Raw genomic sequence first — 137,557 nt, 5'->3', positions numbered from 1 at the left:
TGGTTGTGTTACTGGTGCACTGTTATCTCACCTGTTGTTTTGGTAATATGATGCATCAGAAGTCCCTGTTGCAATGTATTAATAGACTTTTTCTCTGCACGTGTCCCTGACTATTGAAACATTACACAGTTTCCAAAGGCAATGCATGTTACAACGTCTGCTGTTTTTCTGGCATTTTTGTGATATCTGGTTAGAATAGAATAGAGCTGGAAGGGACCTTGGAGGTCTTCTAGTCCAGCCCCTCACTTAAGCAGAAGAACCTATACCATCTCAGACAAGTGACTGTCTAGCCTCTTCTTAAAAATCTCCAGTGATGGAACGCCCACGATTTCTAGAGGCAAGCTGTTCCACTGGTTAATTGTCCTCACTGTCAGGAAGTTTCTCCTTAATTCTACATTGCTTCTCTCTTTATTCAGTTTCCAATCATTGTTTCTTGTCTTGCCCTCTAGTGCTTTGGAGAATAACGTGACCCCACTTCTTTGTGGCAGCCCTCAAATACTGGAATACTGCTATCATGTTGCCCTTGTTTCTTCTTTTCTTTAGACTAGCCAAACCCAAGTCCTGCAGCCGTTCTTTGTATGTTTTAGTCTACAGGTCTTTGATCATCTTAGTTGCTCTTCTCTGGATTTTTTCCAAGGTCTCAACATCTTTTTTGTGATATGGTGACCAAAATTGGCTGCAGTATTCCAGGTGTGGTCTTACTAGGGTTTTATAAAGCAGTACTAATACTTCGCGGGATCTTGATTCTATGCCTCTGTTTATACAACCCAGGATTGTATTAGCTTTTTTGGCTGCTGCTGCACACTGTTGACTCATAGTCAAGTGATCATCCACTAGGACTTCAAGGTCCCTCTCACAGTTAATGTTTGTAAGCCAGGTCTTGTCCAATCTGTACTTGTACCTTTGATGTTTCCTGCCTAAATGTAAAACTTTGCTTTTCCCCACATTGAAACTCATTTTGTTGGACAAGTTTGTCAAGATCTTTTTGGATCCTGAGTTTGTCTTCTGAGGTGTTGGCTACTCCAAGAGGAGCACTTAATAGATATAGTAGCAGTTGTAGAGTATATAGTTGCTGGTAAAAATATCCAATTAAACTTCAGGATATGCTCTAAAAGATAAAAGTATAAATAAAATTATATAGGAATACAGTTCCTTAGCAACATGCCCAGCTTTATGATTCACAAGGTTAACCATCAAATTTAGCTTGTTTAATTTCTTCTCTTTGAACCAATTTTGCAAAGATTTTTAATACACTTGCTAAGATGTATTTAATTTTTAATTTAATTTAATTTAATAATATTTCTATACCGCCCTTCTCCCTGAGGACTCAGGGCGGTTCACAGGGCAAGAATAAAATACAGAATTACAAATATTAAAAAGAAATTAAATAATTGCCCGATTTTAAAACAATTGATATATTACAATTATAAAAACCCAAAGATAATATTAAGAATACAAAAATAAAAAACCCCACCAATCCCCCATCAGGCTAGGCCGGCTTGTACAAACAAAAACGTCTTGAGATCGCGACGAAAGGAGCGAAGATCGGGCGCCATCCGGAGCTCTACCGGTAACTGATTCCATAGCTCCGGAGCGCCCACAGAGAAGGATCTCCCCCTGGGGGCCACCAATCGACATTCTCTGATCGGTGGCACCCTGAGGAGGCCCTCTCTGTGGGAACGCACAGGGCGCAGGGAGCTTGATGCCGGCAGCAGGTGTTCCCTGAGGTACTCCGGCCCCCTGCCATGGAGGGCTTTGAACACCATTACTAGTACCTTGAATCTCACCCGGAAGGCAACTGGTAACCAATGCAGCTCACGGAGCAAAGGTGTAACGTAGGAGTATCGGGAGACTCCCAACACAACTCTCGCGGCTGCATTCTGTACCAGTTGGAGCTTCCGGGTGGTCCTCAAGGGCAGCCCCATGTAGAGAGCGTTGCAGTAGTCCAGACGAGAGGCCACGAGCGCATGAGTGACCGTGCATAAATCATCCCGGCTTAGATAGGGCCGCAACTGGCGCACCAGGCGGACCTGGGCGAAAGCCCCCCTAGTCACAGCTCCTATATGGTCTTCCAAGGTGAGCCGTGAATCTAGGAGGACTCCCAAGTTGCGAGCCCTATCTACGGGGGGTAATAGTTCACCCCCCATAGCAAGAGGTGGAATATCCAAATAAACCCGGGATGAAGGTATGCAAAGCCACTCAGTCCTCACCACCGCCTCTTTCAAGACGGCGGGGAAGCTACCCTCGTTCAAAGAAGCTGATATAACTGCCTGGAACCAGCTGCGTGTCCTCTCCCGGGCTGCATAAACCAGCCAGGAAGGGCACGGGTCCAATAAACATGTGGTGGTGCTCAGCCTCCCCATGATCCTGTCCACTTCCTCCGGAGTCACAGAGTCAAACTCCTCCCAGGTGATATCGACAAGACCGCCCGTGTCCTGATCGTCAGACTCTGCCCAGTCAGAGTCCAGACCGGTCCGAATCCGAGCGATTTTGTCCGACAGATGTTGGTTAAACTCCTCGGCACGACCCTGCAAGGGATCCTCCCTCACCTCCTGATTTAGGAGGGAGCGAGTCACCCTAAACAGGGCGGCCGGGCGATTATCTGCGGACGCGATAAGGGTGGCGAAGTGGTTAGACCTCGCCTCCCTGATCGCAGCGAGATAAGACCTAATGTGGGTTCTTAGTCGCAATCGGTCGGATTCGGATCGGCTGGATCTCCAACCGCTCTCTAGGCCCCGTCTCCGATGCTTCATCTCCCGGAGCTCCGCAGAGAACCATGGAGCTCGATGGGATCTGCACCGGGTCAGGGGCCGCAGGGGTACAACTCGGTCAAGAGCCTCAGTGGCCGTCCTTTCCCAGGCTTCCACTAAGGCATCTGCCGAGCTGTGAGCAAGGGAGGCAGGTGGGGACCCCAGCGCCGCCTGGAACCTCTGGGGATCCATTAAGCGTCTGGGGCGGTACCATTTAATTGGTTCCATACACCCACGGCGGGGGGTGGCAAGACGGAAGACCAGCCGCAGGAGATGATGATCGGTCCATGACAGGGGCATAATAATTGGAGAGCCCCCACCAAGATCATCTAACCACCGTCCAGATAAGAAAACTAAGTCAAGGGTGTGGCCTCCCTCATGAGTCGGTCCCAAAATTACTTGCGTCAGGTCCATGGCCGTCATGGAAGCCATGAACTCCCGAGCCAACTCAGATGATCCTCCCAGCGATGGTAGATTGAAGTCCCCCAAAACTATAAGTTTCGGGAACTCAATCACCAGCCCAGAGAGGACATCGAGCAGCTCAGGCAGGGCTGCTGCTGCGTGACTAGGCGAAAGGTACACCAGCAGCAAGCCCAACTGCGCACCAGGGCCGCATCTCAGAAAGAGAGACTCACACCCGACTATCTGGGGAACGGTGGCCTCCCGCGGACACAAGGTCTCCCTCATAACAACAGCCACACCCCCACCCCTACCCTGAGCCCGAGGCCGGTGTAGCACCCGGAAACCTGGTGGGCAAAGGTCAACCAGAGGAATCCCGCCCTCTGGGCCCAACCAAGTCTCCGTGATGCAAGCCAGGTCCGCCTGCTCACCCTCGACCAAGTCGCGGACGAGAGGAGCCTTATTAGCAACAGACCTGGCATTCAGGTACACCAGCCGGAGCTCGGGAGGCTGCACATCCTCACTCCCGGGACCTTGGGGCGGAGCCAGAGGGTCGGAGTGCCCCACCGCTTGTAAGCAGCGGAGAGGCCTTCCCTGAGATCGATACGGCCCTCTGCTCCTACATCTGCTGCCATTCCCTGATGTCGTGGGAATAGGTAACCCCACGACCAGCCCTGAAGCCCCGGAGGCAACCGACCCCCGCTCCTCCCCCCTGCGATCTACATCGGCACTAGCCTGAACAGAGGTTGTTGGACCGCCCCCCTTGTCCAAACAACCAAAAGAACCCTCCCGCCTCCCTAACCCCCTAAAAAAATTAGACAAAAAAATAATCAGGGGCCTCTTGTTAGGTCTACGTCGAAGGCCCCTACCCGTGCCCAGCCAACTCTCAGGGTCCCAATAAATGGGCCCTTCCTCGAGGTTATAATCGGCTAGAAAGGCGGGTCGCACCCAGGAAGGGGGAGCACCCCTGAGGGCGAACAAGTCCGTGGAAGAATATTTAAGGGAAGGCATAAGAAGCAGTCCGGATAGAAGGCAGTCCATAGATGATAGTCCGTGAGGAGGATCTGTTCAGAGGGTAGATAGGTGTCCCAGACCTCCGTCCAGCCGCTGCCACTCAGCTGGGTAAACCCCCCGGGCAGGCCCACCACCGTCCTCTCACGACGGCCGCAAAGCCAATTCTCAGGGGGATGGTAGTCTGGAACAACCACTCTGGGTATAGCATGCCCCATAGAGCTCTCACCTCTAGGGGCAGCAGATGTAAGTTCAAGCCACCCTCTCACGATGGCTAATACCCAGAGTTCTCTGAATCCTTTGGGGATATTGTGTAAAGGGCAATGCACAGTCGATTGTAAAGGCAGAAATAAAGCAAGGTAACAAACCATCATAGTCAAGTCTGCTAACGGCCAAGTCCCCCGCTGCTCCGCCATTCCTGGAGGTTGTAACTGACCACAACTCCATGGGCCCACAGTTCTATAATTATTAGGGCCTTCCAGACTGTGGTCGACAAGGATTGACTCCCCCAAGTCCACTAAGTTCCCCGGAGCCCCCTCGAAATCCAAAGACACCAACCAGATCACAACAAGTGTGTTGGGGAGTGCCGGTCTTCCAGGGTCCATCGGAATAACCCGGGTCCACAAGGCTCCACTGGGCTCCACCGGGGTCAACCGGCTAACCCAGGAACCTTCGGGGCCACCAGGAACAATGGGGGTGCCAACCCATCTGGAACATGCAGAACAAGTCGGGGAACAGGCAGACCGGCCATAACACCACCGCTGAGTCATCGGAGCCGCTGCCGCTGCGCCACTACAAACGCCACTGCCGCCATCACCGTTACCACCGGAACGCTGCCGAAGCCGCAAACAATCCGGGGAAAGCCACCGCCACTGCCGATGGAAAACGGGCCGAAAAGGCCCAGGCGGTCGCGGGACAAACGGTCCGGAAGAAGCAGGCCAGCCCGCAGCGGTCGATGATAAAGTGGCCCGAAAATGGCCCGGGAACAACGCCGCCGCCGCCATCGTCGCCGTCGCCATTAAGATGGACCAAAAGCGTCGTCATCGATACAGGCAAAAGCAGAGGCAGACCGACCAAAAAGAACGGGTCAGAGCAGCTCGCAAACAGCCCCGTCGCTGCCGAAACACCGCCGCCGGCGGCCGCCGGGAACACCAGACGCCGCCGAAGAAGCCCAGAGGACCGCCCGACATAGCAGGAAACTCCGCAAACAACCAGCTCGGCAGCAGCAAACCGACAGCCCAGCGGAACGCCGACCAAGTTAGCAGAAGCTTTAACCAACTGCTGAAATCATCGCCGCTACACTTCCCCCAACCCAGGGCATAAAGAAAAACCCTGAGGGGCTCCTAGGACGCCTGTTTTCCCCCCTTCTTTTTGTATATTTAAAGTGAAATGGCAGCCACCAGCTTTCTAAATGAAGATCAGTCATCTCTGGCTTTTAGGTGTAATTGAGCAAGACATCCGTGTAGAATTCTTACAATCCATTAAATGGATCCAGATATCAAGCTTCCATATTGCACTCTTTCTATTTCCTCAAATGGGATTTAGAATTTGCTGATGAAGTCCTGCCAGCTCCATAAATAGGAAGCAAAGGAAGATCACAAGACAGACTAAATTGTGACAAACTCAATTTTATTCATTTAGCTGACTGTACAACCACCCCCAAAGCTTGCTATATTAAAAGATCAATCAAAGCCACCAAAAAATTGTAGTGGACACTTCCACTTACTTTTGTCACACTTGCACTAATAAAGCCGATTATTTTAATTTCTCCAGGGAAGAAGAGGAGAAAGAGAGAGAGAGAAAAAAACGTGACCATTGCATCAGTTAGTGCCATAATTCCAAAGATATTTATTACCCTTAAGCTAAGGGTACAAAATTGGGCAGAATGAGCCTAAGTGGAATCTTTTTTTTTTTAAAAAAAATCACATGTGCTATGCTTTATCCAAAATTTCAGATTTACTATCAGAATAGCTACTATCTAGCAATATTTTAAAATGGACAACAGATTGAAGGTATAGCATTTAGATTAAAGATATCCAAGATGGTGGCCATTTTTAGATCACACTATATTGTGAGTCTGAAATATGAGTAACATGAGAAGAATGACAGTATGAAGTCTTGTTGCCTAATATATTTCCTTCAGAGTGATATAGAAATAGCTTTAGTGGTTTGCTTGTTTTTGTTGAGGTGGCTGCATGTCAGAGGATTATTATTATTATTATTATTATTATTATTATTATTATTATTATTATTATTAATAATAATAATAATAATAATAATAATAATAATAATAATAATAATAATAATAATAATAATAAAAACAACCTTGGAGGTCATCTAGTCCAACCCCCTGCTCAGGCAGGAAACCCTATATCATTTCAGACAAATGGCTGTCCAGTCTCTTCTTAAAAACGTCCAGTGTTGGAGCATTCACCGCTTCTGGAGGCAGGTTGTTCCACTGATTAATTGTTCTAACTGCCAGAAAATTTCTCCTTAGTTCTAGGTTTCTTCTTTCTTTGATTAGTTTCCATCCATTGCTTCTTGTCTTGCCTTCAGGTGCTTTGGAGAATAACTTGACTCCCTCTTCTTTGTGGCAACCCCTGAGATATTGGAACACTGCTATCATCACCCCTCATTCTTCTCTTTATTAGACTATACATTCCCAATTCCAGCAACCGTTCCTTATATGTTTTAGCCCCCAGTCCCCTGATCATCTTTGTTGCTCTTCTCTGTACTCTTTCTAGAGTCTCAACATCTTTTTTACATTGCGGTGACCAAAACTGGATGCAGTATTCCAAGTGTGACCTTACCAAGACATTGTAAAGTGGTATTAACACTTCACGTGATCTTGATTCTATCCCTCTGTTACTGCAGCCTAGCACTGTGTTGGCTTTTTTGGCAGCTGCAGCACACTGCTGGCTCATATTGAAGTGATTGTCCAGTAGGATTCCAAGATCCCTCTCACCATTGAGCAAGGTACCACCTATGCTATACCTATGCATTTGGTTTTTCTTCCCTAAATGTAGAACCTTACTTTTTTCACCATTGAATTTCATTTTGTTAGATAGCACCCAATGTTCAAGTCTGTCAAGTCCTCCATTGGAGAATGTTCTTCATCTGATGAGTCCTCTACGAAGGCCAAGTTCAAGATACAGAACCATACAGATGGAAAGAAAAGATCTTGGCAGCAGGAGCCATGGTGGCACAAAATGCAGAATTTCAGGCTAATTCAGCTCACTGCCAGCAGTTTATCCTGACCAGCTCAAGGTTGACTCAGCCTTCCATCCTCCCGAGGTTGATAAAATAAGGAGCCAGATTGTTGGGGTGGGGTGGGGTGGGGATGACAATATGTTGAGTCTGTAAACTGCTTAGAGAGGGCTGTAAAGCACTGTGAAGCAGTATATAAGTCTAAGTTCTATTGCTATTTCACATTGACAGGACTACCTGCCTGAATAGGTATCTAGGCTGTTCTCTTGCTGTGTTCTCCCTATAACGAGATATACTGTACTTCCATTTGTAATAATTATTTCTTAAGTTTGCAAAGTCACATCAGTCTTTTCTGATGATGTGTAAGGCACCATTCCAGTTCTCATATATAGTACATCACATAAAAGTACCCAACTGGCGAGAAAACATGAAATTGCATGTCACAATAATCTTTTCTTAGAACACACACACACACACACATATATACATGTGCAGAAGAAAAAACAAAATCAGAAAGTCCTAGGGCAACTTCTCTATGTGTCATAACTCCCCATATCAGAGGCTTTATGGTAGATAAGTCACAATATGTCACTCTATAGGGCAGTAGAATAGCTTAATAATAATGGGAAAACAACTGCAGTCTTCCTTTGGGGGAGACTATTACCTTATAGCATAATGACTGATAAAATTGTTGTTTTGGATATCTATCTTGTTTTTCCCCTAAGAAAACAATGACTGAAAGTGGCTAATAAAATATAAAAACAGACAACCACAAGGATCTAAAATTAAAACAAAATCCCCAGGCTAAAAACAGCATTTGGAACAAAAATGTAAATGAGACAATAGTGAAAATAAAACTAAGCAACACAAAGCAATCACAAGCCCACTTTAAAAAAGAAACGGTTTTAGTTTCCAGATGAGCACATACACACAGAGAGTTAACATACCCTCTTGAGGTGGGAAATTCTATATATAAGCTATGTTCAAGTAGGCCTGATTCTGGAAACAGTGGTACCTCTAAGAAATAGGCAATGGTGGTTCAGATTTACAGGAAGTCCTTGAAAACTCAATTTTAAAATCAGATGGATGATGGAATACTCTTCAAATTGCAAAGAAAAATTAGAACATTCAAATAGTTTAAGCAACAGGGACTGTAAACTCAGCTTATTCTACTCTCTCCTGCACCCTTGTTTCAATATTCAGAATTCCTATGGAATTGTGCAGAATGGAGGAATATGGAACTACAATAGGAATGATATAATTCAGGAGGGAGGGTGGTTTGCAGAAACTAAGATGATTTTTATGTGCAAGTATTTATGCATCTAGGGACATGGTGGCTCAGTGGGTTAGCACGCTGAGCTTGTCGATCAGAAGGTCGGCAGTTTGGCGGGTCGAATCCCAAGTGCAGCGTAGCAGAGTGAGCACCTGTTACTCGTCCCAGCTTCTGCCAACCTAGCAGTTCAAAAGCACGTAAAAATGCAAGTAGAAAAATAGGGACCACTATGGTGGGAAGGTAACAGCATTTCGTGCGCCTTTGGCGTCTAGTCATGCCGGCCACATGACCACGGAGACATCCTCGGACAAGCGCTGGCTCTTCGGCTTTGAAACGGAGATGAGCACCGGCCCCTAGAGTCAGAAACTACTAGCATGCATGTGCGGGGGAACCTTTACCTTTATTTATGCATCTAGGTTGTAATAGTTGTGTATCTTTAAAGGTTTTTGAGACAGGGCAGTTTAAAGTTTCAGAGAACAACAAGACAAGGTAAAGTGAATGATTGATTCAAGATAGAGATGTTAGGGCTGATATTCCAAGTAGGAATGAAGCCAAGAAACATTTGAGGTCAAAAACTGTACACAAAGAAAGAAAAGTAGAAGTTGCACTTTAAAGGATCACAAGGAAATTATCCAGAGGTAGGTAACCATTTGTATATAGGAGAATTCTAGGCTGACAATCTATTATAAGATTATAAGATTGTAAGATTGTAAAAAAAAAGCAAATTCTAAATTCTAGGTGAGGTAAGTAGCCAACTGCAAATAATAGCGGTCAGCAGGAAGGATGGCATTTATAGACCTATATCATGTCAATAAGATAAGATTTAAAAATGTATTTTTTATTGATTTGGAAAATATTTCCCTTCTATTTTTAAGGCTAAGTTATAAAAATGACATAACTTTGGTGGCTTTAAAATGTGATCCACCCATCTACAAATTGTCCGTTAGATTCCTACCAATGCTCAAGAAGCCACGGCAATGAATTGGGATATAGAACGTAGGTTGTTATCTGTACAAAAAGCAAACTGAGACTCACTAGGAAGGAAAAACTAAGAATAAAAATTGGAACACTGCTCGCAGTTCAGCTAACCAAGTCTTTTGCATGAGCATAATTCAGATTATACTAATTAGAAGGAACTAATTGTTCATGTCCCTCATAATATCTCTGGATAGAGTCAGCTTTAACTTCAGCTACTATATTTTCAATGTTGAAACCACGGAGAATGTGCCTATTGAAGCATGCACAATAACAAGATCGCTTCTTATGCTAGCACAGGGGTCTTCAAACTTGGCCCTTTTTTGACCTCTGAACTTTAACTCCCAGAAATCCTCAGCCAGCGTGCCTGGTTGAGGAATTCTGGGAGTTGAAGTCCAAAAGTCATAAAAAAGCCAAGTTTGAAGACCCCTGTGCTAGCACATCCTCTTCCCCCTCCCAAAAAAACCCTCCAAAGGCAAAAACCAAAAACTGACAACATCTTGAATTTGTGGGTGAAAGATAGAAAATATTTTCTTATGCAGTGCAGATTCATCTGAGCTTTAATTTTTTTCCATTACATCAATCAACAGAATGTCCTTTAGATTTTTCATTGTTTTTGACTTCTGGTTTGCCGACGCAGCCGCCATGGACGTTTCGAAGGCGAGCTCCATCTTCCTTGACCAGTTTTGCTTCACTGAGGGACCCTAGAAAGTGTTGAAAGTTGCCCTTTAGGGGTGACCAACAAGGAGGGGATCCCCGTTGGATTGCAGGAAGGCGTTAGCCCTTCCGCTTGATCCAGGACAGCCCTCCAAACTGGTGAAAGACTGGCCATAGCAATATAGCTCGATACTAGGCTGCAGACAGCTGAAGTCACACTTACCACCAGGCAATTTTAAAGCAGCACAGATGAGACTGGGTGAGCATTACCTCTGTTAAATCCTAACTTTTTTTTTCTCCTTCATGGATTACTGCCTTGTTGTGGCGAAGGGGCTTGCGTAATTCAATGAAGCTATGAGCTATGCCATGCAGGGCCACCCAAGATGGACAGGACATAGCAGAGAGTTCTGACAAAATGTGATCCACTGGAGAAGGAAATGGCAACCCACTCCAGTATCTTTGCCATGAAAACCCTATGGACAGTACCAAAAGAAAAAAAGAAATGACACTGGAAGATGAGCCCCTCAGGTCAGGTGTCCAATATGCTACTGGGGAAGAGCAGAGGGCTAGTACTAGTAGCGCCAGAAAGAATGAAGCGACTGGGCCAAAGCCGAAAGGACGCTCAGCTGTGGATGTGTCTGGTGGTGAAAGGAAAGTCCGATGCTGTAAAGATTTTTTTTCCATAGGAACCTGTAATGTAAGATCCATGAATCAAGGCAAGCTGGACGTGGTCAAACAAGAGATCACAAGACTGAACATCAACATCTTAAGTATCAGCGAACTAAAATGGACAGGAATGGGTGAATTTAATTCAGATGACCATCAGGTATACTACTGCGGTCAAGAATCCCTCAGAAGAAATGGAGTAGCCTTCATAGTCAATAAAAGAGTAGGGAAAGCAATACTGGGATACAATCCTCAAAATGACAGAATGACTCAGTTTGAATCCATTCAATATCACAGTAGTCCAAGTCTATGCCCCAACCACCAGTGCTGAAGAGGATGAAATTCACCAGTTCTATGAAGCCCTACAGCACATTATAGAACTAACACCAAAAAATGATGTCCTTATCATCATGGGGTATTGGAATGCTAAAGTAGGAAGCCAAAAGATAACCGGAATAACAGGCAAGTTTGGCCTTGGAGTACAAAATGAAGCAGGGCACAGGCTGATAGAATTTTGTCAAGAGAATATGATGGTCATAGCAAACACTCTTTTCCAACAACCCAAGAGACGGCTCTACACATGGACATCACCAGACGGTCAACACAGAAATCAGATTAACTATATGCTCTGCAGCCAAAGATGGAGAAGCTCTATACAGTCAGTAAAAACAAGACCAGGAGCTGACTGTGGCTCAGACCATGAGCTTCTCGTTGCAAAGTTTAGGCTTAAATTGAAGAAAGTAGGGAAAAGCACTAGGCCACTCAGGTATGAATTAAATCATATCCCTGATGAATATACAGTAGAGGTGACAAATAGATTTAAGGAATTAGATCTGATAGACAGAGTGCCTGAAGAACTATGGACAGAGGTTCACAACATTGTACAAGAGGTAGCAACTAAAACCATCCCAAAGAAAAAGAAATGCAAGAAAGCAAAATGGCTGTCTGAGGAAGCTTTGCAAATAGCTGAGAAAAGGAGGGAAGCGAAAGGCAAGGGAGAAAAAGAAAGATACGCCCAATTGAATGCAGAATTCCAGAGAATAGCTAGAAGAGATAAGAATGCCTTCTTAAATGAACAGTGCAAAGAAATAGAAGAAAACAATAGAATAGGGAGGATGAGAGATCTTTTCAAGAAAATTGGAGAGATGAAGGGAACGTTTCATGCAAAAATGGGCATGATAAAGAACCAAAATGGCAGGGACCTAACAGAGGCAGAAGAGATTAAGAAGAGGTGGCAAAATTACACAGAAGAACTATACAAGAATGAGCTTAACATCCCTGATAATCACAATGAGGTGGTCACTGACCTCGAGCCAGACATCCTAGAATGTGAAGTGAAGTGGGCCTTAGAAAAGCTGAGCAACAACAAAGCTAGTGGAGGTGACAGTATTCCAGCTGAGCTATTCAAAATCTTAAAAGACAATGCAATAAAAGTGCTACACTCAATTTGCCAGCAAATTTGGAAAACTCAACAGTGGCCACAGGATTGGAAAAGATCAGATAACATTCCAATTCCAAAGAAAGGCAGTGCCAAAGAATGTTCAAACTATCGTACCATTGTACTCATTTCTCATGCTAGTAAAGTTATGCTTAAAATCCTATCAGCTAGACTCTAGCAGCATGTGGATCGAGAACTACCAGAAGTACAGGCAGGATTTCGAAGAGGCAGAGGAACTAGTGATCAAATTGCCAACATATGCTAGATCATGGAGAAAGCTAGGGAGTTCCAGAAAAACATCTACTTTTGCTTCATTGACTGTGCTAAAGCATTTGATTGTGTGGACCACAACAAACTGTGGCAAGTTCTTAAAGAGATGGGCATATCAGACCATTTTATTTGTCTCTTGAGAAACCTATATGTGGGCCAAGAAGCAACAGTGAGAACTGGACACGGAAGCACTGATTGGTTCAAACTTGGGAAAGGAGTCTGGCAAGGCTGTATACTGTCACCCTGCCTATTTAACTTATATGCAGAGCACATCATGAGAAAGGCAGGGCTAGATGAATCAAAAGTTGGAATTAAGATTGCCGGAAGAAATATCAACAACCTAAGATATGCAGATGATACCAGTCTAATGGCAGAAAGTGAAGAAGAACTAAAGAACCTCTTGTTGTGGGTGAATAAGGAGAGTGCAAAACTTGGGTTGAAACTTAACATTAAGAAAGCCAAGATCATGGCATCCGGCCCTCTCAATTCCTGGCAAATAGATGGGGAAGAAATGGAGGTAGTGACAGATTTTATTTTCCTGGGCTCCAAGATCACTGCAGATGGGGACTGTAGCCAAGAAATTAAAAGATGCTTGCTCCTCGGGAGGAAAGCCATGATAAATCTAGACAGCACACTAAAAAGCAGAGACATCACCCTGTCAACAAAAGTGCGTATAGTCAAGGCTATGGTCTTCCCAGTTGCAATGTATGGCAGTGAAAGTTGGACCATAAGAAAGGCTGAGTGCCAAAGAATTGAGGCCTTTGAGCTATGGTGCCGGAGAAGACTCCTGCGAGTCCCTTGGAATGCAAGGCGATCAAACCGGTCAGTCCTAGAGGAGATCAATCCTGACTGCTCTTTAGAAGGCCAGATCCTGAAGCTAAAACTCAAATACTTTGGCCACCTAATGAGAAGCAAGGACTCACTGGAGAAGAGCCTAATGCTGGGAAAGATTGAGGGCAAGAGAAGAAAGGGACGACAGAGAATGAGGTGGCTGGATGGAGTCACTGAAGCAGTAGTTGTGAGCTTAAATGTACTTCAGAAGATGGTAGAAGACAGGAAGGCCTGGAGGAACGTTATCCATAGGGTCGCGATGGGTCAGACACAACTTCGCAGCTAACAACAACAACATTTTATTTTTACCTGCATAAGCTGCTTAAAGTACTTTTCCTCCCTGTGGAGAGGGAAGGGAGATTTTATCCCTCCCTCTAGAAACAGCAGCAACTGACTATCCAGGGGAGTTTAAAATGTCAAAAAAATAATGATACTAATGGGAATTCTATTTTTTAAAGTTTGTGGACTAAAAAATTTTCTATGCTTACTGAAGATTGGGGGTTTTACTTATAAAAAAGAAGCAAAACTGAAAAGATTATAAAAACTTCAGATTTAAAAGAAAACTTTAAATGGTAGGGGTGATATCTTGTGGCTTAAACCTGATACTACAATTTGTTGTTGCTTAAAAGAGACTTGCCCAGCAGCCCAGACAATAGATAAGACTTATGTAATTTTGAGACATCAGCTGTAGAAGCCCAGCTGTGTTCCTTATTCAGTGACAAAATCTTTTTTTTTTTGCATTCTTTGATTGTAAAGCTTTTAATCTAATACACTACTAAGAGAATATGGATGAAGATCAGGAACAGATTCTCTTTATGTTGAAAGCAATTCATCAAACTATTCTTACAGCTACTGATGAAATAAGAGGTTACAGAAAAGAATAAGATGTCAGCCCAAATATACAAACTCAAACTTTGATTACAACTAAAAAATCAACTACAAAGAATATCACAGAAAAGGTGGAACAATTAAAGATTATGACAGAAGATTCAACTGATCAACAAATACAGTCAATGGAAAACCCAGAAAAGGGACTGACAACATGGAAAAAGGAAAAGACTTTCTACATAAATCAGAAGGAACCTGAGGATCAAGAAGAACAGATTGAAGAGAAGAGGGACTATTTGTTAGTCCTCTCAAAAAAATGGCGACCGGATGGTCTTTTCTACGTCAAACAATCTACATAACAACACAGGGAGATTTGTTTGATGACTCAAAAGCACAGACATGGAAGATGATTTGGCAAAGAAGGCCAGAATAAGACTGAAGAAAATTAGGGTTTTGACTTACTCGTGAGAATTAAAATAGAATATACTGAAATAGATAAGATGTGTACTTTGAATACTAGATATTGTTATGAGATGAGATAAAGAAAACTTTGGTCATTTATAACGTAGAAGTATAAATATTAATAATTAAATTTGAACATTGATTTACTTATAACGTTTAAATGTAAAAGTGATTAAGATATATATAAGCTAAAAATTTATCAATGGATGTAATAAATATGTTTTTATTTAGTGGTAATAATAAAATTATTGGCTTAAATAAGATATAGTAGATATTAAGAGAAAAAGACAGGAAGTATTAAATGTTGAGATAGGAGGAATTTTGGTTACTAAATTTAAGATATCTCAAATTTTCCAGAAAATAAGAATATTATATTGTATTAGTAATTTGTTGATGTAAGAAAGTGAGAATTCAAATAGATACGATGTGTATCCTGAACATTAGATCTTGTGATGAATTGTGATAAAGGGAATTGGGGTTATTTAAAACTTGGAAATTATAAATATCAAACGTTAAATATAAATACTAATGAGAAACTAAAAATTGGGGAAAATTAACCAAGACATTGATTGTCTAAAAAGATTGAATGTTAAAACAACTAGGATATGTATAAACTAAAAATTATTGATAAATGCAAGAAAGTTATTGTTTATTTAATCAATATAAGAATTGTATTAATTTAAATATCAGACAGTAAATACTAAGGGGAAAAGAGAGGAAACATTTAATGTAACAGTTTAAGATCTGTACTAAAGATATTTGTATGTTATTGAATTATTGACTAACTCAGCCGCCACATTGCTTTTCAAATATTTAAATGTAAAACTAGAAAACCAATAAAATTTTCTTTTAAAAAAGATTTTTCATTGTTTTACCAATGCCAATGGTGATCTGAACTTGGGGAGTAGAAGCCAGTATTTTAGGTATTCTGTTACTACAAGAGTAAAACTGGGTTGCAAGGTTGTTGGGAATTGCACAAACATTTCCTAATATTGTCTTCAGCGTCAACAATAGAGCAAGCTTTCTCAGGGTAGCAGTGAATGTGGAGTCTGAGGTTTCTGCTAATTCTATAGTATCAAAATTCTAGGCTTAGTCATGGACACTGATGATAATCTATCATATTTTAGTCATATCCACAATATTTTATTCATAAATTCCAATCTGATTGCACTTTTGAACATGGAAGAAGTAGTAATTTCGTTTAAAGAATATATTTCATTTAAAATATATCCTTCTACTCCAAAGATATACTGAACAATTTTGCACTCACTTTGCATGAGCAAGATATATTATATACAGATGAGATAGATTTGGTATTTGTGGGAGGTGGATCAAAGTTCTGATCATTCAATCACATTCAGTGTAGCCCTGGCATTCAGCAAAAATTACATAAGCCAGAAAAATGCCTTCCTTCACAACATTCTGCTCTGAATGCTGAGACAAATTTAACACATCTGCTCCAGTAGTGCATAGCTTTAAAAGAAAGTTTTTGCAACATTGCAATAAAAACAGTTGTTTGGAAAAGCTCCTGGGGAAAAAAGTATGACAAACTAGGATTTCTGTAGGAAAACAGAGACAATGTTGCACCAAGTGACAAGCTGAGGACCGTGGAGACTCTCCAGACAAGAAGAGGCTAAGAGAGTACCCACCTGCACCCTGTTTGGCCAATCCTCATGAGGAGACCACAGGATTTGAAGGTCCTTGCAGTCACCTTATGAATTGAACAGCTGGAAGATGAGAAAAAGGCATCTAGCTTGCAGCTGTACTACAACCTTTAAAAACCCTGGGTTGAACAGAAATCTTACCAAAATCTGCATATAATAATTTTAAAATTAAAGAGAGATCTTCAGACTAGCAGGAGAAAACCCACTCAATAAGTCACCCTTCTTTCCAGTTTAGAGAAAAAGCAAAATAATTTATTTTTATTTATTTATATCTCGCCTTTCAGTTATTTAAATTCAAGGTGGCAAACACAGATAGTCCTCAACTTACAACAGTTCATTTAGTAATTGTTCGAAGTTACAGTGATCCTGAAAAAGTGAATTTTAGACTTTTTCACACTTAACGACCATTGCAGCATCGCCATGATCACGTGGTCGAAATTTAGACACTTGGCAACTGACTCACATTTATGACCACTGTAATTCGTGACCTTCTGATAAGCATAGTCAATGGGGAAGCCAGATTCACTTAACAATCATGTTATTAATTTAATAACTGAACAGTTGTGGCAAGAAAGGTAGCAAAACGGAGCAAAATTAACTTAAGAAATGTCTCACTAAGCAACAAAACTTTTGGGCTCAGTTGTGGTAGTTTGTCGAGGACCCCCTGTTTACGGAGCACTCTTTCCTCCTCCTTCACTCCCCAGAGAACGACTGGCCCAAAGTCACCCAGCTGGTTTTCATGCTTAAGGCGGAACTAAAACTCAAAAGTTTCCTGGTTTGTAGCCTAGTGCCTTAGCTACTTAAAAATAGCAATAAAAAAAAACTTAACAAGACTTGGATCTTAAATAAACAAATTGGAGAGTTAAATCTGAAACATTGCCCTTTTGGTGAAGGGTTTTGGAATTAATGAAACATATGAAACATACCTATGTTGGAAATGGTGATTGCTTAGAATTGTAGTGAAGAGACAATTGGTGGATTTTACAAAACAAAGAGATAAAGGAAATTTAAGGCAGACTATATAACCAGAACTGTGGAATTCTAGAAAGGGCTGCAGCATTAATACAGAAAAGGCAAAACGGAGAAAAGGGAGGAAGGGAGGGAACCAAAAAGCGAAATGGAATTCTTTTCTATATAAATCCACCATAATTGGGAGTATTAGTGAAGATGGAACTTTTCAATCCACAATGAGATATCCAGCCAGAAAGGTCTACACCAGAGGTAGGCAACCTTGGCTCTTTTATGACTCGTGGACTTCAACTCCCAGAATTCCTGAGCCAGCATGGCTCAGGTTGGAAACCTCTCCCTTTTCCCTCAGTATGGCTGGCTCTGGAATTCTGGGAGTTGAAGTCCACGAGTCATAAAAGAGCCAAGGTTGCCTACCTCTGCTACACAAAATGACTCTTTGGTTATTAGGTTCATATCTCACTTGTCATCCATGAGATTAGATATATACATAATACTCCATGAAGTAACCTGATCTGGCAATGATTGGCTCAAAGTCACTCTGAGTCACTATACTGTAGCTGAGGGTGGACTGGAACTTGGGTTTCTCACTATCGGTCCAACACCTTGACTTCATTTCCTCTCTCTGAAATGGTTACAGAAGTGTTAAGGATAAAAAAAAATCTTTTTGTATTTTTTAATCTAATTCAGAGCAAAAGCAAACCTCCAGTGATGAGATGTGAATCTGCATTCTTAATTGTGATGTGGGCTGCAATCAGGAAACAGATTTTTTTTCCTTTTCAGTTTTACACAAAACCTTTAAACCTGGATATTTGCTTACACTGAAAGATTCTATGATTGCATCGCATATATTTATATAGGAGCAGAAAAGTAATGATTAGGCTGATAACAAATGCTGCACTTAGAAATTGTATTTCAGTTTCTCCAAATAGCTTTGCGCAGTCCTAGTAAATGCATTATCCATTTTCATATGAGCATTTTAGGTTTAAACTTTAAAATATATTTATGCATTGCTTAAAACCTTCCCTACCTCCATATTTATTCTGAATTCCAAAAGCACTGATTATACAGGTATGAAACTGTTCTTAAAGCTGAGAAAATAATACTCAGCAACCTTTAATGTCTTAATGAGGCAGAGTTTGTGATGCAGAACTATTGAGTAGAGAATAGCCATAGAGAGGAAGAGAGTAACAGTATTAACATGGTACAATGAACAGCATAAAAATAAATTCCAATAGAAGAGAATATGTGTGCAGCTCAGGGTTGAATTGTCCTTGGTGCTCTCTGAGCTTGGTTGTTTGCTTGCAGATGTTTCATTACCCAGTTAGGTAACATCATCCGTGTTCAGTCCAAAACACCAGAGAATTCCTGGCTTCCTTGGCTTTCAAACAAATCAGCAATCAATAGAGACACAGAGATAAACCATATTTACACACAATTCAGGAAACAATAAAAAAGCTAAGAAGGAAACAAAAAGATCATAACACATTCTTTTCAGCAACCAACACCCAAACAAACAGGGATTAACACCAGATAAAGAATCAGAAAATAATACCCTAATCAAGGGACTATCAAGGAGAAAACCATACGCCTGTCAGCAACCTTGTTGTATAGATTACAGGTAGTCCTTGACTTACAACAATTCATTTAGTGACCATTCGGAATTACAACAGCACTGGAAAAACTGACGTATGACTATTTATCACACAACCATTGCAGCATCCCCAAGATCACGATGTTTGGCAACTGACTCATATTTATGACGGTTGCAGTGCCTCAGGGTCATGTGATCAACTTTTGTGACCTTCTGACAAGCAAAGTCAGTGAGGAAGCCAGATTCCCTTAACATCATGTTACTAATTTAATAACCACAGTGATTCACTTAAGGACTGGATCAAGAAACATCATAAACTGGGACCAACCTAACTTTAACAAATGTGTCACTTGGCAACAGAAATTTTGGGCTCAATTGTGGTCATGTATCAACGACTACCTGTATAAATTGGATAAATAAAATAATAAAATAAGCACTAGCTGAGCTACCGTATATAAACACAAAACAAACTCCACATTCACTAACACTGATGATGCTCCCTAGTTGGGTAATGAAACATCTGCGAACAACCAAGCTTATTGAGCACCCAGGATTCCACAGAAAAATAAATGTCCACATCATGCAGACAGAACCTCTAGGAATTGATCAAGAATCCTTTTCTTTTAAGTAAAGTTTAATTCAATTGAGGCTTATACAAGTATCTTCTTTTTGTTGCAGACCGGCAATCAGAGACACATTTCTGATAAAGTTGAGCTCTAGTTCATTACTATTTTTGGTATACAGAATGCACTCCATATACAGAACACAAATGAAAATTGAATAGACATTCTATGCAAGCTTAAGCATAAGGCTTGCTTTACGTGAATTAGCTAATCACAGCTTACTCAGATATTTATCTTGTGAATGGTAAACTTCAGATTATTTTTAGTTGCTGAATTTATGTGTTTTTATTTACTTACAGCATAAATACTATGGAAATAACCAATGCCCTACCCAGGCATACTGGCCTGAATCAAGCTTTGCACACTGTAGAATTTCACTTGTTATGGGGAGGGCTGGATAATTTCAATTGATAAAAACTCCAAGAGAATAGACAGCACTCTGTAAAAATAGCTCACCTTTCTTCCTTCAGTTTGGAACATAAACATAGCCCAACTAGATTAAACCAAGGGGCATTTAAATCCAGCTTATTTTTCCAGTGGCTAATCAGATGCCACTAGGGTAGTCATGAACAAGAGATGATATATCCCTCTCCGTGGTTGTTACTCTGTGCCTAGAATTTGGAAATATATTGGCCTGAGCCCAGAGGTAATATTCAAGATTAGTAGATCTTCACATATACACCTGTCCTTCATAAATTTATTCAGTCCCCTATTAAAGCCACTCAAATTAGTAATTTATCTGGTTTTTGTGAGAATGATTTCTGCAGATAAATTCTGCAACGTGTGAAAAATGCTTTTATTTGAATTCTCCTTCTGACCTCTGGTCCTAGGCTTTTTTGAGAGAGAAAAACTCTCCATGTGCACTTTTGCCATATCGTGCTTGATTTTAAATACTTGTATCACTGACAAATCATTTCAAGAGTTTCTAATGTTCCATCTATTTAGTCTCGAATTCCATGTTTGCAGAACAGCAAGTCCGGAGTGTAACCATTACTATTACAGTTGTGTTAGGAGCGCTGATGCACTCCTCGGTTGAAAGAATTGAAAGGGACATCACTGTCGCTTGGGGGATGCCCATCCCCGTTAAGTTGCCCAGTTGAAGTGGTATCCATTTATGTACACACGGTTGCCCGCTTTTGAACTGCTGAGTTGGCAAAAGCTGAAGGGGGTGATGGAAGCTCACCTCGTCCCGTAGCAGAAACGAGATATTGAACGTGAGCCTGCTGATTGTCAGCCCAGCATCGTGAGCCACCATACTCCTTAGCTCAACCATTTTACTCTTCCCATCCATTCCTATTTTAGCTATTCAAGATGTCCCAGTAAAGAAATTAAACAGAAAGTAAAAGACATTCTGGCTCTACCCACCAGTTAAAGAAGCATTAATTGCATAGGCATAGATTTTTTCTCTTGTACCAGTTGCAGAATTCATTGGAATATTATAGGTTATCTCTCACCCTGGCTAAAGACTATAAACATGCATATGTGCAAAATAGGTTTTCTCATTAGTGTTAAGGAAATAAAATTGTATTTCAGTTTCCTTAATATATGCTGCAACCCAGCATTTTTATATACTACCATACCAATCCATTTGGTGGTGTGTTTTTTTAATATTCAAAGAACTGGGTTATCTTCTCTATCCTTGAACACTGAAAGGAAATGTGTGCGGACCAGGAATACTCCTGAAACACAGCCGAGTCACCTATCTAAACTCAAATTCAGAGGAATGAAATAACGTGAAAGCAAATGGAAGCCAGCCAGAATAGCCTAATGAGAATTAGATTTTGTGATAATGAAGTGGTAACGATATGCAGTAATGCTATGTATCAGAGGAAACAAAACATCCCAATATAATTGGCTTTTCCTTAAGTTGTTGGAGATACTTCTAAATTAAAACCAATATACAAATCCAATCCAATCCAATTTAAAATGTCAAGTAAAATTGCAATTCCATTTTGCTTAGTGTTATATCTTCCAAGGTTTAAATAAACTGAATTAAATACAGATAATCTGTGATATGGACTCTACTCACAGAACTCTACTCACTGAAGGATTGATTGATTCCCACTCTGACCCCTGTAAATCTTCCTGAAAATTTGGAAGATCCTGTGGAATGTGAGAGGCAACATATTTATTTTGTGTATGGCATTTGTACATCGAAAGCCAGGGAATCTAGTTATTAGAGTGGATTGGCTGCCTAAGATTGCTAGTTCGATTAGTTCATGCTTGCATGCTACCCAGGGTGTTTGGTTCAGACAGACGAATGACTCAGTGAGGTTTAACAGCAAAAGGTTTATTCAATACACATATGTCAACTGACAACTGTCAAATAACTCTGGCTTTTATACTAGAGCTGTTTAAACTGTATCCAATCACAAGTCCGGGTTTTCCCGCCTTTACAACATTAACCAATAATTGCACCAGAATCTCCCGCTTCAAAGGAACCTTCTTTGCAACAAGCTACTTGCAAATTTGCAACAAGCTACTGACATAACACCCCTTCCCCCCAGTTGATGTTATTTGTTGACGTAATCTCTCAAGTATTTGGGTGGCCTATGGACCCTAGATGGGTATCTATTGGTTTGATTACTTAAGTCATTGTTAACTGACTGTCTGATTGGCTGGCTTATATTTATGGGTCTGGAATTTTGAATTACAGGCTCTGCAGATTCCCTACTAACAGATTGTGATTGCAGTTGTGTTTGTTGTTGTTGCTCAGGTACTGCTGGCCTGTTCATAGGGGACAGCTCCAAGTCAATTTGACAATGTTGTGGGTTAGCTGTAGTCACACTGGTTTGAATTTCCGCTTCACCGCTAACTGGCAAGTTGTTTTGATTAAGCCAAGAAGCAGTATCACCCCCGTGTACGTTTTGACATACTTCCGGCAACTCTCTTCCTTAATTGATCAATATGTCTTTTACTTATTCTATTCCCTTCCCCCTCAATGGAGTAAGACAACGGCCCCATTATGTCAGTGACTACCCCAGGAACCCATTTGTCCCCCTGTCCATAGTTTCTGGCCCAGACTAAGTCTCCAATTTTGAAGGACCTGTTTGGGATGTCAGGTTCAGCACTTGAGGGTAGTTTGTCAGGATGTAACCTGTCCAGTTTGGTGGTTAGCCGTTTGCCCCACCTCATTTCCGCAGGGCTTTTCCCGGTAGCCGTGCAAGGGGTTGTGTGTTGGGTCAGCAAAAAGTCTGCAAGTCTTTGGTGCCAGTCGCCACGGATGATTCGCTTCAAGGCGTCTTTGGTGGTTCTCACGTTGCGTTCAGCCAAGCCATTGGTGGACGGGTGGAAGGGTGCTGATGTTGCATGTCTAATCGAGTTGGCCCTGAGGAAATCCTGAAATTCAACAGAGGTGAATTGGGGCCCATTATCCGATACAATCACATCAGGTAACCCGTGAGTGGCAAAGAGGCCCCTTAGAACCTGTATTGTTCTACTAGATGTCATTGAATTAACAGGCACTACCTCCAGCCACCGAGAGAAGCTGTCCACCACAACTAGGAAGGTTAAGCCTTGAAATGGCCCTGCAAAATCAATGTGAATCCTAGACCAAGGATTCCTAGCCAATTCCCACTTATGTGTGTGTGTGTGTGGCAGCTCTGGTCTAGATCGCTGACACAAATAACATCCTGAAACGCATTCTTCAATATCTTTATCAAGTCCTGGCCACCACAAATGACTTCTAGCTAATGCCTTCATTCGCACAATTCCAGGGTGACCCTCATGTAATTCCGTTAAGACTGTAGATCTGTGAAGTTCAGGAATAACAACACGGTTGCCCCACAATATACATCCCAAATGTATTTGATAGTTCATTCTTCCTCCTAAAATATGGGATGTACTTGGCATCAGGGTTAGTACTAGGCCAACCACCAAGAACCCAGGTCATAATCCTTTTGAGAATATGGTCTTTTTTAGTAGCCTCAGCTATTTCTTTAGCAGTTAAGGGGCATTCAGGAATTTCCTGTAATGACATAATTTGTCCTACTGGGGCAGGGTCCTCCTCTGTGATGGTTAAAGGCAGCCTACTAAGGGCATCTGCATGGCCCATTTCCTTACCAGGTCTATGTTGCAGTGAGAATGAATATGCTGAGAGGAAAATTGACCACCTCAGCATTCTGGGAGACATTATTTGGGGTGTCTGTTTATCTGTGGTAAACAGTCCCAATAATGGTTTGTGATCAGTGAATATGGTAAAGTTCCTACCATAAAGGTAGTCATGGAACTTTTTTACTCCTGCCACGATTGCTAATGCTTCCCTATCAATCTGTGCATAATTCCGTTCAGCTTTGGTAAGCGTCCTGGAATAGTATGCAATTGGCTTTTGAATGCCCTGACTATCCATGTGACTGATAACAGCCCCCACACCATAAGGTGAAGCATCACAAGCTAAATAAATTGGTTTATTCTCAATAAAATGAGTAACTGTGGATTGGCTTGAAAGAATATCTTTTAATGTTTGAAAACTGACTCTATGTTTATCTTGCCACTGCCATGGGGTTTTTCTATCTAATAGTCTATGTAGTGGTTCCACGATGGCAGCTTTATGTGGCAAGAATGTATGATAAAAATTGACTAATCCTAAAAAGGCTTGTAATTCCGCCTTGTTTTTTGGTTCTGGTGCCAATTTGATTGCCTTAATTTTATCAGGTGTAGGGTGAATTCCATTTTTATCTATCCTAAATCCTAAAAATTCTGTGGATTTAACTCCAATACAGCACTTTTCCTTTTTTAATTTAAGTCCAGCCCCCCTAAATCTTCCCAGTACCTGTTCCAGACGCTCAGCTAATATTTCTTCATTTCTTCCAGCTATTAGAACATCATCAAAGTAAGGGCATACACCAGGTATGCCCTTTAAGGTTCTCTCCATCACCTCCTGAAAGATGCCTGGAGCTGCTGCAATACCAAATTGCAGTCTGTGGACTCGGAACGCCCCCTTGTGGGTAACAATAGTTTGAGCTTCAGCAGCCTCCCTGGAAACAGTAAGTTGCAAATACGCCTGCGCCAAGTCTAACTTGGCAAATATGGCGCCATCCTGTATCGTGGCGAGGACCTGCTTCACCGTCGGGACCGGGTAAGCATGTTTTTTCATTCCGAGGTTCAGGGTGGCCTTGTAGTCAGCGCAGATCCTCACATCCCCATTAGGTTTAAGGGGTGTGACGATCGGCGTCTCCCACAAACCACCCTCGACCGGTTCTAGAACGCCTTGGCCTACAAGCTTATCGAGCTCGGCCTCGATTTTTTGCTTAAGGGCGAAAGGCACCCGTCGGGCCTTAAGCCTGATGGGTTTAACCGATGGGTCTAAATTAAAATTAATTGGGGGTCCTTTATATTTACCCAAAGACCCATCAAACACGTCTGCGAATTCATCGCAGACAGATTTGAGGGTCTTATTATTAATAACGGTGTTTATTCCTCCGACCCAAATTCCCAGGGCAGGGAACCAGTTAAGGCCTATTAAACTAGTTCTATGGCCTTCTGTAACAATTAAGTCTAGTATTCCATTAAACCCCTTATATTTAACTCTAAGGGTAACTTTTCCCTTAATTTTTATTGGGGTTTTTTGGAAGTCTGCCAATTGAATTTTGGTTGAATTAAGTGGAATTTTGCGACCACTTTTAAGTTCAATCTTTTTAAGGGTCTCACTTGAAATTATGGACACTGAGGCCCCAGAATCAATTTCCATTTTGCAAGGAATTCCTTGCAACTGGACTACGATTTTTAATTTTGATCCCAAAATGTGGTTTATTTTTCTCTTCCTTATGTGATTAACTCGCGCCACCTCCCCGCGGTTGGGGTATTGTGCCCAAGGTCTAGGGGTCTCCTTGCCACTGTCGTGAGGGGTTACCTTACCTTCAGGCCAAACGTCGATTTCGTGTATACGATTGTCGCGTGCACGACCCCTGCAAATGGCTTGAATGTGGCCGGTCTTTCCGCACAATCTGCATCTGGCAGAGCGGAATCTGCATGTTGCTCGGGCATGATTTCCCCCGCAGCTTCCACATCGGTTGTCGCTGTCGCGCTGTCTAGCTGGAACTTCTCTCGGTTGTCGTTGCGGTGTTGTTGGTTGTCGTTGTGGTGTTGTTGTTTGGGATCGGCGACTCGGTTCTGGTCCTTCACTGCGGAATGGGTTTGCCGCCATTTTTCCAAACCGCCTGGTGACTTCGGCTATGTCGGCTTCCCATTGTGGGTCCACCTCCCCGCAGTCCACAGGGCTTTCTTGGTTTATTTCGGCAGAAGCAGCCATGCTATTGCGGGGGGGGGGTCGCGATACCCAGTGGATTCATAAGTCAAAAGTTCATCAAGGACTTCTTGCAAGTCGCCGGTGGGCTTAGCGATAATTCTATTTTGTAACTGCTCGTCTCGTAGCCCGAGCACCACTCTGTCCCGGATTCTTATTTCTAAGTTATCATATTTACAACGTACCGCTGCTTCTCTGACTGCCGCAACGAATTTTGTTATTGACTCGCCCGGTCTCTGATTTCGTTTTTCAAAGATGCGCCGCCAAAAGAGTTCTGATCTTCTTGGTGTAAAATGTACCTTTAATTTGGCCAGTAAGTCGGCGTACGAAACGCTTGATACTGGCAATGGTTGACAAAGTCCCACGGCAACCCGGTACACAGGTGTGCCACAGATAGTCAGTAAGGCAGCCGCCTTTTTCCGGTCGTCGGTTATGCCGTTCACTAGCAAAAATCCTTCGACCTGTCCCACATATTCTTCCCAGTCCTCTGGGAAGTTTGGATCGAATTCTTTTAAAGAACCAATTTGTGCCATTCGGAGGTTTGAGGATTCCGCCGCGGCCGCTTGCGGTTGACTGTGAATTTTTAAATTTGCCGCTTTACGCGCAGCTGCTTGTCGCCGATCCTTCACTAGTCCGCCGTCTATCCCACCTTCGTCGCCAGTTGTTTGGTTCAGACAGACGAATGACTCAGTGAGGTTTAACAGCAAAAGGTTTATTCAATACACATATGTCAACTGACAACTGTCAAATAACTCTGGCTTTTATACTAGAGCTGTTTAAACTGTATCCAATCACAAGTCCGGGTTTTCCCGCCTTTACAACATTAACCAATAATTGCACCAGAATCTCCCGCTTCAAAGGAACCTTCTTTGCAACAAGCTACTTGCAAATTTGCAACAAGCTACTGACATAACACAGGGTGCAACGCAGGGGGGCTGCACACAGAGGCAATGGTGAGAGGGCACAGAGAACCAACTAAACAATATCATCATAAATAATGTTCTGTAATATCTGTTGACCTTAGTCAAAACTAGACCCTCTATATTAATGGATAAGCAATTCTGAATCCAGTTCACAATACTTTTTACATTCTGTCATGCTAAATGTAATAAAAAACCCTCTTATCACTTGTAATAACAATAATTTGACATATATCACTCCAAAAACAGAATTTTTCATTCTAGCTTGCTTCTTTTGTATATAATAAAATGTTTTAATGTACTTCCTTTGCTTATTAGTTTTGAAAGTGGTTGGAACTGTATTGTGTAGTGGGAAAGCAGCTGCTTCTGGGGAAGTCAGTAATCAGATAACAAGAACTTCAACTGCAGGGATTTATAGAATACAACTTTTTTTTCCTAGTGAACTACTGGTATTTAAGTGTTAATACAGCAACCATTGAGAACCCAGGCTTAGTTCATAGCACTGAATAATAATAATAATAATAATAATAATAATAATAATAATAATAATAATAATAATAATAATAATAATAATAATAATAATAATAATAATAATAATAATAATAATAATAATAATAATAATAATAATAACAACAACAACAACAACAACAATAATAATAAGTTGGAAGGGACCTTGGAGGTCATCTAGTCCAACCCCCTGCTCAGGCAGGAAACCTTATACCATTTCAGGCAAATGGCTGTCCAGTCTCTTCTTAAAAACTTCCAGTGTTGGAGCATTCACCACTTCTGGAGGCAGGTTGTTCCACTGGTTAATTGTTCTAACTGTCAGGAAGTTTCTCCTTAGTTCTAGGTTGCTTCTCTCCTTGACTAGTTTCCATCCATTGCTTCTTGTCCTGCCTTCAGGTGCTTTGGAGAATAGCTTGACTCCCTCTTCTTTCTGTCAGCCCCTGAGATATTGGAACACTGTTATCATGTCACCCCTCACCCTTCTCTTCTTTAACTACACATACCCAATTCCAGCAACCGTTCCCTATATGTTTTGGCCTCCAGCCCCCTAATCATCTTTGTTGTTCTTCTCCGTACCCTTTCTAGAGTCTCGACATCTTTTTTACATCATGGTGACCAAAACTGGATGCAGTCTTCCAGGTGTGGCCTTACCAAAGCATTGTAAAGTGGTATTAGTACTTCACTTGATCTTGATTCTATCCCTCTGTTAATGCAGCCTAGCACTGTGTTGGCTTTTTTGGCAGCTGCAGCACACTGCTGGCTCATATTTAAGTGATTGTCTACTAGGACTCCGAAATCCCTCTCACAGTTACTACTATTGAGCAAGGTACCACCTATACTATACCTGTGCATTTGATTTTTCCTGCCTAAATGTAGAACCTTACTTTTTTCACCATTGAATTTCATTTTGTTAGATAGTGCCCAGTGTTCGAGTCTGTCCAGATCCTTCTGTATCTTAAGCCTATCTTCTGGAGTATTGGTTATTCCTGCCAGCTTGGTGTCGTCTGCAAATTTGATGAGTTCCCCATCTATCCCCTCATCCAAGTCGTTAACGAAGATATTGAAGAGCACTGGGCCCAGAACAGAGCCCTGGGGCACCCCACTACACACTTCCTTCCATGTAGATGCGGTTCCATTGAGGACCACACGCTGAGTACGGCCTGTCAGCCAGCTACGAATCCATCTGCTGGTGATGCTATCTAACCCACATTTTTCTATCTTATCAAGTAGTAGGTTGTGATCTACATGCCTTACTGAAGTCCAAGTAAATTATATCTACAGCATTCCTCTGGTCCACTAGTTTTGTCACTTGGTCAAAGAATGTAATAAGATTTGTCTGGCATGATCTGTTTTTGACAAACCCATGTTGACTTTTAGTGATGACTTTGTTTGCATCAAGGTGTTCGCTGATTTGTTGTTTGATTATCTTTTCCAGAATCTTCCCAGGTATTGAGGTCAGGCTGATAGGTCTGTAGTTTCCTGGATCTATTTTTTCCCCTTTTTTGAAGATGGGAACTACATCAGCTCTCTTCCAGTCCTCTGGTAGTTCCCCAGTGCTCCAGGATCTATGAAAAATATAGTTCAGTGGTTCTGAGATCACGTCTGCCAGTTCCTTGAGAACTTTGGGATGTAATCCATCTGGCCCTGGTGATTTGAACTCGTCTAGGCTGGACAGGTGTTCACTTACTATTTTTTTGCCTATCTTAACTTGTGTTTCCATTCTGTTTTTTATGGCACTGGTTTGGGTAGGTTGGACTGTTTTTTCCCTTTGTGTAAAGACAGATGCAAAAAACGAATTAAATCATTCTTTCTCCCTATTGCTTGTCACCTTCTTGCCACTTTCCCCCACTAATGGACCAATCATTTCCTTAACTTTTCCAAAGAGCCTGTTCATTTATATTTTAATTTTGCCATGAAATGGTACGTGGCAACTCCAAAGCTGAATTTGTATGTTGTGCTCAAGAGTACATGTGTAGTTCTTCTGATTTTTTTGCTTACCTCAATGCATAAACCTTTGGTTTCGTTTAAAATGGGCAACGAGTAAAGGGCAAGGCAGAGACTGCAGGAACCAATTTACTGAAAAGAGCAAAACCAAAATATTCTGGCTTTTCTTCATATTTTAAGACTGAAATTCGTTCCTCTTCCATTTTTGCCTCTATTCCCTGAAATAATCCAGTTAATTGTTTTTGGGAAATTTAACCTACGGCAGAGATCTGGACTGCAAACCTTCAGACAGCTACTACATGGTAGCAAAGAGTTAGAATGTTCTACATCTTTTAAAATCTTCTGTAATTTTAATGTTTTTATACTTACAATTGTTTTTCTATCTGTATGTTTTATTACACTGTAAGCCACTCAGTCACCATGAACCACAAGATGAGCAGCGTATAAATTTAATAAACAATAATAATCTGGTAGCTTAGTGCAATGTGAAACGGAAGCATTACGATTCCCACAAATATGCTATTTCCATTTTTAAATCCTACCAAACTGCCAAGCTTATGTACAATCAACCCCAAAAATATGAATTCTGGATTGGTTTAGAGAGGAGGGGCAATACCAGAGATGAAATCCAGAAGCTTCATCCATGTTAATCCTAATTTTTAGAACTAAGGGGGGGGGGGGAATCACAAATAACAAAATGTGACAATTTTATCACCAAAATTTGGCAATGCAGAATGCTGCGAAGTGACAGGATTGCCCAATTCCTGGTTTATACTTTAATATGTTGTGTAAATCTATTCAACAAATTGTAGTTACACGCAATCTGGCTTAATGTGTGAATTAAGAATCCAATATGAACTGGAATACATATATACTTTTTTAAAATGAATGCTCTACAAGTTATATACCCAGCTTATAAAACCATCACTCAACATGTTTAACTAAAGAGCATTTATTTTATTTTTCACTATGATTTTTCACTGCCTCCAAGTAATACTATTGATCTCCCCCTCTCTGAGGAGTACATATAGCAACGATGGCGAAGGAGATGTGAATAATCTTGAGGACCCTGAACAAAATAAAACTAAGTAAAGTGAAAAATTAAAAATTAAATTCCTGTAAAAGACATATTCTTCTGGAACTGAACAAGTCTCTTACAGTTCTAACTGACTCAGTCCTAGTCATAGGCTTATAAGAATGAACAGTGGACTACAATACAAGACTTTCACTACAGTATGCTGTACACGCCCTCCCTCAGTGCCCCATTATTTGCTTGCTTGCTGAGCTTGTCTGCGGAGAAGAACATAGATCTTCTCCTTTATCCAATCTTTATTGTACGGCTGGTATGTCTGAGTATCAGCACGATAGCTGGTAAGGAAAAAAAATAGGTTAATATTTTTTAATATTGCTTTTCATCATACATTTCTGCAAAACATTTTCTTAAAACCAGTAATTCCCAACATTATGAAATACCCTATTTCCAAAAACAATTATTTTGCGTTACTGAAGTAATAATTATTTTCTTGAATGTAATTTTATAACAAAATTTAGGCAGAAATTATATTTCATTCTATTTCAATATGTATTGAAATATGTAATAAAACCAACCATCAGTATAGTATAGCATGTCATAAAAGATGCAATATTAGATGTATCGTTTAGACTGTTATGACTACAAAGGATTATATATTTGTTTATTTAAAAGACATACAAGTCTTTATATATTTACTTGCCCTATCAGCAAAATACATCTCTGGGCAGTTGGCAATATAATATGACATGCATGCCCTCTGGTGGCTTCCTAAAATCTAAACACTCAATGGCAAAGAGAGAAAAAATCAGAATAATATTAGCTATCTTTTTAAGGAACTTAAATTTAAAGCACTGTTGAACAGTTGTTCTATCTTTACAAGGGAATGCATTTGGAAAAGTCCACTATCACAACAATGGATTTAGCAATTAGTATACTCCAATAGATTCATAAAAGTCTATCTGTCAATTAGTACAATATAAAATACCTATGGGTGTATTCCTAAATAATTCCACCGTTCAAATATTTTTGCAATTTCTGTTTATACTGAGATTATTCAATAAAAACTGTTGACATTCCATTAGCTTGTACTTATAAAATATACTTAAGGTGAGAGAGGACTCTTCACAAGTAGTTTTTATCTCCCAGCAGAAAGCTATGTATCCTACATTTACTTCTTATCTTTGGTTCACATAGGTTTTTGTTAACTCTTCATTGACTACTTCTCTCATGTTCTACTGTATTCCATGAACTCTTGTTGCATTCTTGGAATTAAGGTTATTAATTAAGGAATTAATCGAGTCAACAAATTGGAAATGTCTTCCATGTAAACATTCTTTGGAGAGCCAGTTTAGTGTTATGCTTAAGGCATGAGGCTAGAAACTGAGAGACTATGAGTTCTAAATCTTGTTCTAGGCACTGTCAGCTGAGTGACTTTGGGCCAGCCATTCTCTCTCAGCCCTGGGAATGAAGCGATGACCCCATCACCACTGGGGAAAAAAAACACCTGCTCAAGAAAACTGCAGGGATTAGTCCAGGTGGTCACCAGGGATCGAAAGTGCAAAAAAATAAATTGTCCATTAACCATCGGCCGCAATTGCTATTTCCCACAAATGACAGGAATAAATTGTGGAATTCTAGCATTTTTTTTTAATCCCATTTATATCCCACCCTTCTCCAAAGACTCAGGGCGGCTTACAATCTGAAGCACAAATCAATGTGCTTAGCAATAGCCTTCATTCTATGTATATGCCTGCTTATTAGGGCTTTCGCCGCCGCCGCCGCCCCCAAGTGGCATTAATACAAAGTCAGCTTATTGCCCCCAACAATCTGGGTCCTCATTTTACCTACCTCGGAAGGATGGAAGGCTGAGTCAACCTTGAGCCTGGTGGGACTCGAACCTGCACTAATTGCAGGCAGCTGGTGTTACTTAAGGAGGCATTAGCCCACTGCTCCAACCAGTTAATACTGAATACAATCCAAATCAGGATTTTGTACTTCACTGTCAGCTAATTTTAGGTTATAGTAAATTACAAAACTACCCAAGCATTGGTTCTACAATGGTAAATGAAAATTAGAGTGGATTTTGTGAGATGGGTGACAATATTAATTTGATACTAAATATCTTCTAGATAACCAAAGCAGTGTCAGATAAATTATAGTTGCTTCAAAAACATTTACATTCAGAGTAATACTCATTAAATATCTCACACATATTAATTCAAGAGGCAGAAGCAAGGACCAGTAACATTAAAAATCTAATTATATATGTGCAAACCAGCATATATATTTACAGTAGAAGTAAAATTGTAGAAGTTAAATGATATGATACATACACAAGGCAGCTAAGGTCAGCCAAATCATCGATGAAATCAAATAACTGGCTAATATCATATGTAATGGAAGGACTGTTAGGATTCATTCTCTTCAGGTGTTCTTCATACATTTTACAAACTCCTAAAAAATAAAAGGATGATGTTTAGCAGTTACATTAAACATTTGTGATGCCTACTTGTCAGAGTACCTGAATGTTAAAAAATACAAACAATAACAGAAAAATGCTAAAGCTAGGAATTAATGTTAAAAAGCAACAGATTCACCTATTAGGTGATATATAAACACAGCATAAAATAGCTTTACAATTTTGTATAAGAATTGCAAGAAAAGTAAGATACTAGATTCGTCATTTTCAACCTTCTGCATTAAACTGTTCACAGAATCAAAACTTTTCAATATTCAGTTCTATTTCTATTCTCCAAAGCACCTGAAAGCGGGACAAGAAGCAACAGATGGAAACTAATCAAAGAGAGAAGCAACTTAGAGCTAAGGAGAAATTTCCTGTCAGTTAGAAAATTAATCAGTGGAACAACCTGCTTCCAGAACTTGTAAATGCTCCAACCAGGAAGTTTTTAAGAAGGGACTGATTTGTCTGAGATGGTATAGGTCAGACATGTCAAACACAAGGCCCGGGGGCCGGATCCGGCCCGCAAAGTGGTTTCATGTGGCCCGCGAAGCCATCCTGGAAACAGTGAGGGAACGGCCCCCACAGCCTTGGCCCTGGCCCAGAGACCCTCCTTCTGCCAGAGACCCTCAGATCTGTCCCACTCCAGCCCAGGCCCCCACAGGCACCCTTGATGCGAACGATGTAGAGCTGGCCACGCCCACCCAGTAGGCCATACGCACTCTAGCCACGCCCACCCAGTAGGCCACGCCCACCCTGGCCATACCCACCCGGCCCCCTGAGGGCAACCGCAATGTTGATGCGGCCCTCAATGAAATTGAGTTTGACACCCCTGGTATAGGTTCTCCTGTTGGAGCAGGGGGCTGGACTAGAAGACATCCAAGGTCCCTTCCAGCTCTGTTCTGTCCTATTCTAATTTTCTGTTCTGTTCTGCTGTTCTATTCTGTTCCGTCCCATTCCGTAAGGGGTGGACCTTACTAAATATCATCTCATCTCGAATAGAACAGAATTGAATTGGAAGGGACCTTGGAGGTCTTCTAGTCCAGCCCCCCGCTTGAGCAGGAGAACCTATACCATTTCAGACAAGTGACTGTCTAGTCTCTTCTTAAAAATCTCCAGTGATGGAGCGCCCATGATTTCTGAAGGGAAGCTGTTCCACTGATTAATTGTACTCATTGTTAGGAAGTTTCACCTTAATTCCAGCTTACTTCTCTCTTTGGTCAGTTTCCAACCAGTTTCTTGTCTTGCCCTCTGGTGCTTTGGTGAAAATGCCCTCTTCTTTGTGGTATGATACTGCTATCGTGTCTCCCCTATTTCTTCTTTTTAGACTAGCCAAACCCAAGTCCTGCAGCTGTTCTTCATATGTTTTAGTCTCCAGGCCTTGGATTATTCTAGTTGCTCTTCTCTGAACTTTTTCCAAGGTCTAAACATCTTTTTTGTAGTATGGTGACCAAAATTGGTTGCAGTATTCCAGGTGTGGTCTCACTAGGGTTTTATAAAGCAGTACTAATACTTCGTGTGAGCTTGATTCTACACCTCTGTTTATACAACCCAGGATTGTATTAGCTTTTTTGGCTGCTGCTGCACACTGCTAGCTCATAGTCAAGTGATCGTCCACTAGGACTCCAAGGTCCCTCTCACAGTTTTTATTTTTGAACTAGGTCTCACCTAATCTGTACTTGAAACCTTTGGTTTTTCCTGCCTAAATGTAAAACTTTTTTCCACATTAAAACTCATTTTGTTGGATAGGGCCATTGTTCAAGTTTGTCAAGATCTTTTTGGATCCTGAGCTTGTCTTCTGGGATGTTGGCTATTTCTGCATCACTGACTATAGTGCCCAAAGCTGAGGGGTATTGGGTTACATAAAATATCCTTGTGTCAAACTGCTAGAGCAGGGATCATCAATGACATTTACTTCATTAATCTAATAAAAGGTACAGAGTTTACAACTGTGCAATACTTTCAACTTGATTTCAAACCAGTGTTTCTAAGCACATAGAAGCAGCTCTCTGAAGTTAATTACAGGTAGTCCTTGACTTAGGACCACAACTGAGTCCAAAATTTCTGTTAAGTGAGACATTTAAGTGAATTTTGCCCCATTTTACAACCTTTGTTGCCTCGGTTGATAAGTGAATCACTGCAGATTCACAAGTTAGTAACCCAGTTGTTAAGTGAATCTGGCTTCCCGATTTGACTTTGTCAGGTCCCAAAAGGTGATCACATGATCCTGGGACACAGTAATGGTCATAAATATGAACCAGCTGCCAAGCTTCTGAATTTTGATCACATGATCATGGACATGCTGGAAAGGTTGTATCTGTGAGAAATGGTCATGTGTCACTTTTTTCAGTGCTGTTATTGCCACTTTGAACAGTCACTAAACTGTTGTAAATTGAGGACTGCCTGTATTATTTTAATTGGCACATGGTACAAGAATACAAGCCTTATTAGCTATTTTCCTACAAGTGACTGATCTCATTCTAACTCCCCTTTAAAACTCATTTAAAGTTTAAAAAATTACCTTCCATACATTCATTTACAGATTCATAATCTGCATAAGTCCTGCCTTCAGGTCGTTTGGTAGGCTGAACAAGGAGAATTGTGTGAGACTGAAAAGAAAAGACAACAATCTTAAAACAGCATCATCAAATATCGCAGAAGCCTTAGAGCAGGCATGTCAAACTCGCGACGTTACACAATGTATTGTGACTTTTCCCCCATTGCCGGCAATAGGGTGGGCACGGTTTTGGGATGATGCATCCGACCCATGGGCTGGCAGTTTGACATGCCTGCCTTAGAGCCCCATTAAAAGTTAGATCTGTCAAATCCAAATATTTTTGTTCCTGCACACACGCTATTTTTACACACAGAAATCAATGTAGCTTTAGTCTGATGCACACATACCATGGGAAGGTTCATCCTTCCATTTCAGCAACTGGCCACTGACATGGTTCTAGAGCAGGGGTCTTCAAACTTGGCCCTTTTATGACTTGTGGACTCCAACTCCCAGAATTCCTCAGTAGCGTACCTGGCTGAGGAATTCTGGGAGTTGAAGTCCAGAAGTCATAAAAGGGCCAAGTTTGAAGACCCCTGTTCTAGAGCTTCCCCCCCCCAGAACAATTAATTAAAAAAAAACATTGTAAAGCCCGACCGATTATAATTATACTGTTACTACTCCTATTCGTTTATCATCAGAATTTCTTTTTGATTTGATTTTCTGCAATTCATTTTTAAATATATTTTTTTTTTAAAAAAAGAACAGGCGATAAAGGAAGTCCCAATCATTTCTCTCTGCCGAAAAGGGACCGTTACTTCTCCGCTCAAGGCGGGCCTTTCTTTTTGGTTTGCCAAATACAAGGGGAACGGCAGGGGACAAAAAAAAAATCTTCAAAAGAACTTCGCACGGAGTTGGATGCGACGCGGAGTATCTCCTTCCGAGTAGCCCCTGTGACCATCCCTCCCGAGGGCGGGTTGGGACTCCGGCGGCTTCGTCCTCCTGGGAATAGTGCAGGGTCTCTCGAGAGTGAGAGAGGAAGAGAAAGGGATTCCTTTCCCCAAAAGCGTTAAGCAGTTAACTGACAGACCTCCCATCGCCGCCATGGCCACCTCAGGCCCACTGCAGAGAAGCAGCGGGACGAAGCTGTTTGTTCTTTACGGGCCCCCTTAACTTTTCTGCAAATAATTTCAGCCGCCTTTTCATGCCTCAGCCTAATAAAACGAGGGCCGCTCACGCTTTATCTCCTTTTTTACTCACCATGGCGACTCGTTCCGCTCGGCTCAGGCGCGAAGCACAAACTCCCCACGACGCCTCTACCACAATGCACCGCGGTCGCCGGATGCAGGCCCCCTAGTCTTTCACGCGTTGTAACACCCCCCTTGCACCTTGGGCCGAACCATAGAGACGCCGTTGCTTTCGCTCTCCCGCTTCAGAAGCTAGAGAGGCCTCTGTGCTTGTCCCGCGAGATTTCCCCCGCCACTCGTTTTTTTTTGTTTTTAGGAGGCGGAAGTTCTGATCGGGCGTCCATCTTTGATAAGGGCGTCGCTTCTCACAGACTTCGTAATAGCCTGCTTGAAGTTATTAAGTCTGCCATCTTAAACTGGGCAGGAAGGGGAAGAGCAACTGACGCTGGACTTTCTACGTTTCCTTTCAACTGCCAAGTCTCCCGGAAATTGAGCAGGGGAGAGGAAGTGGAGGGCGACTGCCACTTGGCCTTTACGGCACTAGCGGAGGGGAGACGGAGGCATAGGCGAGGAAGGGCAGGCGGGTTTTCTTCCCGCCTTCTGTTTCCACGGGTGTAATTCCTCATTGGCTGAGGAGGAGCGCGCTTCGGTAATGAGGCCTCTTCCCTGAGCTGAGCGGAGCCCAGCCGCTGCGAGCAAGAGGAGAAGCGGCCACACAGCCAATTTAGCCGGGAACGGGGTGCCCCTCACTGGCTGGCCCGCTTGCCTGCTGCTAACGAGGCGCAGCCAGATTCCGGCCCATGTGGCTTTATCGGGAGCCGCGAGGGCCAATTCCCTGCTGAACCGCGGCGAGCCGTTGAACCGCTGAGGCTGGAGGAGAAGCCGGCCATGGATGATTTTTTATCCATTAGTTTGCTCTCTCTCGCTATGCTGATTGGCTGCTATGTGGCCGGCATCATCCCTTTGGCCGTAAACTTTTCCGAGGTAAGAAGGAAGGCTCTGAACACCTGCCGTCCAGGTGTGCAGAAGAATGCCAAGAATAATAATAATAATAATAATAATAATAATAATAATAATAATAATAATAATAATAATAATAAAGTTGGAAGGGACCTTGGAGGTCATCTAGTCCAACCCCCTGCTCAGGCAGGAAACCGTATACTATTTCAGGCAAATGGCTGTCCAGTCTCTTCTTAAAAACCTCCAGTGTTGGAGCATTCACCACCTCTGGAGGCAGGTTGTTCCACTGGTTAATTGTTCTAACTGTCAGGAAGTTTCTCCTTAGTTCTAGGTTGCTTGTCTCCTTGACTAGTTTCCATCCGTTGCTTCTTGTCCTGCTTTCAGGTGCTTTGGAGAATAGCTTGGCTCCCTCTTCTTTGTGGCGGCCCCTGAGATATTGGAACACTGCTATCATGTCACCCCTCACCCTTCTCTTTGTTAAACTACACATACCCAATTCCAGTAACCGTTCCCTATATGTTTTAGCCTCCAGCCCCCTAATCATCTTGGTTGCTCTTCTCTGTACCCTTTCTAGAGTCTCGACATCTTTTTTACATCGTGGTGACCATCGGAGAGCAAGGGCTCTCTAGCCGCGGTGTTAGTTTTCACTTCTGGAGACCGATCTTGAGGTGGGAGTGTTGTAAAGAACAAATAAATTTAACACAATAGGAAAGAAAACATCCTCGCAAATAAACTTTGGAATAAGCGCCTCCTTTAGGTTAGCCCTTCTTTTTTTTTTGTTTACCTTGATAACTTGTATTGCAGAATTAGGACCCGGCATGAAAGATAAAATGGCAGAAAGGAAAAAAAATGAGATATTTTGACTACTCAGCTAGAGGATTTTCCTCTCCCAATTCTTTCTGCAAAGCCCAGTTTCCTTTTGTGGTGTCGGATGTTCAGCAGCTTTAAAGTTTGAGGATATCAGTCTTTTTGAAATTTGATATAAGAAATAATTTTGCTATATGCAAAAAACGGGTTTTTTTTCCAGATAATTGCCCTTTTCGTTTTTTCAGTACAGTTAGCTGAAACTTGAAGAGAGAATACTTATTTTACATAGTTGTTTTTCTCTGATCTCATGTATATGTGCATTTAAAATTGAGTCTTAAAAAAATACATGTCCACATTGTATTTATCTGCAATATAGTAAAATATTATTTTGGAAGGAATACTTTCCAATATATTTTAAAAGACTCAGCAAGCCAAAGGCAGCTCTATATATTAATTGTCATTGTACTCAAGTTATACACATAATGCCAAAATATCCCCGTGGTGTTATAAAAAATTATTCTGATTATACAAAAATGTCTGCAAAAGTGCAACTTATTTTAATAATCACAGCCAAATGTAATTTCATTTACTGCACAATTCAAAAGTAAAATTCAAATCCAGGGAAGCATATGGAACTGATACTGAAGTAAAGCTTGATAAGCAGAAAGTACCTAACGTCTAAAAATAACAAAACAGAATGCCAGGTTAAAATAACTTGAAGAAATTTTAGCTATGTTATTTTTCCATCCTGTACAAATACTTTGTTCACAGAAAAAAGAAACATGTAAACTTACTTGCATTCTTCAAAATTTTGCAAGCCAATTGCCTGGTCATTTGGCTTATTACCTATACCTAATACTTGTGGGTGATCATCAGGTCAGCCTGCTTAAAAAAAATAGGTTCTTTATTTTCCAAATTATGTGAGAAAATAATTTTGTAAACTGAAATTGCTGTAAGGATTTGAAAATGTTTGTGAAAATCTCAGAATGGTTTAAATCAAAGAAACTAAATAAACAGATCTAAGATTAATAATTTAAATCTGTTTTTTTAACTGCCAATTCCTATGGTTTCACACTGAGATAGAAAAGTCTATTTCCAATTCTTTAAGTAACATGCATTTCCAGAGTTAATGAATCATATATTTCTTCATTAATCTTATTTCGATGTTGCCAGAATCAAGAGACTCAGCATACTGTGAGCAGCCTTCAATTTTTTTAAAGGAAGATTAGTGCTGGGTTATATATGCAAAATAAAAAAATAATGTGAGCAGCTCACTGAAAGCATCAAATGCATACTGTCAAGTAAATTTGTATTGTCTAATTTCCTTAATAAAATACAACAGCATCAGGTGTCTTGAACAAAGCATTCCAAAAGCATTTGTGGATTGTGTATATTATAATTAATAGTCTCTATATTGTAAACCATAAAACCTGGTTTTTGTTACTTTTAATAATGGTTGCATCTTTAAAGGCTAGGATTATGTGGCTTTCATATGATCGAATGTTTTACTTTGGATTATTTTTTAAAAAATAATTTCTAACAGACAATTCATTGTCATTAATCTAATGGGTGCTTATACTGTATAGGCTAAAATGTGTGTTTTATGCATGTGCATTCCAGAAATCTCTCGAGTGATTATTTGCTCTTTTGAAATTTGTCATCTTACTGGAATAAGAATCAAACAGGTTATGTAAATATCAATGTAAAACAGTCCTCAGTTCAGATAATGTACTTAGAAACAATAAATTACTGCATTTGTATATTTCTTTTATTTGTGTAAGTATACTTTGTATTCAGGATGAGGATAATGAAAAGAGAACGTAATTTTTTCTGACTGTGTTGGAGTGGAAAGAGACAGGAAGAACAATACAGTTTGGTTCAAAGGTCTGATAGCAAAGAGGTCCATGACCTTTTCCAGTTCCAAGCTAGAGAAACAGCTGGGTTAGAGCACCTCAGTTATTCACCACTAAAGTAGGCACTGGAGATGAAGGATGTGACTGTTTTCTCCATATATATTTCACACACATCCACACACATATATTCACGTTTCTTTTAATTATTTTAAATTTTATTTTCAGGAAAAATTAAAACTGGTTACAGTTCTTGGTGCCGGGCTCCTTTGTGGAACTGCCTTGGCTGTCATTGTGCCTGAAGGAGTACATGCACTTTATGAAGACCTTTTGGAGGGTAAGAAAACGACTCTTATTCTGGTACAAGGAATTTTGAATAAAACAGAACTTGATTGTAACATAGGCATTTTGGTAGTACAGTCCAGTTTTCTACAGAATCTCAATACTTATATGTATATGTATATATATATATATATATATCTTAGAGGAGACCAACATAATACGACATACTCCATGGTTACCATTCTTGGGCAACTATACATGATTTTATCAGTTTCAATTTCAATATTTTAACAATGCTTAAATTGTCTCAAGTTAGAGTACAGTGTGATGGCTTACATCAGGGGTCCCCAGCCCCTGGTCCGTGGGCCGGCACCGGTCAGTGGCATGCCAGAAACCAGGCCATGCAAACAAAACAAGGCCCCATCTGTGATATGCAGGCAGCACTCAAAATCACACAGCCTCTGGTCCACGGAAAAACCTTTCTCAATGGAACCGGTCCCTGTTGCCCAGAAGGTTGGGGGCTGCTGGCATACATGGTTAGGACACTGGGTTGGGGGTTAGCAAGCCTGCCTTCGTGACCTGAGAGCTGCTGCAGGGTTGGGGTCAACTGCCCTTGTTCACTCCAGCTCCTTAATGGGACATGAAAGGAGGCCCCCCCCAGGGTGTCCCCCCAAGAAATGGTGCTGTTACCAGCTAATCCTTTCAACCCAGAAGCTCCTTAAACAGGAGAGGAATACAGCAAATCGCCAGGCCTTATGTATATTAAAAGTGAAGCCTTTAATAGTTTATTCCCTCTTTGAAATCTTTTTCATGTTAATGAGGGAGGGAAAGAACAGAGTGCTGTTAGGCATTAAGAAAGTAAATATGGGTTTGGTGGAACTTAGATAAGCAGGGAATTAGAGTTTCTCAGTGGAGGATACCATATTATTTTGGCCACAGAAACACTTATCTAGGCTTATTATGATAGCCCCAACTCTCATGGCCTTAAGCAGATGAGAAACATGGCTTTCCTAGAGGACTTTGGGGTTTAACTGTATTAGCAATAACATTTCTTTAAGTTTTACATGGTTTTCGGTTGTATTTTTATTACTGTTTTAGTCATTCAATTTTGTATATTTTTAATAAGCGTATTTTCTAAGCCAGGGGTCCCCAACCCCCGGTCCGTGGACCGGTACTGGGCTGCAGCATGCCAGCAACCAGTCAACACAAGCAAAGCCCCATCCACAGGATGCAGGCAGCACACAAAAACGCGCACCCTCCGGTCTGCGGAAAAGCCTCTCTCCATGTAACCGGACCCTGGTGCCTAAAAGGTTGGGGGCCTCTTTTCTAAGCTATCTAGAGTCCATCTAATATTAGGTGCTCAGATAAATACAGTGCTTTTTTTGTAAAAAAAATAAAAATAAAAAAATGCCGGAACTCAACACACGTCATACAACTCGCCTTGCCTACCCTACAAGGTTCCATCCAAAAAAGGTGCTGGAACTCCATTCTGGGCGTTCTATAACAAAAAAAAAAACTCCTGGATAAATATAATTAAGAAATAAATATTGCTTGGATTTTTAAAAACAAAAAATGAGTAAAAACAGAACATTTCTGGTGCTTATAATACTTTCATTTTTAAAATAGTTAAAAGGATTTATCAAACCTTGCCAAATTATTTTCCTTACTCCTCCCCTCCCCCTTGCCTTCCATAAAACTCCAGGGTTACTGGATTTGGGGGAGGGGGAAAGGGGCTGCCTTTGATTCAGTTTTTGACTCCTGGAGATTCCCTATTTTCTGAAGTGGTTTCCCACTGCCTGCTACTTAGGGCTGAGAAAAAGGAACTGCCCAAGGTCAACTAACTGTTTTTTGTGCCTAAGGCAGGACTAAAATTCAAGGTCTTCCGGTTTCTAGACTCATGCCTTAACTACTTCACCAAATTGGCTCTCATTATTGGCTATTATTCCCTGTTAATAATAACTTCAGTTCAAAACCCTTGTTCGAGCATTACATGACTGTTAAGCAATGTTTGCTAATTTGGGGGATGAGGCAAAGGTTATTTCTCTAAACCTATTATTTGATAGCATACCTTGAAGCATTTTTAGCATGCTGAACTACATCTTTTCTTCAAATAATTTTATTAAGGTTTACAAATTGAAAGGATAAAAACTCATACAAATTCCAACAAATACCCAAAAGAAAATAAGAGTAGAAAAAAAGAAGAGTGAACTATACCCGTATCCTTAACAGGTAGTTTCAGATATTTGACAATTCAGTAAAGGGGAGGCAGCAGTAGCTGAGAAAAGGATAATTTGCATCATTTTAGTTTGGTGATATTTGTCTCTCTCTGCAGAAATTGATAATCCCGGCAACTGTGATTTTTTTCTCAAAAGTACTATGTAATTGCAAGGGGAGGGATCAGGCCTGCATTCCATTTTAATAGAACGTGGATAGATAGAATGCATCTCAATTCGAGAGAGACAAACATCCAAATAGCAATCAGAGTACTGCAAGCTATCAAATGTTAATTCTTTCCCCCTTCTTCATGGTTATCTCTCTTATTGGTTATCTCTCTTATTCTGCTAACCCCTGCATCAGATGGACTGCTGGAAACAGCTGCATTTGTCTGGAGGATAATAATTTGGGTCCATCCAAAGCACCAGATACAGTAGCTGTCCTAATGGTCACTTCTAAAGGGATGGAGAAAACACAAATACACAATTAAGAGTTTCTTTCCTACCTTTGAAAAGAGTTCAGTGGATTAGTAGGATTAGGTTTCTCAATTCATAGTCCAGCCACAATGAAAAAGAAAATATGAGCAAATGCTACATTTGAGATTTGCATAATTTAATAGGCCTGCAGATTTCACTGTTTACTCTATACTTTATATTGGAACACTTAGTTCCAATATATGTTCCTTATGTGTAAGGGTGTAGGTCTATACATATGTTGTATATAGTATGTTTTAAATGTGTGTTATGTATGTGTACACTTTGAGAGCAAGCAGCTAAATTTCATTTTTAATGTGTGCCATTGTGCCCACAGGAAAAAATGACAATAAAGGTTATCTAATCTAATTTCTCTCAGTTTTGAATGATGTTACGCATTTTAATAACATTTTAAATTTGAAGTTTAATAGAAGCATTCTGGTTGGTATATTTGAAGATCAAATATGATTGAGAATAGTTTGTCAGGCTCACTGGGGCAGTCATGCAAAATGGCCGTGCCTAGTGGCTAATGTATGATGTGATAATCTAAGGATAGTGGTCATTTCAAAGCATGTTTCTAGTATTCATCATTATTGCAGAAAATTCTGTGCTTCTTATCATGTTTCTTATTATTTGGATATCTTTTAAAAGCAGACTCTTTATTATTCAGCACCCTAATTGTTCTGTTATCCACATAGGAAGTACAGTCACATGAAAAAGGAAGTACACCCCATTGGATTGTTCCACTTTTTCAACATATAGATATTTCAACATATCAGCTTATAGATATTTGATCTTCATTTTAGCAATATTGATTATAACAAATATTCACCATTTACATTTGTGGTCCATTGTGCAATTTAAATAAATACAAATGCAAATTTTGAAGATGGAAAAAGTACACTGATGTGAAGTTTTTCTTTCTTTTTTTATCATACATGGACTAACCAATATTTTGTTTTCAGTCAAACAATATTATATATATATTTATTTGTCAAATTTTTAAATTAGCCATCTCCTTTACAGAGGAACTCCGGACAATGTACAAATAAAATATTAAAACATTAATAACAATATGTAAGATAAAAAATGAGGCAAGGATTATTAAAAATCAGTGTTAACAGTTAAAAGGAGGGGGAGGGCTTTCAGGGCACTAACCTTCCTCACAGCTGTATGCTTCTCTGTGAGCTTAAAACAAGCCATGTTATCACACCTTTCCAAAAGGCCAGGAGAATGGGGGCATGCTTCATGTCTGGGGACATAAAGAGGTGATCTAATTGAACAAAATGCTATAAAAAATTATTTTGGAATCATTTAGTTAACAAAAATAACATATGCTATTTCATTCTGTAGAAAAAGTAAGCACACTCTTGACTCAAATACTACTTTTCCCCCCAGTGCTTATGTATGTTAAACCCTAGGATATGGCTGCCATATTATTATTTATCCCCTTTATTGTTTTTACTTCCCTCTTTTATTGTCTGTAAACTTTATTGTTAGTATTATATTCTGTTGTTTTGCAAATACACTGAGTGCTTCTGTACTGTAGAGAAATTCCTTGAGTGTCTAACCATACTTGAAAAAATAAATAAAGTATAACTATAGTCTAATATCTGGTATTGTTCCCTTTAGCAGAAACAATTTCAAATACACATTTCTTATAACTGTCTATCACTTTCTGAGATCAACTGGGAGAAATTTTTCCTACTCCATGCAACATTATTCCAACACTGCAATGTCTGAGGAGTTTTTGCGTGCATAGCCCTTTTCAAATCACCCCACAGCATGGCGGGTTTTCTGGAATGTTTAGAGTCATTGTCATGTTGCCAGGTTCACTTTTGGTAGAGCTTCAATCTTCTAACAAATCTCACATTAGCTAAACATCCTCTGGAACAATGAAGAATTCATAGTGGATTCTTTGATGGTGATCACAGATCTCCCCATGTCTTGAAACAGCCCCAAACCTTAACATTTTTACCACCATTCTTTACAGTTGGTACAATGTTCATCTGGTGAAATGTTGCCTTTGGTTTTCACCATGTGTCCTGGTACTGTGGCCAAATAATTTGATGTTTTTGCCTTGGCTGTCGAGAGCACCTTGTTCTAGAAGTCCTAGTGTTTGTCTCTAGGCATTGATGAATTGATGTGTTCTTTCTGGGCAGCAAAGATTTCCTTGTGGCATACTTCCAGTGTATATTTGTGCAGCTTTCTAGTGGTAGATTCATGCCCTTTAACATCAGTAGTGGTGAGAAGGACTTGTGGGTCAGATGAAAATATGGCATTCCTTTTTTCAGCAACTTGGTTTTCCTCCTTGGCCTGGCCTGGGCAAGTTGACAGTTGTTTGAAATCTTCTCCACTTATTTTCTGCACAACGGGATGATTGATGTCCAGTATCACTCATTGATATCTATAACCTCCTTTCTGATCAGAGATCTCCTTCTGGTTAGACAGCTCTTTTGATCTAGAGCAGGGATAGGCAACCTTGGCTCTTTTATGACTCGTGGACTTCAACTCCCAGAATTCCTGAGCCAGCCATGCTAAGGAGAAATGGAGAGGTTTCCATACTGAGCCATGCTGGCTCAGGAATTCTGGGAGTTGAAGTCCACGAGTCACAAAAGAGCCAAGGTTGCCTACCCCTGATCTAGAGTGATACCACCCACTTCAGCAAAAAAGAGCAAATCAAACTAAATGACTCCAATATGACAGGTCCTCCCAGATCCTCAGTAGTAATGTTCACATTTTGTGCACCTAATTTTAGATAATGAAGGTAGTGATAAATATATGGATGTATTTACATTTTTCACATGCATTTGTTTATTTAAATTATACAATGGACTACAAAGTGTAAATATTCATGATATATTTATATATTTATCAATATTATTGAAATGAAGATCAAATATCTCTGTTGGAAAAGATTGCAGTGGGGTGTACCTTGATCTGAACCATAGAGTTTTCTGCCAAAATAGAAAGTGAATACAATAAAAAGAAGTCTTTCATTAGACATTGGAGGTATTTTGCCCAAAATACTTATTCCTAACCTTTACAAATTCAGATTCCTGTCTGCTTGCTTAAGCCTGCAGATATACATTTTTGCTTTCATTCAGTTATTTGATGAAACAGTTATTTATGTGATGTTACATACAGATGTAGTGATACAATGTCATTAACATGACATTGAGGTCATGTTAATTTAACTATGTTTCTGATCAATTTTAAATTTTATTCTAAAAAATTACAAGATTTGAAAATTAATTAGTCACTTTTAAAATTAAAAATACCCTGGGGCATGTTTTGATTTGACTTTTAATAGGTTAGGGACTGCAATTCTAATTTCAACTGTACTTTTTGGTTTCCTTTAGCAAAGCACCACCCAGTCAGTGAGAGTCAAAAGACCATTGAATCTGAGAAAGCAGATGTTCCAGATGTGCATGATCATAACCACAGCCATGACCATTCAAGATTACATGCTTACATTGGTGTTTCTCTTGTTCTTGGCTTTGTCTTTATGCTGCTGGTAGATCAGATTGGCAGTTCTCACGTCCACACTGCAGATGGTAAGCCAATTTTTTCCTAATAGGCAATCAAAGTGAGAACAATTCTCAGAAATATTTAAATAAATGAATATTCATTGCATATGATATAGTCTGTATTAAAAAAAGGATAGGGGGGTGAATTTTGCAATAAAATTAACATTTTCACCTTTAAAATTTTGCAGCATAACATTTGGTCAAAAGTTTACATTGTTAATGGTGAAAAAAATAGTATATATGTAGTCCTCACTTAACAACTCTAATTGGAATGGGAATTTCCATCGCTAAGGGATGCAGTTGTTAGGTGAAATATCACATGATTGCACCACTCAGCGATGGCAATTTTAGTAGTTCTGGTTGTGGCTAGGACTGTGTTATCATTAGGCAAGGACATCACCCTTATCTTGCCCTACTGCTCTCACCTATCTGCCTGTTTCTCTCCTCCCCCACCCACCCCAATCTCTGCCCTTGTGGCCATCCTGCACTGTTGGTCTTGCCCTAGCATGGCAAGGCCTCATGTGGCCAGAGCTGCTTTGCAAAGGGCCAGGACAGACACACCTTGTAAGCAACAGGAGGAAGACGATGGCAAAGATTGACAGCAGGATGGCTGAGGGGAGGGGCAATGGAGTAAAGGGTGGTCAAAAGGGCTGTAATGGGAGGGGAGATAGGTGGGGGAGAATTGAAACACAATTGTATGGTTATAAATGCAGGTGGACTGCCAAATTTTGATCATGTGACCACGGAAGTGCTTTCACAGCTATAACTTCAAAGACCAGCCATAACTAACATTGTTCAGCACTGTTGTAACTTCAAATTGTCACTGAACAAATGGTCATTAAGTGAAGACTACCTGCACAGGAAAGACTTTAAATGGAGACTCTCCATTAACTTTTAATGGAATTTGTAGAGTTTCTTTTTTTTAAAAAAAACCAAGAACAAATGAACTTTTAGCTTTAAATAAAATTTACTAAACCAGCAAGTAATTATCTTTTGAGATTTCGGCTACAAAACAAAGAAAGTGGCAGAAAGTATTCATCGTATTTTAACCAGAAATACTTGAATGTTGAATACACTGTGCTTGGTTCCATGCAAATACATGTGGAAACATATTTTCCACACCAAGCCTCAGTATTTTGATATAATAAGCATGTCACAGAGAACATCATCTCATCTTCTTTAACCCATAATAACCTGGAAACCATAGTTACATTCTACTTGGCAGGAACTAGACTTAAATCATTGTTAAACCATGTAAAAGTGATATGGAGCCCATGATTTTCTGACTGTTCCATCCAACTGCATTTCAAAGGTCCACTGTGATATTTTCACTGCTTAACTGTTATTACCTGTGAATGTTAATTCGCCTCCATCCTCTTGGCCTTCCAGATGGGCTTAAAACCTGGGTCTGCTGATTGGCCTGGTGTCCTGCTGGGGGCATTCCATATTGCAGGTGTTTTGTATATTAAGAGAAGATTCTGTTTCCACCCAATTGTATTTTGCTTCCTTCTTTAGCTACCTCTCTTAATTTTAATTTTAGTATTTATCATTTTAATGTTTCAGATTGTCATTTTTATCTTGTTGTGAGTCGCCTAGAGCCACTTGATGGCAAGGTGGGCATCATATAAATTAAATTAAATTAAATTAAATTAAATTAATAAATAAATGTTAAACTATCTTTCTAAAGGATTCAAGTTCATAGAATATTCCATCCCTTAAATGGGAAGAAGGAAGGAAAGATTCAAAGAATAGAGATAGTTTAGTTTGGTGAAAAAATGTTATTATGATCTATTCATGATAATGTCCAGTCACAGCTGCCAGTTCTTTAGCTGGTGTTGACCTTCATATGCATCAAGTTCCTCACAAGAACCTAGAATGTCACAATGTATCAGCCTATATGTGCAGATACAAACTGTGTGGCATTTTGTAATGTCAATGGGCAGATTTTCTAAGTGCTATTCAAATTTTTGGTATGCGCTATAATATTATTGTAATTATTATATTATCCTATATAAAATGCCTAGAATTCAGTCTTCTACTGTAGTTTCTAGACCATCTATCACCTTAACTACTTTACTAAAGTGGTTTTTTAACCTATATTAACTTCTAATAAATATTAACCTTTGTAATGTTTCTTCATTTCAGTTTCTGCTCCTGCTCTCTTATTTATATCTCTTTGATAAGATTCCTTAATTATTTCAGACCCAGAAGCAGGAAGGTCAGGCAATTCCAAAATTACTACTACACTAGGACTAGTTGTCCATGCAGCAGGTAGGTTAATTTTGTTGGTTTTTTATGTTTTTCTAAAAAAAATGACACAGATACTGTCAAGTTATGTGAGTTAGTGTTGACATGATGACATGATCCCAGTAGTTACTGCTCTTAATAATGGAATAATGCTGTGGACTTTCTTTTTATTCTTCTCCCCAAGTTATCGTAATCTACTTTGAGATAAGAGAGGAGACTAAACCGAACTGCAGGGATATGTCCCTGGTGATTCTTTACAGCTCAGGGCTATAGTGATTTGTAATAGGAAAATACATATTTGATCCAGTCTATAGGCTTGTTGGAGACATTTCTGGAGCTTTTATTCCCAATGTTAGTCTTCTAGAATTATGTTTGGAGACAAATCTTTTAAAGTTTTAAAGAAGATCTAAACAAATATTTTTGTTTGCAAAACCATTAAAACGTAAAGTTAAGAATATGTTGTGGGTTTACGTTTTGTGTATATTGTAATATGAAATACTGCTTCTGTCTTGCTGCTATACAGTACTTAACTATAAGTGCACAGTAAATACATTTACTACTGCCATGTTATACATTTGTTTCAAACACTATAGCAATGTATCTGAATTTTTAGAACCTAATCTCCTGCTCTCGAACATACATTCCCTTTTCAACTTTTAGAATGAGTCTTAGAACTTTAAATCTTCAATTAATTTGTTCCGTGTTATGTGACCAAGGCATGAAGGACTGTGACAAAAGACTCCCAAGTCCAGGAACGGGCATACAGTGAGGGGAAAAAAATATTTGATCCCCTGCTGATGTTGTACATTTGCCCACTGACAAAGACATGATCAGTCTATAATTGTAATGGTAGGTTTATTTTAACAATGAGAGATAGAATAACAACAAAAAGTCCAGAAAAATGCATTTGAAAAAAGTTATAAATTGATTTGTATTTTAATGAGTGAAATAAGTATTTGATTCCCTATCAGTCAGAAGATTTTTGGCTCCCAGGTGTCTTTTATACCCCTTTTAGCCCCCTGAGCTCCGGCTGGTGTATTTGAACGCCAGGTCCGTCTCTAATAAGGCTCCTCTCGTTCGTGATCTGGTCGAGGGTGAGCAGGCGGACCTGGCTTGCATCACGGAGACTTGGTTGGGCCCAGAGGGCGGGATTCCTCTGGTTGACCTTTGCCCACCAGGTTTCCGGGTGCTGCACCGGCCTCGGGCTCAGGGTAGGGGTGGGGGTGTGGCTGTTGTTATGAGGGAGACCTTGTGTCCGCGGGAGGCCACTGTTCCTCAGATAGTCGGGTGTGAGTCTCTCTTTTTGAGATGCGGCCCTGGTGCGCAGTTGGGCTTGCTGCTGGTGTACCTTTCGCCTAGTCACGCAGCAGCAGCCCTGCCTGAGCTGCTCGATGTCCTCTCTGGGCTGGTGGTTGAGTTCCCGAAACTTATAGTTTTGGGGGACTTCAATCTACCATCGCTGGGAGGATCATCTGAGTTGGCTCGGGAGTTCATGGCTTCCATGACGGCCATGGACCTGACGCAAGTAATTTTGGGACCGACTCATGAGGGAGGCCACACCCTTGACCTAGTTTTCTTATCTGGACGGTGGTTAGATGATCTTGGTGGGGGCTCTCCAATTATTATGCCCCTGTCATGGACCGATCATCATCTCCTGCGGCTGGTCTTCCGTTTTGCCACCCCCCACCGTGGGTGTTTGGAACCAATTAAATGGTACCGCCCCAGACGCTTAATGGATCCCCAGAGGTTCCAGGCAGCGCTGGGGTCCCCACCTGCCTCCCTTGCTCACAGCTCGGCAGATGCCTTAGTGGAAGCCTGGGAAAGGACGGCCACTGAGGCTCTTGACCGAGTTGTACCCCTGCGGCCCCTGTCCCGGTGCAGATCCCGTCGAGCTCCATGGTTCTCTGCGGAGCTTCGGGAGATGAAGCGTCGTAGACGGGGCCTAGAGAGCGGTTGGAGGTCCAGCCGATCCGAATCCGACCGATTGCGACTAAGAGCCTACATTAGGTCTTATCTCGCTGCGATAAGGGAGGCGAGGTCTAACCACTTCGCCACCCTTATCGCGTCCGCAGATAATCGCCCGGCCACCCTGTTTAGGGTGACTCGCTCCCTCCTAAATCAGGAGGTGAGGGAGGATCCCTTGCAGGGTCGTGCCGAGGAGTTTAACCAACATCTGTCGGACAAAATCGCTCGGATTCGGACCGGTCTGGACTCTGACTGGGCAGAGTCTGACGATCAGGACACTGGCGGTCTTGTCGATATCATCTGGGAGGAGTTTGATTCTGTGACTCCGGAGGAAGTGGACAGGATCATGGGGAGGCTGAGCACCACCACGTGTTTATTGGACCCGTGCCCTTCCTGGCTGGTTTATGCAGCCCGGGAGAGGACACGCAGCTGGTTCCAGGCAGTTATATCGGCTTCTCTGAGTGAGGGTAGCTTCCCTGCCGTCTTGAAAGAGGCGGTGGTGAGGCCTCTCCTCAAGAAGCCTGCCTTGGACCCAGCTGTATTAAAAAACTTTCGTCCTGTCTCCAACCTTCGCTTTCTTGCGAAGGTTGTTGAGAGTGTGGTGGCGCATCAGCTCCCTCTGGTCCTGGATGAAGCGGATTATCTAGACCCGTACCAATCGGGTTTCAGGCCCGGGCACAGCACGGAGACGGCATTGGTCGCGCTGGTGAATGATCTCTGGAGGGCTCGGGACAGGGGATATTCCTCTGTCCTAGTCCTATTAGACCTCTCGGCGGCTTTCGATACCATCGACCATGGTATCTTGCTGCGGCGTCTCAGGGGATTGGGAGTGGGAGGCACAGTTTTACAGTGGTTCTCCTCCTATCTCCAGGGACGTTCGCAGTCGGTGTTGGCAGGAGGACAGAGGTCGACCGCGAGGTCTCTCATTTGTGGAGTTCCTCAGGGGTCGGTCCTCTCGCCTCTCCTGTTCAACATCTACATGAAACCGCTGGGTGAGATCATTCGTGGCTTTGGAGTTGGGTATCATCAGTATGCTGATGATACCCAACTTTTCCTTTTGACCCCAAACCACCCCAGTGATGCCCTCAACGTGATGTCCCAGTGCCTGGAGGCGGTTCGGGTCTGGATGGGGAGGAACAGACTCCAACTCAACCCCGACAAGACTGAGTGGCTTTGCATACCTTCATCCCGGGTTTATTCGGATGTTCCACCTCTGGCTATGGGGGGGTGAACTATTACCCCCCGTAGATAGGGCTCGCAACTTGGGAGTCCTCCTAGATTCACGGCTCACCTTGGAAGACCATATAGGAGCTGTGACTAGGGGGGCCTTCGCCCAGGTTCGCCTGGTGCGCCAGTTGCGGCCCTATCTTAGCCGGGATGATTTGTGCACGGTCACTCATGCGCTCGTGTCCTCTCGTCTGGACTACTGCAACGCTCTCTACATGGGGCTGCCCTTGAGGACCACCCGGAAGCTCCAACTGGTACAGAATGCAGCCGCGAGAGTTGTGTTGGGAGTCTCCCGATACTCCCACGTTACACCGCTGCTCCGTGAGCTGCATTGGTTGCCAGTTGTCTTCCGGGTGAGATTCAAGGTACTGGTAACAGTGTTTAAAGCCCTTCATGGCATGGGGCCGGAGTACCTTGGGGAACATCTGCTGCCGGCATCAAGCTCCCTGCGCCCTGTGCGTTCCCACAGAGAGGGCCTCCTCAGGGTGCCACCGATCAGAGAATGTCGATTGGTGGCCCCCAGGGGGAGATCCTTCTCTGTGGGCGCTCCGGAGCTGTGGAACCAGCTACCGGTAGAGCTCCGGATGGCGCCCGATCTTCGCTCCTTTCGTCGCGATCTCAAGACGTTTCTGTTTGTTCAAGCCGGCCTAGCCTGATGGGGATTGGTGGGGTTTTTTAATTTTGTGCTTTAATTTTAACTTGGTGTTTTAGAATTTTATTCCTATTGTTTTAATATGGGCAATTATTTAATCTTGTTTTAACGTTTGTATTTGTATTTTATTCTGCCCTGTGAACCGCCCTGAGTCCTCAGGGAGAAGGGCGGTATATAAATATTATTAAATTAAATTAAATTAAATTATACAGGAAACTGAGCTGTGATTAGGAGCACTCTCTTAAAGGGAAGAAGCAGAAGCAATCAATCAGATTCCAAACTCTCCACCAGGGCCAAGACCAAAGAGCTGTCCAAGGATGTCAGGGACAAGATTGTAGACCTACACCAGCCTGGAATGGGCTACAAGACTATCGCCAAGTAGCTTGGTGAGAAGGTGACAACAGTTGGTGCGATTATTCGCAAATGGAAGAAACAAAATAACTGTCAATCTCCCTCGGTCTGGGGCTCCATGCAAGATCTCACTTTGTGAAGTTTCAGTGATCATGAGAACGGTGAGGAATCGGCCCAGAACTACACAGGAGGATCTTGTTAATGATCTCAAGGCAGCTGGGACCGTAGAAACAATTGGTAACACCCTATGCCATGAAGGACTGAAATCCTACAGCACCCGCAAGGTCCCCTTGCTCAAGAAAGCACATGTACAGGCCCATCTGACATTTGCCAATGAACATCTGAATGATTCAGAGGAGAACTGAGGGAAAGTCTTGTGGTCAGATGAGACCAAAATTGAGCTCATTGGCATCACCTCAACTTGCCATGTTTGGAGGAGGGGGAATCCAGCCTATGACCCCCAAAACACCATCCCCACCATCAAATATGGAGGTGGAAACATGTTTTGGGGGTGTTTTTCTGCTAAGGGGACAAGACAACTTCACTACATCAAAGGGACGATGGATGGAGCCATGTACCATCAAATCTTGGGTGAGAACCTCCTTCCCTCAGCCAGGGCATTGAAAATGGGCAGCATGTCAATGACCCAAAACACACAGCCAAGGCAGCAAAGAAGTAGCTCAAGAAGAAGCACATTAAGGTCCTGGAGTGGCCTAGCCAGTCTCCAGACCTTAATCCCATGGAAAATCTGTGGAGGGAGCTGAAGGTTCAAGCTGCCAAACGTCAGCCTCAAAACCTTAATGACTTGGAGAGGATCTTCAAAGAGGAGCAGGACAAAATCCCTCCTGAGATGTGTGCAAACCTGGTGGCCAATTACAAGAAACGTCTGACCTCTGTGATTGCCAACAAGGGTTTTGCCACCAAGTACTAAGTCATGTTTTGCGAAGGGGTCAAATACCTATTTCACTCATTAAAATGCAAATCAATTTATAACTTTTTTGAAATGCGTTTTTCTGGATTTTTTTGGTTGTTATTCTGTCTCTCACTGTTAAAATAAACCTACCGTTAAAATTATAGACTGATCATTTCTTTGTCAGTGGGCAAACTTACAAAATCAGCACTGTAGTTCGTGCACCAGATGAATATATGCAAGGGTTTTCCTGATCATAGCTGGTTCCTACTCATTGAGTAGAAGCTGAATCCAGGAGGACCTCCAATTTATGGACCGCCCCTGAATGTGGAAATGCAACTGGATTAAATTACTGGGACCAAAAGAACCAAAAATATAGCAACAAAGCATATGTTTTAAAACAATGTTGCAAAGAGCTAAACAAAACTGTTGGCTATGTGACCATTCCTGATTCAAAACTGTTGCCGTGGATCTACTCTGAAACATAAATATTAAAACTATCATCAGGAATGGAAGAGCAGGTTAATATAAGAGAATCAGGTGACAGACTTACTCTTGTATAATTTAGCTCCAGTAACTCTTTGATCAGTGGATGGATTCATGGTTGTGTGGCTTTTTTTCCCCTTCCTCCCTCATTAAGCTGATGGTGTTGCCTTGGGTGCAGCTGCTTCTACATCTCAGACTAGTGTCCAGCTAATAGTATTTGTTGCAATTATGCTGCATAAGGTAAGCTTTGAGTAAGAAACCTTCCCATGCTTCTTCCATCGGTGAATGAGGAATTATAGACTTGAATGAAGTGCAAAAGTTCTTTTTTTAAAAAAGTACCCGCGCACTTTTTAAATCATTTCTGTTTGCTTTTGTAATTAGGATGGCATCTAGGAGTAGAAGTATGCAGCTACGTACTGTGTATGTGGGAGGTTTGTGCTAGCCCAGTAGTGACATGTAGTAAGCAGCAGTACTTCTTACTGCTGAATTTAATGTACTTAGAAGATACTTTACGTACAATTAATTTTCATTAGAATCACATAGATCTTGTGTAGGAAATGGCAGCTAATTCTGAATGATTGCTGGGCCTGGAGCTATACTAATTTCATCTTTTGGATTTCTTGTTATAGTAACAGGACCAAGCAATCCCTTAGATTTTTGAGAATTACATTCTAGTTTGACTAAATGGCTGCCATGGAGATTGTATTTTCACAATATGCCATGACTGTAGTCACAATTACCTGAAGGCTAACTGGTAAGGTTGCTGTCCACCAGCCTCTTTATCTCTCTAGGATGCTTTTATCATAACTGTATGTGTATCATTAATTTTTAATACTAATGTTAAAATAAGCATTTAGTAGGTTTTTTTTATTAAAAAGTATTTGTAAATGTATTAACTTCTTTCAATTGTATGGCATATAGTGTTTTTTTGTTTTTTTCCTAAAATGTATTTGTAAATGTATTACCTTTTTTCACTTGTATGGCATATAAAGAACAGGAAAACATGTATTTTTATTATACTTGAAGTTTGCTATTTTCCCCATTAGAAATAGTGATTTACTATCTCATATTAAGGAAGGGCTTAATACTAATGATACATTATACTCCACCAACAGAAAACTTAAGGAAGGGGTCAGTAATGTACTACTGGCATTTGGTCTCACTAAACATTCCATTTTGCAAATGAAGGCAGTACAACTCGTTTTGTATTTGAGCATTAAATATTTTATTGCTTTTATGTTGTAGGCACCTGCTGCTTTTGGGCTTGTCTCGTTTCTTATGCATGCTGGTCTTGAACGGAATCGAATCAGGAAGCACTTGCTGGTTTTTGCATTAGCAGCACCTGTTATGTCAATGGTGACTTATTTGGGATTAAGCAAGGTAAAACAGCCGTGGAATATGAAAAGTTTTAAATAATCAGATTAATCATGTTTACCAGTCAGTTGTGCATCAGTATGTTTGTTGTTGGGGAATCAATTTTGCAGATGCTTAAATATTTGGTATTTTGTTTCATATAGCATTTTTGCTGGATTATGAACAGTTCTTTTTTTTATTAAAGAGTTTTACAAAAACAAAATTTTACAATATATCCCCAAATCCCTCCCACCCCAAACCCACCCACTTCCCCCCCCCACTTCCCAGAGCTAAATACAGGATTATAGTTACAATAATCATATTCTAAATAAAAATTATGCATAATATACAATTAACCAAATTCATAATGTGCTTTAACTCCCCTTTAACATAACTACAAACAAAGTACCAATAACAATGTCCCACTAAAATCTACTCATAAGCTAAATGGAACTTTTTAGTCCCATATTTGTTCTGAATATAATTTATCCATCTCCTCCAAACTGAAATATATCTTTCCTGTGAATGATCTTTCAAATAAGCAGAAATCTTAGACATTTCTGCAAGATTCGAAACTTTAAACACCCATTCTTCTATAGTGGGCAAACTATCCTTCTTCCAATATTGTCCCACCAGTAACCGTGCTGCTGTTATCATGTTCAACATCAAGTTAGTTTCTTTAACATCACAATCTACAACAATACCCAATAAAAACAATTGCGGGGAAAACTTTATCTTTCTCTTAAAAATCTTTTGAATGTTCCACCAAATTTTGATCCAAAAAGCTTTTATATTTCTACAAGTCCACCACATGTGAAAATAGGTAGCTTCTAAACTACCACATCTCCAACATTTAGACTGTAAATTAGGATACATGTTGGACAACTTCTTGGGATCCAGATGCCATCTATAAAACATTTTATAAAAATTTTCTCTTAAATTTTGAGCCTGAGTAAATTTAACATTTCTAACCCAAATTATCTCCCAGGTGTCCAACAAAATTGGTTCCTGAATATTTTGTGACCACTTTATCATACAGTCTTTAACCAGTTCCGTTTCCGAATCCAATTCAATTAAAGCATTATATATCCTCTTTATATGTGCACAATTTAAATCTCTAATTTGTTTTACTAAATTTTGATCTGTAATTGTGATGCCAACCTTTTGATCTGACTTCCACCTAACTTTCAATTGGGTATATTGAAACCAAGAGTAACTTATGTTTTCTTGTCTTAACTCCTCTAATGATTTAAGTTGCCAATCAGTCCCTTGCAATCTAAGTAGTTCCTTATAAGAAACCATGTCCATACTCACTACCATAGATACGCCCTCTATCATGTGTCCAGGAATTCCCCAAATTGGTATTTTATAATTTAACTTATAATAATACTTTTTCCAGACACGCAATAAAGCATTTCTAAGAATATGGGATTTAAAAGCCCTGTCCACCTTCTTATCGTAAAGCAAATATGCATGCCATCCATATACCAAATCCCATCCCTCAAGATGAAGTATTCTCTTGTTAGTTAAATTAAGCCAATCACTAACCCACGTCAAGGCAACCGCATCATAATACAATTTCAAATTCGGCGCCTTGAGTCCCCCTCTTTCCCTAGCATCTTGTAAAATCTTAAATTTAACTCTTGGTTTTTTCCCCGCCCAAATAAATTTGTTAATACCCTTCTGCCATTGATCAAGGTTGGCATCCTTTTTCAATATAGGTATCATTTGAAACAAAAAGAGAAACTTTGGTAGAACATTCATTTTAACAACTGCAATTCTTCCCAGTAATGATAATTGTAATTTTTTCCAATTATGAACAGTTCTTTGAGTGAAAGTAGTCCATACAAAATGCAAATAATTGGTCTTGTTTTGACCTTTTTTTTAACTAACACCAAATTATGGATTTTATGTAAATCATCAACCACCATCTAGCTTTTTTGCACTGACAAAATTTGCTGAGTAAATTTTCCACTGGCGGTAGGCAATGTTAGATCTCCAGAACATTAGTTTCTCTTTGAGGTAAGTTATAATGCATTCTAAAGATGTTTTTGAAATTTCAGTAGACCAGCAATTGAAGTACAATTTAAAAAAGGATGAGCTTTAATATTTTATCTGCCTTTTGCCTTTTTTTTTTACAGAGCAGTAAAGAGGCACTTTCAGAAGTCAATGCCACTGGAGTTGCCATGTTGTTCTCTGCTGGGACTTTCCTATATGTTGCCACAGTTCATGTTCTTCCCGAAGTGGGTGGAGTGGGACATAGCCATAAACCTGACTCTGCTGGAAGCAAGGGACTCAGTCGCCTGGAGGTGGCTGCATTGGTTCTGGGTTGTTTGATTCCTCTGATTTTATCTATCGGACACCAACATTAAAACTTGGAAGACCAGCATTTTTCCCTTCAATCTGATAAAAGCCGCAGTCAGTTGCTTTTTTATTGCTGTCTCTCTTACCCTGTTGACCACCCCATGTATGTTGAGTTGGAGAGGATCGTCATTTTAACAAGAAAACTGTGGGAAAACTCAATAGAAGAGAGAGTACTCTTTGATGGCTAGTTATGAATCCTGCGTAATTTCTTTTTTTCTGAAGATACTTTCATTATGACTTCCTACCTATTCTCAGGGAAGCTGGAACTTGGATATTATCTGGGAAGATCCTTGCAATTCATCATGAAATCATAATCCAAGTGTTCTGTATGTCAGCATTCAGAGCTGATCTCTTGACATTATGATGCTACCTTCTAATATGCGGGAAGATTGTTCACATCTTCCACATGTTCATGCGTTAATAATGGCATGGGCTGACTTAGAAGGAATCATCTGGTGAACATATTTGTGAGGATGAAGTTGTAGGCAAAATTTGTATTAGGTAAAGAAGTTTGATAGGATTCTTGCATTGAATTATTATTATTATTATTATTATTATTATTATGGAAGCACATTTGTTCTTTGATTTTAACAGGCTATACAGTACAGAAGAGAGGCACATTCAGCAGGAGGTTAGATTGTTCTGAGCTTCTAAGGAATAGGTGTTTATTCAAAGGAATGCTAGTTTATTTACAAAAATGTTCCTTTTCAAGTAGAATAAGGTAAGCCCTGTTCATCAGGCATCAACCTCAAAAGCTGAAACATTAATACTTTCTGATATTATTACCAAAAATCATTCCAGGTTGTGAGCTTGTTTTGAATTAAATGTCTGAAGTCTGTTAAACCTGAGTATCAACACACCTCTAGAACACAATTCTACACATCATAGTGGTTCAAAAAGGTATCTGTAATTATCCAGAAAAAGAAAACCCCATCAAAACCTTTGGTTAAAAAATAAATAAATGGTTAAAATATATGTTGGTTACTAGTGCACAGTTTTATATATGCTTTAATTTTTCAATCACCTTATCAAAAGTCTTTCCTTAATAGTTAAAATTTTATTTATAAACAAGATAGTGTTTGAGTGAAAATATTTTTTACTGGACTGATTATTCCATGAGATAAATCTGTTCCTTTCTTCAGTAACTTTTTACAGTCCAGTAATTAATGAAACTTGTTTTCCTTGCCTGCCTTGCTCACATCTTATATTTCCTTGACAGTGGATGTTAAGGTTGTTTAGAATGGTTATGCTTTAATTGGCAGTTCCTACTTATTGAATGAATATTGGTTGTGCATCAGTACGCAATATCAGTTTTTCATTAAAAAAAATCTTGCCTTTTATGGGGGGGGGCATAATGTTAGAACCAGAAAGGAATTAACATTAAATAATATAAACATGACTCTTTCTAAAGGTTTTTTTAAAGCTAATACTCAACAGACCTATTGACTGCTATTCTTTCCAATATACCTTTATCAGCTGCATACATTTATATCAATAAATATTAATCATCTGTGCTAGTGTGGATCAAGCATCATAAAATGGTGCATCACAAATGGATCTGCCAGTTGTACTTGATCTGTAACAAACCATTTCAAAGATTACAGTTTTAGAATTCTCTTCTATGCTAGAAGAGAAAATTAGAAACATATTTGTCAAAACATGGGACAAAAACCCCAGATGTACTATTTGAGCTGGTATATATATATTGAGCTGGTTAATGTGCCTGTCACATTTGTATACTTAATGATTGAAAATAAAGTCATAAAATGCCAAATTACCATTGCTGGGAAAATGACAAGAATGTCAATTCTTCCAACTAGCAAGTTGGGAAATAATGGCAAAATGACAAGTCACCAAACTTGATTGAAATGTCATGAATATAGAAATATTTGGAAGAAGAATTAGGATTCAGGGATATAGTTTTGAGTTTAAATCACACATTTTAAAAAATTATTTGATTGTTGTATGTAATTGAGAGAGAAGGTCAGGAATTCTGTTTTAAGCCAGATTTTAAGTGCTTACTGTTATTTGCAAAACTTAATTGGAAGCTACCTAAACTAAATCAAATTTGTGAAAGCAAGTCTGTTAATTCTTTTTTCCCTATTTCACTAACCTGGGCTCGGTATCTAGAACTAAATTATTATTTGTAAGGCAATGGATAGGCTTAATGTGTGATGTTTATTACACAATAAACTTCATAAGGCAGTGTAGGAAATGCTTATGGGGCTGATTTGCTCCTGTATGGGAACAAAGGTGCCTTGAATACTTTGTCAGTATTTAATTGCTAACTGCTTTTGGAGCAGTGAGCTATGAGAAGGGAATTTCTAGATAATAAAAGAAATCCTGTAGCAGAATTCCAGAAATTTGATCTCTTATAATACTGAGAAGCTCAGTTTTGAGAAATCTGGATTTGAGCATATGGATTTTGACTTTGCCCAGATTTTTAAAAAATCAATGCAAAATCATTGTTTTTGTAGTCTAATTCTACTCTTCTTAACTCTTACTACTAATCACATCCAATTTGTATTCTGAACTTCCCAGTAAACCTGAAAGCCATGGATTGCTAAAACAGAGATGCATCATTAATACATTCTCACAAATTCCAACACTTCCACAAGTCTTATCAGTTGTAGACTGAGTTGAAAGTGGAAATGTTTACAATGAATTTTGTCTGTATGCAACATTACATTCAGTCACCTAATTACCATTATTCATAAAACAATCTTGCCTACGCTGGAGAAACTCAAGTTTGCAATATTTGACAGATATATTAAGGAAACGCAGTATCTTCAATTGAAAGGAAGTGTCTTGGAATTTCTGAAACAGTGGAAAGGAGAAGCTCAAAAGTGATTTTCCTGTATCCTAAGTGAAAATATTTTTTAATATCCAGCTGTACCAGAATGGGAAAACTTGAACAATAAATTGTGCTGCTGTGTTGTTTATGATGAACCATAGGTAACTTGGAAAATGGGAAGCCCTTGCAGCAGCATTTGAAGGAGATTATTCATTTCAGAAAGATACGAACTTTTACATGTTTCTGTTATGTCCCTGTTATCCAGATATGATTTCATGGGTAGCGTTCCCTGGTCATAGCTGTATACCTGATTCCGTGCACTAAAGTGTAATTTTAATGTCTTTTCTAAATCATTTGTACACATGAGATCATTCCATGGATGGCTGCCTTATTTTTAATTTTTTCACTTTAATTGTGAACTGTTTAAATATGTTTTTATTATATTAAAAATTATTTGCTGCATTGTTGAAATAATTTGTCTCATTTTTAATGGTGACAAAAAAAAGCAATAATTTGTAGATTCTTGAAGGGGAAATGGTTTATAGTTTGCTTTATCTCATTTTTATCTCCTTTATTCACTTCTAGAAACAGATAAAGCAATTTTAGAAGAACCCAGTAAAAAGCATAATAAATCCAAATGTAATATACCAAAGTATTAAATGTTCTTACATAAACATGTTTTTTTTTCTTATTTTGAAAACCTGTTGGTGATTTACACACCCTTGAAGACCATTGAAAATTTCATTTGGACCATAATGGACCAGCCCAGCTAATTATGGATATTTATTATGCTGGCATGACAACTCCCTTCTGTAAGCTAGAGATTACGTGCAATTCAAAATGCTGATGATATCCTACCTGACATAAGACTGGGTTTCCTGTGGGACCAACTGCTCCCGAGGGTATTTGCCCATCCCATACATTCTGAAGGAGAAGGCAACCTCTGGGTCCTTTCATTGAAATGGTCATGTTATGAGCCCAGGAGGTGAGGGTTCTCAGAGATGTCCCCTGCCCTTTGGAATGATCTTTTCTTAAGACATAAGGTTGCCCCAACTTTACATCCCTTTAGGTGGGAAGACCTGGCTTTTTCTCCCAGCTCTGGGATCAGGTTGAATTGAATCCATGATGGCAAGAGAAGGTTTTCAGTTCTCTCTGCCCTGTCATTGTTTAATGTATTTTAATACATTGTATTAATTATGTCCACCACCCAGAGTCAGCTGATTTGATTTTGGCAGTCGTGTAAATGCATAAAATGATGACAAATGTACCACGTTCTTGTTAGCTCTAGACATTTCTAAGCAAAATCCTTACTTAATTTTTTTTAAAAAAAATAAATAAATCCAAATTTAAGCTTGTCTAAATGGAGCTGGAACATCTTGGAAAATTACTTGGGCACCTGTCCAGCTGGATAGAAAAAGACTAATCAGAAATTATTTTTAATGTATTTTCTCTAATGAAAGCCCCTTGTGCTTCTCAAGCTTTGGACAGAATCCTGCATATAGAATATGCTATCCAGTCTTTTATATGAAAATGTCTATTCTGCTGCCATGTTTTGGGCATCTCTGTAAAAATAAAACAAATTGCAGGTAGATAGATATAGAAGTTCTGCCGTAAAATATTGGGCTCCCATGATTTTGGCGATAGACTATTATGGTAGTTGGAGAGGAAGATAATAGGAAATTTACACAATTGAAGCAAACAGGTGTAGACAAAAGACTGGAGATTTCTTCTAGTGAGTGATCCAGTCTATTTGGAGCTATTAGAAAATTTACGGTAGGGTAGCAGGAATGGTCTGACAATACAGTAAGTACCTCTGACTATTTATTTTATTTATTTATTTTAATTCCATTTATATCCCGCCCTTCTCCGAAGACTCAGGGCGGCTTACAAGCTTAGCAGTAGCCTTCATTCTATGTATATGCCTGCTTATTAGGGCTTTCACACACACCCCAAGCGGCATTATTACAAAGTCAGCTTAATTGCTCCCAACAATCTGGGTCCTCATTTTACCTACCTCGGAAGGATGGAAGGCTGAGTCAACCTTGAGCCTGGTGGGACTCGAACCTGCACTAATTGCAGGCAGCTGGTGTTACTTAAGGAGGCATTAGCCCACTGCTCCACCAAGGCTCTTTTTTATCAGCTACCTATGACTATCAGACCAATAGTAGAAAGGAATTAATTCATTGACAACAAAAATGATTACAATTGCACACTTTGGAGGCATTTGGGATGTAATTGCCCATCTGCTTTTGGATTGCTTTTTTTTCTGTTAAATAGGCTAGCCTAGTAATGGTAATGAAGGGATTCATACCATAATGAATTTTGGAGAAATAGTTTGCTATTTTATAGCAATACAGAGTTTAAAAAGGTTGTCAGAGGCAGGTAAAGTTTCCTATTGGTGAGAGAGAAAAAATTGAAGGATAATTTGAGGAGATCTTATTTCTGCTATGTGTTATGTGGGAATTTTCAAAATTTGTCATCGCAGATAAAACAAGATATACCAATTTGACTTGGAATGAATGAACTGAAGTTCATTTTCAATAAACCGATATCAAAGGATGCAGCAGTTGATTGAGTCAAAATTGGGCCCATTTGCAGTGATTGCAAATTATGTGTTAGCATTTTGACATTTCCACTGAATAACTGGTATACTGTCTTCATTTTATTTCTGGAAATATCGTAAGAAACTTGTGTTATTCTTTACTAACATCAGTTCATTCTGAGTTTTAATTTCCCCAATAGCTCTTTACAATTCTAGACTATTTGTCTTCTTTGATGACCTGACCTTTCCATATTCTACTCTACAGGCTTGATTTTTGCTTTTGTTTTCTGATCCTCAGTAAACTTTGAATAACATAAGTTAGCCAGAGAGCTTCGGTTTTAAAAAAGATGAAATCTGGAGGGCAAACTAATGTTCATATCTATCCCATATGTTTTTAAAAAAACATTTTTAGAAACTTAAGTTGAAAAATTTACAAAATGTATTCCTATCTGAAATTTTAGGCAAGCTAAAGGTTGAGATTTTAGACAAGCAAGGGTTAACCATTCCATTAACCGCATCACCCACACTGTAATGCTCAAAAACAGAAATGTGGCTTCCAACGTCTTCTACAGCTATCAGTATCCAAGAAGCCTTGCCAGGAGCCTTTGTTCAGATGTAATCAGGCAGCAGCACCTCTAAATACCTCCATGACCACAACCCATATTGTACGGGACAGTTCCCAACATTCCACATAGGTTGAAAAGAAATGAAGGGAAGGGAAGAAAGCCTGGTTTTTAACTGTCCTGTTGCTATTGCTGGGCTGCTGAATTTGTCTGCTACACTTCTGCTACAATTTGTTTTAGGCAGTTTGTTATGAGACAAAAAGGTCAAATGGATTGGCATACTATGGTTTGTGGTTAAACTACTATTGCATGTAATACATATTTCTATTTATATCACAGGGTATATACACCACAGCACACATTTCTCAAAGCATTGTTTACACAAACAATTCTATGTCAATCATCCATTGTAACCATCCAGAAAAGCTGGTAATCAGTTTAGTAAGAAAGCTTACTTTTTAAACAGTTTCTGAACATTTTGTTGTTAAGCCAAAAACAGGTTTTGCTGCATTTCCTTTCCCTATCTCCTCCCATTTCTGCTTTAAAAGAGTATATGTGCATTTTACTTTTTTTAAAAAAAATAATGGAGCTCTCAAGCTGAAATTTCACAAAGTTAAATGTCCTCTAAAATCCTGTTTCCATCCCATTCTGCCAAAGAATGCCTTCTATTATAGCTTCTCATCAAATCTTTTTTTCAAACTATCTCTGACTGGTTTAAGCTGAATCTTGTCTTCAAATCTTGGGTCACAAGTTACATGTTGGCTGTGACTGAATGTTGAGATGTATTGTTCTGAGCTCTTGTCATATATTCTTGTTTTTGTTTACCTCAGAGAAAATTAAAAATAATTTTAAAAATATCTCGGTCCACAAATTAGAATCAAGTCTTTTCAACCTTAAATCTCACATCTGAATGGAAACTTGGCTAGTGGAATTCACATTCAAACATATGTTAATGATCAACATTTGAACAGAAATGCAATCTTCATTGAGCTCAGAGGTGGTTAGTCCCATCCAGCTTATTCATTAAAAGAACCCTTTATTCCATAATTATCCTTTTTTTCCCCAAGCAGCACAATGTCCCTTCTTGGATCCTCCTCCCATTTTATCTTTACAACAACCTGACAAGGTAAATTGGGCTGGTCATTCTCAGCGCAAGAATTTAGCTAGTGAATGGATTGAAGATTTGGACCCAGAGCGCCATGTTCTTATTCCTAAACCTTAATCATCATACTAAACTGACTAGGGAAGAAACTAATGAGTGCCATTTCATTCTACCTGCAACTATACTTTGTGAATGCTCCACTGTTACACAAACTATGCCTTGGCTTGTTACACTGAGGGCTCCATCTACTTCATGAAAAAGGTTTTCCCCCCTGCTTGTCTGGAATGTTCCCTCTCTGGTCAGGGCATCAGGAAGCGAAATGAAACAAGGAAGCTCACATCATCTCTGCATCAGGGAGACAAATATCGAGCACTGGCAGCAGAGTTATTGATTCAGAGCTAAGCCTCACTCTCTCCCCCCCCCCTCTCCCCGACTAAGCAGTTACACCTTTCTGGTTCGTTGCATTTAATCGGATTCCTACAGCTGCAGAGCAGAGGCAGAGAATTGGATTTTTTTTAAGTCTGCCTCTTAATAATGTTTACTTCAAAATCCAACTCCGTCTCTCCTTCCCCCTCCATGGATCCGACAGATCTGGATGCCTTGGATATCCGCACCAAAGTGCAGCTGTACGGAGTGCTCTGGAAGAGACCGTTTGGGAGACCGTCAGCCAAGTGGTCCAGGAGGTAAGGCAGAAGGTGCCTGGGTAGAACTGCAGAGGCAAAAAGGGAGGGGAGAAGAGAAGGTGATTATGGAGTTCATAATGGGAAGGAAAAGCCAGAAAATCTGGGATAGCAAATCAGGCTGGAGTTCTGGATAGGTAGGATCTTAAAATGTCCAGGCAGAATAGAAGAGTACAGTGAAGAAATGGGGCTGTATTAAATGTGTAGGATCCAAATCAGCCTCATCATCACCATCATCATTATTTTGCAATTTTATGGAATCTATTAATTAACAATCTGGGCAACCACAGTTTCTGTGTTGTGGTCCATTTTCTAGGTTGGCAAAGACTCTCTGCCTGCAATGCTCTGTACTCTTTAAAGAAGAGGCATAAGAGACCTGATGTTAGGCCAAGTGTATATAAGAGACAGTGACAACTTAAGTAGCATTTCCATTTGGATTCCAAGCTTTTTTTTCAGAATGTAGGCTAAGTTGAGATCCCCCACTAGGGAAAGTTTAGCCATGCAGGCTTTCTTTGCTTGCTTGTTTGCTTGCTTGCTTGCTGCTTGTTGTGTGAACTTAATTCCAAAGTGCTTTTTTGAGAATGCTAGCTGCCTGATCTAAAGACATGACACAATGCCAACCCAACAAGGAGGAGCCAACCTGTTCGTGCTATCACCATCTAATCCTACGCACATATTTATCTTGTGCTCATTCTCAGAATTACTGCACAATTCTGTTTCTCAATCACAAAACATTACAAGTTAGCTGCTGAGAAGAAAATGCCATCCCCATAATAAATATCCCATTCCTGAATATAGTTTTGGATTAGTAGCAATATATGTATTCAGGAGTAACTTATTCTACTGCCTGATTTCAGAAACATTTAATGCGTAAGATTTCTTTTTAATCTTCCTGCTACTCTGACCAGTCCTTCTAGAAAGATCTGTCTCTGTGATTCTTCATCTTAAATTCCATGTGCATTTATACTTGTAGTTAATATGTAGCCCAACTCAACATGAAAGCACAGTGAATAAATATAAAGAGAAACTTGGATCAAGGGTTCCTATGGAGGAAATTCTACTTACAAGGTTCTTCCATTGAAGCAAAAAATAGGAGATAAGTTTTTGCTGATCCTCCCCGTTTCTTCTTTTGCCTCATCATTCCAGCACAGCATAAAAGAGCTGCAGAGAGGAGAACATTGTTCAATGATTTCCCTTTCCTCTCTCCTGTGAAGAACCTTTAAAATGCTATTCCCTGAATTCATCTGTTCAAAAAATGAAATTCTGGATCTATTATTGTATTAAATGTATGTGTTTCATTGCTAATTTGCCTGAGCAAAAGAAGATGAGGTGGGGAAGAGGTACAGCTCAACCTGCACTTCTACTCTCAATGTGTACCTGTGAACTTATGAAAAAGATATTTCAGGCTATGTACATGGAAATTAGTGGGCCTTCTGCAGCCAAAGAGAGGCGGAATCCTTCTGAAGCAGAGGAGGTGTTGACCTGAAAGTTGCAAGACTTAGCAAACTGTCAAGAGCCAAACCACTGATTCCTGAATAAATAAGGATAGTGGTGGCTTTTAAAAATGCTTTTCAACCACAGTATGAAGGCATTGTATAGAATAGCATCTCCCCCACCCCCAGATTCCATATGCCTAAAGCACAGTAAAAATGCAAGCCATAAAACAGTTGCAAGTTTCTGCCTTTTTTAAGTGACATTCTAAGCTATATTGATGAAGGCACTTAGAGAAAGAGCTGATTCTGATGTGACAGAATGCAGAATAACAGAGTTGAAGGGACCTTGGAAGTCCTCTAGTCCAACCTCTGCTCAAGCAGGAAACCCTATACCATTTGAGACAGATGGTTGTCCAATCTCTTCTTGAAACCTCCAGAAGAATCCTGTTTTAATAACTGATAGATTTATTCTACTAGTTGAAAGCAAACAACAGTAGAGTGGGAGAGGAAACAGTTCCTTTGGCAAACTGTTTTTTGTTTTTTGCATTCTCTGGGGTAGGTAGACAGTCTTGTGGGTTCATCAGTTTTGTGACTTTATTATAAGAATGTCACCGAACAGCAGTGATGTCGACCCAGCTCTAAAACATGACAAGACTCATCTGTCACAGTTTGACAAGCACTCTGATAAAATAGTCACAACAGTTCAATGGTTATATAACAGCTGGTACTGATCAATCAGGGCAAGAACAGGAGCAAAACCTATTATAAACTGATCAACACTAGGCAATTACAACTAGAATGTAAACAAATGACCCCGACTAGCTATCTTTCTCACCCACAAGCTCATTCCTAGTGCCTGGCTGACAGGTGAAAGTTTGGAATAACAGTAGCTAAAATATTTTCCTAAATAAGAACTTAGATCCCATAATAGTTGAGCTCACTTTCAGTAACTGTGCTTCCAGATTTATTGTAGGGTGTGTATAGCTTTAAGTACTAGATTCTGCCTTGTTTATGAGTTCATTGAATTAAATAGAAAACTTCAGCATCAAGCTGGGCATCAAAAGTTTGCAAAGATGCTTAGAATCACCCACGCTGAAACTTTTTTCCTCCCTAAATTAACTGTTTCTCTTTTCCATTTAACAAGCAGATCTACCAGTCTCCTCTCTCTGTGGTTTTGTTGCCAAAACATGTAACAGAAAAGTATGCCATTTCAGTTGCTACATTTGAGATATGGAAAGTCCTGGAGACGCTCTTTTTCCATTTCTACCAGAATCTATCTCCCAAAGGATGAAAATAATCCCAGTTTCAATTATGTGCATTATTTGGCACCTGGAACTTTTAGAACAGTATAGTGCGAAAGAAAAAAAAAGAATTGTGTAGATCTTAGATTGAAGAATGTTAAAGATCTGAGAGTACTTAACTTCTTTTAAGTTTTCAAAGATTTTATAAATGTTAGGCTAACTAAGCTCATTAACAGCATGTTAGAAATCATAGCAGCATTTTTTCTACAGAAAACAGATTTTCTGAGGGTTGATCACAGAGTGTATATGTTTTTCTCAACTATGCCAAATGTATATGTAACTCATTTTGTAACAAACAACTCAGGGCTCACTCTTGATTTTATAGCATAACGCCCACCTCTACTTGCAGATTGCAAAATTTTGGATGGAAACAAAGAAATATTTAGTAGAAAAGTCTTTGCTGCCATCCAATGGTTGTCCAGATTTTTTTGCAGCCCAGATATAGCAGACTTAGTAGTAAATGAAATTATTCACATATGAAAACACAAACTCCTGGTTGTGGTTTGTAAAACACTATTGAATAGCAAAGGTTCTGCAGGTGATTCCTCAATGTGGGTGACACATGTAGTCATAATGCTTGACATCTCTGAAGATTGCCAATCTTGTGCGCTTGGGGCTTTCTCATTTCTCAAACCTTGGAAGGTTTCAGGCAGAAACCACACCATCTCTTGTGATTTGGCATTTGGGCAAATTTTTGTCCTTTTAGCTTTTCTTGCAAAATATTGAAGATTTGCATAGTCATTTAGAGTTAGGCAGTACCTAAATGTACTTAAATTAATGCGAAGAAGCTCTCTGTGTTATAGTGCTTGCATTGCTGACCCCAGATATGTGGGATGATCCTCAAAAGCTTCAGGGATGATACAGGGCTTCACATATAGAAAAAATGTAGGCAAGGGTTGCTCTAGAACCAATGAAAGTGTTAGGAATGAAATGTAGTATCAACTATAGTTTCTGTGCATGAATATCGTAGCCGATTATTTCTTTTTTTTATTAAAGAGTTTTACAAAAACAAAGTTTTACAATATATCCCCAAATCCCCCCCACCGCAAACCCGCCCACTTCCCCCCCCCACTTCCCAGAGCTAAATACAGGATTATAGTTACAATAATCATATTCTAAATAAAAATTATGCATAATATACAATTAACCAAATTCATAATGTGCTTTAACTCCCTTTAACATAACTACAAACAAAGTACCAATAACAATATCCCACTAAAATCTACTCATAAGCTAAATGGAACTTTTTAGTCCCATATTTGTTCTGAATATAATCTATCCATCTCCTCCAAACTGAAATATATCTTTCCTGTGAATGATCTTTCAAATAAGCAGAAATCTTAGACGATTATTTCTGTCCAGGATCAAATATCGGTGGTGGTCCAGAGAAAGCTGTTCAAAACATTCCATAGTATTGAGACTAGTTGAACTGCCGCTATGAAAAGAAGGGTGAATCTAGGATAATATTCAAGGAATGTGTTTGTTATTACTTTCAAAAAGAAAGCATTCCCTGGATTACCCAGTTTCCAGATTTGTGAGTATCCAGTCCACAGAGCTTCTGACTCTCAAGATAACCCTTTTGCAAAGTTACTGTTTCAAAAGTAATTTATTTTCCACTGACTTTAAAATGTCCATGTATTCTCAGTTTAATGTGCTTATATTACAGAGGTGATATTTTGTCTTTGAGATGTGGGTGGTAATTGGTGCTTAGTCATGCCATTGTTGACAGAAATTATTCTGGGCTGATTTTATGAGGAAGTTAAAGAAAACCTCACCAGTTCAGGAACCTTTGTTCTGTTTAGACAGAAAATGTTTTTTTTATACAAAGAGAGTTGCTGAGAATTGGAACTTCTCCGAAATTTGTCTGTAGCTCAGAACAAACACTTCTTTTATCGTAACTCCTTTTGTGAAAGACATTTCCAGTATGCATAATTACATTTTGCTTTAGTCTTCCAATCCAAAGACAATGACAGTGGATTTTAAGATTTATTTTCACATATTTCATTAGCATTCTTACCGCTGAGAAACTAAAACATTTTTATAAAATAATCTAGACCTTGTTGAAAGAAAAATTTTCATCAGGGTCCATTCTAAGCTGGGAATAAACAAACATGGAGACTGCTTTAGAAAGAAGGTTGTAGTTTATTGAAGAGGAGAGCCAGAGAGTAAGATGGCTCTGGGAAAGCTGACCACATGTAGTAGGGAGTGGTGGGTTTTTATACCTTCTTGAGCTTTTGTTTGGAGTTGTTCCTGTGGCATGAACTTTGTCCTGATTCTGAGTGTGCCTTTCTGGTATTCGGATTGTGGTATTATTATGTCCCAAAGGTCATATTCTGCTTCCCAGGGGGTGTGGCTGATGACTATGTCCTGTGTTGGATGTTTTTGGTGTGCGAGATTGTTGATTCTAGGGATCTTTGTCTTTCTAATCCCATCATATCTAAGCTTCCAGGTGCCAGTCTTTCTGAAAGGATTATGATATCTGGATTTCTACAGAGCCGGTTTCTGTGTGAGGGAGGGAGACCTGGGGCTAATAAGAAAAACTGGGCATGCTTTTCTACCTTTTTAAGATCCTTTGAGGAAATATTATATTCTGCCCTTTTTAATATTTAGTTCTCTGGCAGGCCCTGACTTCCCACAACCTCATTATACATTTGGTACATTATGTACAATATGTCTTCAGCAGTGGTGGGATTCAGATATGTGAACAACTGGTTCTCTGTATGGATGCCGCTTCCAGAAGTCCATTCTAGGCGTGGGCAACAAAAAATTAGCTACCAGTTGTGCCAAAGTGGTGCAAACCGGATGATTCCCACCACTGGTCTTGAATGAATGTTGTTTGTACATTTGTAATGGCTAGAGTGAATCATTACTCTGAGAAGTACAAGGGAGTACATTTATATTTACTCCCTGAGATATAACTACTAAGCTGAATTTGATGATGTGAAGACACTTCTCATATATCACCAAGTACATAACATTGATATGTTTTAGCATTTCTTTTTAAAGAAATTCACCTCTTTGCAGTGACTTTACCCAGCCACTAATTCTCTCAATACAGGTAGTTCTCAGTGACCACAATTGGAACCACTGCTCCAACTCCACTGCTAAACTGCACAGACACTAGTTGAATCATCAGGTGACTGTGACAGACTTACAACTTCACTTCCTCTTTGCTCATTAAGCAAAGCAATTTTACTTCTGCCTTCTGTATTTACTCTGTTTGTTACAAGCTAGTTCAGAAACACACAAATGGCAGTCGTGATCATTGAAAGGGTCATAAATGCAAGGAAGGGTCACAAGCTTTGTTTTTTTTAACACTGTTGCAACTTCAGATTGTTGTAAAACAAAGCAGCCAGTAATCAAAGACTACCTGTATACTTTTTTAACTGTTTTTCTTTGAGAAGGAATTCAAAATTTTTAACTGCTTCCAAATTTTCTATAAAGGGAACTGATATAGAAGGCATTTTTAAAAACTAAATATTTAAAAGTACCACATTACTTCCCCCCCTCCCTCCCCCCAAGATTCAGTGTGTAATAGTACGGGTATATGTAATTTTTCTGGAATTGGCATATAGGTATCAAAACTTAGACTTGAAAAAATACTGAAAAGGTAATTCAGCTATCTTCTTTTAAGCTTAAGAATGGAAATCAATGGATTATAATCACTACAGTGCAAAATAGCATGTGCAGGTAAAAGGCAAGTTTCCTCAAAATGAAATTAGCAGAATAGCAAAAGATATTATTAAAAAATGGCTAGACTTACGTAAAAGCCAATCCATACCCATTCAGGTAGATCAGCACTTTCTACTACTGTATATCAGGGGTCTTCAAACTTGGCCCTTTCATGACTATGGACTTCAACTCCCAGAATTCCTCAGCCACCCTGGCTGAGGAATTTTGGGAGTTGAAGTCCACAAGTCATGAAAGGACCAAGTTTGAAGACCCCTGTACTACATTGTGGACCATGGCACCCACCAGGGTTTAAATAACTACATGTTACCATTGCCTGTTGGAGAATTAAAATTTTATGTAAAGAAATATTTCTTTTTCAGATTCTTTATCATCAAGGAAAGTTTTCTGCTTTACTATGCTGAGAGTGAAAAGAAGAACTTTGAAAATAATCGGTACTTCAATATCCATCCAAAGGTTAGCAACATTCAGATAGAGTCTTGTTAGAAGGGCATCTAGAACGACTGGATTTCTGCTTCACAATACATATATTTGTGTACTTAAAATGAACATTTAAAAAATGTAAATGAACCTGCATGGTGCATTTAAGATTACCTGGAGAGTAAACAATCAAATATAGCATGCAATTTTTAATCCCCTTGAAATCCAGATTACCTTTTCCTTGTTCAGCTTCCAAAAAGCCTTGAAGTTGTGGCATTTCAAAAAACATTTGAGTACAACCAGGACTGTGTGGGGGCATCTGGAGTGATTGTTTTGATTGACTGATTGATTCTATTTTAATATTTGTTTCTTGACGTAAGCAACTCAGAGCCATTAGGAACTGAGCAGTACATAGGTTCAATAGGTAAATAAATACAGATAGTCCTCCATTAAGAACCATCCATTCAGCAACTGTTCAAAGTTACAGTGGCACTGAATGACACCTATAGCCAATCCTGAAAATTGCAGCCAACATAACGTCCCCGCAATCACATGGTTGCAATTTGGATGCTTGGCATCCAGCTAACAATTATGATGGTTGCAGCATCCCGTGGTCACATGAGCAGAATTGTGAACTACACAGCTGGCTTCCAACAAGCAAAATCAATGGGTAAGTCAGCACAAGAGTTGCTTAAAGAGCTGTGGTGGTGCAGTGGTTGGAATGCAGTATTGCAGGCTAACTCTGTATTCTCATTGCCAGCAGTTCTATTCTGACCGGCTCAAGGTTGACTCAGCCTTCCATCCTTCCGAGGTTGCTAAAATGAGGACTCAAATTGTTGGGGGCAATACACTGACTCTGTAAATTGCTTAGAGAGGGCTGTAAAAGCACTATGAAGTGGTATATAAGTCTAAATGGTATGCTAATGCTTAACATCCAGAACTGGAGCTGCTGGAATTTGCCATCATAAGTCAATGCAGTCATGTGATATCATACTTTATGATTGTAGCAAGAGAGTTCCTAGTCCCAATGACTGTCATTAATCAAGAACTTCCTGTAAGTAAATAAAGTTTCTCCATTCTATACTTCTTATTCTTGCAAGTTTACTCCCTTTTCTGAACACCCTGAATATTAGGTATCTCAGAAACATAAGACATCTGTGTGGCTATGCATTCAGAGTGGACTGGCTTAAGGCTTTTGACATTCACTTTGTTTTTATTCAGAAACTCAGTAATAATTCATGGGGATTGTTAAATAGCGGGTTCTTTGGTGCAGGAATGAAGACACGAAGCTGAGTACAAGGTAACTCATAGTTTATTTCATGCAGAAACTGTACTGGAGAAAAGGCTGCAACTAGCCGCAATATATAGTCTAGCCCCTGGGCAGCAGCCAATAGGTTTGAATCAACCATTGCCACCTGGAGACAGCCAATTGCAGCACAGGAGACTTGTAGTCTGGGTTGCTGGAGAGCCACCCACATGGTATTCTTTAAGAGCCCAGTACATAACACCCCTCCCCTCTTAGACCAGACCATAATAACACCAATTAGTCTCCATAATTGTCAAGACTCATTATCCAAACACACTAAAATAAAAGTGATAATAATAATAAAAGTAAAAAAAAATGTAGGTTACAATGTTATTAAACAACATCTCAATGAATAGGCTTCAAAAATGGCACTATTAGACAGTTACATCATAGCACTAGTTTCTGTACTGTAGTGGCAAGAGGAATTACTACAATATATAACTCTTTATTTTACAACGTAATCTGCAAGATATGAAGGAGGCTTGTGTGCCCTAGAGGAACGTCTTGGAGTTCCCATCACTTTGTGGTCTACCAGCTTACCCAGTGGGCTGGGTAGACTTGTGTCCCTTTGTGCTCCTGGATCAAGGGGATTCGATGCACTCTGGCTGGCCTCTCCAGATTGGCCCACCCCAGAGTCAGACTGTTCGGCAGAGTAGGCACAGTGGTTGCTGAAGTTTGGTTGGCTTGCTCCTTCAGGGGACCCATGTTGCACTCCAGGGCTCCCCAGTTCTCCCTCCAGTTCTGCCTCAGTTAAGAAGGAAAAGTCCTGATAGTCTATGTGAGGACTGGCTTGGCCGCAGGTTTGAGGACCTTGGGAGGGACTTATGACACAGTCCTCACTTAGTGGCCATTCTGGAAACCATTTCCTGAGCTGATCAATGTGTCGTCTGACAACTCTCCCTCCCTCCAACCCCACTTCATAAGATAGGGGTCCGGATGCCTTGGTAATTTGACCAGGAACCCACAGATTCCCATGACCATAGTTCCTGGCCCAAACCCAATCGCCCATGTGCAGCCCCCTCAGGGGTTTTGGTTGAGAGGCTTCTGCTGCCACTCTATCTGGATGCAACCTGTCCAGTTTAGTAATCAAACACCTCCCCCAACGTAGTTCTGCAGGACTTTTACCTGTGACAGTGCAGGGAGTAGAATGCTGGCAGAGTAAAAAATCTGCCAATCTGTGATGCCAGTCACCTGTGACAATGCGCTTGAGTGCTTCCTTTGTTGTCCTCACCAGGCGTTCAGCTTGACCATTAGAAGATGGATGAAAAGGCGCAGACATTGCATGTCTGATGAGATTAGCTCTAAGGAAGGCCTGAAATTCAGCAGCAGTGAATTGGGCCCCATTGTCTGAAACTAAGACATCTGGCAACCCATGTGTGGCAAAGAGTTTTCTCAGCACCTGTATGGTCCTAGCAGTAGTCATGTTAGGAATTGGAATTACTTCCAGCCATTTTGAGTGGCTATCCACCCTCTATAAGGAAGAGCTGTCCCTGAAAGGGCCAGCGTAGTCTATGTGAACCCTAGACCAGGGAGTGTGCATTTCCTCCTACCTGTGAACTGGAGCCTGTGGCATTTCAGGCCTAGATTGCTGGCATGTATAACAACCATGGATTTGAGCCTCAATGGCCTTATCAAGGCCAGGCCACCAGAGGTAGCTTCTAGTTAAAGCTTTCATTCTGACAATGCCTTGATGGCCTTCATGTAATGATTGTAAAATCCTGTCTCTTAGGGAAGTGGGAATTATGACTCTGTTTCCCCATAAAATGCACCCTTTATGGGCAGATAACTCATGCCTCCTGAAAAAATAGCTCTGAAATTCTGAGCCTGGACTTTTATCCAACCAGCACGTGTATACCCATGACAACACTCTACTAAGTATTTTATCTGTGGCAGTTTCAGCAGCAATGTCCCCTGCATGGAGGGGAAACTCAGGTATGTCCTGTATGGACAGTATTCTAGCAGCAGGAGCTGGATCAGGATCCATTAGTGGCAGTGGTAGTCTGCTGAGGCCATCAGCATGGCCCATTTCCTTGCCCGGTTTGTGAATTAATTTAAAATTGTATGTAGATAGGAAAATAGACCATCTCAGCATTCTTGGAGATAGTATGTGGGGGGTTTGTTTGTCTGTTGTGAAAAGTGCCAACAGAGGTTTGTGGTCAGTGTATACCGTGAAATCCCTGCCATATAAATAGTCATGGAATTCTTTTATTCCAGCAATGATGGCTAGGGCCTCTTTGTCAATCTGAGCATAGTTGCACTCAGCAGAGGACAATGTCCTTGTGTAAAATGCTATAGGAACCTGTTTCCCTTTTTTTTCTATGTGACTTAAAACTGCCCCCACCCCATAGGGAGATGCATCACATGCAAGACATACAGGTTTAGACTCTTTGTAGTGAGTTACAGTGGACTTTTCTGACAATAGTGCTTTTAAGTCCTGGAAACTTTTTTCATGTAAGTTAGTCCATTTCCATGGAGCTTTCTTATCTAGAGGCCTGTGGAGGGGCTCTGTTATTGCTGCCTTATGAGGTATAAATGTGTGATAGATGTTTAGGAGGCCCAAGAATGCTTGTAGCTCTCCTTTTGATTTGGGCCTAGGAGCCATTTTAATGGCCTTTACTTTAGAATCAGCGGGGTGAATGCCGTTAGCATCAATTCGGAAACCCAGGAATTCTGTTGAAGAAACCCCAATACTACACTTGTTCTTTTTTAATTTGAGGCCTGCTTCGCGAAGATTCCCCTGCAATAAGAACATCATCAAAATAAGGGCAGATGCCCTGAATACCCTTGAGTGTACGCTCCATGATTCCCTGAAAAATACCCGGTGCAACACTGACTCCAAACTGTAAGCGTTTAACTTTGAAAGCCCCCCTCTGAGTCATGATCATATGAGCCACAGCTGTGGCCTCATCAACAATTGCTGATAGGCCTGTGCTAAAAAGTTTAGCAAAAATAGTACCCCCTTGCAAGGAGGCTAAAATATGATTGACCACTGGGACCAGGTAAGCATGTTGCTTGTGGGCTTTATTTAGTGTGCATTTATAGTCAGCACAAATGTGAACTTCCCCGTTGGCTTTAAATGGGGTGACTATAGGAGTTTCCCACTCCCCACCATCAACAAGCTGTAACATGCCCTGTTCTACGAGCTTATCGATTTCAGAATCAATTTTATGTTTTAAGGCAAAGGGGACCCTACGAGGCTTAACCCTGATTGGAACTAAGTTAGGATCTAACTTAAATGAGATAGGCGGGCCTGTGTATGTGCCTAGGGTTGAATCAAAAACATCTGCATATTCCTCGCATACTGATGCGAGGTCTGCAGTTTGCATCTGGTTTATGCCAATAATCTGAATACCTAAGGCATCAAACCAATCAAGTCCAATGAGACTCGTTCTCTGGCCCCCTACTACTATTACATCCAGGTGCCCCAAAAACCCTTTAAACTTTACCAACAAAGTGGCTTCTCCCATAACTTTAACATGAGCGTTTGAAAATCCGTTAGGATTATATCTGAGGGTCTTAGTTTGGCCCAATTGTTACTGTGCCTACACACGAAGTTAAAAGTGTCTTGAGAAATAATTGAAACTGCAGAGCCAGAGTCCAATTCCATCTTACGTGGAACTCCTTGTAGATCTATCATGAGCTTAAGTTTGGGCTTGAGGGGGCGTCGAGCCCCGGTGCGGCATACGCTTCTATGGCTTCTGAAAAAACCCACACTAACTGGACACTGGGCCCCAGTACCTCTCCTAGTCGGTTCTTCCGACTGGTTTTTGGGTGGCCGGTCTCTCTGGTGGGCTCTGCAAACCACTGTCCTTCCGCAAGCTCTGCACGTGGCTGATCGAAATCTGCAGTTGGTGCGAAAATGGTTGCCGCCGCACCCCTTACATCTCAGTAAGAGAACTGCCTTGTAATTGTCCTCTCGCTGCTGGCTGTTTCGGTGTTGCGTGTTGGGCTGCTTTTGGAGTCGGTTGATTTCAGGTTCTTCCTCCTTGGAGAATTCTTCGGTGCATTTGACGTCCTCACAGTGGACCGTTTCTTCAAACTTTGTCGATTTGGTGGGCTGCACTGTTTGAACGGCGCCCCCAGCAGCTTCGTCAGCCATCACCTCATCTTGTGCTTCAGAAAACGTTAAATTTGGCCTAGCAAAGAGTCTCTGCTGAAGAGTTCTGTCCCATAGGCTGCAGATGAGCCGGTCTCGTAGTCGCTCTTCTAAATTTGAAAATTTGCAAAGGCGTGCGGCCTGCCTCAGGCCTGCTATGAACTCAGAAGCTGATTCACCCGGTTGCTGCACTCTTTGGTCAAACTTGAACCGCCAAGCCATTTCAGACATCTTGGGCTGGAAGTGCCCGGTTAGCTTGTTTTTGAGGTCTGCATAGGAGACTGCTTCGATCGGTGGTGGCACGAAAAGGTTCTCAGCCAAATCAAAGGTTGCTGGGCCGCACACACAGAGTAGCATTGCGGCCTTCAGTCCTTCTTCCGCAAACTGATTGGCCCTGAGGTAGTTTTCTACTTGTGATAGATATGACGGCCATTCCTCCGGGTGTTTCACGTTGAATTCTCTCAGTTTCCCGACCTTTGGCATTCTTTTGCTGGTTCCTGTGTTCTTCTGGATCCTGCTTCCAGGCTCAGGGAATGAGTCCACTGAGCACGAGGTTGCTAGCGTAGCTTGCTAGCCGACCTTGAGAGAGGGGGGGGAAATGCCTTTTCCCTCCGGCGTGCGCTGCCTTTCCCTCGTAGACTTCAACTCTTAATCAGTGAAGCAGGATCCCACCTTCGTTGCCACTGTTAAATAGCAGGTTCTTTGGCGCAGGAGTGAAGACGCGAAGCTGAGTACAAGGTAACTCATAGTTTACTTCATGCAGAAACTGCACTGGAGAAAAGGCTGCAACTAGCCACAATATATAGTCTAGCCCCTGGGCGGCAGGCAATAGGTTTGAATCAACCATTGCCGCCTGGAGATAGCCAATTGCAGCACAGGAGACTTGTAGTCTGGGTTGCTGGAGAGCCGTTGGCTGCTCCAGCAACCCATGTGGTATTCTTTAAGAGCCCAGTACATAACAGGGGTGATTATGCCCTTATGCCTTTAAATAAAAAGTGCCGCTAAATGTACCAGTATATGGTTAGCCTGGGAACAGAGTGTACAGTTCTTTGGGTATGCTTCTGTTGTTCCCCAACCTTTCTTCTTTTCATCACTCTCATTTAGAAAACAGGCAACCTCCATGTATTTTCTGTCTTTATGATTAATTGACAGTCAAAAGTACTTTTCATCTACACCTTGTAACTTAAGAGATTTACCAGCTGATCCTGATCTATGCTCTACTGCTTCCATGTCATTCTTTTACGTACATTTTATAGTTTGTTGTTTAATAGATTTGTTTAAAAAACCATCTTTACTACTGACATTTTAGTAGAAACACCAGTACAAATTATCACATGTTTATATTTTTATATAAAATATTATCACAGCAAGCTTTAGACTTTAAAGACTTCTTTCTCCCCAATGCGGTTAAGGATATACAACATGATTTTCACCAATTCCACATTCTCCTGTAGTATCTCATGCCAAATTTTGAGCAAGGCAGGTTTCAGAAGGCTATAGGGGGCTGATAAATCCACGGAAATCCCTTCCTTCTTTTGCTGATGGGAAATGCTCATGACTCAGCTCATCTGAAATAAGCACAAAGCAAACCAAGCACATTTTGCATAGAAGATGAAATATCTTTGACCATCCAGTTCTTGTGAATGCCGAAGGTTCTGATAAAGAGAATCATCTTCACTGCCACTGAGGGCGGGGGGGGGGGGAATACAGGTGGCTCTAGATAAGTCACCTTAAGAGTATTCCAGCAATAGGATGCCACGCTTGAAGAGTTTCTCTTCTCTCTATGTTTAGCGTAACTGCCCCAAATATATGATCTATCTACTGAATTTGTCATTAATTAAAATGTTGAAGAAATTTTAAAAGAATGGACACCAAGAAGAAATACATTGCAATAGATAGAAGAGACCAGTGCATGGAAAACAGTGGCCAAACACTCACTATTGAAGAGTTTGCAACTGCCAACAACGTGTTTGAATTATTTCTACACCTTTTTCTTTTTGGAAGAGGTTCCTTATTGATCAGGGAAGCTAAGAGAGCTTCCAGACAAGTCTTTATGTAAACAACCCTCCTCATTTACAGAAGACGACAAGGATAACTTTCAGTCATTACCAGCTTATGATTTTTACTGTTTCCACTTATTTTCTTTCCATAATGCCAAGATATGGGAAAAAAGGAGAAAATAAATTCACAATGTTCAGTATTCAGTCAGAGATAGAACTGATCTGTCTGGAAATACCTTCCTTTAATAAGCCTTATTTTCTTTCAGATAATTTTCTTTACAAAGTACCTCACATAGTGGAGGTGTTGTAGCTGAGAGTGTGTGTTAGTATCTGTGAGCTAAGTGAACCTTGAACCTGAGGTACAGCAAGTCCCGGGATTAAGAAAGAGTTCTGTTCCTAACTCTATCCTTAAGTTGAATTTGTATGTAAATAGGAACAGGTTATTTAGTCAAATATTTGTCTTATTATGTAGTCAGAAAAATACAGGAGCATGACACCACTCAAAATGGACAAAAAGAGGACAGCATTCCTCTTTCTCTAGCTGAGGAACTGCTGCAGCCATATCATGCTTTCAGGAACCATTGAAAACAGGCTGCACAGACTTCCGGTTTGTCATTGCGGCTGCTGCGGCTGCCGGAAGATGAGCTCCATCTGCTGCGTTTGGTTTTGCTTTGCTGGGAGACCCTGGAAAGGGTCAAGAGTCACCCTGTAGGGGCAACAAGCAAGAAGTGGACCCCTGTTTGATCACAGGAGGGCGGTAGCCCTTCTGCTTGATCCAGGGCAGCCCTCCAAACCAGTGGACGAAAGACTGGCCATAGAAATATGGCCCGTCACTAGGCTGCAGACAGCCAAAGTCAGACTTACCACCAGGCACTTCTAAAGCAGCGTGGATGAGACTGGGTGAGATCTGAACCTCTCTTCAATCCTAAGTATTTTCTTTTCCTACAAAAGCTGCCCAAAGTATCTTCCCCCCTGTGATGAGAGAGGGAAGAGAACTTCTATCCCATCCTCTTAAGAATAGCGGTGGCTGACTATCCAGGGGAGTTAAAACACTGAAAGAATAACCTTAATCTAACTGGATTTATTTGCTTCTAAAATTTGGGGACCAAAAGATTTCTTATCTTTACTGAAGACTTTGGTTTTTATTTACAAAAAAGGAATAAAATAAAATTGTGTAGCTTCAGTGGTTCATTGATTTGCAGGGGGTGGGGGATGTGTGCCATCTGCCAACTGCCTTTTCAAGTCAGATCTTGTTGCCAGTCAGCCACTCAGCCAGATTTGCTCCAAATGATGAGATAGGCGGTATATTAAATAAGTAAGTAAGTAAATAAATAAATAAATTTGTCATTTTGAGTACCACAGTCAGCCCGTTTATAACTACTAAGGGCTGTTTATAAGCCAAAGATATATAAGACTTCCTGTATATATGTATCTGTTATCATTAGCTCTATGAGGATGCCCATCTCTCAATCTTATCTAGTCTAACTGCATCATGTCACTAACTGCATCATGTCACTTCTCACTGGTGATTTTAACCAATTGTCTGAAATATCTTTGGTGCCTCCTCAGGGTGTCATACCTCTTGGTGGTTGCATCGTAGAAGCCAAAGAAGAATCCAATATGCCTTATGCCATGAAAATCTCTCACGAGGACTTCCATGTAAAGTGTTGTTTTTTTTCTTGTTCCACTTAATACATTTTAATACTGCACCAAGTTTCTAATTAGACAGTAAAGAAGTAGATGGCCCAACATAAGCATGCAGCGGAGATGCTCAGGCAGCAAAACACTGCTCCATCACTGGAGGTTTTTAAAAAGAGACTGGACCACCGTTTGTCCAGAATAGTATAGAGTCCCCTCCGTAAGCAGGGGGTTGGACTAGAAGACATCCAAGTTTCCTTCCAACTCAGTTATTCTGTTAATCTGATTTCCCTTTGGTAGTTTATTCACATAAGTGTAACAGCTAGTAAAGGGAACTATTAGCTGTGACATTAGAAGTCCCTAAGATTTTTCATTTGTTTGCAGACCATCACTTTCAATTGGTTAACTTTCCTTACTGCTTTCCAGGGATCAATGCAAATTGTTCGTGCAACATTTGTTATTTCCAGTATTAGTCTGGGAAAGTCATGCAAGTAAAACTGATATATGTATTCCCAGATAGTCTTCTTTTTGTAATAGTAGTGGTTGTTTGTTTTCCCCCTTTGATCAGCTGTGTTTACATTCCAGTTTCTCTTGAGGAAAAAATGGTGTTTATGATTATTATTTTTTTAGGGCAACATTGTACTAGCAGCAGAATCAGCTTATGAGCAAACCCAGTGGTTAGAGATGCTTCAGGAGTCTGGAAAAGTGTAAGTGTGCATGCAGTCACTCCATTTTGCTTGTCTTGATTTTGAATTGCATTCAAGCTACCATTACTTTTTTTTTGGAGCTCTCATGGTGAAAAGGCATTGTGCAGTATGGTGGCTTGGAAGCCTCTTCCTTTAGCGGTTTTTCTCTCCCTTAAAAATAGCCTCTCAGGATAGAGAGAAGGATTATAAATGGAAAGTGACAACATGAAAGTTCAGTGCAAGCAATGCCTGGAAGTGCTCTTTGGTTTTGCAAATATTTTGGTTAATATAAAGAGTTTAATCCCACAAGAATTAGTACCCTAGAAGAATTCACCATGGAGTACTTCCCATAAGCCTTGCTTTTGCTGATCCCACTTATTTTATCTGCTTCTCAGGATACAGAGTGGTAGAGCACATTATTTATCACTGCTGTTGTTGCTGCTGTTACTATTTTAAAAGAATAAGGTTGCCCAACTCCACTGTAACTCTGGGTGGCACATAATCACTTCTAGACATACAGTATGCTTTATTCTCCCAACAAAATCAACAGAATTGTGTATGAATTGCCTAGGGCTGTGGACTTGATTTTAAGAATGTATTGGATGCCCAGCTTGGTAAATGCTTAATGGCTAGATGATATTCACATTGTTCTAAGTAGAACCAATTAATAAGCAAAAACCAATAGCCTAATCAAGGAACTACCAAGGAGAAATCTACACCCCCATCAACACTGGCAGAGCAACCTACTGCGTATAAGTTGGGAGCAAACTCCACAATCACTAGCACCGGTGGTAATGAAACTTCTATAAACAAACAACCAAACTCAAAGAGCATCAAGGACTCCACAATTCAACCTTGAGTTACATATATTATCTTCTGTATAAATCAGAAGTAGCTGTGTCTCTGCCCTCTCTATTAATACTTTGTTTCCCCAGTTCCTTTCAAATCTGTTACCTCCCAATACCTCTCTGTTTCTGATATCAATTTGTCTTTAGGTTTCCACCAAATAGATTGGCCTAGCGGTTAAGGCACTTAGCTAGAAAGTGGGAGTCTGTGAGTTCTAGGCCTGCCTTAGCCATGAAAGCCAGCTGGGTGACCTTGGGCCAATCATTCTCAGCCCAACCCACCTCATAGGGTTGTTGTTGGGCAAATAGGAGGAGGAAGGTGTATTAGGTATGTTTGCCAACTTGAGTTATTTGTAAAAAATAATAAAGGCAGATGAAATAAATACATAATAGAAGGAAGATAGCAGAACACCCTTTTAGCTGAGGAACACAAGGCTTTGGGTTTGTAGCTGTTTGGCATTTCCCCTCTATTTGTCAATTTCAATGTTCCCCCTCCCACAAGTATATAAGAAAGCACAGTGTCCATGGGCTAGTCCACGGGGTAGGCAACCTTGGCTCTTTTATGACTCGTGGACTTCAACTCCCAGAATTCCTGAGCCAGTCATAAAAGAGCCAAGGTTGCTCGCCCCTGGGCTAGTCCATTTCAATTATTCTAGATGACCTAGCGGGTTGTACATTGATGGCAGGAATTCCCTCCTCTCTGAAATTCTTTCAGCCCTTTTATTTTCCAATCGATTTTTTTAAAAAAATTAATTATTTAATTTTAGGAAATGTGCAAATATGATGTAAAAGGAAGGTCAAACAAACCAGCTGAGAGAGGTTAGGCAGAGCTCGGAAGTGAAAACCTTCTGGCTTCTGATTAGCGAAGCTTTCCTTTCTGGCTTGTGATATGTTGAAAGCAGGAGAAAAATTGGTAATGGAGATCAGAGGCAGCAAATGTTATGCTGGCCTTGTCGTGACTCAGGAATGACTAAATATCATTTTAACTCAGCAGTGGGGAAAGGCTGCAAGGAAAGAAATGTCATTCCGAAGAGAAACTGCGGGATGGAGCCTGCATTAGTTTCTTTCCCTAACAAGTTACATCTGACACCCAGGCAGCCACATAAAATGCATTTCCTAAATCCCATGGAATGCAATGGGACTGACTTCTGGGTGAATGTGTCCCAGGCTGATAGCTCCTCTGCCTATCTGAAATGTCATCTTTGACTCAGGCTTATTGTCTTGATTAGGAACCTTTTCTCACTTGAATCTGGCTATATTATCTATTTTTTGCCATGTCCCTATGACCTTGCCTTTATGTGATCCCCAGCTTATGCACAAGACAAAGCCCAAATTATTCTCATCTGTGTCCCTGTTAACCCCCCCCCCATTCTGCTACCATCCAACAGCAGCCTCATGACATATGACATTAATTAGGCTTATCACTGTTGTTTTGGAGGGAGATTAGATGCCTGGAACAATGGGACTAGAAGCAATGGGGACAGTCAATTTTGTTCTTGAATGGTTTTCTGTCACTTCAAGGATGGGGTGATGACACTCATTTCAACAGTGGGAAAAGCTCCACATCAGATGGATATCTGGCTTGAACAAGTGGGAGGAGAGTCAGAAGGAGCTGTTCAGTTCAAGGGCTCTTGACTCCTGTCATCTATCTTCAGCTAAAAACGGAGAACGTAATTTAGAAGAGGAATATTGTAACCAAAATGAATGGAATTACTGATCCCATCAAAAAGGAAGTGCATTGTAAAGGGCCCCAAATAGTCAGCCAATAGGGTATGGTTAAAACAACTTTGAATTTCTTGCTGACGGAAAGCTTATGGAAATACCAAGGGTCAGGCTACGCATTCATCTAATTGCATATTTTTTTACCATTAAATGCAATGTTGTACTTCCCAAATTGCCAGCTTTGCAGGAGAAAGCCATCCAGACTGGTGTCCTAATGTGGGAGGTTAAGAGGGGAGCACTCACCTTTTGTCTCTGCTAAGGTACTAGTTTTGCCATTTGGGTTGCCATTCTTTTCAACAAGAACTTTTGGGGTAAGGCTAATTAACATTCAGATGGACTTAAATGGAGAGTACAAGCACGAACAACAGATGATGCTCTCTTACTGTGGTGGAATGTAGTGCAGATTCACCGGAGGGAGGTGGGGTCTTTCCCAAGGAGCATAGGTAGAGTGCTTTAGTCTGGCAAAATTCCTGGCTATAGGCCGGCAATAATAAATTACTCTGAAGTAATTCCTCATGTCATTAACTATCTTCTACGTGGTTTGCTCTGTCCTACTCATCTTCTTTCATCTTCTCCCACCTGTACTTCAAGGCAAAAGCACTGAGAAGCATCTTCACTGCCTGGTACAGCTTAAAATAGCTTTGAAGAATTGCTTCAGCAGTCATGCAATTGTTTAGTTAAGGAGGGTAGCTTGACTGTGAAGGTCAAGAACATTCTGAAAAATGTGGCTTCGGTAGGATTGCAGGAGCCAACTAACCATCTGTGACAGAGCTGAGCAGAAAGATCTATCTCCCTTTTTATTGTACTCTTAACTTGGGGAGAGAACAGAATAGGAGTTTCACCCCCTCACACAATTGAGTAAATGTATGCCAGCCAACTATATCCCAATGCAGCAGTCATTTGGGAGTTCTTCCAACATTCAGTATAAGGGGGGGGGAATCCATCTTGAGCTTCCATACTCGCCTGCAACATAAATCTGGGTTCTGCAGCCAGCTAATGTTGAGACTGCCCTCAATCCTTAGTGTCCCAATCCATATGTCTTCGGAGAAGGGCGGGATATAAATGGAATTAAAATAAATAAATAAATATGTACTTTGGGATTCCCAAATTCCATTTTGCAGACTTGCAAGAAATGGAACCAATTTGCACACAATGTTGAACAATTTTATAGCGTTGAATATCTAAGAACCAAATAATAAGAGTACCAGTGAAACATGAGAATTGTGGTGTGTGACTTGGTTTGGGAGGGTTTGGAGCCCCAGGTAGCAAGAGGTAGAGTCTGGGCCAATATATTGAAAGAGAAAATTAAAGTAATGCTATGAATTACACAGGCACCCTGTTGTTATGGCCCTTTTATTCTTTGGAGGGAAATGATTTCCATGTTCCTTCATAGTGCTGGTTATTTTCATTTTCTCCCACTTTATCTGTTCAACTGAATAGTACTAAAAGAAGGCAAGGCTACCAGCTGTTTTCAAAGTTATTTTCCTTTGTCTTGGGGGAGAACATGAAAGAAGGACTCCCCTCCTCCTCGTTTGACACCTAGGAAAGGAGGAAAGAAAAAAAAGGAGGAAAGAGAAAAGGAGGCTGTTTTAATTCTTTGATTTCTTTTTCTGTTCACTTTTTTAAAGGACCTGGAGAAATGCTCAGCTGGGTGAAGCGATGATTGAGAGCCTTGAAGCTCAGGGACTACAACTGGCCAAAGAGAAACAGGAATATTTAGGTTGGAACTAACAGCAGCAATATATGTAAAGATTATTATCATCTGTACATGAATGCATTAAACAGGGCAGTGCAGCGCTTCAGATGCAAAGGCAAAAGGTAGTTCGGGGTGCCCACAGATTTTTCTCACAGACATGTCCCTGGAATCACTCTGCAATGACAGAGAATAGTCAGGCAATCCCAGCTGAGGACTTCAGAGAGCTGCAGAGAGGAGCCGTCTGGGCATCCCTTCAAAACCTAAGCACCTTTTTCCTTTGAATCCAAAGAGCTTCGGAGCCTTAAAATGAGGCTACTCAGTTCACATTCACTACCTCCCATTTTTGGTATATAAGCCTCTATCCAGTTGGGAAGATGATAGAATAGGAACATATCAGAGCCTTAAGGACTGCTTTGGAAGTTTTCCCACATGTTTAGAAAATGCTCTTGACAGAGAAGGCTTTCTCAGGGGTGCCTGCCCTCCAGCTTTGGGAAGCTCTTGGAAAGAAGCCCTCCCTGTATTATATCACCATCTCTTCAGTATCTGGCCAAGGTTTCTCTGTACAGGTAGTCCCCGACTCACAGCCATTCATTTAGTGACCATTTGAAGTTACAGTGGCACTGGAAAAAGTGGTTTATGACTATTTTTCACAGCAGCATCCCCATGGTCATGTGATTAAAATTCAGATGTGTAGCAATTGGCATATATTTATGATGGTTGCTGTATCCGGGGTCATGTGATCACTTTTTTGTGACCTCCTGGCCAGCAAGGTCAATAGGGAAACCAGATTGACTTAACAACTATGTTAGTAAATTAACAACTGAGGTGATTCACTTAGCAACTGCAGCAAGAAATGAGGCAAAACTCAGTTAATAATTGTCTTAACAACATAAATTTTGGGATCAATTATCATAAGGCGAGGACTACCTGTACCTCCAAGCTTTTTCCCCCGTCTGTAATATATATTTCCTATGGTTTTATACCCATCTTCAGCCATAATAAAAGTTTAATTTACTGGTCTGGTTAATTCCTATTCTTGTCAGCCATTTTAAACCTTTGTACTCTATGCTGGTACAACCCTGTTAGACTTGTTGTCTCTGCTGATCTTTCATTGTATTTTATACCATGGGCAATGAAGCTGATGATGCCCTCTCTAAAGACTCCTAACCTCTTCCCCATGTGAATTAAGATCTGTCGAGAGACGTAACTACATTAGGCTGAGTTCTCCATAGAATGATTATGCCTCTCTACAGTGCAATCAGGGTTCCAGATCTTGGTCATGTGCTGTAACTTGATTAAGTGCTGTAACTTTGGTCTTCAGTATAGAGCAGCCTTCCCTAACCTGGCCTCACAAGCTGGCTTTGAATTTTAGGAGCTGCTATTTCCTATTGGAGAATTGGAAGGCTGGTGTAGGCCTTCCTGTCAATTCAGAGGGACTGGAAATGAAAGGGAGAGAACTACATATCTGAGGAAAACCTCAGTATATGAGACATGAGCTACTTGAGAGAGTAAAGTCTTCCTGGAGCCCTCCAGAGGGTTTATACTAAAACTTCCAACAGCTCCAGACAACGTGGAGAGTCATAAGGATGATGGGAATTGTAGTTAAAAAAATCTCTGGAGGGAAATCAGATTGCAACATTCTGGTGAGTCCCATAGAGCAATCTTTTATAGCTGCTGAGTGAGATTGGCTTTTTGGTATCTTTAAGCTGGTATAACTAATAACCTTAATTAAGCAGCATGAGTTAATGAGGCCAAACAAAAGGAGGACAAAGTTAATGAGAATGTTAGGAATACAGATGGTTTCCATAATCTAAGACAGTCTCCTATTTCCAGCTAAAGCCTTCATATGAAATAAAAATAACTTGTGTAGGAAAAAACAATTAGAAGGTTGTACAATCAGTACTCCCCAATATGTATCTGTCCCTTTGCTTCATATTTTCTATTGTACGGTATTTCAACTCCAAGCAGACTGATATTCTTCACAGATAATTTATAGAAAACAATCTGGTGGGTAGAACATTAGCCAAATACTTTACCACATTTGTTTTCTAGGCAAAATCCACATTATTACTACGAACATTTTAATGCCCAGTTTTCCCATCAAAGTCATAACCTCTTAATAAATCAAAGCCTTCTCCACTGCTTTATTATTGGCCTAATTTAGCATACATCCTGCTATTTTACTCTCATCTGTTAAATAAAGGTGATGAAGCTGGTGAGAGAATCGCAAATTATAGCATATTGGTTGTTAGCTAAAGCTCGGCAGGGAAAATCACTAGTATGGTAGCAAGGCAAGCTGTTGTTTGCTGTCATTTTTGTGGATGCAACAAAAACAAGTTTACTGACGCTACCTCGTAAGGTTCAAATCAGCACATTATGCTATACAAGAAGCAAAGCTGCATTTTTCAAAATCCATGTAATCTGTGTCTGATAATTTTCAGTTATCCCTTCCATGGCGAATGCTTTCATTTGTCATTGTCTTTTGCAGATAAACTGATGGAAGAGACAGAAGAGCTATGTCTACAGAGGGAACAGAGAGAGGTTTTTTTCTCATTTTAATTGTTTAGCTTACATACTGAAATATCTATCATCTATCTCAATAGTTTCTCTGAATTACACTGTAGTTAAGACTGCTTTTTTCCCTTTCTAAAGTTCATTGCAGACTTTAGATACCTTTCCCTCAACCTATTGTCCTCCAAATTTGTTGGACTGTAATACCCATCACCCATTAATATGCTGGTTGGGCATCATGGGCTTCTGAATGGGTTATTCGCCTGTCAACTGAAATAACATGATTTCCCTATTTATAAGATTAGAGGGGGTTTTTTCTCATGTTGAACAAATTGGAGTGCTAACATGTATCAGTAACTGCCTTTTCTTGCTTTGTCATCTTAATGTTGACTTTGTTTCACCCAAGGATATTACTTCACTGTTTTGGTTTAGTTTCTGCAAATAGGTGACTGTTGTAAAAGTATGAGCCAGATAAAGTTTAACAGTCAGAAGGGACGAAGTGAGTTGAAAAAGAGTGTCCCAATTCCATGAAGGGTAACATTTCTAGTTCTTAATAAAAGCGATAGCTGGGTGAACCCTTGAGATTGAGACTTTGTGATAAAACAACAGAATGATTCCTTTCCCACCCTGCTATATAGCTTCAGCTGGCCTTCAAGAGAAAATTGGAAATGTAGTTTTGTGTTACTGCATTGTCCTCCTCCTACGTTTCACATATGGGGAGGGAGAAGGGGCAGTTCAAGTCTGCAGTATAGAAAATAAGGAAGGTGACCTGGAGGGAGATATGTGGGAGAAAACATATTGCCTAGGCCAGGGGTAGGCAACCTCAGCTCTTTTATGACTCATGGACTTCAACTCCCAGAACACGGTGGCTCAGGAATTCTGGGAGTTGAAGTCCATGAGTCATAAAAGAGCCGAGGTTGCCTACCCCTGGCCTAGGCAAAAGGTGCTGTGTTTTTTTTTAAGTTCAGAAAAATGAAATAACATTCAGAAGTGGTTCAAGCAGATGCCATCCTGATTCGCTGGAGTGTAAGAAGGGGGAGGATATACAACACTAACTTGCAAGATTCAGCTTGTGTTATATCATAGACAGACAATCTCAGTAAAAGTAGTTTTAGCCTTCCCATAGAGCTGGTTTCCTGGTTTGGACTACCTAGTGGGGCCAACATACAGAAAACATGCAGAAAAGTTGAGTGGGGAAGTCTGAGTGCTGAGACATCTGGTGGGGGAGAATATGAACATTCCCAATCCTTGAGCATCCTGCAACTCTACCCATGCTTACCTAGAAGTAAATCCTATAATATCTCATGGGCCCCTTTTCCTGAGGAGGAAATGTGCTAGAATTATTATTGGAATCAATTGGTGCCTAATTTAGATAATAACCCAATTTTTATTTACAGATCATAGCTGAGGCAGTGAAAGCTCTCTTTTGCTGCTCCAGTTTTAAAAACAGTATTTTTTCCTATTCTCTTGATACAGTTTGTCCAGAATACAAATTTATTGTTTTTAAACTTGAATTTAAAAATAAACTGTGAAATAATATTAGTCCCGTGCTAAGCAGAAGATCAGTTTGAGGAGAAAGGGAGTCAGGTTCTGCCACCTGCAAGTTCTGTCACTATTTACAGGAGTATTAACAAGAGCCGTGGTGGCATGCAGTACTGCAGGCTAACTCACTGCTCACTCCAGGAGTTCAATTCTGACAGGCTCAAGGTTGACTCAGCCTTCTACCCTTCCGAGGTCAGTAAAATGAGGACCCAGATCGTTGGGGGAAATTTGCTGACTCTGTAAACCACTTAGAAGGGGCTGTATAAAGCACTATGAAGAGGTATATAAGTCTAAGTGCTATTGCTATTATCTAATTGATTCTGTGCTATTTGTGCAACTACCTGGCTAAGATGGAGGAAAACCAGGTCTACCTCATGCTAGTATTTGCTCAAAAAGGTACTTCTGGATAGTCATTAACACAAAGGCAGTGGCATATCTAGCCCCTGTTGCAATTATGGCAGCAGCTCTGGTGACCACTAGCACTACCTTTTTCAGCCTCCTCCATTTTCTCCTCCTATGGGTCTCCTTCAGTAGCCCAACTACCTAAACAGGTTGCTGTCTAATTCAAACACCTGGGTACCATTGAGTATACTACAGTGTTTTTGCTGCTGTTTCATGTGGTTGTACTTTTGACTGCTTTTATTAGTTGGGAGGACACTGACCATGAGATCAGAACTGTGCTTCTTGGTCTCTCCCTGCCATCGCTGCCATTGTCTTGTATACTATTCAAGGAGGACAGAACTCCTTGCTGGCTATTTCACCCCATGCTGTCCTCCATCACGGTGTCCTGTCAGCAGCTTAGTTTGGAATATGACTTCATTTTTCATTCAGAGCAGGGCTTTTCAACCAGTGGTACGGGTACCACCTCTGGTACATTGGCACCTGGCAGGTGATATGCGACCATCCTAGAAAACTGGGAGCGGGAGAGGGGAATGAGCTGAACCGGTGGCAGCACCGCACAAGCCTGAGTGAGAGATGGCTGGAGCTGCAGGGCTGTCAGGGCTCAGCGAAAGCACCAGGATCAGCACCAGGCTCCAGCTGGAGCTTGGTGCTGATCCTGGTGCTTCTGCTGAGCCCTGAAGAAGCACCAATCAGCTGGAAAACAGCACTGATCTTGGCACTTCTGCTGAGCCAGAAGAAGCGCCAATCAGCTGGAATGTTGCAGCATCTCTAGGTTGTTGTGATTTACATTCAGATGCTTGGCAACTGATTCATATTTATGATGGTCATAGTGACCCAGGGTCATGTGAAGTGACCAAAACCTGCTGCAACCAGTCACTAAGCGAACTGTTGTAAGTCAAGGACTACCTGTACTTCATCACTTTTTTCCTTTTTTTTGTCATCAAGTTTTTGACACCTTGCTAGGCGACTGGTGGTACTTGGATGTTGCCATATCGTAAAAGTGGTTCAATGGGTGAAAAGGTTGAAAAGCCCTGATTCAGAGCATCTAGGGCTAGGCCATCTTCAGAAATAGCCCAGATGTGGAGGAAATGTTGCATTGGGCAAGAGCATTGGTATTGCTCCTTCATGCTTTACTCCGTGAAGCCCAGGAGGTAGTTGGTAGGTGAATGGGAATGGGAATGGGAAGACAGTCTGCTCCTTGGAGGCCAAGGCAGCCACTGTTTTGAAGCAGCAATTTCCTCTCTGAGGATCAAACAGCTATAAGGCTGATCACAGACTAAACTCCAAGTGATTATGCTATGTGATAGGGCGTTATGTCATTCCAATGCTGAGAATGTACTTTTATCTGTCTGCTTTCTTAGCATACTTTTCCTCTTAAGAATGAGCAAGGTTAGTTGTGGTTGCACAACTTTAAAATAGATGCTGTCTTTCCTGCCCCATCATTAAAAAAATCCTTTCCTAAGCATTCTGTTTTAGAAAAGTTCCCCATATTTGTTCAAAAAGCAACCTGTGAAGGAAAAAAACTGCATCTGCAGCAGACTCACAAATCTGATTATTAGTGTCAACATTTACTGTATGCTGTATTTATTACACAGCTGTGTAAATGTTCAAACTTTAACTAAAAATCAAACTCTGCAGTCGTTTGAATTCTCCATTTATTGTCTTTTTCTTAAGGCCCTGGAGCATCTCAACCAAGTATTAGAGGCAGAAAAGCAGCAGTTTGAAGAAGTAGTACAAGATCTTCGGGGGGAACAAGAGCAGATTAAACGGTAATACCTCTTAACCATCAACAGAACCAAATAATAGCTGGCATTAATGGTAATAATTTTTAAATAATGCTAACTAGGCTATGAGCCACATCTATACAACTTGAGTTGTGAGTTGGCTGAGAGAAATATTTTCCACATTTTGCACAAAATTACATTTTGAAGGAGTGCCATCTTCAGGAGAAATCGGCTCTTTTGGGACACTTCCATACTATAAAACATTTCAACCTCTCTCCCTCACTCCAGACAAACATTTAAAACTCAACCTTAATCATCTTTAATTCTTCTCACCTCAAAACATCATGAGCCAATGGGAGCTTACCCACTTTCACTCCAGCTGACTAATGGGAGATAGTGGGTCACACATTGTTGCTGCAGTCACTGGCTTGGGTAACTAAATTTTATTTTTGATGTGTGCCATTGTGCCCACAGTAAAAGAAAAATGACAATAAAGGTTATTTTATCTTCTAAAGAATGCAGAAATAGGATGCTGAACCTCTGTGGAGGAAGGAGTATAGAAATGAGCCTACCTCCCAGGAGATAGAATGAGATGAGAATTTCTGCCAGTGGAAAAATGCAGAAATATAAGACAGTTATGCCTATATATTGTGAATGCTGTACTTCCACTTAAAGAGAAACACAGACCTTCTTCTTCAGACAAGGCAGACAAGACAAAGGACAGAAAGTACTAACTAGACATTTGTGTTTGCCACTTTCTTGCATCTATCTCTTATCTTAAACTACCCTTCTTTTAAGATAAAAAGGTAAAAGGTAAAGGTTCCCCCACACATGTGTGCTAGTCGTTTCCGACTCTAGGGGCCGGTGCTCATCTCCGTTTCAAAGCCGAAGAGCCAGCGCTTGTCCGAGGACGTCTCCGTGGTCATGTGGCCGGCATGACTAGACGCCAAAGGCGCACGGAACGCTGTTACCTTCCCACCGTAGTGGTCCCTATTTTTCTACTTGCATTTTTACATGCTTTCGAACTGCTAGGTTGGCAGAAGCTGGGACGAGTAACAGGCGCTCACTCTGTTACGTGGCACTCGGGATTCGACCCACCAAACTTCCGACCTTCTGATCGACAAGCTCAGCGTCCTAACCCACTGAGCCACCAGATACAGCAGCAAAAATACATGTTGGTGCTTGCTCATGATATCATGAAATCAAATCACTGTAATGAAAAACAAATCTGTGTTCTTGTAAGAGTCCTTGGATTTTCAGTAGCTAATTTTTTTCTTAATACGGTAATATAGAGATAAAAAACACTCTATCTGTTATTTTGTATATTAAACATCATGTTGGAAATATAACTACAAAAGCTATGTAAAGGGGGGGAAAGGTACACAACTTGTAATTCTAGAATTGAATATATCTGACTGGTTTCATTTTTTTTCACTATATGGACTTCTCTAAAATTGTGATGCCAACATTTAGGGATGTGGTTTCCTGCCATTTTTGAGCTAGGAAACATGTTAAAACTGTAGCATAGGCCTTAAAATAGATTGGAGTCCATTTTAAAAGAGGAAGCACTCAAGTATACCCTCAATATTCTAAAAATAAAAAAAATAAAATTTCCGTCATTTCTATCTCTGCCATGCCCATTGTGATACCGTGATCTCCTCTTTGAAAACTTACACGGTCAAAAGGATGCCCATCCTCAGTCTTGTATTACAACACAGAGTTGAAAAATATGCTTCAATGGCCTTTGCATGGTTATTTCACAGAGAGCTGGAAATGACTGCCCAGTCCCTCAAAGGAGTAGAAGAAGAAAAGAAAGGACTACAAACTCTGACAGAAGCATTACAGAACTCATTGGAGGTAGGTGTTTGATTTTTCTCCTGATGGCAGCCTTCAATGACTAGTAAATGGCCTCCTTTGAAATAACTAAATAATTGAAATTACAAATAAAGCTGCAAAGAAATGTTGAGGTTCCAAACACAGCTTGTCCAGGATTCCAGTCAGTCATGCCCTCTTTCATTCTGTCTCTCCATTCCAAATGAGAACACAGCATTCTGAACCCACTGAGCATTCTTGATAGGGCCTCCATTTAGGGACCCACTTAGCACCCTTGTCAGTCTTAGGTGATCTCACCCTTTCATGCAAATGTATTTTTAAGGATTCCTTCCTTCCTTCCTTCCTTCCTTCCTTCCTTCCTTCCTTCCTTCCTTCCTTCCTTCCTTCCTTCCTTCCTTCCTTCCTTCCTTCCTTCCTTCCTTCCTTCCTTCCACCCATCTTGTCACACTTTTGTACTCTTATGCTTTTTCCCAGCCAACTCTTTTGTATGAATGGTGCTCTTTGACTACATAGTCATTGGCACTTAAAGATATAGTTTTTACAATAGAAGCTCCTACCTGCCAGAAATATTGGGCTTATTAAGTGAAATAGGCATCTTGAGATTTTTGTCTCACGTTTGCTTTTTAGATGTTCAGTGCCTCAATGTTTTTGATTTCTAAGGTAAAGGAAAATATTGAGTAGTGGGCTTCTGTAGGCAAGGAGCAGGCCAGCATAGTTACAACATCATTTATTGACTCAAACTAGAACTGGAAAACTGCAGGCAATTGCCTGTAATTATACTCTGAGCCCACAGGGCCTTAAACAATCACAATACTTGAAAAACCCGCCCAAATATGAATGTTCAAAGTTTCCCTCCAAAACAGTTGGAGTTAACAGTCAGGGTCATCTAAAGGTTAGTTTCATTCTGGCTTCACAAGCAGTTGGAGTTAACTTAGTTTCACTTTAGCAGGGATTAACACAACTTTATATATATACAATAAATAACAGAAAAGGTGACAAAGGATGCAGCTCATTAATACAAAATCTCCATTCCTCTTCTTAATGGCAAATGAACCATCTCAAAGCTAATCTGATGCTTAGTTAAATGAGGAAGTTGCCTGCAGTTGCTGTTTGGGGATGTTCTGCTGATGATGGTTAAAGATTTCATTGTCATTGTCTTTTTACTGTCAGGGATATAGATCTTTGGAGATATTTTTGCCTGAGGTATGAAGATCATTTGGCTTAGTTTAGCAGCTGAGCTGCCCCTAGCTATTCACTTTAGGTCAGACATGTCAAACACAAGGCCCAGGTGCCGGATCCAGCCCGCGAAGTGGTTTCATGTGGCCCGCGAAGCCATCCTGGAAACAATGAGGGAATGGCCCCTGCTGCCTTGGCCCTGGCCCAGGCCAGCTGGGAGCCAATGTACAATTTCGTGGTGGTCATCTATGCTGAAATACATTCAGTCTTAGCTTCACAAGGCCATCTGGAAACAGTGAGGGACCGGCCCATGCTGCGTCGGCACTGCCCCCTGGGCGCAAGCTGGGGAGGTATCACCATTTGTGAGGAATGAAGAAATGCACCATCGCCTGGAAGTGGCCAGCATGTGACCCTGCCTACTTTGGGCAGGCTAGGGCCTGGGCAGCGTTGTGCTTCTCTTCAGATTCGTGCCATCCGGCTCATCCTCTCGGCACTGTCAGGAAAGTGCCCCACTGCCTGCCAAAACCAGGCAGGCTGGGGGCAGCATTGTGCAGGTAACATCGACTCTCATGATGCTCATGGCATCCCCTCCCCCAGAGCCCACCAAGCCGGATATGTGAAGTAGGCGAGGGCCATGTGCTGGCCACTTCCAGGCAATGGTGCATTTCTTCATTCCTCACGAAGGATGACACTTCCCCAGCTGCGTTTCTTGCCTGTTTTTCTCCCTGCCTCATCTCAAATATTTTCCCACCACTCGAAGGAAGGAAGGAAGGAAGGAAGGTGAGGGAGGGTCTGAGGGAAGTCCTGCCTTAGTCCTTCCCTGCTGCCCTTTCACCATCCCCTTGCCCCCTCCTCCTGGCCTATCCTGGGGGGTCTCCAATCCTATTGCTAAGGAAGGTTTGGATACAAAGCCAGGTCTCCTCACATGGAGAGGGAGTGGGCCTCCCTTTTGACTTTGCCCTCATACCCATGATGAGCAACCTGGCTAAGGAGAGCAAGCACAGCAGCAGCAGCCTTGAGGAGGAGGTAAGTGCAGCTGGCCACCACCTTGGGGAAGTGGAGCTGGGCTTAGTGCCGTGGGTGCTTGACAGCTGGGCTGGGCATTTGACCTCCACACCACTATCCAAAGCCCCCCAAGGCCTGAGAGGAACAGTGAGGCTCCTCCAGTGGACCATGCCTTGGCACTTGCCCCGGTCCCATCTCCTTCTGCCAGAGACCCTCAGATCTGTCCCACTGCTGCCCAGGCCCCCATTGGCACCTTTGATGCGAATGATGTAGAGCTGGCCACGCCCACCCAGTAGGCCATGCCCACCCAGGCCACACCCACCCGGCCCGCCAAGGGCAACTGCAATGCTGATGCGGACCTCAATGAAATTGAGTTTGACATCCCTGCTTTAGGTTATCACTTATATTAAGCCAAGCCTGCCTAGTCTCTTTTCTCTGTTCCTTTATGTGTGCCTGAAGAAATAAATGTAAGACGTCTCCTTTATTTTTGTTGTGTCTGGTATGCTATGTGAAATGATCCTTTGAAAGATTCTCTTGGGAGTAGGAACGCCAGCTATCTTCTCTTCTGCATATTTTCTCAGAAATGTAGCACTTTCTTCCATATTCATGAATGTGATAGACTTTCTCCTAATCTCACAATTGGTATCTGTTGTTGGTATACTATGTGGCATCTGTGTATTTAATTTTGCATAACAGGAAGAAAAGTCCCCATTTCATACCAGCATGAACGTATTATTCTAATAAAAAATAATAATCTGCTAAATTTCTCTTTGATAAATTTTGTATTAAAGCATAGACACCTTGCTAGGTTGGCGATGACAGCCATCCTTTTGATTCCACAACTCTAATGTTGTGGAAGTTGCCTTTTTTCAAGGCCAACCCATCTAAAAGTCAGTCATGGACAGGGGAAAAGGAAGAAGCCCCGATCACTGCTTAACCTGTCTGTATTGGCTATCAGGAACTCTCTCTGGAAAAACAAAGCATGCTGGAGAGGCTGGAAGAAGATGGAAGTCATTTGCAGCCCCAGAAGAGCCCTTCGGAGAAATCTAGTGCCGCTGGGGACCTGCAGAGTAGCCTCCATCGGATTGAGGAGAAAATGCACCAGCTGTTGAAGGAGAAACTCTTAGCCGAGAAAAGGTGAGATGGGGAGAAACTTTGAAACCCAAAATATTACAACGTGGGGAGTTAACCTTTTGCATTTTGAGAGATATTAGAGTCCATAGCCCTGGCTCGTTTCTTCCCTTCTTATTACGGTTTTTTTATTTTTATTTTTACAAAAAGTAGGGACAGCAAGTGAAATTTGCAAGAAGAATCTGTTGTTGCCCATTGGAGTAGAAAGTTAACCTGGGTTTTGCAGGCTGGCTGTTATGTATCCAGGTGAAGAGAACACATACACACTTACATAGCAGTCACCACCAGGGGGCGTTGAACTGTAACTGTTTTGGCGGGAACCCAGTTTCGGCGGGAAACAGGTTCAAACCGATTGGCCGGCTGCTCACCTGACCAGGTATAAAAGGAGGGCAGGTAACCCCTATTTCCCAGTACAGTCACTTCCACCTAATAAAGATCTGCCATGCTGTACTCATCGTCTCGGCGTCCTTCCTGCTCTCCAGAACCCACTACACAACACTGGCATTCCCACAACCTAAAGACAGGAAGGAGAGAAACGAGAGGAGAGGAGCACTGAATGCATTTTCCTCTTCTGCTTCACAGAATGAAGGAGAATGAAGAACGCTCCCAAGCTCTGGAAGAAGAAAGGGAGTTCTATTCCTCCCAGTCACAGGCCCTGCAGAATTCCCTATCTGAGCTGACAGCCGAGAAGCAGAAGACTGAGAGAGACCTCAAGGTATGGTGATACAGTTTCTATTATGGTAGAGGTGGTTCTTAGGCCTAAAGTTGGCCCTGCTCCCCTTTTCAGTTTCCAGAACTCCTTATGGCTTCATTAATGAATTTCAGTCTCTCGTGTAGTATCTTACATGAAACAGACTTAATGGAGTTGAACAGTCATCCCCCACTCTTCCATTAACCACATTTTTGTAAAAAAAAAAAAAGGAGAAGAGCCTGAATTTGTCCACATGAAAGACCTGGTTCTTTTTTTTTTATTAAAAAGTTTTAACATACATTTTATCTTTAACAGTCCCCCCTCTCCCTCCCATACCCATCCCTCCCTACCCCTCCCCCCTCCCCCCCCCCCGACTTCCCAGAGCTAAGTACAGGGCATAAAAACAAAAAAAAACACACATAAACATCCAAATGCTAACAACCATAAACTCTAAGATCTATCACTCTCTAGCTCATATAGGATAACTACAAACACTATTACTACTAAATATAAAAAAAGAAAAAAGAAAAAAAAGGAAGACTTATTCAAATGCTACATGAAACTTTTTAGTCCCATATTTGTTCTGGATATACTCAATCCATTTTCTCCACTCCATAATGTAACGTTCTTGCAAGTGATCTTTCAAATAAGCCGAAATCTTTGCCATCTCTGCCAGGTCAGAAACCTTTAAAGTCCATTCTTCTATAGTCGGCAGTTCCTCCTTCTTCCAATATTGACCTATTAAGAGTCTTGCTGCTGTAGTTAAATTCAACATCAACTTAGTGTCCACAACCGCAGCATCTGTAATTATACCTAACAAAAAAAATTGCGGGCAAAACTTTATCCTTTGCTTGAAAATCTTCTGCATGTTCCACCAAATTTTTATCCAAAAGGCCTTAACCTTTTTACAAGTCCACCATATGTGAAAATATGTTGCATCTTCATCGCCACACCTCCAGCACTTGGGCTGATAATTCGGATACATACTTGCAAGCTTTTTAGGATCTAGATGCCATCTATAAAACATTTTATAAAAGTTCTCTCTTAAGTTTTGAGCTTGTGTAAATTTTACGTTCCTCACCCAGATCTTTTCCCACGTGTCCATTGTAATAACTTCTTGAATGTTTTGGGCCCATTTTATCATACAATCTTTAACAAGTTCTGTTTCTGAGTCAATTTCTATCAATGCAAGATATATCCGTTTGATATGTGCTGGACCCTGCTTTCTAATTTGCTTTATCAGATTTTCATCAGTCATTGTAAAACCAGTTTTCTGATCTTCTTTCCACCTGGCCCGTAGCTGAATATATTGAAACCAAGTTTGAACAATCTTCTCATCTCGCAAGAGACTGTACGGTTTCAGACACCAAACATTTCTTTCCAAACTTAAAATCTCCTTATACGTAGTCACATCATGTTTGAAACCAACATTTATATTTTCTATTGCGTGTTTTGGGATTGCCCACAATGGTATCTTACAACCTAACTTATGTCTGTACTTCTTCCAAACTCTCAACAATGCTTGTCTTAAAATATGCGCTTTAAACACATTATCTACCTTTTTATCATACAACAAATATGCATGCCAGCCAAACAACAAGTCATGGCCCTCAAGATTTAATAATCTCTCTTGTGTCAAATTAATCCAATCACTTATTCCTGCTAACGCAGCAGCTTCATAATATAATTTAAGATTGGGCATTTTAAGACCACCTCTTTCACGAGTATCCTGCATAATCCTAAGTTTAACTCGTGGCTTTTTCCCTGCCCAAACAAATTTATGAGGAAAGACCTGGTTCTATTCGTTCATCTTTTCATTGAGCTCTTTGACTCACCGAAACAAATTTTGGTTTGTTCCTCTAGACCAGGGGTCAGAAACCTGAAACAGTGAAAGAGCCACTTGGAACCGGTTCCCTCACAAAAGGAAAAACTGGGAGTCGCAAAAAATGTGTGCGCATGCGCGTGCATGCGTGCATGCGCAGAACAGGGTTTGACTGAAGAGTGGAGCCAAGGCAAGATATGCACCTACCCTGCATATTTGAATTGATTGGTTGAACTTTTTTAGTCCCACTTTTTTTTGGACTGCACATGGCAGGGGACTGGGAGCCACAGGAGACGGCTGAAAGAGCCACATGCGGCTCCGGAGCCGCGGGTTGCAGACCTGTGCTCTAGACAAAAAAGGGTGGCCCAATCTGTGTTACAGGGTCAGCCAACAATCTCACTTCCCCTTCTTCTATTGCTGAATGACAGAAGATAACATCAAGAGAAGGGAACTGGAGATACCCCAGGCAGTGCACCAATTGTTAAAAACACAATTTTTGCTTCTGTTTGCAAATTGCTGTTGTATTTCTTTTCTGGATTTTTGGGGGGACTGCCTCCTTTCCTTCTGGCTCAGGCAGAAGTGAAGGTGCGTATGGACCTGGAGAAACGCTTGCAGGAGGCTGAAGAGGCTTTGCAGAGCCTTGAACAAGGCTTAAACTGCAAGCATCGCAACAAAGAGAAGGAGGAAAAAATGAAAGCTGATGTCAGCAATCTGAAAAGTAAGTGGACCTTCCCCACTGTTAACCTCTACAATAAAACTATCACTTCAAAAGAAGTATCACCTTGCAGATGCCTCCAGCTGGAAATATTAACCAGTGAATCCTTGCATACTGTGAGCTGTGAACCTGTTTAACAGTCCTCATGGGTGTTGCAGTAACACTTCTGGCACTCTAAAAATATAAGCCAACGAAATCTAGGAGAAAAAAATAATAATCATGGGTGAACTTCCTGAAGGAGGGTCAAACTAAAACAGCATGAAATGTATCTTTGTATTTCATCTCCCTGCTATTTTTTAAAGATGCAACCTCAGCTGGTGGTAGCTGGGTTGAGAAGCTAAGCAAACACTACTTAAATCATAGACCCACAAGGGAATCCCAGGGCTATACTAGACCAGTGATTCTCAACAACTTTAAGATGTGTGGACTTCCACTTCCAGCATCCTTTTCCCCGGCATGTTGACTGAAGAATTCTGGGAATTGAAGTCCAGATATGTTAAAAGTTGCTGAGATTCAGAAACACTAGTTAAACCATAGTTCATTCCAGAAGAAAACATTGGCAAACCACTTCCCTGTTGCTCCTAAGGAAACTATATAATGGTGTCCATAATTTCACCAGCAGTGAAATTGAAGGGGACCTTATCTTTTCAAAAGTCAAGCAGCAGCTGTTGATGACATTGACCAATGTGTGTGATTAGAATTGAAGCAGGCAGGAATGGAAAATTCAACCTTTTGTTGGTGCCGATGCCGTGTTTGATTTGTGCCCAAGAATCATTTTTATTTGCCTGAGTTTGCATTCTTAGTGTGATGAAAATGATTTATCCAATCAGAAATAGCATGATTTCTTCTTGGGGGATATTATTTGGGGGACAATTATATTTTAGAAACTTGCTGCCAACACCCAAAAATGATAACATTCTCTTGATGGCATCACTTCTCCAATCCATTAGTTGTTGTTGTTTTTTCTGGCAATACGGCTTCTTAAGTAGGAGTGGTATTACATATTATGTAACATTTACTGACAAGACCAATTATGAAAAAAATTAAAACTTTATTTAACAATAATTTTCTATCAACACATAGTATTGATAGAAAGTTGTTTCTGTTCAGAAATACATCAGCAAAACTCTTCCTGTGTGCTTAATTATGGAGTGATTGTCACATTTCTGTAAGTTCTGGATAACTTCTGAATTACACTAATCCTTGAATTATTTGATTATGTGCCATCAAGAGCCTTAGCAACTATATAGATTTTCTTCAGAGCAACCTGTCCCCAGCTTGGTCTTTTGGGTTTTCAATGGTGCACTCATCAGTTACAGAAGGACCAGATGGTGACAGATCACCCTGGAGAAAAATCTATCTATGTGCTTGATAAGAGCTGACACCAACTTGATGAGACATAATAGTTCAAAATCAGCAGAGCTTTAAATGCTCCTCCCTCACTACCCAAATTATCTTGAGAGACTAAAATAAGCACAAAATTAGAATAAAACTGAAATAGCTTATTTTTGTGCAGTGGAGATCATATCCCAGAAACCTTGTAAAAGGCAGTTAACAAGCAGTAAGCAAGCTTTAAATCAGAAAAGCTGTCAAAAATGTTTCATTTATCCCTCCCCCGAGCATTTGTTGTTAGCATGATTTTTAAATAAATAAAATATCAGAGAATATAAAGCTGCAGCAACACTTAATAATTTTGCCTTAAATTGTCCCAAAGGAGAAGGGATAATCCTAAAATATTTTGCATAGTCAAATTAAAAAGCAAACTATAGAAATGTCGGAATTGAAATTTTAAGACATAGGCTAATTTCTATACCTTCATCTTCAAAATGTTGTATGGACCATTCATAACTTGACGTCCTCTAAATAAGGTGGTCTTGAAATCCCATAAACATTTACTACAATTCTAGGAGGTCATGGAAGTGTGGAATGCTAGGTCGAGGAACAGTGGTCTAAGGAAAGGGTCCCCAACCCCCAGTCTGTGGACCGGCACCGGACTGCGGCATGCCGGAAACTGGGCATTGCAGACAAGCAAAGCACCATCCACAGTGTTCTGAACCAGCCCTCTTCTGGCCTTGTAATAAGGCAAACCCCTATTCAGAAAGAAGAGACTGGAGAGCGTCCAAGGCTAAAAGGCATCTGCCAAGATTTATTACGCAGTTAACAAAAACACTAGAGCTTGTCTTCTCAAGCGGAAAAGTTGCTTTCAGCAACCAGCCCCTCCCCAAACACTCCTTTTATAGAGAGCTCAGGGCGTGGTCTCCCTGTGCCTCCTCCCGAGGAGTCCCGCAGCCTTTCTTTGTTTGTTCCTGCTCGACTGCCTCCTGCGTCGGGCGTCCTTGAACAGGGCCAGCTGTGGGTCATCTTCCTCCGCACTCTCGGGCTCACGCAGCTGAGAAGAGGTCCCCGGCTGAGGGCTCTGCAAAGCCTCCAAACCATCATCAGCCGGTTCGTTTCCCTCCTCCCCCTCATCTGAGTCATCCGATACATCGGAGCCGGCTGTCGGACCCACAGGCTGGCCCTGAGTCACAACACACAGGATGCAGGCAGTACATGAAACCACGCCCCCTCCGGTCCGCGGAAAAACCTCTCTCCAAGGAAATGGTCCCTGGTACCCAAAAGGTTGGGGACCTCTGGTCTAAGGCTAAGATTTATTCATTTTCTCCTGTCTCTGATCATCCTGTAGAATTCTTTGAAGAATGTATCCGGAATGCTGAATTAGAAGCCAAGATGCCAGTCATTATGAAAAATTCTGTGTACCTTCACAAGGCTGCCACTCGCAGGATAAAAAGCTGCCGATTTCGTCGTAGGAGATGTAGCGATTCATGGAATAGTTGTAAGTACTACTTGTCCCTGTTCTTTTATAGTTTATAGATAATTCAGGGTATGGGACTTTTTATTATCTTGTAAAAAGGACATAATTGTAGCCACTTTGGTGCAAAAAACAAGATCACCTTTGATTCCGCAATGATAACCTTGAGGTAGGAAAAAGTCACCCATTGATTGACAAGTTTCTCCACATTAATTAAAGCTCTAAATCTATGACTGTACTTTACTGGTTTAATATGACACTGATCTCTGGGGGCAAAATCAATACTACAGATGGCTACAGCTTGCATAGCTGCTAGAAATGCTGAGTTATAATCCAACACATCTAAAGGATATCTAATTGCGAAAGGCACACTTGGTATATTGTGATAGTTCCATTATGTATATTAATCAGTGTTTTTGTTGACTGCCATCTTATTTCCCTATTGAATACATACTTAAACTGTTTGATAACACCCATTTTACCCCTTATTCCCACAATACTGGCCTCTTCTAATTCCCAGGCCTGATTTTCGCAACCTACCCCACTGTTTTCCATAGTGCAAAATGTCCATCAACCACAAAACATAAATAAGAGGAAAGATGAATGCATCTTGATGCCACAAGTCTTTCTTTTGCCATTGTTAGGATTTCAAATAAGTAAAGTTTCCTAGTGTTACATACCGTTCTTGTTTTCAGTGCGGCAATCACAAACATTCATGTACTCAGAAGCAGAAAACATAGAAGAGCTGAAGCAAGCTGCCAAGAAGCTAAGCCAGGACCATCACTTCCGGGAAACCATCTATCAAATCATGGAGTCGCATCAGGTTTCTTCCTCAGTCAACAAAAAATGAACCTCGCCCACCCTATTGTCAGGGGAGTTCTAGATTCAGCTTGTCATTTCATTCAGCAAAAGCCAAATTGATTTGTCTAGAATGCAGAAGTATGATAGCAGTAGAATGTTGTGAGGAAGTGAATGGAACAATAAGACGGTTCCATGTAGTTTGCTGTAACTCCTTGGCTGTCCATTCCTGTCATATTAACTGACTCTGCTTTCCTCTCAATTTCCTTTATCAGGATCCAGACAGTCCTTTAATACCAGGGAGAAATACCTACAGTACATGAAACAAGTACATCAGGTGATAAGCCCAAGGAGTAAATAATCTATAAAGGGAAAGATACTACAATTTGCTTTTTTCAAATTTCTCATTGGAGGCCAATGATGGTTAAAATTCTTTTTGCTTTATGTGCAGGCAGTTCTCCAAACTCTCAGAAAGCCGATTACTGAACAGTTTTCTGTATTCACTATAATTTGGTGGCTAAATCATCATGCTTCTAACATATTATGCTATGCTCCCCATTCCCTCTGTGTAACAGAAAATTTCTATGGCAGAAAATTGTCTGTAAGAATTAATGATTTATCTCTTTATGGTATCTATTGGCAAATATAATGCACATCACAAGTAGAGAATACCCCATATTTGCATTTGGAGACCTCTTTTCTAATACTTGCATAGCATCTGCTACAATCTGGTAGCTGTCAACTCCAGGAAATCACCTTTATTTCTTCCCTTCACATGGAGAGAACATGTTTGTTTCTGGGTTGCTTAGATGCTTGTGAACCTCCTGATTCTCAGACATGTTTCATAGCATAATCCCTAAGGACCATCCTAGATATTTCTTGGAAAGTTCAGCAGCAAGAGCAATGTCAACAAAAGATGATGTGGTGTAGCGGAGCTTCTGAGGTGATTTGATTTGAGAATGGAGAGTAGAGTGGAAAACAGAGCAGAACAGGAGAAAAGCAGGTTAATAATATTCCCACTCCCACACAGCTAGTTGTGCTACTTCCAGGTAAGAAAATTATCTACTGATCTGTTGGCAGATGGACATTTGGAGAAAAATTAGGGCTGTCTTGATTAAATGGGGAACAACCATTTCTGCTGGTATCCCAGTTTCTTTTGTCAATGTAAAGTAAAGGTAAAGGTCCCCCCGCACATGCGTGCTAGTCGTTTCCGACTCTAGGGGCCAGTGCTCATCTCCGTTTCAAAGCCGAAGAGCCAGCGCTTGTCCGAGGACGTCTCCGTGGTCATGTGGCCGGCATGACTAGACGCCAAAGGCGCACGGAACGCTGTTACCTTCCCACCGTAGTGGTCCCTATTTTTCTACTTGCATTTTTACATGCTTTTGAACTGCTAGGTTGGCAGAAGCTGGGACAAGTAACAGGCGCTCACTCTGCTACGCGGCACTCGGGATTTGACCTGCCAAACTGCCGACCTTCTGATCAACAAGCTCAGCATCCTAACCCACTGAGCCACCACATCCCTTTTTATCCAGGTTTTAGGCTAACATAAAGAATGATTAGTGGCTACTTCAATTTGCTGTTGTCAACAGATCAATTTAACAACCAGTGTGTGATCTGAGTTCAGCAGTTTGTTTGTTTGTGTGTAATGAAGGAAAGGCCCAGAGGGAGTAGCAGCTAGAGTTTAGGCATGAAATAAAAAAGTTTCACCCTGGTTTCCAAAAAGCAGTTCAGGGAAAGCTACACAGTTATACTATTATGTTAAATACAGTAGTTCCAAAATATAATGTAGTCTTGGTTTGTGCAATACATTTCAACAGATCAGTTAAAGACTGAGTAATCTGTCTGTTTCCAGCTCTGGCTTATATTCTAAACATTCTAAGTACCCAATGGTACTTCATCTTAACTAGAGCAACTTGTGACAGCTGAACCTGGAATAAAATACAGTAAAGAATTTAAGATTAATCTCCATTTTGGCATTTGCAAAGAGAGGGATACTAAGAGAGAAATCTAGAGCAGCCTAACAGACTTATTTATGCACCTTCTTTTTATGGATTTTTCTTTTCAGCCCTTCCAGATTCACAGCATCTGTGACCTAGAAATTTTTTTTTCAGTGAGTGAGGAACTAAGCTGCTTCTTTATCTGCCCATGGTGATTCTGATCCTAGTCAGGCCCCTAGAAGTATTTTAAACAGTAACAGTTGGGGGCTGTTATTGACAAAAGGGACGTGGTGGCTCAGTGGGTTAGGACGCTGAGCTTGTCGATAAGATGGTCGGCAGTTTGGTGGGTCAAATCCCGAGCGCTGCGTAGCAGAGTGAGCGCCTGTTACTCGTCCCAGCTTCTGCCAACCTAGCAGTTCGAAAGCACGTAAAAATGCAAGTAGAAAAATAGGGACCACTACGGTGGGAAGGTAACAGTGTTCCGTGCGCCTTTGGCGTCTAGTCATGCCGGCCACATGACCACGGAGACGTCCTCGGAGAAGCGCTGGCTCTTCGGCTTTGAAACGGAGATGAGCACCGGCCCCTAGAGTCGGAAACGACTAGCGCGCATGTGCGGGGGAAACTTTACCTTTACCTTTTAAAACCTGGATAGATATTCCCTTCATTTGATGTAATAAAGGGCATTCCCTTAAAAGGATCTCCCACTTTCCATTAGCCTTTTTTTTCAAACAGAAGAAACCTAACTAGGTGTAAGGACAGAGAATCCTGTGAAAAAAAGACAAGGATACTGAAGTTTCCCAGAATTTCTGTTAGTAGATAGCATAGAAACACAGAGGAAAGCAAGTCAAATGTAACCAAGGAACATTTGCTCCCTCTAGTGGAACCAAATAATAATGCATAGATTCTAGCTGTTAACTAATTAATAACAAGCTTTTCTTTCCCATCAAAAACAAATAATGTCATCGTTAATGGACAAGAAGTCAGTAGAGGAAGTGCTTTTCTTTTGCTTTCATCTTAGATCTATCCAGTAGGTTACTAAAGATATTTTTACGGGTGTAGCTGGCATTATATAATATTATATTTTATAAAATGATTTAGGTGTCTGTACCAGGAAGGCAGATAAGTATATTTCTTCTGGCAGCTGAGCAATGCTACTATTGCTATTGACAGGCTGAAGCTTCTTTAAGGATGACCAAAAAAATAATAATAGTAAAGGCTTCTGTCATCCTAAGAGAGGACTGTTGGTGAGCCATCAAATAGGATGAGCAAGGAATTGTGAAGTTGTAGTGCACTCAACGAAATGTGTATAGTGTTTTCAGCCTTGCAGTTGCCTTTCTCTGTGCTAAAGTCCCTGCAGAATTTAGCATTTCATCTGAACACCTCAGTTAAAAGACTCATTTAGACTGATTATCAAACCATGATTTGGCATATTTAGATAAGCTTGGGTGTCTTTCAACACTTCTCCCCCCACCTCCCTCTTACGTTACTGTAGTTTTGACCTCCTTTATGATTTGCAAATGCTTTGATGAAATGCTCAGAAATAGCACTTTTTGTAAGCCAATGCTCTGTGAAATGTAGTGATGAGGCTCAAAATAATTGCTTATGACAAAGAATACAATGGTGGATGTGAAACAAAACAAAACAAAAACCTGTCTGTCTGGCATTATTTTGCATCTAATACTGAACTCCATTGCCCCTCCAATTGTATGTGATAATCGTATCAAGACTTTCTTATGTGACCACACACACACAATCAAACAGAAATATAGTTCTAGAATCCCCACGGTACATACCTGGACATTTCAGCTAAACCCTGGAATTCCCAAATAGATTACAGAACTAATCAGTGGAAGGTGGAATAGATTACTTTATAAGGAGGTGAAACATGTGAGAAAACCCGCTGATAACACCGTACCAAATGGATGATGAATTATGATTGGAGTTGGCCTGTAAAATATGAACAGCACTATGATCATTTGGGAGATTTTCCTCGCATTTAATTTTCTTATATATATATTATACACACACACAAACACACACACACACACACAGAGAGAGAGAGAGAGAGAGAGAGAGAGAGAGAGAGAGAGAGAGAGAGAGAGAGAGAGAGAGAGAGAGAGAGAGAGAGAGAGAGAGAGAGAGAGAGAGCTGAGTTGCGGCATTTTCCATTCTTAACATTTGTGGCTGAAAGAAATTGACAACTCCATTGCAGTTTTAAATAAAGAGTAACATGGAATTGTTTAATATCAATTTAACAGAGATGTACTCAAGGCATAGTTATGTAGGTTCTCCCAATGCAGCATTATGTAACTAATACTGCATCGGGAGAACCGGCATAGCTATGCCCTGAGTACCTCTCTATAAGAGATTAAATCTGTGCCAGTTACATAACCAAATAATCTAACAGTAATGTCAAGAACTAGAATGAATCTCCAATTGGTACGAGTAAATAGCCCACCATTTCTCTTCTTCTACACACTTAATTTTCACAAAATTAGTCAACATCAGTTTGCTATTGCCTCTCAATTTGCGGTTATTTTTTCAAACATCGCATTGTAAAAAGGAAAAAAAGATGTATATGATCTAAAGAGAAACCAAATATTGTGAATTATTTTTTTCTCGTTCAGTATTTCCATCAATGATTGTTTCCTAAAGGTGTGTCTGTAATAGACAAACTGAAAGTCTGATAATATGCCATTATTTTGATGAACATATTGGCACAGGGTATTTATACACTCCATTGAATTTTGATTGCAAGATAACACGTCAAACATGGCAATGCATTACTCTTTGGAAAAACTAAAGTCAAAGTATTGGTTTTGAAAATATAATAAATTACGCTTCCCAACGTTTTCAACCATTGTCCTATTAGCATCCTGATATCAGAGATACATATATTAAGTATGGGAGTTGTGGGTTAAGCATCTTTCTGCACCCTTTTCGGATGATCTTCAATAATGAGAAACCATGTAACCGTGTTGAGTCTCCATTTCACATTGACTCCAATCAGTCCTCAGTTATAGGGAATACACTACTTATACTGCCACCTAGCAAAAGTGATGCTTTGAATTTACAAAAGCCAAGTTCAATTAGAGCTTCTTCCTTTAAGAGTTTGGGATAGTGGAACAAAGCAAGATGGGAAACCTGTTGAGAGCAAGATAATACTAATTGGGTTCCCACATGTGTGCTAATCACACATAATGTGGCTTGGGTTTGGCTTAGCATAATATGTGAACCCAGCCATGAATAAGAAGTACCTAATTATCTGACTCACTAAGTCTGATAAGAGAACCTCATTTATTCATGTATTCTGAGATCACAACCCCTCAAGCCCAGTATAGCAAAAGTCTCTGAACTAGAAAAGATTCATGACTCCATACAACAAGGAAAAAAGCTTTCACTGCTTTTCTTCTAAATCTCAAATAAGTAACCCCCGGCTTTCCAATTCTTACTGAAATACTATGCTAGAATCCCTTGTGGACAATGCTGGCTGGGGCTGGTGGGACTTGAGGTTCAGCAACCTCCAAACCGTTGGTTATGTAAACACACTGCATTAATATTAGAAGCAGGATTTTAGGGCATGAAGAACCACCTGGCTCCCTCAGTCACTGTTACAGAAGAATTATTGGAAAAGAAATGAAGCTGCCATGAGGACCAGGATTCAAGGCTGAACAAAATTAACAGTCATGACGCCCTGCTCTATTGTGCTTGCTCAAGTACCTTGGCTGTGTTCCTGCCACAGGGAGAGACTGTACTGTGCACAGCTTCAAATGGAAAAGTAAAGAGGCACAATGGGCAGGAGGAACAAAGCAGGACAGGAAAATTCAAAATATCTTTTGAGAACTGTGAAGGAAAACTATCTCTACTGGGATTTGATTCACTGGTGGACGGATTTAGGCACATAACTGTAAGAACTGAGGAAGAATTTTGCTAATTTAATGTAGCTCAAAGGTGAAATAAACTTTAGATTTGATTTCCCCCCCCCAACTCAGATCAAGAATGAAAGGAAAGGCACTGTGACAGATGAGACTCTTACAAAAATCTGTTCAAGACCAAGAAAAACAAAAAGAGTTATATAGAAAACAGAGCTGCAGATAATTAATCCCATTACACTTGACAGACAGCCGTAAATGGGAAAATGAATGATGGGGGAGAGGGGATGGTGAAAGAGAGGTGTCTTCTCCAAAAAATTCCCCATGTAATTGTGAATTGATGAAAGTATCTTTCTAAATCATCTGACTAGGTAGCCTAAACAGGAGGAAAAAATCAAGTCTTATTTCTGATTTTTATTCTATTGCTTACCATATTTCTGTAGATATTCCATCAGTTCCTGTAACTTCCACAATGGTGATGCTCGGAATATTGATCTAACTTCATCTTCTGTATCTAATATGGTATATCTTTTAAGGTATCTTGCATGCTGACACCTCTGTTATACAGAATTTCAATATATTCCTTTTATCTTCATTTGATCTTCTTTAAATAAGTTACTATCTCTCTATTGGTATCCTTTAGCATACCACTTTAAAGTTGGAGCATTCGTCTGAGTTTGGAGATCTTTGGAAGACTTACTTTGTTTCTCTGAGTCTGTTCCCATTTTTTATTTCTTTACAGATATTATTAAAATACTGTTTCTTGTTTCTTCTAACAGTTCTCTGAAATTTGTTGTTAATATCCTTCCTGAGATCTTTGTCTTTCTAAGCCTTGGTTTCTCTTATCTTCTCTGTTCTGATACCCTGTTCAATTTCTTCTGTTTCTTAGTCTTCAGCAGGTTTTTTTCACATTCATCCTTAACTGTTTTTATTTCATTCAACAGTTCCTCTGGTTGCTTACGAATGAGGTTCAAGATTTCATAACAATTCCTGATATTTGTCTAAAAAATGGTGACAATGTTAGATGTTTATGTGCCAGCCATGGCAGTTCCCCAAAAAGGTCATCAGATGGGAGCAAAGAGGCATCTTTGCTCCCACTGATGGGTCAGGGGTCTTCGGCCCCTGCAGCCCCATTGGAGAGAGTTAATGGCCCTCCAGCCCCCTCACTCTCATTGGTAAGGGAGGGGCTGAGGACCCCCATAAAAACCTCTGCTCAGGGGCTGCTCTTTCTCTTGTTGCTCTCTTGTTGCCTTCTTGTTCAAGCTCCCTCTGGGAATGATCCACGAGCTCAATCCAGGCATGGATGCCTCCATGCCAGGAAACTCTTTCTCTTTACTCTATCTTTAAATAAAGCTTCATCTGATTGCATCCCTATGTGCTGCCTTTTTTCTTGGAAGCACCTCAACGAACCATCGGTCTCGTGAGGCCATCTCACAGACAATGTGTTCAAGATCATATTGTGGAAACTGATTGGCTGCTTTAGCTTGACTTGGAACTTGCAGATGCGTACTTCGTGATCCGTTCCATAGTTAGCCTCAGACCTGGAATAATTGAGGTTTTTTCACCTCTTTGTACCAATGATATAATCTAATTGATTTCTTTACAATTTTCTTCAATCTCTTCCCTAATATTGTCATTAAAAGTTTATAATAATTATTTATTTAGGAAACCACTTTACAGTTCTTTATCTATGAACCATCTTAACCTTTCTTTGGAAGCCGGCCAACATTAGTTTCCCTTCATGATTGAGGCATTTTAGATCCCTGTAGTCCTTGACTTACAACAGTTCAAAGCTACGTCCCTGAAAAAAAGTGGCTTATGACCATTTTTCATACTTACGACCTTTGCAGCATCTCCATGGTCACATGAACAAAATTCAGATGCTTGGCAACTGATTCATATTTATGACGGTTGCAGAATCCAGGGGTCGTGGGATCACCTTTTGCGACCCTCTGACAAGCAAACTTACTGGTGAAGCCATATGCATGTAACAACTGTGTTACAAACAACTGCAGTAATTCACTTAACAGCTATGACAAGAAAGGTCGTAAAATGAGGCAAAACTCCCTTAACAAAAGCCAGATTCACTTAACAGCCATGTTACTAATTTACCAACTGCAGTGAGTCACCTGACAACTGTGACAAGAAAAGTTGTAACATGGGGGTAAAACTCACTGAACAAATGTTTCACTTAGCAACAGAAATTTCGGACTCAATTGTGGATGTAAGTTGAGAACTACCTGTATAGAATTTATTACCTCTTTCAATGGTTTTAGCAGTTGGTCTTGAAAGCATTTATAATATTGAAAGTCCATCTGGGCCTGGGGTCTTGCCTATTTTCATCTTTTTAATGGCATCTGATATTTTGAAACTAGTTACTGGATCATTCATAAGTTGTTTTTTTCCCCTGTGAAAGCATTGATAGTTGTTACTTTAAAGGATATTCATCTTTTTTTTTGTAGATCCATATCTTTTTTTCTTTAGAAATTTGAATAGAAATTGTAGAATGAACTTTTAAGGGTCATTATGTATCAATTACCCCTTCATGGATTACTGCCTTGTCGTGGCGAAGGGGCTTGCATAATTCAGTGAAGCTATGAGCTATGCCGTGCAGGTCCACCCAAGACGGACAGGTCATAGCCGAGAGTTCTGACAAAACATGATCCACTGGAGAAGGAAATGGCAACCCACTCCACTATCTTTGCCATGAAAACCCTATGGACAGTACCAAAAGGCAAAACAATATGACGCTGGAAGATGAGCCCCTCAGGTCGGAAGGCGTCCAATATGCTACTGGGGAAGAGCAGAGGGCTAGTACTAGTAGGGCCAGAAAGAATGAAGTGACTGGGCCAAAGCCAAAAGGATGCTCAGCTGTGGATGTGTCTGGTGGTGAAAGGAAAGTCCGATGATGTAAAGATTTGTTCTCCATAGGAACCTGGAATGTAAGATCCATGAATCAAGGAAAGCTGGACGTGGTCAAACAAGAGATGACAAGACTGAACATCGACATCTTAGGTATCAGCGAACTAAAATGGACAGGAATGGGTGAATTTAATTCAGATGACCATCAGGTATACTACTGCGGACAAGAATCCCTCAGAAGAAATGGAGTAGCCTTCATAGTCAATAAAAGAGTAGGAAAAGCAATACTGGGATACAATCCTCAAAATGACAGAATGATTTCAGTTCGAATCCAAGGCAAACCATTCAATATCACAGTAGTCCAAGTCTATGCCCCAACCACCAGTGCTGAAGAGGATGAAATTGACCGATTCTATGAAGCCCTACAGCACCTTATAGAACTAACACCAAAAAATGATCTCCTTATCATCATGGGGATTGGAATGCTAAAGTAGGAAGCCAAAAGATAACCGGAATAACAGGCAAGTTTGGCCTTGGAGTACAAAATGAAGCAGGGCACAGGCTGATAGAATTTTGTCAAGAGAATACGATGGTCATAGCAAACACTCTTTTCCAACAAACCAAGAGACAGCTCTACACATGGACATCACCAGACGGTCAACACAGAAATCAGATTAACTATATGCTCTGCAGCCAAAGATGGAGAAGCTCTATACAGTCAGTAAAAACAAGACCAGGAGCTGACTGTGGCTCAGACCATGAGCTTCTCATTGCAAAGTTTAGGCTTAAACTGAAGAAAGTAGGGAAAAGCACTAGGCCACTCAGGTATGAATTAAATCATATCCCGGTTGAGTATACAGTAGAGGTGACAAATAGATTTAAGGAATTAGATCTGATAGACAGAGTGCCTGAAGAACTATGGTCAGAGGTTCGCAACATTGTAGAACAGGTAACAACCAAAACCCTCCCAAAGAAAAAGAAATGCAAGAAAGCAAAATGGCTGTCTGAGGAAGCTTTGCAAATAGCTGAGGAAAGGAGGGAAACGAAAGGCAAGGGAGAAAAAGAAAGATACGCCCAATTGAATGCAGAATTCCAGAGAATAGCTAGAAGAGATAAGAATGCCTTCTTAAATAAACAGTGCAAAGAAATAGAAGAAAACAATAGAATAGGGAGGACCAGGGATCTCTTCAAGAAAATTGGAGAGATGAAGGGAACGTTTCATGCAAAAATGGGCATGATAAAGGACCAAAATGGCAGGGACCTAACAGAGGCAGAAGAGATTAAGAAGAGGTGGCAAAATTACACAGAAGAACTATACAACAACGAGCTTAACGTCCATGATAACCACAATGAGGTGGTCACTGACCTCGAGCCAGACATCCTAGAATGTGAAGTGAAGTGGGCCTTAGAAAAGCTGAGCAACAACAAGGCTAGTGGAGGTGACAATATTCCAGCTGAGCTATTCAAAATCTTAAAAGACGATGCAGTAAAAGTGCTACACTCAATTTGCCAGCAAATTTGGAAAACTCAACAGTGGCCACAGGATTGTAAAAGATCAGTTTACATTCCAATTCCAAAGAAAGGCAGTGCCAATGAATGTTCAGACTATCACACCATTGCACTCATTTCACATGCTAGTAAATTTATGCTTAAAATCCTACAAGCTAGACTCCAGCAGTATGTGGATCAGGAACTTCCAGAAGTACAGGCAGGATTTTGAAGAGGCAGAGGAACTAGGGATCAAATTGCCAACATACACTGGATCATGGAGAAAGCTAGGGAGTTCCAGAAAAACACCTACTTCTGCTTCATTGACTATGCTAAAGCCTTTGATTGTGTAGATCACAACAAACTGTGGCAAGTTCTTAAAGAGATGGGAGTATCAGACCATTTTATTTGTCTCTTGAGAAACCTATATGTGGGCCAAGAAGCAACAGTGAGAACTGGACATGGAACCACTGATTGGTTCAAAATTGGGAAAGGAGTCCAGCAAGGCTGTATACTGTCACCCTGCCTATTTAACTTATATGCAGAGCACATCATGAGAAAGGCAGGGCTAGATGAATCAAAAGTTGGAATTAAGATTGCCAGAAGAAATATCAACAACCTAAGATATGCAGATGATACCACTCTAATGGCAGAAAGTGAAGAGGAACTAAAGAGCCTCTTGTTGCGGGTGAAGAAGGAGAGTGCAAAAGTTGGGTTGAAACTAAACATTAAGAAAACCAAGATCATGGCATCCGGCCCTCTCAATTCCTGGCAAATAGATGGGGAAGAAATGGAGGTAGTGACAGATTTTATTTTCCTGGGCTCCAAGATCACTGCAGATGGGGACTGTAGCCAAGAAATTAAAAGACGCTTGCTCCTCGGGAGGAAAGCCATGGCAAATCTAGACAGCACACTAAAAAGCAGAGACATCAACCTGTCAACAAAAGTGCGTATAGTCAAGGCTATGGTCTTCCCAGTTGCGATGTATGGCAGTGAAAGTTGGACCATAAGAAAGGCTGAGTGCCAAAGAATTGAAGCCTTTGAACTATGGTGCTGGAGAAGACTCCTGTGAGTCCCTTGGACTGCAAGACAATCAAACCGGTCAGTCCTAGAGGAGATCAACCCTGTCTGCTCTTTAGAAGGCCAGATCCTGAAGTTGAAACTCAAATACTTTGGCCACCTAATGAGAAGGAAGGACTCACTGGAGAAGAGCCTAATGCTGGGAAAGATTGAGGGCAATAGAAGAAGGGGACCACAGTGAATGAGGTGGCTGGATGGAGTCACTGAAGCAGTAGGCGAGAGCTTAAATGGACTCCAGAAGATGGTAGAGGACAAGAAGGCCTGGAGGAACGTTGTCCATGCGGTCGCGATGGGTCGGACACAACTTCGCAGCTAACAACAACAACAACAACAACAACATGTATCAACATTTTCTTGCCCTCCTGGATTTTACCAATATCATCTTTTCTCTTTCTTTTCTTACTGTATATGCCAGTGGTGGCAAATCTATGGCACACATGCCAGAGGCAGCACTCTGAGCCCTCTCTGTTGGCATGCGTGCCGCCACCACCAGCAGCAGGTCCATCATGTCACCACCGTCGCCCGGAGCCCCGCCCAGCACAAAGAAGGCAAAGCGGCCAACTAACAAGCTTGAGTAGAGATGGTAGAGCAGAGGTCACCAACCATTGTCGATTGGCGGACTGGAAGAAAAGGGAGGGGGGAAGCATTTTACATGTGTGTGTGCGTGCATGCATGGGGCCGCGAGCATGCACGAGCTGAAAATGTGGTGGGGCTAGTGCCTGCGTGATACTCACTAGCCCTGCCCTGTTCTTACGTGGTACAGTGCCTTGTATCAGCGTCTTGCAGCACGGTGGCCCATTTTTGCACCCCTGGTTTTTCCATGCCAGAGGTGGCACTCAGAGGTGCCTCCCTGCCCCCCCCCCCCCGAGGGCACCATAATGCTGATGTGCCCCTGGCACTTTGCAATAAATAAGTGGTTTTTGGGTTGCAGTTTGGGCACTCGGTCTCTAAAAGGTTCACCATCACTGGTATATGCCAACCATCTTTCTGGTTTATTGGCAAATTCAAAATGTCTTTGTTTTATTCAATTCTATTTCCACTTCCTGATCAGTCAACATAGATAGTTGTTGGCCTAATGATTTAATTTGGTGCTGGCTCTATTAATGTTCTATGTTAAGTATTTATATTCCATTTTTCTTTTTATTTTAAGAGGTTGATGGATCCAAATCTTGTGCAGCTGCTCCTTCACTTTTTCCATGGAATTCAGTCTAGATCTTCTTTCTTGGTATGTGAAGAGCATCTCTTCCAATTTATCCCAACAAAATGGAATCCTTTTCTTTTTTTAAAAAATATATATGTCAGGAAAGCATATACTTTTCTTTTCCTTGGGATTCTAATGGTGATTTCCTTCGAAACAATTATTTTTACATTATCAATTTGCAATTTAATCTTAAAGCAACAGTCCAAAACTTATTCTCCTTTTTACATCAAATTGATTTCTGTGTATTCAATCTGATGATGTTCATGTATACATAGTTTTGGTTAAGATAGTGATAACAATGAAATAAAAATTGGGGTGGTAAACTTATAAGTAATTTTTCTGTTGCATTTCTATTTCCTAGGCCATATAGTCCAACTACAATTTCTCCTTACAATTTTCAACTTTGGCTTTCCAGTCTACAATCACAAGCAACATATCTTGCTTGCATACTCAGTCCATCATCAGTTTGAACTTGACAATGAAACTTATTAACCTTCTCTTTTTCTGCATCAGTTTGTCATGGTTCCAGCAGATGTTACTCTTCAAAGAACTTTGAGGCATTGTTTACATTAAAAATTCTTTATTCAAATAACATGGCATTGGCACATACATGGTAGAAGCCAAAATCTGAATTCCCCTCCCCTGAACACATAGTATCAAAGCACAATTCCCTCCTCCTATTGACAGTCAAAGATCACATTCTCCAATTATTTTAAAATGCAAACCTAACCCGCCATTCCTTATCATCTCTTATTTCAAACAACCTTGAAGAATACTCTACTGCGATGTTGTTATGTCTAACTAATCCCCATACACATTCTTCCCCGCCCTGCCCCCCCCAGCATCATCTAATTTTAATTCTAAAAGTAAGATACAGGTTAAAGAGAAAATGGCTGCATCTTCATTGGTAGCATTGACACAATGTTTGTAACATAAACATGCATAGCTATCATATTGATAGGTTAGTTATGAAGTCTAATGGAAAAATATATAATTTAAATTAAAATGTTGCAGCTGAACACCTGCAGACATAAAGAATATTACTTTTTTTCTTTTAGTTTGGATATTTTTTGTCTTTTTATAAAAAAGTAAATCATGTTCTGGTTTCCCATTGTTTAAGGACAGCTTACAGGGAAGTGATATTTCAACATTTTATATCAGTAAGTGAAAATAGAAAAATTAGCTGTGTTAGATGGCACAGCAGTACTAGAGAATAAATTTCAAAGACAAAGCTCCCCAGTTAAGCTAAGGGCAAGATCCTTATTATTCCAAGGAAGATTTCCATGAACTGCCTGAGGTTTTGTTAATGATTTTTTTAAAATATTCTGGTCTGTACAAACCAACAGCTTTTGTATATGTCATATTTTCACATCTAAATTATAAGGAAAAGGTTACCTGTTTTTCTGTAAGGAAACATTAAATAGCAGTAAAAGATCAAAAATTGAACAACCAATGAGGGTTTTTGTGCTAGAGGGAATTTGATTAACAACACAGTGCAAGACAATTGGGAGGGGCAGAGCTAAAAAGAATTGGATGAATACATTTGGATCAAAGGGATAAATCTTAGGTTACTATAGCAACAATGCCAACAGCCTTACCATAAAGGCATCAAGCTTTTGAAAAGCTAAGCAGGAAAGCTTCATGTGTTGATATTGTAATCTCTGGTTTATCATTTTTTTTCTGTTTGCGTTGCATGTCTGTTTTTATCTTGTGTACTACCCAGAATCACTGAGTTGGGAGGCCTATGCATTTGATTTATTACATAAATAAGTGCATGACTGGAAGTATATCCTGCTGAAACCAAATAGCAATGTAATTTACTTCTGGATAAAAAAATAGCTATTTATTTGTAGGGTACAGAGTGGCTTTTTCCAAAGGAGAGGAATAGAAGAAAAGCACAGGGCAATATGTTGCACAGTACATGTTCTGCATCCACACATTGTTTCCAAACTTTTGTTTGTTTTAACCACTCTATTTAAACTAGCCACAGTGTTCTCGGTCACTCACAATGCTAAGGCACAAGATTAACCATGGTCTGTACAACCTAATGTTTACGTTCACATGGACAACTAAGCCTCATCCAATCATATTATAGATCACAACTCCCAGCCTAGCCTGATGGCATTTACAAGCCCGTGCATCTAGAGATCTCTAGATGGGGGGAAGGCTATTCTCACTGATGCTCCGGGCCCAGGCAGCGGCACCATCTGTTCTTCTTTATTACCATGCCAGACTATTTGAAAGAAGTGCAGAACAGCTGCTCTCAGAAGCCTTTGTGGGACCCCAAGGGACAATAAATTCAAGCAGGACAAAAGAGCAGCATTTGCTCTTGGTTCATCCCTTTCCCTACCCAACTTCTCCAGAATGGACCTTAAGTGTGAGGGCAGCATGTTTACTTCTGTTTGAGCAAGATGTATTTCTTTTCCTATTGCCATTTGAGGACATATCACACACTCGTGCTACTGGTTATAAGCAGGGGTTTGTAAGAAGTAAGACTGGTACAATCCCTGATTTATGGGAATGAGGGAAGTCAGCTCCCCAGAGAAGGAAATATTAAAAAGGGCAGAAAAATGTATTTCCTAAAAAGAAATTGAAGAACCAGGAAAGCATGTTCAGTTTTCTTAATAGTCTCAGGTCTCCTTCCCCCTATGCAGAAAACCAGTTCTATAGACATGCAAACGTGAGCCATCAAGAAGGTTGGAGCCAGGAGCTTAGGTAGCAGAAGACTTAACATCTTCTACATACTCCAGCCCCAGGGAGGCAGGGGCTGGGACATACAACCAGCAAGATTCCTAGAAAGGCACACCTAGACTCAGGACACACAGGAAATAGCCCCAAACAGGAACTAGAAATAACTCCAAACAATAGAGTCCAGGGGGTATAAAAACCCACTACCCACATGTGCTCAGTCCTTTTTTCTGGATCCATCTTCCTGTCTGGCTTTCCTCTGCAATAAACTGTAACCCTCTTCCCAAAGCAGTCGCCATGTTGTTTATCCCCGGCTTGGATGAAACTATGATGAAGACTTTTCTTCCAACAGGAACAAAGGGCATAATTAGCCCACCAAGCTCCCTATCAGAACATTAGCCTCTCAATGTGTGATAGTGCAAGATTCTAATATCTGTAGAGTAGTTGGTGTTCCCTAAGCTTGGTTGTTGGTTTGCAAACGTTACATTACCTGACTAGGTGAAATCATCAGTGCTCATCATGATGCTTATATCTGGAAGCAAACTACCAAGTTTGAGAGAACACCAAGGATATCACAGTTCAACCCAGATATTCTCTTATGTTGGATCTGTATTATCTGTCAGAGAAGTTTTGCTTTACAGTATAACTAAGCTGCAAATGAAGTAATGTTTTATGTATCTTTAGTCATATCTTTAGTCAAAGAAAGTTTCCTACCCACCCAAAAACACTTACCTGATACTCTCAAAATCTTACTGGTTTTGTCATTATATCTTTTGGTGACAGTCTGCCTTATTTAAAATCTAAACAGGTTGTTTTAATTTTGAGGATATGGGAAAACCAGTTGGCCCATGAAACACTGTGCATCCTTAAGAATAGCAGTGAATATCATATTCACTTGAACTCCTAACATTACCTGGTTGGATGATGAAACATCTGCAAGCAAACAACCAAACTCAGAGACTACCAAGGACTCTTCAGTCCAGATCTGAACTACGTATATTCTCTTCCCTTGGAAGCACATTATAACCTATATTTCATCCAGCTAAAGATAATATTCACATTTTATTTCACATCTTTTTTCCTTTCTTGTTTAGAATTTACCTGTGCTTTATCTTTCTAATAACATGTGGCAGCCACAGAAGCTTCCTAGATGGGAAATGAAACTTCCAGTGTCTTCTTTGAATCAGCATGTCCTGTTTATCAAAATGAGATTGTGTGTGTGTGTGTGCGCACGCGCGCTCAATAACGTCCTTATTGCACCAAAGAAAGCATGATAGAATGCCTATTGCAGTGCAATGCATTCATACTCTAGCAAGCATAATGAGACACATTTTTTACTTACTTTTATTAAATTGATCTTCTGATCTAAACAAAAATTACATAACATTAACTGTTGTTGCAAGTACCAGCAAGATGCAGGAGGTGGAAAGGACTCGTGGTCCTTTGGAAGCTTCTTATAATGAGGGATCCTGGGAATTAGAGATCATCAACATCTGAAGGACCTTATAGCACCAAGCCATACTTTCATATTAAGTATCAATTTTGTATAAACTCTTCCTCCAACATGGCTTTAATGCTGACAGAATATAAAATAATAAATGAATTAAACATTCTAATTGATGTTTGTTGCCTCCCCCCAAGAGACTTCTAAATGGAGCATCCAGATTATTTTCATACTCATTTCACCACCTGCTTTGTGCAGCTACACAGGACAATGAATGCTTGAAGAGTTACTGTACTATATTGAGTTTGTTATATTTCCTTTCTCTGCAATTGCAGAGGTATCAATCACAAAGGATATTTGCTGCTGCTGTGGTAATGAATGTATGCACAAAGTATATGAAAATGCTCTATAAAGATACACAAAATTCAAAATTAAACAAATAAAACAACATCATTCATAGATGTCCCAAAGATGCTTTTTCAAAAGACAACTGAACTTGCTTGTTTTTCTTGGAAGACATTTCGCTTCTTATCCAAGAAGCTTCTTCAGCTCTGACTGGATTGTGGTGAATGGCAGGATTTATACTCCTTGCAGACAGCTGGTCATTTGCATTCTTTTAGCAAATCGTTGAGGCCACTTGGAGGCTTATCTGTGTCGTCAGGGTCACCAGAGTAGTGCAAATGGGTGTGGAGCCTTCTTGGAACTGCTGAAAAGACTGTGTTATAGACTGGAGATACTGTAGATGATGTTGTATCCGCCCCACTCTGTTGAGAGAGGGCTGTTCAATTTTGACATAGATGGCCTCTTTGACCCCTCTTTCAAACCAGCAGTTCTCTCTGTCCAGAATGTGGACTTTGCTGTCTTCAAAAGAGTGGCCTTTGTCTTTCAAATGCTGATGGTCTGCTGAACCTTTTCCTGATGCGTTTGCTCTCCTATGTTGTGCTATGTGTTTATGAAGTAGTTGTTTTGTTGTCGTTGTTTTGTTCATAAATGTATGGCACAACATAGGAGAACAAACCCATCAGGACCGACCAGACAGTTATAGGTATCTTTTTAATAAATAAATAAATATAGCCTTTCAGATAATTACTTATATTTATTTCTTTTTGATTTATTTGATAACTGCCCATCACAACAAGTGACTCTGGGTGTTGTACATCATTATTTATTAGAACTAATCATTGTTAGTTTCAGAAGAGAAGCCAAAGGATGGATATATCACGTAATGGTCTTGTGTAGCATATTATTGCTTTTCATACTGCAGGATAAAAACTAGTGTGTGCTTGTGTGTAATGTGTGTGTGTGTGTGTGTCAAAAAAAATTGAATATCAGATATTTTGTCCTGGCCTTGTAAGAAATTTGGGAGCTCTTTAACTTTAAGTGGTTCTTATTAGATTGGTTTGGGTTTCATATTATATTCATGTAAGTTAATATAATTTTGGAAAGAACAGTAATAGTTAAAGATGTAAATGTGATGTTAAACAATATTCCTAAAATATGGATTTTTGTTTAATGTGGCTATTCATCTCAAACAAAATGACTTTGGATGGTAGGTAGGAAAAGAGGAAAATTAACAAGGAATAAAGAAGGTCTTGAAAAGCCTCAATATTGTATATCTTTACACTTTCACTGTCCTGCAGAGCTTCACAAAGCAGATGGCAAAACAAGAGAATAGAAATAATCTGGATGCCCTGTTTATAAGTCTCTGTGGGGGAGGTTACATCAGCTAGGATGATTAATTTAGTAATCATTTTACATGCTGCCAGCATCAATGCCATTCGGAGGGAGGGGGGAACAGTTGATAAAACATGGTACATAACACTAAAATAGGCACTAAATGGTCCTAAACTCAAAGTAGTAAAGGAAACCAATAAAAAACAAAACAAAAAGATAAAATCCATTTAGTTTCAATGTGAAATCACCATAAACCCAACCTAGGCCATATATATATATATATTAATCCATTAAAAGACAACTAATAGAGTAAACTGTAACATGGTGACCAGATTAAAATATATTGCTGCTCAACCATCTGGGACTTCATTCCTCCAGACCCCACAACCTGGGAAAAGAGCCAGGTCTTGACTGCCTTTCTAAAGACTGCAGGTTCAAGGGCAACCACATTTATTTTTATTTATTTTATTTTAATTCCATTTATATCCCGCCCTTCTCCGAAGACTCAGGGCGGCTTACAAGCTTAGCAGTAGCCTTCATTCTATGTATATGCCTGCTTGTTAGGGCTTTCACACACACCCCAAGCGGCATTATTACAAAGTCAGCTTAATTGCCCCCAACAATCTGGGTCCTCATTTTACCTACCTCGGAAGGATGGAAGGCTGAGTCAACCTTGAGCCTGGTGGGATGCGAACCTGCACTAATTGCAGGCAGCTGGTGTTACTTAGGGAGGCATTAGCCCACTGCTCCACCAAGGCTCTCTTGGGGGGTGGAGGTCCCAAAAGTAAAATATCAAACACACATATGAGTTTTAGTTGTAGGTAGATGAAACAGCACATAAGGGAAGCCCACAAATTCTTTCCATGGATGCAGAGTTGTGAATGAAATTTTGCCGACCTGTAACAGAATTTCTTCTATAAAATAATGCATTTTTGTAGCCTGGTGCCCTCTGGGTATGTAAGACTTCATCTCTCATAATTCTCAACTATAGTGTGTTTCTCACACTGACTAGGTATTTTGGAAAATGAGGTCAAAGTATCTGGGGAAGAGGAGGTTGAAATAGAAACCTCTACAATTGTCTGACTTCAAGTGCCCCAGCAGATTTTATTTATACTATACATATATACCATAAGAATGCATCCCCATGAACTTGCAATATTCTGACCAGCTAGAGTGTTCATGTTCTAAGAAACACTTCCTTTTGCAGTATAAGGCTTGTTGTTGTTAGCTGCAAAGTTGTGTCCGACCCATCGCGACCCCATGGACAATGTTCCTCCAGGCCTTCCTGTCCTCTACCATCTTCTGGAGTCCATTTAAGCTCACGCCTACTGCTTCAGTGACTCCATCCAGCCACCTCATTCTCTGTCATCCCCTTCTTCTATTGCCCTCAATCTTTCCCAGCATTAGGCTCTTCTCCAGTGAGTCCTTCCTTCTCATTAGGTGGCCAAAGTATTTGAGTTTCAACTTCAGGATCTGGCCTTCTAAAGAGCAGTCAGGGTTGATCTCCTCTAGGACTGATCAGTTTGATCATCTTGCAGTCCAAGGGACTCGCAGGAGTCTTCTCCGGCACCATAGTACAAAGGCCTCAATTCTTTGGCACTCACCCTTTCTTATGGTCCAACTTTCACAGCTGTGAAAGTATAAAGCTTATCTTGGTCTTTAATGGCATACTTAAGGACCACTCTTCAATTAAATGTAAATTTGACTTAACATTTAAATTGAATTAAATCAAATTGAATTAAAGTTATGTTAGTCAATGTAGTTGATATCAGAGTTCCCCAACTTTTTGGGCACCAGGGACCGGTTCCATGGAGAAAGATTTTTCAACGGACTGGAGATTGCATGGTTTGGTGTGCTGCCTGCATCCCACAAATGGGGCTTTGCTTGTTTGTGCGGCCCAGTTGCTGGCATGCCAGGCCCCGGTACCTGTCCTTGGACTGGGAGTTGGGGACCCTGGTTTACATGATTCATTTTTGATTGCTTAATAATTTGTTCCTGCATCAGAGTAGTTTCCAGCAGGTAATATTCACTTTGGGTCCAGGTTTAGGAATTTAAAACCAACAAACCTTATCCATTATGGCTCATTGACCAATCAGCCAGATATTTAGACTGGATTTGGAATTTTGAACCATCTAACGAGTCCTTCCCAATTACCTGGAATAAGCAAATGTTGTTTGATGGTCTTCAAGATATTGTCATAGGATATAAGCTACTCTAGCTAAATCTGCCTTTTGCCATCATTAATATTTTGAATGCACTCAGCAAAATTGCAAATTTACACATTCTGAAACCCCCACATTTTGTGTGAATACTATCAAATGCCATTTCATGACTATCATACCCTTTAAGCAACACAGTAAAATTATTTCAAAGATACCATTCAAGAAGCCTCCTTTTTTTTTACAAAAGGTGTATCTGGCATATAAAGTTTCACGGTATAGCCTCATGATCCAGAAAATTCCGTTTGCTTAGAAGGGCGGAAGAGTAGAGGTTTTTGATACATCTGTCAACTTTTAAAGGAATTTTGCTTGCAATATTATCCGTTTCATAATAGTCATTTTTAATACCATACTATGATGCTTATCTTTAAATCCAGGACAAGATCGTTTTATTCTCCCATATCCATATACAGACGCCAATGGAACTGGCAGCTGGAGATTACTTTCATGCTGGCAGCAGGAAAGCAGCATTTTGTTTCCAGATAACCCAACCAGCCCTGTCCAATACTTCAGTGCTGGTTCATTCTCATCTCGCTTCCAGCATCTGATGCCTAAATCATTGCCTTATTTAAAAATGGGGCCTGCCCTGGAGCTTTTAAAGCAAACATCTTCTGAACACATTCCCCACCATCCAGTCAGAGCTGAAGAAGCTTTTTGGATGAGAAGTGAGACATCTTCAAGAAAGTCCAGTTGCCTTGCAAAAAAAAAGGCATCTTTGGGATAACTACGTCCTGGATGACTGAGAATCTCCACAGACATCTTCTGAACCACAGACTTACAAGATACCACTTGCATAGTGAGATGTTCTGATTTTAACAGCTAAGCAGAGAATAATTGTGATTTATTTCTGCATAGAAGAGTTTTCATGGGGTTAGACATCATTAAGAATATTCCACAATTAATAAATTGTGCTTGCCTGTTGAGCAGGAATGCTACAAAACATACCAATTCCAAGACATGTTACTATATTTTGTTATTAGCATTAACTGAGACATCCTTGTCGTACAGGTGCATCAATTATACAGTGTTGAGCTGATGAATTTATATTAATAATCTATAGGATTTTCATAGACCTTTCCCTGCAGTGTTATACTTATTTTCTATCCAAAAATGAGTGTTCTTTTATTATCCAAGTACACTATACTTGGAGCACATTTGTATGCAACAAGATAATGTTTTCAAACTGACCCAATAAGTTTGGGATAATTATTGGCATACATCACTGCTGATAATAATATATATAAGGCTTACTCTTTCCATTGTGAATTTTGTGAAAAGTAGATCTTGAAGACCTGGGTCTTCCCCCAGCTATTGAAGCCAGGATGTTAATTATGGAGCTTGGGCATTAGTCCATGTGATTGGTAATTATGGAAATTTAATTGGACCTTCACTTATTTTGTTATCATTTGGTTTTAATAGAAAACCTTGGGGTTTTTCCCCCTTTGTTACCTAGAGTTTCTTTGGAGAGATGGACAGCCATATTAAATGGATTAATACATAAATAATAGTTAATGAAAGGGACTGTATAAATGACACTTTCTACACATTTGCAATTTTATTGGAACAGGTTTTTTCCACATGCTTTCATGTCCTGAATCAGAATTTCAGTTTTGTTATTTAAAAGTTACAAGGCCTAGAGTTTCCAACAGCAAGGATAAATAAAGTGCACCAGATAAATAAACTCTTTTCAAATATGGACACATATAAGAGACCAAAAGTTCCACTGCAGAGTGACATTCAAATTAAGACTCAGATATATCAATATGATAATACTTCATTAGAATTTGAAGGAACTGAAATGGCCCTTGAGGAGGGGAAAGAATTCTTATATAAAACATACATATATTGATTTTATTCCATGGAAACAGTATTTTAGTCAACAGAGGAAGGGATGCATATTTTCTTTGTATAGATAGTTGCAAATTTTTTTGAATAAGTATAACAAGAGCATTTGAAAAAGGTCTATGAAGCATATGCCCAAATTTCTGTGCTCCATAAAATAATAAAGTTTAAAAAAAATATCTCCCAATTCTGACAACAGGCAGCAAAACAGAAATCCCCACTGAATCCCAAATAAAAAAAAGACAATTCATTTTTTAACGAGGCTGGCCTGTAGTTGTGCCTCAAAGGCCATCTTGTCAAAGGTACGGATGTGCATCTCTTCCCGGACTTTTTCCCTCACGTGGAATGATGCCCGAGCCACAGACCTTGCATTTTCCAAGACATTTTTTTTCTCCTTACAAATCTGTTCACTTCGCTCCAGCTTTTTCTCAATAGACAACAGGATCTCCCTCCGGCGGATATCTTCACACTCCTCGACTTTCCTCTTGTTTACTTTCTGCACCTTCTCCTTCTCCAGCCGATTCTGCCCCACCTTTCGAGCTTTCTGCTGGACAACTTCCTCGGCCACCTGAGTAGCGTGTTGGAGCTTCCTCTCTGAAGCTTGAGCTAAGGCTCTTAAGTGCTCCTTCTGTTCCTGGTCTTGGCGCTCTGCTGACAGCTTGGCCCTCTGGCTCTGCAGGTCTTCCCGTTTGGCTCTCTCTCTCAGTTCCTGGTTCCTTTTCTCAATGAGATGCTCGTAGTTCTCTTGAGCTTTGCTCAGGTTCCCTTCCACGGCGGCCCTCAGCACTGCCCTCTCTTGGGTCTCCTGCTTAGCCAGTCCCTTGAGAATGGCCTCGTGTTTCTGCCTGTCAGCTTGATTGAGCAGCTTCTTCTTCTGAATCAGCTGTTCCTTGATAAGCTTCTTCTGGGCTGCCAAGGTGACCTTTTCTTGCAGCAGCTGCACCTCTCGCACCTGGGCTTCTTTCTTGCTTTCTTCCTGAGCTTTCAGGTTGTGCTCTCGGTGGCTTTTCCTCTTCTTGTCCTCCAGAGCAGCCTTCTCCAGCTTCTCCTTCTTCACGCACTCCTGCTTCTCCACATGTTCCCGCCGCTTCTCGTCGCCCATCAAGGTCTGTCTTTGCTTCACCTGGGCAGCCTCTTCCCAAGTATGGGTCAGCCGGCCACGTCGCTTCTCCAGCCGGGATTCCCACATCCGGTGGCCCTGCAGCAAAGCCCGCTGCTTTTCCTGCTCCTCCTGCTCCCTCCTCCGCTCTGCCACCTTCCTCTGCACATCCCACTGGAGGTGGGCGCTGTACTGCTGCTCCTTCCACAGGCTCTCCTCTTGGCGCCTCGCTATCATCAGGGCGGCAATTTTTCGGTCCCTCTCAGACACCTCCTTGAAGCCCTTCTTCTGCTTCACTTCCCTGACAATCCTCTCCACTTTCTGGGTGGTTTCTTGGGAGTGGCTCAGGTCACTCAAGCTGAAGCTGCGACCCACCAGGGAGGTCATGGTGGCCACGTTCTTAGTCCTAGGCAGGCCCTGGGGCCATTTGTCCCTGCCACTGTCTCCGCTGTAAGAAGAAGAGGCCCCAGAGTCAGAGGAGGTCTTGGTGGAGAAGCCCTCTCTCCTCTTGTGCAGGGAATCCAGGGAGTGGCTCTTCTTGGTCTTGGGGCCGCTCAGGGGAGGAAGTGGAGGCCCTCCAGCCGCTTTGGGCTTGCCAGCCGGAGGGCAGCTCCCATCGGGCAGAGTGCTTTTGAAGGCCGTCCTGGAAGCCGGGGAGGAAGGCAGGCTTCCGGTCAGTGCAGGCGTGAAAAGCCTCCGCTTCTCCTCTCGGATTATCCTCTCCCTTTCCTGCCGGCACTGCTGCAGCTTCCTCTGCCGATCCATCTCGTAGGCCTCATAGAGGCCGGAGGCGACGCGCATAGACCTGCCGGGAGCCTCCTTGATCAGCTCGTTGAGCGGCCGGGCCAGCAGCTCCACCGGCTTGACGGCACATCGAGCGCAGGCTTCAAGGGAGCGGGGACTGGTGAGCACGTAGCGGCTGCCTTGGGCTTCCGGGCAGTCGAAGTTGTACAGATCCAGGTGCAGCATCGGCGACTCTTCGCGTGTTTTCTCCGGGTCTCCGACTGGAGGAGGAGGAGGAGGAGGAGGAGGAGGAGGAGGAGGAGGCGCCGCTGCCGGAGGGGATGCGGGGGGCTGAACTGCAGCCTCGGCCGTGGCGGAGGTAGCGGCTGCCGCGGCTGCCGCAGCCTCTTCCCCCCCCGCGGCACTCCCAGGATCGGGGCATGCTTCCTTGCCAGGATCCGCTACCGGATCCACCATTGTCTGGCTCCCTCCAGAATCTGCAAGAAAAGTAGACAGTCACAAAGGACAGGCGAAAGAAATCAAGCGGGGGTTTTCTGCAAAATAAATAAAGAAACAAATCCCCGTTGTGCTCTGCCTCTCCATGCCCGCCGTAGGCGAGAGAAGCGTCGCCGCAAAGGAAACCAGCTCTGCCGGGAGGGTTGCTGCAGCGGTGGCGAAAAGTGGAAGAAGCTCTTAATAAATCCTAAGGGGCTGAGCAGGTTGCAAATTTCAGCTTTCCCCCCCCCCTCCCATCCTTTGCCATTCACTGTCCTGGGCGTCGTGATTGGCTGCGTCGGAAGTGCTAAGCCCGCCTCCCCATCATATGCACCCGAGTTGGGGGCGGGGAAAGAACCCCACCTTTCTTCTCTCTTTCTCTCTCTCTCTGCCCCCCCCCTCCCCTAATAATTGTTGTTTTGCAGATTGAAGATTTAAGTTCTAGCGGGGCGGCTGGGCGGAAACGGCATCAGGGACCCCGAACACCTTCCCGATTCCGACGTGCTACCTTTCCCCCTAATTCTGGGTCCGCCCAGAGCCACTCGCTACAGCTCCCCCGATCTGGGAGCCGCAGCCTCTCCCTGGCCAATCGGCGATGCGGGAAATCCGTGGCCCCCAGAAACGCCCCGATCTGATGAAGGGAACCCGGGGTTGTATCGTTTGACAGCCTTCGGTACTGAAAAGAGAGCTTCCCCGAGGTTTCCCTCGCTTACCCACCCCTGCGGTCCCGGGAAACCTGCTTCAAACAGGAGTTCTCCCCGGTGTGTAGTTCACTCACCTCTTTCTGTCGCGGGGGTTTATTGCCTTCGTCCTCCCGGGGCTGGGGGCGAGAGTTGGAGGAAGCCGGCAGATCCGTCAGGGAGCAGGCTGCAATTTTGGAGGGTCAGTTCAGGTATCCTGTGGCAACAGCCGCGGCGGTAGCGGCTTCTGCATGGCGTCCGGCAAACCCCGCGCAGTGTCTCTCCTGCAGCCCCATGGAAGGTCGCCGTTTGCTGGGGGTTTGGTTCCTCGGTCCCAAGCATTCCAACCAGCCCATCCCAGGCTGGAAGCTGGCGGAGGTCAGCGCCGTCCCATCTCAGCCCGGGAGACCCACCTCCGTCTGGCGGCTTACCTCGCAGCCCCTCCCGCTGACAATGTCTTCACATTGTGGTTGGTCTTCCAGGGGAGGAGAAAAGACGAGTGGTTGGTCTTCCAGGGGAGGAGAAAAGGCGAGGAGGGTGGGGGGGGGGGGACCGAACAGCAACAAGCCCCCTGATCTGCTGCTTCCCGCGACACCGTGGGGCCAGGGAGGAGAAGGTGCGGGAGGAAGGAGGGGAAAGGAGGGTGTGGATACTGAGACGCTAAGCTCGGAGAGGTCTGGCATTTTTAGTTGAGCGGAGGGGATGGATGGCATCTCCGGCAAATGATACCTCTTCCCAAGGTTCACCCATCCTTGGTTTTGCTGGTGCATTCCCTTCCTCAAAATACAGAAATGAAAATTGGTCTCTGGCACCTTTTTTTCTCCTTCTCAATAATCCTTTCCTTAGGACAAATTAATGGCATTTCTCTGTACTGCAGATGGGAACAAATAGGTTGCCTAAGGCCCCTTCGGATGAGTGGGATTTAAAGGGGTTTTTGCAGGTCAAAAACTTGCCACTGTGTGTTAGGCACATGGTGTTAGCCTACAATGTTGGGTTGAAAATATATTAACCATAATGCTATGTCTTTAAGTTTTAATTGGCCAATGGGTGTGTAAGTGTTCTCATGGCCATAAGAGGAAGCTAGGAACATAGCTTCTCTCTCTCTCTGAATTCACTGATCTCTACTATTACTGTTTTTGCTCTGCTGTTGGTTTACTACTGTTGTAAACCTGAACTGTGTATTGACCTCTGGACCGGTAAGAAGACTTTGTAGTTTGGATTACTCTTTGGACTGTTGCTATTGTTTATGACCTGGACTGTTTATTTTTTGACTGTGCATTTTTGTTCTTACACCACCTTAAAGTAAACTACTTTTTGTTTTTATAACTCAGTGTATTCTTGTGTGACTTTTACTGCTCTCAGTGCCCTTCCTTGTCTGTGCAAACTCTTTGGTAGCACAAGGAGACCTCTACTCAATCAAATTCATTAACACTGGTTATGGGCCCAGGCCTATACTGAGAGTAAGTACACACAGTTTTCCTAGCTGAGTTTGTGTTAGCTTTTTGGTGTAAAATGGCACAAGAACTGTTGTCAGGCATCTCCTGGATAACCCGGTTGGATGGGACAAACTATGATTCCTGGTCCACGAAATGCTGCTTGCTTTTGCGCAAGGAAGGACTATGGACTGTTGTAAATAACCCACCAGATACTACTGCTTGGGATGCAAATAACGAAGAGGATGTAAAGAAGATAGATGACTTTAAACGAAACAATGAGAAAGCTCTTTGCATTATTGGACTAACACTGAATGACCAGCAGCTTGTCCATATTCGTGGTGAGGAGTCTGCTGCTAGGTGTTGGGGCGTTTTGCGAAGGCTTTATGTTCGAGACAGTGTGGGTGCACATATACACCTTACACGTAAGCTGTTTAGGGCTCGTCTGCAGAAGAATGGAGATATGCTGACCCATTTAAATTACATGAAGGCAACTTTTCAAGAGCTTCATGAAAAGGAGCTGATTTTTTCAGAGTTGCATCAGGTCTACATTATTCTGTCATCTTTGGATGAGAGTTTTGATGGGTATGTTTCTTCTTTGGAAGTCCTGACCAGAGAGGAACTGACATTGACTAACATTACTGGGAGACTGCTGGAAGAGTCCAGAAGGAGGCGTGACAGAGACCAGCTGAGAGAGACACAGCCACAAGAGGAGCAGCCATTTACCACTGCTTACAACGTCAAGAAATGTTATTCTTGTGGGGCTAGAGGGCATATAGCCAAATTCTGTAGAAAGGGTAAAAAACAGAATGTAAATAGCAGTGGGAAGGCTAAGAAGGGCATTGGTTTGGCTGTTTCTGGTGAACCAACATCCAGAAATAATGAATTGTGGGTTGTTGATAGTGGGGCTTCACAATGCATTACTAAAGTGAAAGAGAGGTTTATTAATATGAAAAACAGCAACCAATATGTTTCACTAGCAAACGGTTGGAGGATGAAGGCCTCTGGTGAAGGTAATTCCTATTGTCCATGCATTGATGAACAGTTACCTATGTTATATATACCTAAACTAAGATTCAACCTGTTATCTGTAAGGGAATTGGTTAAGGTTGGGTTTGTGGTAACATTCAGAGGGGAGCAATGCACTATTGAGAGGAATGGAACCTGTGTAACTGCTAATTTGAAAAATGGTTTATTCGTTCTCACAAGTAACCAGGTTAGTACAGTTAAAGCTAACTCGATATGTGAGAACAAGAAGCCACATGATGAATGTATACATTTATTGCATAGGCGGTTAGGGCATGTAAACTTTAACTCACTACGTAAAACAGTTGAGTTAGTACAAGGAGTTAAACTGAAGCCATGTAGTAAGTATTTGAATTGCAATGCCTGTAATCAGGAAAAGAGCAAGGCAACTCCTGCAAACAGGATAAACAGCTTCAAAACAACTGTACCTTTGGAAGTTGTGTTTGCTGATTTAATTGGACCCATGAAACCAAGTTTAGGAGGATCATGTTATATTTTAAGTATATTGGACCACTACTCTCGTTATGGATTTTGTTATCTGCTTAAGTCAAAGGCAGACACTTTCCAACAATTTGCAAACTGGCTGAAGTTTGTGGAGAGAAAAACAAAGAGAAAGGTTCAGTGCATAATTACTGATAATGGTACTGAATTTACAAATAAGCGCTTTGTTGATATGCTACAATCAGCTGGCATTGAGCATAAACGTTCAGCCCCTTATAGGCCTCAACATAATGCATTTGTTGAGAGATACGTGGGCAAATGTTACAAGCCATGATGAGAACCATGTTAAGAGATTCAGGCTTAACAGATAGACTGTGGGGGGAGGCAGCAAAATGTGCAAACCATGTTCTGAAACCATGTTCTGTTAATACTTCTACTGGTAAAATACCATACACTATATGGCATGGTAGAAGACCAAACCTTGATTACCTGCACACGTTTGGCACCCCAGCTTGGGTCCACATTCCTGCACAACTCAGGAGTAAAGGTCAACATAGGGCTAGGCAATTATACTTCATAGGTTACGAAGCTAACCATAGATCCTATCGTTTCTGGGAACAAGGCACAACTAATGTATATAACAGTTCTAGTGCAAAATTCCTTGAGCACGTTGGTTGGGATAGGTTAGAGCAAGAAACTGTTAATACTGATCCTCTAGTGTTTGAGGACTCCTCTGATAATGTAACTAGTAATGATAATACATCTCCTGTAAATATAAAAGATGAAGAGGAGATAGGGGAGATAATAGAGGAATCAGAAGAAGGAAAGGAGTCAGAAATTCAAAGCCCTGTAATTCCTTGGCGTTCAACGCGCATCAGACATCCACCTGATCGCTATGAAGCAAGTATAATATGTCAAGTTAGTTCAGTACCTTCTAACTATGATGAGATCAGGATGTATCCTGAAAAGGAACAGGCATCATGGAAAGCTGCAATGAACAGGGAGTTGAAGTCTTTGCAGGATCTTAAGGTCTATGAGAAAGCTAAACTGCCACCTGGTGAGCAAGCTATAGGTTGTAAATGGATATATAAGTTAAAGAAGGGTGTAGATGGAACTATAACCCATAAGGCACGTTTGGTTGCACAAGGTTTTGCCCAAACTACTGAGGATTATGATGAAGTGTTTGCACCCAGTCTGAGGGCAACTACTTTAAGAGCAGCTTTAGTATGGGCAGCTAAACACCAATATATGGTTACTCATGTAGACGTTGAAACTGCATATTTACATGCTCCATTGCAACATACTATTTATTTAAGAATTCCACCAGGATTGACTAATGATAGAGACCATGATTGTTGGGAATTAAAGAAAAGCCTCTATGGATTGAAACAATCAGGCTATGAGTGGAACAAATGTATAGTTAATGAGTTAAGTGCAATAGGTTTTGTAGCCAGTAATGCTGATCCTTGTTTGTTTAGAAGAGATCACAACGGAGCATTATCTTTTCTCTTATTATTCACAGATGATATTGCAATAATAACAAAAACTGAGTTAGAAGCACAAACTATCATTTCAAGATTGGAAAATAAATTCACAATTAGAAATCTTGGGAAAATTAGCCACTATTTGGGGTTAGATATTGTGAAAACGAATAGGGGTTTTAAGATTTCACAAGCCAGTAAGATATCTCAGTTATTAAAGAGATACAATATGGAAATGTGTATACCAGCAAAAACTCCGATGGCTATGGATTTTAAGGACACTAATGTTGAGAGTCCTGTATTTGATAAGACTATGTACCAATCTTTGATAGGAAGTCTTATGTATCTTAGTAATTGGACTAGACCTGATATTTCTTACTGTGTAAACCAATTGGCTAGGTACAACAATAATCCAACTGTTAGACACTGGCAATCAGCTAAACGAGTATTAAGGTATTTGAAGCAGACTATTCACTACTCGTTATATCTAGAGCCAAATCATGAGTTAATCCTTGCTGCATATGCAGATGCGAGTTTTGCCTCTGATACAAGCACTCGTAAATCTACCTCAGGGTTGGCTATAATGTTGGGTGATTCTTTGATTGGATGGAAGTCCATTAGACAAAAACACATAAGCTTATCTACAATGGAGGCTGAATTTTCATGTCTATCAGTGTTATGTACAGAACTGCTAGTGTACAAACAATTATTGTTAGATATGGGTTTAAATGTAAATGATCCATTTATTGTATATGAGGACAATCAAGCTGCGATAAAGATGGCTAATAATGCTGCAGTAAGAACAAGATCTAAATATACTGATCTTCGTTATTTAAATGTCAGACAATGTATCAAGGAGAAATTAATACAGCTAGAGTATTGTTCATCTGATGTAAATATTGCAGACCATTTTACGAAGGTACAAAGTGCTGTGAAACACAATGCTAATTGTGAAAGAATGTGCATAAGATTGTAAGAGTTATATATTATTCTACCCAAAGGGGAGAATGTTAGGCATATGGTGTTAGCCTACAATGTTGGGTTGAAAATATATTAACCATAATGCTATGTCTTTAAGTTTTTAATTGGCCAATGGGTGTGTAAGTGTTCTCATGGCCATAAGAGGAAGCTAGGAACATAGCTTCTCTCTCTCTCTGAATTCACTGATCTCTACTATTACTGTTTTTGCTCTGCTGTTGGTTTACTACTGTTGTAAACCTGAACTGTGTATTGACCTCTGGACCGGTAAGAAGACTTTGTAGTTTGGATTACTCTTTGGACTGTTGCTATTGTTTATGACCTGGACTGTTTATTTTTTGACTGTGCATTTTTTTTCTTACACCACCTTAAAGTAAACTACTTTTTGTTTTTATAACTCAGTGTATTCTTGTGTGACTTTTACTGCTCTCAGTGCCCTTCCTTGTCTGTGCAAACTCTTTGGTAGCACAAGGAGACCTCTACTCAATCAAATTCATTAACACTGTGCTTCCCTCATATTTCAAGCACAGATCAAGAGATTAAGTTCTGATTGTGTCTGCATTATTTGATTGACTGTGGTTTTCTGAATAAGCAAGAATTGAGTGGGGTTCCCACATACTGTTATAAATTATGATCTACAGAGTTACAGTGAGTGAGTGTTCATATAACAGTGGTAATTCAAAATGAAGGAAACTTAGTGTGATGTATAAACTTAATGGAGGAGGGGAGACTTAGCCAATCTGCAGCCAACATGCAGATAGTACACCAGAGCCCCCCCTCTTTGATATAAAGTGGTACTTTCCAATTCTGCTTGTGTTCCTCTTGTAGAAATAATCAGTGCTTATATTCCAGCATGCAGCTCAGTTGTTCAGAAAAGGATGGAGAGGTAATATCCTAGAGAGACCATAGAAAGCCCTAGAAGCCATGGGAAGAAAGAACCTCCACTGAAAACTATGTATAAAATACATACATACACACATACATACATACAGTCATGACCGAAATTGTTGGCACCCCAGAAATTTTTCCAGAAAATCAAGTATTTCTCACAGAAAAGTATTGCAGGAACACATGTTTTGCTATACACAGGTTTATTCCCTTTGTGTGTATTGGAACACAACAAAAAAAGGGAGGAAAAAAAGCAAATTGGACATAATGTCAAACAAAACTCCAAAGATGGGCCGGGCAAAATTATTGGCACCCTTAACTCAATATTTGGTTGCACACCCTTTGGAAAAAATAACTGAAATCAGTTGCTTCCTATAACCATCAATAAGCTTCTTACACCTCTCACCCGGAATTTTGGACCACTCTTCCTTTGCAAACTGCTCCAGGTCTCTCTTATTGGAAGGGCGCCTTTTCCCAACAGCAATTTTAAGATCTCTCCACAGGTGTTCAATGGGATTCAGATCTGGACTCATTGCTGGCCACTTCAGAACTCTCCAGCGCTTTCTTGCCATCCATTTCTGGGTGCTTTTTGACGTATGTTTGGGGTCATTGTCCTGCTGGAAGACCCAAGATCTCGGATGCAAACCCAGCTTTCTGGCACTGGGCTCTACAGTGTGACCCAAAATCCTTTGGTAATCCTCAGATTTCATGATGCCTTGCACACATTCAAGGCACCCAGTGCCAGAGGCAGCAAAACAACCCCAAAACATCATTGAACCTCCACCAAATTTCACTGTAGGTACTGTGTTCTTTTCTTTGTAGGCCTCATTTCGTTTTCGGTAAACAGTAGAATGATGTGCTTTACCAAAAAGCTCTATCTTGGTCTCATCTGTCCACAAGACATTTTCCCAGAAGGATTTTGGCTTACTCGAGTACATTTTGGCAAACTGTAATCTTGCTTTTTTATGTCTCTGTGTCAGCAGTGGGGTCCTCCTGGGTCTCCTGCCATAGCGTTTCATTTCATTTAAATGTCGACGGATAGTTCACGCTGACACTGATGCTCCCTGAGCCTGCAGGACAGCTTGCATTCCTTTGGAACTTGTTTGGGGCCGCTTATCCACCATCCGGACTATCCTGCGTTGCAAACTTTCATCTATTTTTCTCTTCCGTCCACGACCAGGGAGATTCACTACAGTGCAATGGGTTGCAAACTTCTTGATAATGTTGCGCACTGTGGACAAAGGCAAATCTAGATCTTTGG

General features: G+C 41.0%; 4 protein-coding genes across 5 annotated transcripts; 2 read left to right on the top strand and 2 right to left on the bottom strand.

Moving 5' to 3' along the window:
* Nucleotides 1–29,662: 29,662 nt before the first annotated feature.
* Nucleotides 29,663–36,655, bottom strand: ERH (ERH mRNA splicing and mitosis factor). Its single transcript, XM_081314866.1, has 4 exons — nucleotides 36,475–36,655; nucleotides 35,242–35,329; nucleotides 32,596–32,716; nucleotides 29,663–30,597 (listed from the first exon to the last, which is right to left on the bottom strand). Exons 1-4 carry the CDS (start codon nucleotides 36,475–36,477, stop codon nucleotides 30,495–30,497), a joined length of 315 nt encoding a protein of 104 aa, XP_081170992.1. The 5' UTR covers nucleotides 36,478–36,655; the 3' UTR covers nucleotides 29,663–30,494.
* Nucleotides 36,656–36,890: 235 nt separating this feature from the next.
* On the top strand, nucleotides 36,891–61,513 carry SLC39A9 (solute carrier family 39 member 9). The gene is made up of 7 exons (XM_081340810.1): nucleotides 36,891–37,385; nucleotides 40,247–40,355; nucleotides 46,350–46,544; nucleotides 48,720–48,788; nucleotides 54,510–54,595; nucleotides 55,601–55,735; nucleotides 57,850–61,513. The coding sequence occupies exons 1-7, from the start codon at nucleotides 37,290–37,292 to the stop codon at nucleotides 58,078–58,080; spliced, it is 921 nt and encodes a 306-aa protein (XP_081196936.1). The 5' UTR covers nucleotides 36,891–37,289; the 3' UTR covers nucleotides 58,081–61,513.
* Nucleotides 61,514–65,483: 3,970 nt separating this feature from the next.
* On the top strand, nucleotides 65,484–125,890 carry PLEKHD1 (pleckstrin homology and coiled-coil domain containing D1). 2 transcript variants are annotated; one of them, XR_014027160.1, is made up of 14 exons: nucleotides 65,484–65,756; nucleotides 72,540–72,633; nucleotides 81,569–81,658; nucleotides 82,268–82,344; nucleotides 86,519–86,610; nucleotides 89,075–89,127; nucleotides 92,716–92,810; nucleotides 94,529–94,622; nucleotides 97,738–97,916; nucleotides 98,493–98,625; nucleotides 100,997–101,141; nucleotides 103,822–103,971; nucleotides 104,643–105,082; nucleotides 125,588–125,890. XR_014027160.1 is itself a non-coding variant. In XM_081333264.1 (13 exons), the coding sequence occupies exons 1-13, from the start codon at nucleotides 65,608–65,610 to the stop codon at nucleotides 104,795–104,797; spliced, it is 1,506 nt and encodes a 501-aa protein (XP_081189390.1). In that variant the 5' UTR covers nucleotides 65,484–65,607; the 3' UTR covers nucleotides 104,798–108,666. The 2 variants fall into 2 exon arrangements, 1 of the variants encoding a protein (XP_081189390.1); XM_081333264.1 differs by lacking the exon at nucleotides 125,588–125,890 and having other exon boundaries at nucleotides 104,643–108,666.
* A 571-nt stretch (nucleotides 125,891–126,461) lies between these two features.
* Nucleotides 126,462–129,424, bottom strand: CCDC177 (coiled-coil domain containing 177). Its single transcript, XM_081326618.1, has one exon. It carries the CDS (start codon nucleotides 129,349–129,351, stop codon nucleotides 127,300–127,302), a length of 2,052 nt encoding a protein of 683 aa, XP_081182744.1. The 5' UTR covers nucleotides 129,352–129,424; the 3' UTR covers nucleotides 126,462–127,299.
* Between the last annotated feature and the right edge of the window lie 8,133 nt (nucleotides 129,425–137,557).

This window comes from Vipera berus (assembly GCF_964194415.1).
Source record: "Vipera berus genome assembly, chromosome: 1".
NCBI lineage: Eukaryota > Metazoa > Chordata > Lepidosauria > Squamata > Viperidae > Vipera > Vipera berus.
The sequence above is the reverse complement of the archived record's forward strand: the minus strand, read 5'-3'. Positions and strand labels throughout refer to the sequence as shown.

Bases quoted from the DNA above. Each gene is read 5' to 3' on its own strand.
- CCDC177 (XM_081326618.1), bottom strand. From the start codon at position 129,351: ATGGTGGATCCGGTAGCGGATCCTGGCAAGGAAGCATGCCCCGATCCT.
- PLEKHD1 (XM_081333264.1), top strand. From the start codon at position 65,608: ATGTTTACTTCAAAATCCAACTCCGTCTCTCCTTCCCCCTCCATGGAT. The intron at 72,634-81,568 runs GTTAGCAACATT...GTGCCTCCTCAG, and splicing joins ACTTCAATATCCATCCAAAG to GGTGTCATACCTCTTGGTGG. The intron at 103,972-104,642 runs GTAAGTACTACT...TCTTGTTTTCAG, and splicing joins TAGCGATTCATGGAATAGTT to TGCGGCAATCACAAACATTC.
- ERH (XM_081314866.1), bottom strand. The intron at 32,717-35,241 runs GTAATTTTTTAA...TTTATTTTTTAG, and splicing joins TGTAAATGAATGTATGGAAG to GAGTTTGTAAAATGTATGAA. The intron at 30,598-32,595 runs GTATGTATCATA...TTTCCTTACCAG, and splicing joins GCTGACCTTAGCTGCCTTGT to CTATCGTGCTGATACTCAGA.
- SLC39A9 (XM_081340810.1), top strand. From the start codon at position 37,290: ATGGATGATTTTTTATCCATTAGTTTGCTCTCTCTCGCTATGCTGATT. The intron at 40,356-46,349 runs GTAAGAAAACGA...GGTTTCCTTTAG, and splicing joins TTATGAAGACCTTTTGGAGG to CAAAGCACCACCCAGTCAGT. The intron at 55,736-57,849 runs GTAAAACAGCCG...TTTTTTTTACAG, and splicing joins CTTATTTGGGATTAAGCAAG to AGCAGTAAAGAGGCACTTTC.